The sequence below is a fragment of the Oncorhynchus clarkii genome, chromosome 1, assembly GCF_045791955.1.
Source record: "Oncorhynchus clarkii lewisi isolate Uvic-CL-2024 chromosome 1, UVic_Ocla_1.0, whole genome shotgun sequence".
Taxonomy (NCBI): domain Eukaryota; kingdom Metazoa; phylum Chordata; class Actinopteri; order Salmoniformes; family Salmonidae; genus Oncorhynchus; species Oncorhynchus clarkii.
The window spans coordinates 16217959-16326349 of NC_092147.1; the positions used below are offsets into that span (position 1 = coordinate 16217959).

Sequence of the window (108391 nt, forward strand, 5' to 3'; positions counted from 1 at the left end):
GTATAGAGAGAACCTCTTGCTCCAGAGCTTCATGTTTTAAAAGTGTCAGATGATTTACAGGAGACGACGATTAATAATTAATGTATGGATTATATGGAGGTGCTACTTGACTGCATTTATACATGCATACATACACTGCGAAATACTGTGCAACTCCATCATTGTTAAATGTCACAAAGGTCATGACCGAAAGACATGAATCCCAATATTGACTTTCCTGTCAATTATAGGTGTACTGTATCTGGATAACTGATACATTTGGTATATTTCAGTTCAGCTCTGTACATCATGACATTGATACAGTTCCAAGGATGTGATCTATCCACTACAGGTATTTAAACTTTGGTAGAGCAATATCTTGCTTTTTACGACAAAAAATATACAGTGCCAGTCAAAATTTGACACATCTACACATTCCAGGGTTTTTATTTGTACTCTTTTCTACATTGTAGAATAATAGTGAAAACATCAAAATTATGAAATAACACATGTAATCATGTAACCAAGAATGTGTTGAACAAATCAAAATATATTTTCTATTTGAGATTCTTCAAAGTAGCCACCCTTTGCCTTGACAGCTTTGCATTCTCTCAACCAGCTTCATGAGGTAGTCACCTGGAATGCATTTCAATGAACAGATGTGCCTTGATAATTTGTGGAATTTCTTTCTTCATGCATTTGTGACAATGTAGGGGTGGTATACAGAATATAGCCCTATTTGATAAAATACCAGGTCCATATTATGACAAGAACAGCTCAAATAAGCAAAGAGAAATGACAGTCCATTATTACTTTAAAACGTGAAGGTCAGTCAATCCGGAAAATGTCAAGAACTTTGAATGTCTAAGTATATTGTGCTGCTCCAGACAGGTAGGTTATCCTCTGTTGATACAGTGCCTTGTTCAGTACCCAGGTCATTGTGGTGTTCAGATGTTAAGTTTATTTGAATTAAATTTAACTTCAAGAAGTAGATTGTTTTCCTTGTATCAACCTTTCCTATGAAAAATCGGATATCACAGAGCATTTCAGTACCGAGCAAAAACTATCTTAAACTTGACTGATGTCGTGCTGACATGTACATCGTTTTTGAGTGAACTATCCCTTTAAACAAGTGTCATTGCCATTTTAGAGCACGTAATACAAATCAAATAGGCCTACACAAGTTAATTATGATTTAATTATGTGACAATGCTCATTTGTATTCCACGAAATGCAATAGAAACATGTACGCGCGTAATGACGACAAAACCATCGTATCCAAGCGTTGTGCGTAAGGTCCCATTGAGAAGAAGAGGAGAAGATGGCGAGTTCAAACAATCCACGTAAATTTAGCGAGAAAATCGCTTTACATAATCAGAAACAGGCCGAAGAGACTGCGGCTTTCGAAGAGGTGATGAAAGACCTAAACATTACTAGAGCTGCACGGGTAAGTGCCTTGTTTTGTTTATTCATTCTGCTGCTAGGCTAGCTAGCTACTGCTGTACTGTCAGTAACCTAAGGTTAGCTAGCTTACGTTAACTGCAGCACGTTTTTATTACAAGTTGTTTTTAGCCAGCTGGTAGTGGCAAACATAAGTGGTCGATTGACTGCCCTCGCAATTAAAGCTAAATATTTGTATTCTGATTACCATCATTGATTGGGGCGTTACTTTGCCAGCATTTATAATTTGTTAACCGCAACCATCCCGTGAGCTGTCTTTGATGTTTGCTATGGTAGGCACGCAGGCAAGCACAGGTATAACTAGCTAGGTTATTGCTAGCAAGCGCCTGGTCCTATTCATATTCCCATACATCAATCAAAAGATTCCGTGTAGTAAGCTAGATAGTGATTTAACCGCTAGAAATTGCAATGAAGACTGAACATGTTTACCAGTTCGACTCAAACTGGTGCGTTTGACACTAATGTTTTAATTGTTTACCTGTAAACTAAAGCGTCACTTGCTATGCATACAACGTTACCGCTAATGTTGACAAGCCATTTTGACAGAATTCACAATTCAGTTTTGCAGGCCATGCAATGGGTTTGCATATTTACAAAGTACCAAACCATCTTTGACAGCACCAAGAATCCCGCAGCATTTACGTGTATATGCATGCTGAGGTTTGACAGATTTGAAACTTCGAAGCCTTGAAGGCAGAGATGGAGAACATGGGATTTACTTACTTCTCTTGAAGATGTTCATTATGTGTAATGCAAAGTTGGTTACTGTCAATAATCAGTCTGGTTTGTATCAAATGTTCATGTTAGCCTGTTTATTCATCCCCATCAAATCAGGCCTTTGGTTAATCCATCCTTCATGCAATTCATTATTAAAGCAATTGGTGAACTAAATCATTCAGTAATTATTGAAAGGAGTATGGTGGTGAACCTACCAGTTGTGAATATAATAAAGGAATGGTTTAGGAGTACAGGATAGATTTATGTTGTGGTTTTAAAATATGCCTATTTGATTTAAAAACAAATAAAATAAAATGTTTGACAAATCTAGCGACATCTTCTTTCCTTATGAGATTGACACAGCTTCTAGCTATTAAGCCTAGGCCTACTGACTTTGTCCACTTGACTTGGGACATAGTACTGACCTTGCACAAACTTGATACCGACTTGATTAAGATATAAACAATTTGCGGCTCATGTTAGCCTATTGCCCACCAAGTGCCTTTGGAGAGTTCCTCAATGAGATTGACACCTTGATAACCTTTCCCACTCAGCCCCTATCCAGATGGTTATTCGCAGCTGCAGTCTTCGCGTGTGCTCTCTCTCCCACTACTCTTTCCCCTTCTAAATCCTGCTCCCTCCTATCTCCTGACTTTTTGCCTCTTCGACCCTACACATCCCTTTCTGCATCCTTTGACTCTCACTGACTCTCACTTGACTCTCACTTTCCTCACAGCTGACCTTCCCCTCCCGCTCTGTGGCTGAGTGACTCATTGCGTGCTAACAGGGCTTCGGGTAGCTGAGCGGAAATGGAGGAAAACAAAACTTCCGGAGGACCTAACATCCTTCCACTCCCTGCTCTCGATCTTATCTTCCTCTTTATCCACTGCTAAAGCTGCTTTTTATCACTACATTTCACCTTTGAAAAAAAGGTGATGATATCCGCTCCTCTCACTCAGCCTACTGATCCACTGGTCCCAATCACACAGAACAACCATACGCCTTGTACTCTTCCCTCTCTTCAGATGAAATCCTGCGACTAGTGATGTCGGGCCACCCCACAACCTGCCCACTTGACTCCCTTCTCCAGACCAACTCTGGAGACCTTCTCCCATTCCTCACTTCTCTCATCAGCTGACCACTGACTGCATCCCCTAAGATGGCTAGAGTCGCTCCCCTCCTCAAGAAACCAACACTCGACCCCTCTGTGAAACTATAGACCAGTATCCCTAAGTTATTTTCTTTCCAAAATACTTGAGTATGCTGTCTATGACCAACTCTCTCTCTCTCTCTCGTTATCTTGCTCAGAACAATCTACTTGACCCTCACTCAACTGAGACTGCTCCCCTCTGTGTCACAGAGGCTCTCCGTTCTGCCAAAGCTGACTCATCTGTTCTCATTCTCCTAGATATATTCACTGCCTTGGACACACTGAACCATCAGATCCTCCACTCCTCCCTCTCACGGTTGGGCGTCTCGGGCTCTGCACACTCCTGGATTGCATCCTACCTGGCAGGTCGCTCCTACAAGGTAGTGTGGAGAGGATCTGTGTCTGCACCACATGTTTTCATTACTGGTGTCCCTCAGGGCTCGGTTCTAGGTCCTGCTCTTTTCGCTTTACACCAAGTCACTCGGCTCTGTGATATCCTCACATGGTCTCTCCTATCATTGCTATGCAGAAGACACTCAACTATTCTTCTTCCTCCTTTGAGGGGATGTCAGCCAACCACCTCAAGCTCAACCTCAACAAAACAGAGCTGGTCTTCCTCCCTGGAAAGGTCTGCCCGCTCCAAGACCTCTATCACGGGTTGACAACTCCACGGTGACCCTCTCCCAGAGTGCAAAGAACCTTGGTGTAACCCTGGACAACAACCTGCCATTCTCTGCAAACATCAAAGCAGTGACTTGCTCCTGCAGTTTCATGCTCTACAACATCCAGTAAAGTATGACCTTACCTCACATGGCGCAGTTCCTAATCCAGACACATTTAATCTCCTGTCTAGACTACTGCAACTCTTTGTTGGCTGGGCTCCCTGCTTGTCATCAAATCCCTGCAATTTATCCAGAATGCCGCAGCCCCCCTGGTGTTCAACCTTCCCATGTCTCCCCGCTCGTCCGCACACTCCACTGGCTTCCCGTCGAAGTTCAAAGCATCTTCAAGACCCTGGTGCTTGCCTACGAAGCAGCACTCTGTTCCGCCACCTCTGGTCTCTTGGCCCCCTCTTGACCCCAATGGTGGAACAAGCTTCCCCCAAAAGTTAGGACAGTGGAGTCCTGCCCATATTTCGACATCTGAAGCCCTACCTCTTTTTGAAGAGTATCTTCAAAAGAAGCATGCTAGCAGTTACCAAATACTTCTAGTATTGGTCTTACATCAGTTAGGTAGTGAGCTTAACTGCACACAGAGATATACAAATGGTATCCCTGAGTTCATCTGACTCTGGGGATGTAGATAAAGTGATTCATTGCCAAAATCCTGAAGTTTCCCTTTAAATTAAGACACTGCAGCACCGGCGCGAGGGATAAGAAATGCGTTGTACTCAATTGTCCCATTATCCCAAATGTTATACCGAGAAGATTTAATGACTGCTAGTTTTTCCGAAAACTGACCTTTTCGTCCTCATGCTAGGTAGCAGATGCCACAGCAGCCATTTTGGAATTCATCCCTGCATTGAGGTATGTATTCTGAGCCAAATCTTGCGCTGGTTCCGCGGTGTCTTAATTTAAGCAAACGGTCTGTCTGACCCTCTAGTGCAGCTTTAAGCAAGAATAAGGTGTTGGATCTGCTGACTAACCTATGTCTTATCTCATTTGTCCTTTTTAAAAAATCTTTTAGATGTGGTCCATTCTATCTTTAGCACTGTAACTTGTGTATCAACTGTTTTGGAATGTGATTTATTTTTTTTTTTTCATTCTAGGCCTATCAGTTTAATCATTCATTCATGCTTTCATGCAATTTTACTTTGCACAGTTGCAGTTACAGAAGACCCAGTATTTGCAACTAGGGCAGAATCGTGGACAGTACTATGGAGGCTCACTGCCCAATGTCAATCAGATTGGAAATAGCAACATTGACCTGCCTTTTCAGGTGAGCTCTCAGCTTCTCTATCAGTTGGTTTAAAAAAATAAAAATTATTTTTTTTTGTTTAATGATGCAAATCAGTCTCACCTGAGGGAAATGTAGTCTTTGATTGCTTCCATGATGGGCTGTTTTACCCTCGCGTTACCTTGAATTGGATTCCTGTTAACATTACAAGACACTTTAGTATTTTACCATTTTGAAGACGTGTCCTGGCGTATCGATACACTGAATTTTCTGTGACCAACCATCTCGGAAGGAAGCTAACATTGAGAATCAGACACCCTCTCCCCATCTTGAATGTTTAATGGTCCAATGAAGCAGTTTTTATCTCCATATCAAATAATTTCTGAGTAACAATTTAAGTACCTTACTCTGATTGTTTTAAATGACTGTCTGGGAGTGGTCTGAGTGGGGGGGAGAAGAGAGGTTTGGAACTCTCTTATTGGTCTATTAACAAATTAACAAATTTACCACCTGGTGATGTCACCAGGCAGGCCAAAACTCCATCCTACCAAAACAGAAAGAGATTGCAGGTGTTCTTTTTAAAAGGGCATTATCATAATTTTTACAGTATTTTTTTTTTTCTTTTCTTTTTTTCCCCCCAACATCATAGTGTAGAAATGTACTGGAAAAAAATACATAAACGCAACATGTAACGCGAGCCCAAATAAAATATCCCAGAAATGTTCCATAGCACAAAAAGCTTCTTTCACAAAAGTTTTTTGCAAAAATTTGTTTACATCACTGTTAGTGAGCCAAGAAAATGCATCCACCTGATGGGTGTGGAATTTCAAGAAGCTGATTAAACAGCATGATCATTACGTGGGTGCACCTTGTGCTGGGTACAATAAAAGGCCACTCTAAAATGTGCAGTTTTGTCACACAATGCCACAGATGTCTCAAGTTTTGAGGGATATCCAGCAACTTTGCACAGCCATTGAAGAGGAGTGGGACAACATTCCACAGGTCACAATCAACAGCCTGATCAACTCTATGTGAAGGAGATGTGTTGCGCTGCAGGAGGCAAATGGTCACACCAGATACTGACCGGTTGTCTGATTCACACCCTTAAAAATAAAAAATAAATGGTTTCTGTGACCAACAGATGCATATATGTATTCCCATTCATGTGAGATCCATATATTAAGGACTAATTAATTTCAATGGACGGATTTCCTTGTATGATCTGTAACACTTTTGAAATGGTTGCGTTTTTATAGTGTATTTTTATTTAACGGGAAAATCATGTTTTAAACTGCACTGGCCTTTAAAAAGACACAAGTAGCCTATGTCATTGCTTTCTATATCATGGCATTCCATTTTTGAAATATGTTTATTAACTTGAGAATGTGTTTGAGGGCCCATAGCGTGACCCATTTTTAAATGAATACATTTGCACCATATTATACAAAGACATTTGAAACATACATACAAAAAAATAATACAATTTCAAAAGACAAATGTTTCTCATATGGTTGATTTTTGCATTTCCTGTCCAGAATTCCACCTTGGACAGCAGTCGGTCGACCAGGCATCACGGACTGGTAGACCGCGTTTACCGTGATCGGAACCGAATCACCTCCCCGAACCGCCGGCCCCTCTCTGTGGACAAACATGGCCGCCAGATATCCTTCTTCTGCACTCAGCCAAAGATGATCTATTATATTGACAAGATAGTTGTGACTGCACTAACAATGGAAATGCATGTCCTCAAAGATGTAAAGCGATATCAGGTGGGACCATTCTAGCCAATGAAAGGGCAGATATGCACGTGAACTACAGGCAGAACTCCAATATAGTTTTTTTTTTTTTTCAAAGTTGCCAAAATTCCACATATCAGTTCATTCGTAACAACCTAACCATTACAAAACTCCTATTTGATCCAATAAGCCTTTACTTAGCAAATTAGCAATTAGATTTTTTTTTACCAAATTTGACACTTAACTTTTTGGTGGAGTAAACCCTCTTGCTTCGCCTCTTCCTCTCTGACTCGGCTCAGGTGGGACCAAGTATAAAAACAGCGTGTTGTCATTGTTGGAAAATTCTTAGGTAGACTTTGCACTTTAGTCAATGAATACTGACAGTTAACTTGACCATTCAAATATAGATTTACGTAAGATTTATATTTCACAGCTATTTTTATATATATTTTGTGTCCTTAACTGAGATTCACATTGACAGCTGCCCCTATGGCTCAGTGTACCTCTCACCCCCACCGGATACCAGTTGGAGGAGGTAGGCCATTAACAACGACTTCATATTCGGGAAAAAATAGGGTTGGGATCAATTTCATCTACATTCAGGAAAAGCACAGGATATGCAATGCCTATGTACAGTGGGGCAAAAAAGTATTTAGTCAGCCACCAATTGTGCAAGTTCTCCCACTTAAAAAGATGAGGCCTGTAATTGTCATCATAGGTACACTTCAACTAATCCAGAAAATCACATTGTAGGATTTTTTATTAATTTATTTGCAAATTATGGTGGAAAATAAGTATTTATCACCTACAAACAAGCAAGATTTCTGGCTCTCACAGACCTGTAACTTCTTCTTTTAAGAGGCTCTTCTGTCCTCCACTCGTTCCCGGTATTAATGGCACCTGTTTGAACTTATCAGTATAAAAGACACCTGTCCACAACCTCAAATAGTCACACTCCAAACTCCACTATGACCAAGATCAAAGAGCTGCCAAAGGACACCAGAAACAAAATTGTAGACCTGCACCAGGCTGGGAAGACTGAATCTGCAATAGGTAAGCAGCTTGGTTTGAAGAAATCAACTGTGGGAGCAATTATTAGGAAATGGAAGACATACAAGACCACTGATAATCTCCCTCGATCTGGGGATCCACGCAAGATCTCACCCCGTGGGGTCAAAATGATCACAAGAATGGTGAGCAAAAATCCCAGAACCACACGGGGGGACCTAGTGAATGACCTGCAGAGAGCTGGGACCAAAGTAACAAAGCCTACCATCAGTAACACACTACGCCGCCATGGACTAAAATCCTGCAGTGCCAGACGTGTCCCCCTGCTTAAGCCAGTACATGTCCAGGCCCGTCTGAAGTTTGCTAGAGAGCATTTGGATGATCTAGAAGAAGATTGGGAGAATGTCATCTGGTCAGATGAAACCAAAATATAACTTTTTGGTAAAAACTCAACTCGTCGTGTTTGGAGGACAAAGAATGCCGAGTTGCATCCAAAGAACACCATACCTACTGTGAAGCATGGGGGTGGAAACATCATGCTTTGGGGCTGTTTTTCTGCAAAGGGACCAGGACGACTGATCCGTGTAAAGGAAGGAATGAGTGGGGCCATGTATCGTGAGATTTTGAGTGAAAACCTCCTTCCATCAGCAAGGGCATTGAAGATGAAACGTGGCTGGGTCTTTCAGCATGACAATGATCCCAAACACACCGCCCGGGCAACGAAGGAGTGGCTTCGTAAGAAGCATTTCAAGGTCCTGGAGTGGCCTAGCCAGTCTCCAGATCTCAACCCCATAGAAAATCTTTAGAGGGAGTTGAAATTCCATGTTGCCCAGCAACAGCCCCAAAACATCACTGCTCTAGAGGAGATCTGCATGGAGGAATGGGCCAAAATACCAGCAACAGTGTGTGAAAACCTTGTGAACCCTTACAGAAAATGTTTGACTTCTGTCATTGCCAACAAAGGGTATATAACAAAGTATTGAGAAACTTTTGTTATTGGCCAAATACTTATTTTCCACCATAATTTGCAAATAAATTCATTAAAAATCCTACAATGTGATTTTCAGGATTTTTTTTTTCTCATTTTGTCTGTCATAGTTGAAGTGTACCTATGATGATAAATTACAGGCCTCATCTTTTTAAGTGATAGAACTTGCACAATTGGTGGCTGACTAAATACTTTTTTGCCCCCACTGTATATATTTTTTTAAATTGCATGCTTAATTTAACAACTTAAATTAATTTGACCCAGTTTGAAAAATACCATGGCACACATGTGGTTGGGGAATAGGGGCCACAGAGATTTTGTTGATCTTTCTCTTCATTCTAATGCCAGGACGAACTCCGACTCAGCCCTACACCAGAGTGCCATGAACCCTGTGCCCCAGGACTCATTTACAGGGCGTTCACAAGAGCTCCAGCCTAAACAAGGTAATGGAGGATCCAGGATACATGGACACGGAACAGCTTCTATTTATTCAGGCCTGTACCACTTTATTTATGCATGAATCCACTAGTGATGCAACAAAATTACATTTTTGGCTGATACCAATATCCGATATTTTCCTTGACAAAAAAACAATACTGATATTTTAAATTTTAGTGGCCTTGTAAGCATTCTAGTACTTGTTTAAACACACACACATGGACGCAGCGGTCAAAGGCACTGCATCTGTGCAAGAGGCGTCACTACAGTCTGGTTTGAATCCAGGCTGTATCACATCCTGCCGTGATTGGGAGTCGAATAAGGAGCCGCACAATTGGCCCAGCGTCGTCCGGGGTAGACCGTCATTGTAAATAAGAATTTATTCTTAACTGATTTGCGTAGTTAAATAAAAGGTTACACACACACCACACTGACCAAAAAGTTATTTTGTTGGCATTTACATATGTCCCCATTACCAGTAAAACATAATCAAAACCTATTTCTTTCACTTACTTGGTGTGCTGTTTCATTGTATATTTGTTCAGTAGTTTCATTCTCAACCAGGATTTCTATGGAACTCTGTTTGGGTCTTTGCATGTCAAATATACTATTTAACACTTTTATTCGACGTGTCAAATAAGTTTGTTGACCGATCAGGACCTAAATACTGCATGCCACAATAATTTAACGGCTTCATTAATTGTACACATTGATTACACGATCACTCGTATTTCATATGTCATAACGATTCATCGATATTTATGCTATGATGCTGGTAAAAAAATTAATATATACAAATAGCTAGCTCATGGATGCAAACAATGTTCTTCCCCAAAAACATTCTGTTTCAGTAGCTATATAGTTAGCTAGCTAACTATATCGCTTGGTGTCATCTAAAATAATCCTAATGCAGTTTTTATTTGATTTAATGATAGGTCCGACTATCTATGTGAAGCTAGCCACAATAGTGGACTTTGCGGTTAGCCTTCAAAATAAAAGTATGGCATAATTCTGCTATTTGTATTAGTTTGCATCACTGTCAATCACATACTTTTATTTTGTAGGCTGACTGCAAAACCCACCATTGTGGCTAGCTTCACAACATATAACACTGTCTGGTCGAGCCTCACTAGCCATATAGCTTTATCTGGCTGCTTATAACATTATTAGCTTTGGGCAACAGGGTTAAATAGCTGGCTAGCTATTTATTTTCATGAACTGAAGTTCAGTTTCAATTGGCGAACAAGTGGCTACCTAGCTAATACTTACTCACAATGATTCCTAAATCATTGTTAAGAATAATTCATATGACTGTAGTTTCTACTGGTCATTGTTTTCAGGCTGGTTGTATTGGTGCTAGCTAGGTACCAAGCTACCCCAGAAGTTGCGGTCGAACAAATGATACTTTATTAACAGCGCGGTATCGTAAACGCATCGTTCACGGCCGGTGTTTCCAGACTTTTTTTGTACGACTTTGACAATGCTATTGTCTTTTTTTTTGACACGCAAATACCCAAACGGCGTTCCATTGTATGTGTGTATGTCGTGAAGCTAATAGCATTTACGCTATTACTGTGTGACTCCGGTAGAGCAACATCGGAAAAATAGCACACTTGGTAGTGTTAACCGGTCGGCGAAAGCCAACATCACCCACGACAGAGAACAGTTGATTGTCAAGGACAGTGAATACCATTATCTTGGCTTTAATGGATTTCACCTTTGAGTTGTCTCGCTGAAATTTTCTTACTCTTACAAATGACTGCTTGACTTGTTGACTGCTCGATCCACACAGCAGACATTGTGGGCTAGATTTAGGAATGCTGTGTTGTGCGTATAGTGCAAAAATGTATGTGGCGTCATGTACCTTCATTATATAGGTATGCGGGTCAGCTTTGACATCGGTTTTACACATCGGGCATTAAACTAGACATCAGCCGATACCGATGTTGGCATTTTTAGATATCGGACAATTCCGATATACATTTCAAGTCGGAAGTTTACATACACTTAGGTTGGAGTCATTAACTCGTTTGTCAACCACTCCACAAGTTTCTTGTTAACAAACTATAGTTTTGGCAAGTCGGTTAGGACATCTACTTTGTGCATGACACAAGTAATTTTTCCAACAATTGTTTACAGACAGATTATTTCACTTATAATTCACTGTATCACAATTCCCGTGGGTCAGAAGTTTACATACACTAAGTTGACTGCCTTTAAACAGCTTGGAAAATTCCAGAGAATGGTGTCATGGCTTTAGAAGCTTCTGATAGGCTAATTGACATAATTTGAGTCAATTGGAGGTGTACCTGTGGATGTATTTCATGGCTTCCCTTCAAACTTAGTGCCTCTTTGCTTGACATCAAAAGAAAACAGTCAAGACCTCGGGGGGGGGGGGGGAAATTATAGACCTCCACAAGTCCGGTTCACCCTTTGGAGCAATTTCCAAACGCCTGTAGGTACCATGTTCATCTGTACAAACAATAGTATGCAAGTATAAACACCATGGGACCACACAGCCATCATACCGCTCAGGAAGGAGACGCGTTCTGTCTCCTAGAGATTCATGTACTTTGGTGCGAAAAGTGAGCAGGACAACCGCAAAGGACCTTGTGAAGATGCTGGAGGAAACGGGTACAAAATATCTATATCCACAGTAAAGCGAGTCCTATATCGACATAATCGAAAAGGCCGCTCAGCAAGGAAGAAGCCACTGCTTTAAAACCGGCATAAAAAAGCCTGACTTTGGTTTGCACATGGAGACAAAGATTGTACTTTTTGGAGTAATGTCTTCTGGTCTGATGAAAGAAAAATTGAACTGTTTGGCTATAATGACCATTATGATTGGAGGAAAAAGGGGGATGCTTGCAAGTTGAAGAACACCATCCCAACCGTGAAGCACGGGGGTGGCAGCATCATGTTGTGGGGGTGCTTTGCTTCAGGAGGGACTGGTGCACTTCACAAAATGGATGGCATCATGAGGCAGTGAAATTATGTGGATATATTGAAGCAACATCTCAAGACATCAGTCAAAGCTTGGTTGCAAATGGGTCTTCCAAATGGACAATGACCCAAAGCATACTTCCAAAGTCGTGCAAAATGGCTTAAGGACAACAAAGTCAAGGTATTGGAGTGGCCATCACAAAGCCCGGACTTCAATCATATAGAAAATGTGTGGGCAGAACTGAAAAAGCGTGTGCGAGCAAGGAGGCCTACAAACCTGACTCGGTTACTCTGTCAGGAGGGATGAGACAAAATTCACTCAACTTATTGAGGGAAGCTACCCAAAACGTTTGACCCAAGTTAAACAATTTAAAGGCAGTGCTACCAAATACACTCAATTAGTATGTAAACTTCTGACCCACTGGGAATGTGATGAAAGAAATAAAAGCTGAAATTAATAATTCTCTCTACTATTATTCTGACATTTCCCATTCTTAAAATAGTGGTGATCCTAACTGACCTAAAATAGGATATTTTTACTTGGATTAAATGTCAGGAATTGTGAAACGTTTAAATTTATTTGGCTACGGTGTATGTAAACTTCTGACTTCAACTGTATCGTGCATCCCTAGAATCCACATGTCCTCATGAAAGGGTAAGCCACAGTCTTCTGGATCATATATTACATGAATGGGTTGGGTTCCACTCAGGGATGGAAATGAATCCTAGTTATTATGGTTACTTAAAAAATGTATATAAAGTATTTCCCCCCCCCCCCTCCCCAACCGGCTCGGGAGAGGCGAAGGTCGAGTCAGGCGTCCTCCGAAACATGACCTGCCAAACCACGCTTCTTAACATCCGCACGCTTAACCCGGAAGCCAGCTGCACCAATGTGTCGGAGGAAACACTGTTCAAATGACGACCAGAGTCAGCTTGCAGGCACCAGGCCCACCACAAGGAGTCACTAGAGCACAATGAGCCAAGTAATGCCCTAACCCGAATGACACTGGGGCGGCAAGGTAGGCTAGTGGTTAGAGCGTTGGACTAGTAACCGGAAGGTCAGCTGGGGGGTTTGAACTTGCAACAAGGTACAAATCTGTCGTTCTGCCCCTGAACAGGCACTTAACCCACTGTTCCTAGGCCGTCATTGAAAATAAGAATTTGTTCTTAACTGACTTGCCTAGTTAAATAAAGGTAAAAAAAAATTGGGAACCACCCTATGGGACTCCCGGCAATGACACGCTGTGCCCAACTGCCTTAGACCGCTGCACCATTCGGGAGGCCCTGACTCTTACTTTTTAGACCAGGCTATTAGAGAATGTGCCCATCTAGCCCACCAGCTGGTAACATGTTGTCTTCAAATATCGCATGGCATAGATTTCAGACCCTGGCTAGAAAAATTCTTAACTTCCATCCCAGGTTCCACTAGCTAACAGGTTTTTTCCATGTTGGAGCAAATATTCTCTTTCTGTGACACCGTGTGTACAACCAACCACTGCTTTCTGATGAGGGAAATGTTGGTGTAGTATTTTGATTTGTAATTGATTTTACTAAAGAATGCATGGAAAACGGATCAATAATATTGTGGTGACACATTTGTGTGGTGTTCTGAAAACGGGAATCATTTAGCTACCTGCCATTGAGCTGTGCCTGATGTTTTAAGTGTCTAAAAACCATTAAGCAGCTTCATTTCACTACAGGAAAAGTACTACTTTGAAAATATTGCAATGTGGGTTGATTTTTAAATTAATGCCTTCAATTGTTGGTCATAACCTGATTTTTCACCATTCAGTGCTGCTGCTTACAGTTCCTGGGACTGAGGAGTCTGAATCACACGCAGACAAGGATACACAGTGGGGTAACAAAAAGGTAGTGGAGCGAACATGAAGCCTAGTTGTTATATCTGTGCTTGCTCACAATTTTGGGATTTTTTTTTTAATGCTGAGTGTGCTTTGCCTTTTAGAATGACTCAAGACCCAAGTCTTGTGAAGTCCCCGGGATCAAGTGAGTACTTACTGCACATCCTATCATTCGCAAATCTAAATATGGTACACTGTAGAAAGGTGCTGTGAGAAAGATCACTATTCAGGCCATGCTTAGAATTAATTATGTTCAAAGATTACTCTGTGAAGAGAAAGTGTGTCTGTCTGAGAGAGGACCTATGGCACCAGAACTGACATTTCCACACAAGGCATAGAAAAATGTCATAATTCATGAAAACAAGCCAAAATCATTCAGAATGGATTACCTTTGCCATGTGCTGTTTTAGGTAATGTGTATCCCTGTTCTTTCTCCCCTCTAGTATATTTCCATCACCTGATCAGGAAGTGAACACGTCATTGATCCCGGCCACACTCAACACAGGAGGCTCCCTGCCCGATCTGACCAACATCCAGTTCCCCCCACCACTGCCCACGCTGGACCTGGGCGAAACTTTGGTGTTTCCGTCCCTTAGCACCTCCAACAGCACGGGCAACCTGACAACCAACCTCACCCTCCTAGGCATCAGTGCTGCCAGCCACGGTAAGCCATTGATGGCAAAATGAATGTGGCACATTTTGTGTGTGTAATATATATATATATATATATATATATATATATATATATATATATATATATATATATATATATATATATATATATATATATATGCATTCAAAAGTTTGGGGTCACTTAGAAATGTCCTTGTTTTTGAAAGAAAAGCAAAACAAATATTTGTCCATTTTAAAATAACATCAAATTGATCAGAGATAAATTGTTAATGTTGTAAATTACTATTGTAGCTGCAAATTTATGATTTTTATGGATTATCTACATAGGTGTACGGAGGCCCATTATCAGCAACCATGACTCCTGTGTTCCAATGGCACGTTGTGTTAGCTAATCCAAGTTATTATTTTTTTTAAAGGCTAATTGATCATTAGAGAATAATTTTGCAATTGTTAGCACAGCTGAACTTGTGCTGATTAAAGAAGCAATAAAACTGGCTTTCTTTAGACTATTTGAGTATCTGGAGCATCAGCTTCATTAAATAGTACTGTAAAATACCAGTCTCAACTTCAACTGTGAAGAGGCGACTCCAGGATGCTGGCCTTCTAGGCAGAGTTCCTCTGTCCAGTGTCTGTGTTCTTTTGCCCATCTTAATCTTTCCTTTTTATTTGCCAGTCTGAGATATATGGCTTTTTTTTGCAATTTTTCTTTGCAACTATGCCTAGAAGGCCAGCATCCCAGAGTCGCCTCTTCACTGTTGACATTGAGACTGGTGTTTTGCGGGTACTATTTAATGAAGCTGCCAGTTGAGGACTTGAGGTGTCTTTTTCAAACTAGACACGCTAATGTACTTGTCCTCTTGCACAGTTGTGTACTGGTGCCTCCCACTCTTTCTATTCTGGTTAGTGCCAGTTTGCACTCTTCTGTGAAGGGAGTAGTGCAGAGTGTTGTACGAGATCTTCAGTTTCTTGGCAATTTCTCGCATGGAATAGCCTTCATTGCTCAGAACTAGAATAGACTGACGAGTTTCAGAAGAAAGAGCTTTGTTTCTGTCCATTTTGAGCCTTTAATCGAACCCACGAATATTCCATTAAATCAGCCGTTTCCAGCTACAATAGTCATTACAACATTAACAATGTGTACACTGTATTTCTGATCAATTTGATATAATTTTAATGGACAAAACATGTGCTCTTCTTTCAAAAACAAGGACATTTCTAAGTGACCCCAAACATGAATGGTAGTGTATATATAAATATGATTTATTTATTTGAAATTCTGATAATGTAACCAAGGATCAGCTCTACGTGTTTTTAATTAACAAGCAAGTTCTGTATCAAAGTTAATTTTGTGATCCACTGTTTTACTGGTGGTTTATGTATGAAACCTTCCTGAACTCCATGCAGCACCATTTCTACCATTTGAGCAAGGAAACCAATTTTTTTGGACATAACATCCAAAAATCTAACTTTGGCAATAGTCTACATGCAGAATAACCTGTTAACGTACACCATGCAGATATTACAATGGTAATCATGTGACACAACTATATTGTCTTTGTAAGGTGTTTCCCATTACCCTGCAAAATATTGCATCAAACTGCCTACAGACACTGGAGCTCCTTGAACGTCTTGGCTAGACTGTTTCCCACCCCCCTGTATCTGGAAAAAGATAGCTGGCAAGAATATGGATGGCTCCACTTCTTTATTTATGGCTCCTTGAGAATCTTTAGTTAAAATGCAGACTAGATTGAGGTAGTAGGTGAACCTTTTCACTACTGCAAACATTTCACAGAATGATTATGCGTCAAGTTTCGCTAGAAATGCCATTTCTCAAGCGACTGAAAGCTAGATAGGTCGATGGATAGGTACTTTATTACTTAGTGATTGGTACTTACTTAGGGATTGGCATATGAGTGGATGCATGCATATAAACATATACAGCACACATCACTAGAAAATCTGTACATTGTAGTTGTGAAAACCCCCTGGCAATGTTACATTTCACAGCAATGCCCAGAATGAGTTTTGCTGTATTTCAGAGAAGAGCCACTGATGCCTGTCCTGTTGTCTTGGCAGGGATCCCAACCACCGCTCAGCCTACCGTGACGGCCCAGCGCAGGCAGTCCACCTTGGTCCCCCTAACCCTAAACGCCAACCCACAGCAGTCACCGCAGCAGCTCTCCCCCACCCTATCGCCCCCTCTCAACATCCAGGTGAGAGGCTTTTTCTACGGTCGCATTCAGCAGTGATATTATTGAACTTTAACAGAGGTTGTAAACAACTCATTTTTAACATAGGGATATCACTTTCAGTAAATCTCTTAACTAAAATGGGATTTTACCCTGATGTTTTTAAAGGGCCAAAAGCATGATGTAACATTTTGATTAGATTGTTTAATCAACAAGGTCAATTCTGAGAGAGAAAGGTGCTGGAGTTTGCTAAACGCTATGCAGACAAATGTATTTTATCTCAACACAAACTTCAAAAGGAGAACTGGTAGTAGTGTTTTCAATTTATACTGAACTAAAAATTAACATTACATTTAAATAATTTAACCCCTAATCTATGAATTTCACATGACTGGGAATACAGATATGCATCTGTTGGTCAAACATACCTTTTGACCATCATAGATCAGAAAAGTACTTGTGTCCACCACTTGCATCATGCAGCGTGACACATCTCCTTCACATATAATTGATCAGGTAGTTGATTATGGCCTGTGGAATATAGTCCCACTCCTATTCAATGGCTGTGTGAAGTTGGTGGGAACAGCAACACACTGCCTCCCAAACATGGTCAATGGGTGACATGTCGTCTGGTGAATATGCAAGTCATGGAAGAACTGGGACATTTTCTGCCTCCAGGAATTGTGTACAGATCCTTGCGACATGGATGTGCATTATCATGCTGAAACATGAGTTGATGGCAGCGGATGAATGGCACGACAATGGGCCTCAGGATCTCATCATGGTATCTCTGTGCATTCAAATTGCCATTGATGAAATGCAATTGTGTTCGTTGTCCATAGCTTTTGCCTGCCCATACCATAAACACACTGCTTCCATGGGGCACTCTGTTCACTATGTTGCCATCAGCAAATCACTCGCCCACACAACGCCATACAGGACATGTGGACTGCGATTTGTAAGGCTGGTTAGACGTACTGCCAAATTCTCTAAAATGAATTTGGAGGCAGCTTATGGTAGAGAAATTAACATTTAAATTCTCTGGCAACCTCTCTGGTGGACATTCCTGCAGTCAGCATGGCAATTGTACTCTCCCTCAACTTGAGACGTCTGTGGTTTTGTGTTGTGTGGCACATTGTAGTGGCCTTTAGTGGCCCCAGCAGAAGGTGCACCTGTGTCAGGATCATGCTGTTTAATCAGCTTCTTGATATGCCACACCTCTCAGGTGGATGGATTACCTTTGCAAAGAAGAAATGCTCACTAACAGGGATGTAAACACATTTGTGCACAACATTTCAGTGAAATTAGATTTTTGTGAACTTTAATTTCAGCTCATGAAACATGGTACCAACACTTTACATGTTGCGTTCATATTTGTGTTCAGTGTATATAATAATGATTTGGTGGGTGATTATATTTGCCCTATTTCAATACGCATGTGTGAATTGAAAATGTGTTTTGCACATCTCAACTTTCCCTAAGACACCCTTCAGAGAGTTGGGTCATGTCCAGGGTCTGCCTTTCACCTTGTTGGCTCGGGGATTCGAACTAGCAACCTTTTGGTTACTGAACCAACGCTCTAACTGCTATTCTACCTGCTGCCCTATATACATGGCTAAATCCCTATGTGAGATGAGCAAATGATGCCTACCAGGTGTAGTCTGGCCTTGTTTCCTGGAATGACTCAGCTAGCCAAGATCCCTCCAGAGTAGAGGTCGACCGATTATGATTTTTCAACGCCGATACCATTTATTGGAGGACAAAAAAAAGCCGATGCCGATTTAAAAAAAATATATATATATATTTGTAATAATGACAATTACAACAATACTGAATGAACACTTATTTTAACTTAATATAATACATCAATAAAATCAATTTAGCCTCAAATAAATAATGAAACATGTTCAATTTGGTTTAAATAATGCAAAAACAAAGTTTTGGAGAAGAAAGTAAAAGTGCAAAATGTGCCATGTAAAAAAGCTACCTTTTAAGTTCCTTGCTCAGAACATGAGAACATATGAAAGTTGGTGGTTCCTTTTAACATGAGACTTCAATATTCCAAGGTAAGAGGTTTTAGGTTGTAGTTATAGTATTTATAGGACTATTTCTCTCTCTACCATTTGTATTTCCTATACCTTTGACAATTGGATGTTCTTATAGGCACTTTAGTATTGCCAGTGTAACAGTATAGCTTCCGTCCCTCTCCTCGCTCCTCCCTGGGCTCGAACCAGGAACACAACGACAACAGCCACCCTTGAAGCAGCGTTACCCATGCAGAGCAAGGGGAACAACCACTCCAAGTCTTAGAGCGAGTGACGTTTGAAACGCTATTAGCGCGCACCCTGCTAACTAGCTAGCCATTTCACACCGGTTACACTAGCCTCATCTCGGGAGTTGATAGGCTTGAAGTCATAAACAGCGCAATGCTTGATGCACAAGAGCTGCTGGCAAAACGCACGAAAGTGCTGTTTGAATGAATGCTTACGAGCCTGCTGCTGCCTACCACCGCTCAGTCAGATACTTGTATGCTTGTATGCTCAGTCAGATTATATGCAACGCAGGACACGCTAGATAATATCTAATAATATCATCAACCATGTGTAGTTAACTAGTGATTATGATTGATTGATTGTTTTTTATAAGACAAGTTTAATGCTAGCTAGCAACTTACCTTGGCTTACTGCATTCGCGTAACAGGCAGTCTCCTTGTGGAGTGTAATGAGAGGCAGGTGGTTATAGCGTTGGACTAGTTAACTGTAAGGTTGCAAGATCCCCCGTGCTGACAAGGTGAAAATGTCATTCTGCCCCTGAACGAGGCAGTTAACCCACCGTTCCTAGGCCGTCATTGAAAATAATGTGTTTTTAACTGACTTGCCTAGTTAAATAAAGATTAAATAAAGGTGTAAAAAAAATCGGTGTCCAAAATACTGATTTCCAATTGTTATGAAAACTTGAAGTAGGCCCTAATTAATCGGCCATTCCGATTAATCGGTCGACCTCTACTCCAGAGTAATTTGGAGCTTTCAATTGCTCGAGGAAGGCATAACATCCCAAACAATGCTCAGTGTGCGACGCTTTAAAATAAGAAACGATAACCTTTCTCTGCCCATGGCACCAGTATCTAATGTTTGTTTTGTCCATGAACTGAGAATCTTTCTATAACGTATTAAAGCCTTTGCGTCGCTGGGTGAAAACAAGATATTTAGCTACTCTTGTAATATATTGAAATGGATGCGCAGTAAAAGGTGATTCATTCATTTTTATCAGTCTTCATGTTGGTGCTATATTCTAGATATAGGTAATGTATATTTTTCCACTTTATTTTTTATAGTACACTTGGGAAGATGATGCTAACATTTAGACATTTTAAGTATTATTTGAGCCAACATCAGTTTTGGCAGTGTTACGTTTGCCAGCAAAGTGCGGTAGGTAACTAATTGGATATAATGTAATTGTTTCACCTCAGTTACCCAAGTTAGTTAGCAAGCTTTCTTAAATTATTTACAGTTTTAAAGTTACCAAACGTTCTTATGTTATTTTGCTAGCTACTGTAACCCTGTTTATAAGTGTTGAATTCCTCGTTTTCAGGTTAAGTTCAAGCTTTTTTCTCTTCCTGTATCGTTAACAGGCAATGGCGATGGACGCCTTGACTCTGGAGCAGCAGCTATCCCAGTACGCCTTCTTTAGCCAGCTGACAGCGCAGTCCCAGGCCCAAGTGCTCAATGACCTGCAGCAGCAAGCCCTGCCCCAGGGCATCAGGCTAATTACCCTGGCCACCACCACTGCCTCCACAGCCACCCAGTCCTCCCCAGTCAGCCAGATCGCGACAACTGTCAACATCAACTCGGTGAGTCGCACACTCTGTAGACCAATGACACTGTGGAAAACTGAGCGGACAAGATCCAAGAAAAAGCCAGTGTTGTAGTCCTTGTTTTGATGAGACTTACCATGGACTTTTTGTATGGTGCTCTACACGGTGAAACGCTTTTGTTTGTGACATTGGAGGTGGGATTGTTGCTAAGTGTAAGTAGATTAGCCTTTTCCACAAGAGTATGGGAGGTGACATTACCAGTAGTAATTCTCATGATTTTTGAGACCACTGTTTCAGTCAGAACAATTGTCTAGATCAGTGGATCCCAAACTTTTTTATAGTCCTGTACCCGTTGAAACATTCAACCTACAGCTGCGTACTCCCTCTAGCACCAGGGTCCGCACACTCTCAAATGTTATTTTTTTGCCATCATTGTAAGGCTGCCACACGCACACTATACATTACATTTATTAAACAAAGAATGAGTGAGTTTTTGTCACAACCTGGCTTGTGGGAAGTGACAAAGAGCTCTTATAGGACCAGGGCACAAATAATATAATAATAATTCTGCTCTTTTTATTTAATGTCTTACATATAAAAACGTATTTGTTCAACAAGAATTGTGAATAACTCACCACAGGTTAATGAGAAGGGTGTGCTTGAAAGGATGCACATAACTGCAATGTTGGGTTGTATTGGAGAGAGTCTCCGTCTTAAATAATTTTCCACACAGTCTGTGCCTGTATTTAGTTTTCATGCTAGTGAGGGCCGAGAATCCACTCTCACATAGGTACGTGGTTGCAAAGGGCATCAGTGTCTTAACAGCACGATTTGCCAAGGCAGGATACTCTGAGCTCAGCCCAATCCAGAAATCTGGCAGTGGCTTCTGATTTTAAATTAAATTTTCACAGAATGCAATTTCGATGAGGCTCTCTTGTTGACTTGGACTGGAGGCAGGGCATGAAAGGGATAACGAATTCAGTTGTTTGTGTCATCCGTTTTGGGAAAGTACCTGCGTAAATGCTTACCCAACTCACTCAGGTTTTTCGCTATATCACATTTGACATGGTCTGTAAGCTTGTTCATTTTCCCACAAATCAAACAATGATGGAAAGAACTGTGTTGTCCTTGTTAATCCAGACAGAAAAGAGCTCCAACTTCTTAATCATAGCCTCAGTTTTGTCCCGCACATTAAATATAGTTGCAGAGAGTCCCTGTAATCCTAGATTCAGATCATTCGGGCGAGAAAAAACAACACCCAGATAGGCCAGTCGTGTGAGAAACTCGTCATCATGCAAGTGGTCAGACAAGTGAAAATGATGGTCAGTAAAGAGCTTTAAGCTTGTTTATCAATAAAAAAACATGTTAATACTTTGCCCCCTGATAAGCAGCGCACTTCTGCATGTTGTAAAAGCGTTACATGGTCACTGCCCATATCATTGCATAATGCAGAAAATACATGAGTTCAGGGGCCTTGCTTTTTCACTGTTGTGTCCAAAACATCTTTCAAACTGTCAGGCATTCCCTTGGCAGCAAGAGCCTCGGTGGAAGCTGCAGTGTACACAAGTGGTGTCGGGAGCAACTACTTGCATGCGCGTTACCACTCCACAGTGTCTCCCTGTCATGGCTTTAGTGCCATCAGTACAGATACCAACACATCTTGACCACAAGTCCATTTGATGTCACAAAGCGGTCCAGTACTCTAAAAATATCCTCTCCTGTTATACTGGTTTTCAGAAGAGGATGTCTTCCTTAATCGACCCCCCCACTCGGCGGGAGAGGGCTAGGGCCATTCCCCCCAGAAATGTCCGGGAACTTGCAGGGGCCTTGGTGGAAGAGTGCGGTACCATCTCACAGCAATAATTGCCACATCTGGTACAGTCCATGAGGAGGAGATGCACTGTAGTACTGAGTATCTGGTGGGGCCACCAGCTGCATTGACTTTAAGTTTTGATTTTGATCCCCCCCCCCCCCCTTTGTTCATGGAGACATTCCATGTCTGTGGAACTTGTTCAGTTTGTCTTTTGTTGAGTCTTGTTATGTTCATAAAAATATTTACACATGTTAAGTTTGCTGAAAAATAAATGCAGTGGACAGTGAGAGGACGTTTCTTTTTTTGAGTTTATACATGCATCAACTTTTCCAGCAACATGTTTCTGTGTTGGGAGACCAGATGCTGCTGGAAGTGGTGTTGTAGGGGCAGTAGGAGGCACACTTTCCTCTGGTCTAAAAAATATCCCAATGCCCCAGGGCAGTGATTGGGATGCCCTGTGTAGGGTACTGTCCTTCAGATGGGATGTTAAATGGGTGTCCTGACTCTCTGAGGTCATTAAAGATCCCATGGCACTTATCGTAAGAGTAGGGGTGTTAACCCTGGTGTCCTGGCTAAATTCCCATTCTGGCTCTCCAACCATTAACGGTCACCTAATAATCCCCAGTTTAAAATTGGCTCATTCATCCCTCTCCCCTGTAACTATTCCCCAGGTCGTTGCTGTAAATGAGAATGTGTTCTCAGTCAACTTACCTGGTAAAATAAATAAAACTCAAGTGTCTACACTGACATTTTCAACCTCTCCCTGACGAGTCTGTAAGACCAACATGTTTTAAGCAGACCAGCATAGTCCTTGTGCTTAAGGACACCAAGGTAACCTGTTTAAATAACTACAGACCAGTAGCACTCACGTCTGTAGCCATGAAGTGCTTTGAAAGGCTGGTCATGAATCACATCAACACCATTATCCCAGAAACCCTAGACCCACTCCAATTTGCATACCGCACCAACAGATCCCCAGATGACGGAATCTCTCTTGCACTCAACACTGCCCTTTCCCACCTGGGCAAAAGGAACACCTATGTGAGAATGCTATTCATTGACTACAGCTCAACACCACAGTGCCCTCAAAGCTCATCACTGATCTAAGGACCCTGGGACTAAACACCTCCCTCTGCAACTGGATCCTGAACTTCCTGATGGGCCGCCCCCAGGTGGTAAGGGTAGGTTACAACTAGAGGTTGACCGATTTATGATTTTCTTTTCAACGCCGATACCGATTTTATTGGAGGACCAAAAAAGCAGATACCGATTTTAATTGATTTTTTTTTAATTAAAAATCGATTTATTAATTTATATATATTTATTGCAATAATGACAATTACAACAATACTGAATGAACCTTGTTATTTTAACTTAATATAATAAATAAATCTATTTAGTCTCAAATAAATAATGAAACATGTTCAATTTGGTCTAAATAATGTAAAAACAGTGTTGGAGAAGAAAGTAAAAGTTAACCTAGTAATATCAACCATGTGTAGTTGACTAGTTATTATGTGAGGTTTTTTTATACGATAAGTTTAATGCTAGCTAGAAACTTACCTTGGCTCCTTGCACCTACAAGGTCCTTTTGACACTAACAGGTGGTCAGCCTGCCACGCAGTTTCCTCGTGGATTTTAATGTAATTGGCCATAATCGGCGCCCAAAAAGGCAGATTACAAGTTTTCATAACAATCGGTAATCAGCCATGCCTGATTAATCGGTCAACCTCTAGTAACAACATGTCTGCCATGCTGATCCTCAACACGGGAGCCCCTCAGGGATGTATGCTCTTGTACTCCCTGTTCACTCATGACTGCACGGCCAGGCACGACTCCAACACCAAGTTTTCTGATGACACAAAAGTGGTAGGCCTGATCACCGACGACGATGAGACAGCCTATAGGGAGGAGGTCAGACACCTGGCCATTTTGGTGCCACAGGAAACTACAGGAAAAAGAGGACCGAGCACACCCCCATTCTCATCGACGGGCTGTAGTGGAGCAGGTTGAGAGGTTGAAGTTCCTTGGTGTCCACATCACCAACAAACTATCATGGTCCAAATACATCAAGACAGTCGTGGTTGCATCACTGCCTGGTATGGCAACTGCTCGGCCTCCAATTACAGAGGGTACTGTGCACGGCCCAGTACATTACTGGGGCCAAGCTTCCTGCCATCCAGGACCTCTATACCAGGTGGTGTCAGAGGAAGGCCCTAAATTGTCAGACTCCAGCCACCCTTGTCATAGACTGTTCTCTCTGCTACCGCATGGCAAGCGGTACCGGAGCGCCAAGTCTAGGTCCAAGAGGATTCAGAAGAAGCAGAAGCGTTATCTATGCATATTCAGTTTAACTCTACCTGTATGAACATATTACCTTGACTAGCCAGTGCCCCCACACATTGACTCTGAATCGGTACTTCTTGTATACAGTTGAAGTCGGAAGTTTACATACACCTTAATCCTAGTAAAAATCCCTTGTCTTAGGTCAGTTAGGATCACCACTTTACTTTAAGAATGTGAAATGTCAGAATAATAGTAGTGATTTTATTTCAGCTTTCATTTATTTTATCACATTCCCAGTGGGTCAGAAGTTTACATACACTCAATTAGTATTTGGTAGCATTGCCTTTAAATTGTTTAACTTGGGTCAAATGTTTTGGGTCGCTTCCCACAATATGTTGGGTGAATTTTGGCCCATTCCTCCTGACAGACCTGGTGTAACTGAATCAGGTTTGTAGGCCTCCTTGCTCGCACACGCTTTTTCAGTTCTGCCCACACATTTTCTATAGGATTGAAGTCCGGGCTTTGTGATGGCCACTCCAATACCTTGACTTTGTTGTCCTTAAGCCATTTTGCCACAACTTTGGAAGTATGCTTGGGGTCATTGTCCATTTGGAAGACCCATTTGCGACCAAGTTTTAACTTTTTTTTTTTTTTTAACTTTTTGCTTTTTGCTTTTACTTTTTGCTTCAATATATCCACATAATTTTCCATCACAAAATAGACGGCATCATGAGGAAGTCCACCAGTCCCTCTTGCAGCAAAGCACCCCTACAACATGATGCTAGCACCCCCGTGCTTCACGGTTGGGATGGTGTTCTTCGGCTTTCTAGCCTCCCCCTTTTTCCTCCAACCATAACGATGGTCATTATGGCCAAGCAAATCTATTTTTGTTTCATCACACCAGAGGACATTTCTCCAAAAAGTATGATCTTTGTCCCCATGTGCAGTTGCAAACCGTAGTCTGGCTTTGTTATGGTGGTTTTGGAGCAGTGGCTTCTTCCTTGCTGAGCGACCTTTCAGGTTATGTTGATATAGGACTTTACTGTGGATATAGATACTTGTGGATCTGTTTCCTCCAGCATCTTCACAAGTTCCTTTGCTGCTGTTCTGAGATTGATTTGCACTAAGGTACGTTCAACTCTAGGAGACAGAACGCGTCTCCTTCCTGAGCGGTATGACGGCTTCGTGGTGTTTACATGGTGTTTACACTTGCGTACTATTGTTTGTACAGATGAATGTGGTACGTTCAGGTGTTTGGAAATTTTTCCCAAGGATGAACCAGGTTTGTGGAGGTCTACAGATTATTATTATTATTATTATTATTATTATTATTATTATTTTTCTTTTTTTTCTGAGGTCTTGGCAGATTTTCCCGTGATGTCAAGCAGAGAGGCACTGAGTTTGAAGGTAGGCCTTGAAATACATCCACAGGTACACCTCCAATTGACTCAAATGATGTCAATTAGCCTATCAGAAGCTTCTAAAGCCATGGCATAATTTTTTGGAATTTTCCAAGCTGTTTAAAGGCACAGTCAACTTCTGACCCACTGGAATTGTGATACAGTGAAACAATCTCTGTAAACAATTGTTGGAAAATTACCTGTCATGCACAAAGTAGATGTCCTAACTGACTTAACAAAACTATAGTTTGTTAACAAGACATTTGTGGAGTGGTTGAAAAACTAGTTTTAATGACTCCAACCAAAGTGTAAGTAATCTTCCGACTTTAGCCTCGCTACTGTTATTTTACTGCTGCTCTTTAATTATTGTTTACTTTTATTTTCAATTTTTTACTTATACAATTTTTTTACTTAACCCATTTTTCTTAACTTCTTAAAGCATTGTTGGGTGAGGGCTTTTAAGTAAGCATTTCACCTGTTGTATTCTGCGCATATGACAAATAAATAAAATTGGATTTGACTGTCTTCGAATGTCATTCTACTTTTTGGTCTTATGTAACAGATGTTTCTTTCTGTTGGTGAAATGTCTGCTTGACAGTTTGAAAGCTTTTTATTTGACAGTTAAAAAAAGACCCATTACATTTTTTAAAAAAAATATCACTGGGATTGCACAATAGTTGGACTTATTTCCATTCTAGTCCCTTTTTTTCTTTTACATAAATACAATTACATACTGTAGCTACAGACACGGAGATGCTTGACCTCCAAATGAGTGTGAGGGCGTTCTTACAACCTTGTTTTGGCTGGGCTGTAGCTTTAAGTATTCTGTTGATGTTTGGTGCTGCTGGTGAACCATTATGTTGGGGCGGCAGGTTGCCTAGTGGTGAGAGCATTGGACCAGTAACCGGAAGGTTGTATGATTGAATCCCTGAGCTGACAAGGTAAAAATCTGCCCCTGAACAAAGCAGTTAACCATTAACTGTTCCCTGGTAGGCTGTCATTGTAAATACAAATTTGTTCTTAACTGACTTGCCTAGTTATATTTTTTTATTATTAAATACATAGTGCACAACTTTTGCGGTTAGATTCCCATGTACTGAATAAGAATACAAGTTAAATGGGTTTCCATCTCATTTTCAACTCTAGACGAACTGATGGTTTTACCACAAAATGTTGTGTAGGTATAGTGAATGTGCCCATTCTGGTATTTGCACGTGTGCTCCAGCCAACAGCTCGCAGATACAGTGCAGTTAAAGCCTGCTAGATAATTTGTCTAACAGCAGCCAAGCATCATTGTCACATAAGACCCTCAGTATTTATTGAAAGGAGCATCAAGCTCATCACCTTGCACTTTCACCACCCAGTGAAGTTCATCATATTTCATCTGTAGCCTAATAAACTGCATGCTGTCTCATGTCTTGGCCTTTTTTATCCGACATGAACTTTACTCGCATGAAATGGTTGAATGGAATTATATTTTGGACAGACGTGCGCATGTATACAGGTAACTTTTGAAGTAGCCTAATCAGATGAACATTGTGATTGGTTGTGTTTATGCCACATATAAATGCATTTTAAAAAGTGAAATGGTAAATATTTTGGGTATATTGAAGTGTTAGGTTCTAGGTGCATGAGGAATAGCGGCTCAGATTGGAGGCAGTGCACTCCTTAAGCTTCCCTGAATAACTGGGCCAGCCAGGAGCATGTGGGGCCACATTATTATAGTACGTCTTGGGAGAGTGAGGATCTGCAACAGGACATCTCCATATCAAGTAAAGATACAGTCAAATTGGCCTGCTGCTGTGCCTTTTTAGACCTTGTTAAACTGTTGAGTAAACTCACAACTCATCCAAATGGAATGAAACATTAAAATCACAGGGCTTTTGCGCTGTTATTCAAATGATATTTGGGGGGGGTCAGCCTACTCATCCAGACTATGACATTATATTCTCCCAGCAGCTAGCTAGCTACAAGGCTCTGATTTTTAGCTTGCTAAATAAATACATATTAGTTAAGCTAGCCTATTAGCCACGTTATGACAAGATCCTTGCCTTGTCGAGTTTGATGGGTTTGAGATTCCCAGACTTTTTGTATTTTCGTCCAAAATTAGGAGTGAGTGCCAACTGAATGGCAAGCAGCAAATGTAGCTTGCCAGCTGTGATTTACAACCGAACAGCAATATTTAGTGGACTACCAAGCAATGTATTGGGGCATTAATCTATTCTGCCAACAATGTCAGACTATAAGCAATGGAGTTTTGACTCAAATAGAGCCTATTTGTAAAACCTTTTATGAAGTTGGTGAATTTGATATTTTGGGCTGATAATTGTTTTTTTTCATACAGTATCTGCAAAGTAGCTAAAATGGTGTCAGTTGCACTTTAAGAGCTGTGCAGTCTCTTTACTCAAGTTTCTTCTGTTGGATTGAGTTTCCTGCTTGTCAATACCTTGACTGTTAATACCCAGTGAAATTCTAGCTCCTACAAAGTTTGGTTCATTGGTCCCCTTCAGCAGTGGCTGTTTTTTGGGGGAGTGAACTGGTTTGTGATTTAGATGGTGTAAGAGCCCACCTTAGACTCTTGGGCCCTTTCTGAGTGCTCTGTGTCTAGGAACTCTGCACCGGTTAACACTCTTCCCTCCAACAGTACCGCAATCAGACTGGCTCTCCGGCCAATCAGTCTCCAACCTCCCCAGTCTCCAATCAAGGCTTCTCCCCTGGCGGCTCGCCTCAAGTAAGGGCGAAACCACCAAGATGCTTTGTTGGGGAGGGTTTTTTGCCAAAAATTGGCTGTAATTGGTCTAGCTGCTGCTCATTCCAGCCTCTCGCTCCCCTCCATGGTGTCAGCAATCACATCCCCCATCTCCTCTCCTCCAGACCACTGCTCGCTGTCTGCTTATCATATTGGCTCAGGTCTTTGAGTGTTGTCGCATAGCAGCTTTTTGTGTTTTTGCTTGAACCCAATATACACGGAGTGTGCAAAACATTAAGAACACCTTCCTAATATTGAGTTGCACCACCCACCTCTACAAGGTGTCAAGCATTCCACGGGGATTCTGGCCCATGTTGACTCCTATGCTTCCCACGGTTGTCAAGTTGGCTGGATGTCCTTTGGGTGGTGGACCATTCTTGATACATATGGGAAACTGTTGAGTGTGAAAAATCCAGCAATGTTGCAGGTCTTGACACAAACTGGTGCGCCTGGCACCTTCTACCATACCCTGTTCAAAGGCACTTAAATATTTTGTCTTGCCCATTCTCCCTTTTTGAATGGCACAGATACACTATCCGTGTCTCAATATTCTCAAGGCTTAAAAATCCTTCTACATTGTTATGAAGTGGATTTAACAAGTGACACCAATAAGGGATCGTGGCTTTCACCTGAATGCACCTGGTCGGTCTAATTCATGGAAAGAGCAGTTGTCCTTCATGTTTTGTACACTCAGTGCATGTCCTGTGTATTTGCAGCACCTACATAGAACCTTAATTATGATTATTTTTAGTTAGTCCAACACGTTGATAGCAGCTTTGGTTGTTTCCTGTTTTACATGGCCTTGTTTCCAGCATATTTTACAAAAAAGTGCCAGAGGTTTGGGAAATAGGTTTGACCTCTTTCTAGTTCTGTTCCTCTGAAAGTGTCTGATTCCATGTACTGTAACTAGCTGTAAAAATGTAATCTTCCACCAACTTATTGTTCTGTTTTTTTATCTTCTATTGTGTTACTGAATGCCAAAGTTTGTTTTATATTGGCGAACTTTGACAATCAATACATCCTTAGAAAGTGGATACATCACAAAATGTGTCAAATGGTAAATATTACTGGACCTAGTCAGTTTTGAAGGCATGAAACAGCAGTGGGGTTGCGAGTAGAGAAACTACAGAAGCCAAATAACCTCACCCCACAGGAAGCCAAGTTAGCTACTGTAGCTAGCCAAAGTCATTTGCATTTATTTGCTGTCGTTAGTTAGTGCTACAGCATTGTTTTCCTAGCTTACAATATCATACCTCTAAAAATGACAAGATGGCGATTGTGACATTTCTATATTCTAAATGAAGGCCTATTGCGCCATATTTTTATAATGTTAGGGTTCACATCTTTCTGATGAAACATTTATGTGGATGTGGCTCTTATTAATCATGCTGTGTCTGGTAATTTTGGGCCTGAATAGGCATTATGAAGTTATGAGATGTTGGTGTTTGTGCCATCATGAACAGCCATTTACCTAACTGTAATTGAATGGCTTGTGAATTGCCTCATGCCTTTTGTGATGTCTCATGACTGTAATGTTCCCTTATATATCCCTCAGATACCCAAGAAAAGGCTTTACCCATTGACTGTAAGTCTATTAGTTTTCATAACCCTTTTTTTGTTGTTTTACCCTAATCAGATGTCCAATGTCTCTTTCAGCACATTCCAGTGGTGGGCAGTATATTTGGGGATTCTTTCTACGACCAGCAGCTAGCATCAAGGCAGACCAACGCTCTCTCCCATCAGGTGACTTAACCCACACCAAACTAGGCCATGAATTTCACAGCCACGACATCCCCACATATTACAACTTGTGCCTGATCTGTGTTCTATTCCCTAACTTGACCTATTACATGTTTGTTTTTTTCACTTGCTTAGCTCGAACAGTTCAATATGATTGAGAACCCGATCAGCTCCAATAGCCTGTACAGCCAGTGCTCCACCCTCAACTACACACAAGCAGCTATGATGGGCCTCACAGGGAGCAGTCTGCACCAGTCCCAGCCGTTGGGCTACGGTAGCCATGGCAACATCCCAAACATCATCCTCACAGGTACCGAGCAGCAGCTGAGTCAATTAGAGAGCCTGTCATGTAATTCAACTTAGTCGGGCACTGTACACACCTATTCAAGTTATTTGTTCATCCTGGCTTGATTAGTAAATAGTTTTATGAAGTTTGGCCAGTATGAGTAAAACGTGTCTTGTAAGATTAATTGTATTTAGTTTTTCTTGTTACAGATTATTTAGGGTGAAGACTGTTACTTAAAGTAATACTGTTAATAAACTAGCAGCTGCTTTGATTTAACGAATGTCAAATGTTTCCCTAATTGTTGCGTTTTAGTGACAGGCGAGTCTCCACCCAGCCTCTCTAAGGAGTTAACCAACTCACTGGCCGGCGTCGGTGATGTCAGCTTCGACGCGGACTCTCCGTTCCCATTGGACGAGCTGAAGATCGACCCCCTCACCCTGGACGGACTGCACATGCTCAATGACCCCGACATGGTTCTGGCCGACACTGCCACTGAGGACACGTTCAGGATGGATAGGCTGTAATACAGAATGCTGTCAGTGGCCAACAACAAAAAAGAACCCTAGGAAGAAAGGGAAACCAGGCATGGCCATTCAGCTATTCAACCTCGCACTCACCCTCAAGTCCTTTGAAATGATGAGCCACCAAAACCCATTGTGGAGAAGGACATGCAAAGACTTGTTAAGGTCAGGAATGGAATTGTTGTAATTTCCAATGAGATTGTTGGTTGGTCAGTGCTTTGCTAGCTTGCTGCGTTAACTATCTCTAATTTCTTACCATATATCCCACAGTGTCACACTTGATAAAAGATTGTATATCTCCTTTTTATTTAGTTTTTTATTTTTCTACAAATCTACATGCATTTAAAAAGTGAAAAGCCACTAGCTGCACCATCCCTATATCGTTCCTTACCAACCATATACGCTTTATACTTCACACTCAAAGCTTTATTTTGATTGACAACCTAATGTTAATGTTTGCGTTATGCGTATGATGGATTTTTATTTATTGAAATATTTATTACTTCAGTTGAATGTTTTTTGTTGCATTTCAAAATGTGTTTGAGTTTGAAGCCAATGTCTCTGCTCTAACTGTATTGTGCAAACTACACTGATTATGGATCTATTCATTTAAGTATTAAGCTGCTCTGTTAAACTTAAGGAGTACAAATCCTCCCCATGTTTGCTCTTACGGTTGCCAGTTGCAACGACATCTCACTAGATATAATCAGATAAGGCCTCCTTAAAATATAGGATAGGATCTGCAATTGTGTTTTCATCACTTACATGGGCCCGCAATCGTTGGGTTTCATCTTGTGCCAATGCTGTTTTTAAATGTATCTTAACTAATGAAAAACATATTCAACAGATGCTTATAAGCTTACGCTAATGTGACAATGTAAACATGGAAAATGCAAATACCCAAACTAGATGGCCATAATTCTCCTTTGCATGTATATCCAGATTGAATGCCTCCTGAAAATCTGAAGGATACAAACTCCTCAGAAACCTGTTGAACTTGTCACTGTGAGATCACCTGATTTTGCCTTACATATTGAGTATTGTACTGTTTTTAAGTGTAACTAATGTGACAGTGTATTTTCTTAACTTCTAACATTTTCTTGTATTTGAGAGGAATTTTGAATCCTAGTCAGTGACAATATTTGTGGTTATGTAGTGTAAAGTTTGACAAATCACTGTACTGTATTTTGTACTGGTACACTTTCTAAATGAGTTATGGGTGTTTTGTAAAAAAAAAAAAGGAAATGTTGATTTCAAATTTGTGATGGAGAGTGCAAATATGGGGAGGCTTTCTTCTCCTTAAAGGGAAACTTACAAACGCAAATACAATTATTTTGGTAGACAATTGTTATGATAAAAAAACAATGTTACTTAGAATTCATATTTGGTTCTTCCCTCCAGATTAGGGTCTGGTAGAAAACTATTTGAACCATTCCATTTTATGCTCATAGCTAAATGAGTCCCACAACACATGTAGAACTTTGCAAAAGAGGTTAAAATGGGCAGAGTTTTCGTCTATACGCTAACTTGTAGAGCTGAAATACTTAAACTTTTTATTTTACTCTGTTTCATATTCTGACATTTCCGTTTTGAAAGCTAATATAGCGAGATGGAAGTAAGTGAAGAGCAACTTGGCTAAATAGGATGTTTCCTTATATGGGCTGAGAATGTGTCAACCATTTTAGTGTCAAGTGTCAACCATTTATAAAGAACACAATATTACATTTTTTTTTTGTTTTTCTCTTAACATTTGACATTTTTATACGGTAGCTATGTTTGATCATGTTTCTACTGTACTGTGTGTGTATATACAGAAAATGTTAATGTTACTTTTTAACTAAATCCCAATGTGGGAAGTGGCATAGTTCGCCAACTATGAGTTAATGATAAGTACAAATATATATTTGAGAAATAATATTTGACTCTTACGCAAATCGGAAATGAGAAATCATACCATTGCATCACTAGAATATGTAGAAATGCACCGTTCTACAAAAAACTGTTTAAGCCAAACTGCAATACTCCAGTATGCTACTTTCTTACAGTGCCATCCAGATTAATTCGCTGCAAATTATTTTGGTTCATTTTTGTTTCTGAACATTTTCCAAAATGTGCATTCTGATATCCTGTACATAGGCTATAGCTGAAACAAAATGACCGCATGACAAAAATGGAAGTGACCCTCAGAAAAAGGCCTTCAAAGCAAGTATTTGGTCACACATATTTAGCAGATGTTATTGCGGGTGTAGCGAAATGCTCATTTTCTATACAGTTTTGATTTAAATTGAGCTCTACAATGTAGTAAAACAAAACACCACATCAAAAATTATGCATGTGTCAGTTGTTCCTAATGAGTCATGTAAATGGTTACTTTTCAGATGACTGTGTTGCCTCCATTTATGCATAATGCTAGCGCATTGCTGAAATAGGAATGTATTTGTTTACGGTCTTGGAATGTCTGTTTCAACAAATGACATAAGTCAAAAGCATTTTTCTTGAATATCTCTTACTGCCATCCATTTGTTGTTCAATTGAATTGTCTGTTAATTGCTTTTGAACCTAGTTCTTCACTGTAGCACTTCACTGTGGGTTTTAAATAGTTGTTCCTGTAAGGCGAACCTATTATGAATCCCATCTTCATAACAGACGTTTTTTAAAGTGGTAGTTCACTCCAAAGATCGAAGATTTCAGCTCTCATAGTTGTCTAATGTTGAGATGAAACCATTTCAAAAAGAGGGTTGAGTTAAGGAGCTAACTTCTTTCAAATTCTTAATCAACTTTGAATTTCCTGATGCAGAAAAAGTTTTCTAGCCTAATCAGAAACCGGCTTAATTGCAGGATAACCCATATCTTGAACTTGGAAATTCACATTGCGTTCTCCTCAAATAATCAAATCAAAACGATGGATGTGGATAAAAGCCAAATAGTTTGTGATTTATAGCATGCATGTTGTAATTAGTTTGATGCAACTTTTTGTCTTCAAATGACCACCCAAATTACTGAGCTACAAGTGTGAACTGAAAGGGAAAAATGATGGAATCAGATGTTGTGCATCTTTTCCATTCCTTTAAGACTGAGGCACACACTGAATAGCTGGAGCTACAGAACATTAGGCTTGGGCCATGGACTCCCCTTGACATTAGACCACAATATAACATCGTTGGAGAAATTTAGATTTTGGAGTGAACTGTCACTTTACTGGCCTGGCAAGAGTGAAAACAAAAACAGTTTCACTAAATATGCCGCTTACAGTAGCGGTCAAACTTGCCACTGTTTACGATCTTTAAAAAATAAGTTGAAATTGGAAAAACTATTGGTTTTCAAGTGTATTTGTTTGATTTACAACCACATGACCAAGAGAGAAAATGAAATTGAGACTTTTAACTTAAGTCAAAAAATTGGTGGACTGAATTATTCAAAATTCAAATGAATTTGGTTGGAGGCAAGTGATCTCTTTTACTGTGTCATTTTTCACCTGTGGTAAGTTGCAGGTGCCTACAGGGTAAAAAAATAGACATTCAAACCATTTTGAAAAGAGAACATTCTGCTCCATTGCACTCAATTGTAAAGTGCCTATATATTTGACTGTACTCTATTTGCAGTAAAACTTGACTGTCAAGAGAGCTTACTGTCAGTTGCATGACATGACAGATGTTATAAGTAGTCCCTACTGCTGATATGGGTTTATTGAATGATTCAGCACTATCATGTTAACTTCAGCAGTATGTGTATGAACTATGGCTAGCTAGTAAACATAAATTGAGGCATGTTTTGAAATCAATTCTAAACACATATCAGTTACTGTGACTGCATACAGTAAGACATATTCTATGTAAGGTTTAACAAACATGTTTGCATTGTATGTGTTCGTTCTTATTCTGTTGCTTTCTCACTTTAGTTATGGTCACCTGCCTTGTGAACAGTGACTGTTCTGTCAATGCTGACTGTTTTACCCCAAATTTGAAGAAAGCGTATTTTCTTTTATTTTTGTAAAGCCGGTCATTTTAAATGTGACTTGCATCTATATTCCTTATTTTGGGATGCAAAACCAGAAAGGGCTTATTCCAATGCAGCTTGTTTTCCCATCATGTTAAAAAAAAGAAATAGCACTCAATGTATTGTCGATCAATATACCATACTGCTCTGCATATGCATGGGAAGTGGAAATCTAATAAGGTGATGTGGACTCCTGTGTTGACAGTAGTTATTGAAATCAACTGACTGAAGTGAGAATGTTATCTTGATTCTCACTAAGTATACTGTCACTGCCTGAGGACCTGTCACCACAAATTCCCTCAACTAATAAGGTAAACATTGAGCAATTGCAAAGGAACTTAATCTCAAGTGAATGAAGAATTCTGTTTTGTTACCCATACTTTAAATGCATTAGTATGAATCCATATAATTGCCTCCTCTAGGACCGTTGATGTTGGAAAACCTAAAATGACACTTTTGGAAAGTATTTCCAGTTAGTAATGTAAAGAAAATCTCTTCTTGGTCAGCTATAAGTGGGTATCACATATTTAACCATTGTCCTGTAAATCATATTCTGAGATGTATTTCTTTGTTGCTATGTGAAACTACGTATGTGGCCCATTTGTAAGATGAAACTTGAATGTGGGTGGCATCTTTTTCCTGTACATAGTCTCAATATCAAATAAAACTCATTTTCACCAAGGTTTACTAAATGTGTGACATTTGAACTATATATATATTGTCCTTATTCTGTTATTTCTATTTTGTCATCTGTATTTCTGTATGTGTTTTAAAAAAAAAAATGGAATACCTGTGCATGTTCGTGATTTCAGTCCCTAACTTTTTATCAGCATTCAAAGCAGTTGCTCAAGGTGTCACAGTTTCAGTCTAGATAGTAGTAGGATGACTTTCCATCACAGTTTCAGTCTAGTTAGTAGGAGGACTTTTCATAACAGTTTCAGTCTAGTTAGTAGTAGGACTTTTCATAACAGTTTCAGTCTAGTTAGTAGTAGGACTTTTCATAACAGTTTCAGTCTAGATAGTAGGACTTTTCATAACAGTTTCAGTCTAGTTAGTAGTAGGACTTTTCATAACAGTTTCAGTCTAGTTAGTAGTAGGACTTTTCATAACAGTTTCAGTCTAGATAGTAGGACTTTTCATAACAGTTTCAGTCTAGTTAGTAGTAGGACTTTTCATAACAGTTTCAGTCTAGTTAGTAGTAGGACTTTTCATCACAGTTTCAGTCTAGTTAGTAGTAGGACTTTCACAGTTTCAGTCTAGTTAGTAGTAGGACTTTTCATCACAGTTTCGGTCTAGTTAGTAGGAGGACTTTTCATAAGTTTCAGTCTAGTTAGTAGTAGGACTTTACATCACAGTTTCGGGCTAGTTAGTAGAACATTTCATCACAGTTTCGGTCTGGTTAGTAGTAGTATAACTTTTCTTCACTGTTTTGACTTAAAAGTAAGTCTTACAGTATATATTCAGCATATGTTAAAGCAAAATAAAGATGTGTAGTTAAACATTTCTTTCTAGGGCACTCAACAGTAATAATTGATCACATGTAATCTAATGCATATCAAATGTTTTTATTTGTATAGGGTCCCCTCACAATGTAACACATTTACTGGCAACACCCTGATTATTAAAAAAAAATAATAATAAAAAATCACATTTATATATTGGTGACAGAGTAATGGTAGACAGAAAAGTCCCCTGAGAACTGGAATTATTGGGGAGCGAATGTAAGACAGGAAAATCCTGTCATTGCTGGTGGTGAGAGCCGCCATTTTGCTGAGTGAAATCTCACTGGGTACGTCTGAAATGGCACCCTATTCCCTATATAGTCTTTAGTCAAAAGTAGTACACTGTACTGTTCATCTGGGAGACGTGTTCCGGAATGTTGGGGTTGTAGATGCATTGTCTTCTCAGTCTTCATTTGGGCAGATGTGCGTGCCCTGTTAGAACTGCAGCTGGACCTGTTGGGCTTGGTATGTATCGAAGTCCCCAGGGATTGTATCTAAAGGGAGAGGGCGAGATAAGTCAATATGGAATCTGTGCATGGCAATAGGCCTACCTACTGTAAATGAGTCATACTGTAAGTTAGTTGGTGTCTGTAGTACGTCCAAATGTCTTTACAATACCACACAACCAACAGACCAATATAATTAAAGGGGCATTCTGCAGTTGCTGCATCCATTTGTTTTCATAAATTAAGGATATGTACCCATTGATTCTTAAAGAATATAACTTAGAACTTAAGCTTAGTTCAACTATCGTACTGCATCAGAAACCAAAATATAAGCCTGTTTTACTCTGTTTATAAACAAAGTAAATGTAAACATACTATATAGCCTCAAACCATGTTTGAAACTATAATGTTGATATCATGGATATCATGGATATCAGTCCTTGCATCCATAGCGGTGTATATGAATTTGGAGTGGTTATATTCCTCTAGCCCCATCCCTCAGCTGTTTTTCCCGAAAAATGGGTGGGGAAAACACTTCATTGTTTCAACTGCTGATTGCCTCAAATGTATTTCTCTCTAAAACCTCAAACTAGTCGTATGTGTACCAAGAGGTCATTTAGATGGAGTCTATATAAATGCGGCCACGGTATCACTTCATGCTAATGTCAAGGCATAGAAGCAGGCACAAAATATAGGTCAATGCAGTTCCCCTTTAGCCAGAGACCAGTTTCATCCATTTCTCAATACAGGAATTATATTATCGGGATGCTGCAAGGCAATCATTCCGTAATTGATTCCCTAAGGTCCTCATTCTCCTCTACTTCCTGCTTGTTAAAAGGGTATTCTAAAGGGGGGGGGGGGTCAGCATTAGTGTGCTGCTCACCATTGCAGCGGTAGCGTAGGTTAGCCCAGATGATGTTCTCCTGAGAGAAGCAAAAGACGCCCAGTCTGCCTCCTCTCATGGTGGTGTCTATGATGATGCCTGTGTCTGCCACTAGCTGAGGACCCTCATAGAAACGCACCCTGAACATGACACACACAAACACATAGGGAGACCAGTAAGGAACACAAAAATATGACAAAGGCTGCGTTTACACAGGCAGACCAATTATCTTCCCAATAATTCTGCAAAGATCAGAATTAGGCTGTCTGTGTAAATGCAGCCAAAATATGACCATCTCGAACCAGAATAGTTACAGCACCAGTCAAAAGTTTAGACACACCTACTGATTTAAGGGTTTTTCATAATTTTTGCTATTTTCTACAATGTAGAAAAATAGTGAAGACCTCAAAACTATGAAATAACACATATGGAATCATGTAGTAACCAAAAGTGTTAAACAAATCAAAACATATTTTATATTCTTCAAAGAAGCCACCATTTGCACACTCTGGGCATTCTCTCAACTAGCTTCATGAATTAGTCACCTGGAATGCATTTCAATTAACAGATGTGCCTTGTTAAAAGGCAATTTGTGGAATTTCTTTCCTTCTTAATATTTTTATTTCTCCATTATTTTACCAGGTAAGTTGACTGAGAACACGTTCTCATTTACAGCAACGACCTGGGGAATAGTTACAGGGGAGAGATGAATGAGCCAATTGTAAACTGGGGATTATTAGGTGACCGTGATGGTTTGAGGGCCAGATTGGGAATTTGGCCAGGACACCAGGGTTAACACCCCTACTCTTACAATAAGTGCCATGGGATCTTTAATGACCTCAGAGAGTCAGGACACCCGTTTCACATCCCTTCCAAAAGGCAGCGTCCCCAATCACTGCCCTGGGGCATTGGGATATTTTTTAGACCAGAGGAAAGAGTGCCTCCAACTGGCCCTCCAACACCACTTCCAGCAGCATCTGGTCTCCCATCCAGGGCTTGCTTCAGAAGCAAGCCAGCAGTGGTATGCAGGGTGGTATGCTGTTGGCAAATGCATTTGAGCCAATCAGTTGTGACAAGGTAGGGCTGGTATACAGAAGATAGCCCTATTTGGTAAAATACCAAGTCCATATTATGGCAAGAACATCTCAAATAAGCAAAGAGAAAAAACAGTCCCTCATTATTTTAAGAAATGAAGGTCAGTCAATGCGGAAAAGTTCAAGAACTTTGAACATTTCTTCAAGTGCAGTTGCAAAAACCATCAAGCGCTATGATGAAACTGGCTCTCTTGAGGACATCCACAGGAAAGGAAGACCCAGAGTTACCTCTGCTGCAGTGGATAAGTTCATTAGAGTTAACTGCACCTCAGATTGCAGCCTAAATAAATGCTTCACAGAGTTCAAGTAGCAGACACATCTCAACATCAACTATTCAGAGGAGACTGCATGAATCAGGCCTTTATGGTCGAATTGCTGCAAAGAAACCACTACTAAAGGACACCAAAGAAGAAGAGACTTGCTTGGGCCAAGAAAAACACAAGCAATGAACATTAGACCGGTGGAAATCTATCCTTTGGTCTGATGAGTCCAAATTTTTGATTTTTGGTTCAAACTGTTATGTCTTTGTGAGACGCAGAGTAAGTGAACGGATGATCTCCGCATGTGTGGTTCCCACCGTGAAGCATGGAGGAGGAGGTGTGATGGTGTGGGGGTGCTTTGCTGTTGACACTGTCAGACCAAGAAGGAGAGTGATGGAGTGCTGAATCAGATGACCTGGCCTCCACAATCAGCCAACCTCAACCCAATTGAGATGGTTTGGGATGAGTTGGACTGCAGAGTGAAGGAAAAGCAGCCAACAAGTGCTCAGCATATGTGGGAACTCCTTCAAGACTTTTGGAAAATAATTCCTCATGAAGCTAGTTGAGAGAATGCCAAGAGTGTGCAAAGCTGTCATCAAGGCAAAGGGTGGCTACTTTGAAGAATCTCAAATATAAAATATATTTTAATTTGTTTAACACTTTTTTGGTTACTACATTTACATTTCATTATTTGACCTTTATTTATAAAGGTTTTTCTCATTGAGATAACATCTCTTTTCCAAGAGAGACCTGGTCCAATAGCAGCAGGGGGAACAATGTTTCAGACAAAACAACTTACATACACTAACACAACATTAAACAAAACTATAAACACAGATACAGTGCAACAACTACATTAGAGACAATTACACTCTTCTATGATATAAACATCGAACAAGTGTTTAAACTCCACCAACGAGACTAGATCATCAAATTTTAAAATGTTCTGGAGAGAATTCCAGGACTACGGAGCTAAGTAACTAAAACTATTTCTACCATGACCTGTTCTAATTTTTGGTACTGTTCGAAGCAAATGAGAATGGGACTGTAATTGATATTTATTTACCGACCTGACTAAAAAAGAAAAGAACAATCATTTGTGTAAATTCCTTAGTAAACCAAGGGTTCTCTCTGCCCTTAATCCTGATTTTATTTTCAGGGGCATGCCTATTAAATACATCCTGGAATGCGTTGTGGAAGTAAGAAAAGGCTAGTTCAACATAAGGGATTAATTCCATTCCATTCAATGCTATATACATAATGTAAAAAACTTTGAATGTCAAACCGCTTCCAGTTTCTTTTCGTAATGACACGTGGAGATTTCTTAGGAATTTTGCCATCTCTCACACAGGCAATAGCACAGTGATCACTTGTCATTTGCAAAAATACCAGAAGCATTAAAACGATGAGGAGTATTGGTTAATAAGATCAAATAAATCAAAGATGATATTTTATATTCAACCCAGTTACACTGTTTACAATCTGAGTGAGATTGTAGGTATTGCATAGAATTTTGAGTTGATGTTAGCCAGTCCTGAATCAGATCACCCATCAGGACAAACTCAGAATTGACATTCTGTGATAACAATTTGAAAATACAATCCAGAGAGCCAACAGTAGCAGATGGAGGTCTAGAACAACAAGATAGAACAATATTTAAAGATGAACCAAGGTTTAGGTTGAAAGACAGATATTCAAATTGCTGCGGTTTAGTAACAGAAATCAGAAAACCACAGGGACCTTGTCTTTTACGTATACAGCAACATCACCACCCATAGATTTACCATCTGTACAAAAAACATTCTAACTATTTATGCCAATATTTTTGTCTGTAATATATCTTTTAAGCCAGGTTTCAGAAAGCATAAATACATCAGGGTCGGCAGTTTTTATCCACACATCCACCAAATCAAGCTTCGGCAGAAGACTTCTTACATTCATATGCAAAAACTTCAGGCCACTCTGACTACTTAATTCGACAGGAATGTCAGGACCTGGGTTAGACAATTTCCAGACAATAGAAGCAGCAAGATAATGGCAAGTCTAGATTGAGGGTTACAACATTTGGATTTACAGACAGCACTTGAACGAGAATCCATAGTCACCAGAAATTCCATATGTGTTATTTCATAGTTTTGATGTCTTCACTATTATTCTACAATGTAGAAAATAATAAAAATAAATACAAATCATTGAATGAGTATGTGTGTCCAAACTTTTGACTGGTACTGTATGTTAGAACTGGAAGATGTTTCCTATTGTGGTAAAGAATACCATTTGGATAATATGATAAGAGAAAACATGCATGAAAATAATTTTGTGGCGCAGTGGATAAGGGCGCTGTACTGCAGAGCCTGGGCGCGAACCCATCAGAGTCCCTGGGTTCGCGCCCAGGCTCTGTCGTAACCGGCCGCGACCGGGAGGTCCGTGGGGCGACGCACAATTGGCCTAGCGTTGTCCAGGTTAGGGAGGGATTGGTCGGTAGGGATCTCCTTGTCTCATCGCGCACCGGCGGGCCGGGCGCAGTGCGCGCTAGCCAAGGTTGCCAGGTGCACGGTGCGGTGCGGCTGGCTTCCGGGTTGGATGCACGCTGTGTTAAGAAGTACGCATGACATTCAGCCTTCGTCTCTCCCGAGCCCGTACGGGAGTTGTAGCAATGAGACAAGATAATAGCTACTACAACAATTGGGGAGAAAATTATTATTATAAAAAATAATAATTTTGTGTTGTTCAAGTTCAACAGTATGTGGTCTTATAAAATGTTGTCAGTTCAATCAGTTGTAATGCCACAAATTAAAATTGAGTGTATTATCAAAGGACAATGTCATGTCATAAATGTCAAACTGCGCCAAAGGCCATCAAATGCCTATGACTTGTGTCTAATAGCAGCCTACTACCTGATGTATCCATCTTGGGGCCTGTGTTGCAAGAACCAGCGGTAGGAGGTCTTGTCCTTCCAGCCCACGTTGCGGGCATCTTTCCACAGCAGCTTCACCTGGTCACTGGTGTCTCCGGTGTGCCACAGGGAGTTACGTAGATTTTCCCCTGGTCCCGTGTTGGACTTTACAGCCTAGTTGTCAACACAATTGCATAGGCACCAATGTTACATAACTCTGGATCTCTTCCAATGTATCAATCTGGGCAGGTGTTTTAATACTTCAGCTTCAGAAACTGGAAAATGTATCTATTCTCCATTGAGCTGGTTTTTAGTCTAGGAGTAGACTTAATCTTGGTCTAAGAAACTGGCCCTATGGGTATTCCCTACAAAGGGCGAGTTGTGTGTAGGTCAGACAATTGACCGAGTTGTGGTATGGTGGCATGAGTTTGTATATGAACTTGACTTTTACTACGACTGGATAAGTCATATATAGTATGTGCGTATAGGATTTTGTTTTACCTTCAGTTGTATCCCTGGTTCTGCCACAGCTCGGAATGGATTGGCCTGCCAGTAGATCTGCTCAACTTGTTTCCACATCACTACGTAGAAGGAGGAAGAGTCCTGGTAGCCAAAGATGAAGCCTGCATAGTCGTCGTCTGTTACCGTATTCACATGGAACGTCCCTTCGAAGTCAACGCCGTTGAAAGCCGTGTAACCTTGAGAGAATGGTGTGAGTTTGGGTCAGGGTGTGTTTCTAAAGGTACATAAATTGGTTTATTGAATGAATCCAACGTGAGACACAGTGTGATTGCTGTTCTTACCAACAGCCAGTCCAGGGTCACTGTTCATAGTTTGGACGATCTCTCTACCCTGTGGAAAGAGAATCAGATAAAATGATGGAACTTAAGCAGTTAACATGTCTCCTGGCAATTATTTGTATATACTGTAACACCCTTTGACTTAGATTAGATTTAATGCATGCATCAATACCTGATCGAGCACCACCCAGTTAGGGTCTATCTGTGCGTCTCCCTCTGGGTCCAGCACCACTGTCTGGTACGCCCTGAAGTCTGTGAGAGTAACCTCAGCGTTCTCTGGGCACACATCGATGCTGTCGATGATGGTGTCGTTGTCAAAGTCGTTCTCGCACAGGTTCCCAACCCCATCACCTGTAACAAGAAAATCGAAAGAAATTTGTGACTTTGAAGACACAGGATAACATTAATATCAAAATGACACGGATATATTGGAGAACTGTTTTGAAACTGGGCTGAAAAATGGCTAGACTCACCGTCAGAGTCCTCCTGCAGAGGGTTGGGAATGAGGCGACAGTTGTCCGGTCCCGGGGGCAGAAGGTCAGGAATACCATCATTGTCATCGTCGTTGTCACACTCGTCCCCCAGGCCATCCTTGTCCGTGTCCAGCTGGGCGCTGTTGATGACCGCAGGGCAGTTGTCCTGAGAGTCCTGGTGACCGTCACCATCACTGAGAATAGTAGAGAAAAACACAAGGAGACCAAGACAGAGATTTGGCTGGGGTAGGATTCAGCATTGGAGACCATTTTACAGTTCTCACTGTTGTGGGTTTATGAAAGTTTAAGTGTTGATCCAAAGTCATTACATAACATATAAAATAATATTTGGAAGGTCATTTTTAATAATGGAGTACCAATAGATTGGATCCACACGCACAGGCCTACAATGGTTAAAGGCAGGGAGGTGGAAAGAAAGCTAGTTAGTAACACTACTATACCTGTCCTTATTGGTGTCACAAGGGTCTCCGATCAAGTCGTTGTCCATATCCAACTGTGGAAACATAAATATCATTCAAACAAACCAAAGTTTGTTGTGCTGTTACGTACAACATGTTGTAATGACTAGAATGTGTACAAGTACAGCCAATACGAAACCAGACCTGGTCAGGGTTGGAAACGTAAGGGCAACTGTCACAGGCATCTCCGACTTTGTCCCCATCTCGATCCTTCTGGTCAGTATTGGGAACCCGTTTGCAGTTGTCCAGGTTATTGGGGATTCCTGTAGTAATGGAAGATTATCTTTGTCATATGTCAATTGGCATGTATTACAGCAATAGCAGAATTAGTCTTGTCACGGTCAAATACTGTCCATGCATACTGACCGTCGCCATCAATGTCTTCGTCACATTCGTCACCCAGTCTATCAATATCAGTGTCTTTCTGGTCGTTGTTTTTGATCATACGGCAGTTGTCACAGGCGTCTCCAAAGTCGTCTTCGTCCACATTTCTTTGGTTGACGTTTGGTACCAGCACACAGTTGTCCTACCATAGAGGCATCAGAGTCTTATCAGAGCCTGTCTTTACACTAAGATACAAAATAGGGTGTAAATACTTGTAGTAAACATGAGCGAGAGAGAGACCAGTAACCTGTGTATTTAAGATTCCATCCCCATCTGCATCCTCATCGCAGGCGTCTCCTATACCATCCTTGTCTGCGTCCTCTTGGCCAGAGTTGGGTACCGTTTGACAGTTATCCTATATAAAACACATGACTGTGACTTAATTTTTCTGCTTTAGATTCTTCTTTCTGTTTGAAATAGTATAGTCACAGATTTCCTTTGTCTTTTCAAGGTGATAATAGTGTATTACCTTGGCACAGTTCCTCTCGGCGCATTCCTGTTTCTCATCAGGGAAGCCATCAATGTCAATATCAGATCCGCAGAAGTAGCCATTGCCAGCCCATCCCACCCCACACTGTGAATCAGGATAAAGACAGAGTTATGGACTGTACATGAAATGTCAATTAACATTAAATTCCATTTCAGCAGAATCAATAGAGGGCAATCTGCATCCAACAGAATGCTATAGACAACATGTATTAAAAGGAGCAGTATACATTTAGGCTGTATTCATATTCACATTGATCCATTGCAACATAATTGTATCCCATTACCTGACACTCTATTTTCCCATCTCGTTGGACAATACACTCTCCGCTGGCATGGCAGGGGTTGGGCTGGCCATTACCACATGCTCTCTCAGGCTTACAGCCCTTGCGCTGATCCCCAACATAGCCTGCCTTACAGAGGCCACACCTAAACGAGCCCTGACAACAACAAACACCGCCACCACATTGTAAACTTAGTTCCTCAAGACCTCAGAGGAAAGACCTCTGGATTTTCAAATATACAGTATTGAGTGGCATTGATTGGTTATTATTTATACTTACAGGTGTGTTTACACAATTGGAATTTTCCACACAACCTCCATTCTTGGGTCCTTCGCACTCATTGATGTCCTTGCAGACCTGAGTAGAATTCAAATACACAAAAGAAAGCCATAATGCATACATCTTCAAACAAAACCTTACATGTTGCCAATGCCAAGCTCATAAGCTTTTTGCTTGAGCCAAAATGCCTACCTGTTTGTTTTTAGTGGCGTAGGAGAGGCTTACTCCCTGCACCTGAGGGCCAGTGTAGCCAGTTGGACAGGGGCCACAGCGGAAACCTGGGGACGTGTTTATGCAGCGCACACCCATGTGGCAAGGCTTCACCACACACTACACAGGAGCAGAGGAGAGAGAGTGTATTAATATGTTTGAAATGTGACTCTTCAATAGATATTAGAATTTGCCATTTGCCACACTTTAACAGTTGATTTAAAACCAACGTACACAATAACTTGTGCAATACACAATAACACATACTATGAGTACATGATCGTGTTTCAATTTAGGCCCACTACAGAATACTAGGTGAATTTGTTTTTTTTTGGGGGGTGGGGGTGTTTGCTCAAGTGTCCTACCTCGTCCACATCCATGCATCGGGTACTGTTGCCCACCATGCCCTCAGGGCAGGGGCCACACTTGATGCCGCCAGCTGTTTCAATGCACTTTACCCCCGGGTGGCAGGGGTTAGGGTCACAGGAGGGGCGAGGGGGACCTTGCATGCCTAGGGGGGAAGAGGGTGATAAGTCATCCATCAGTCAAGTAGACCACCTGAATTAATGTTCTGAATTGTAGCGCTCTCCCGTACAATGTCTCCATCTACTGGAGGCAATGAAACTTAATTGGCTCATTCATCCCCCCTCCTCTCCCCTGTAACTATTCCCCAGGTAGTTGCTGTAAATTAGAATTTGTTCTGTCGACTTATCTGGTAAAATAAATAAAATAAAAAAACATGGCATTTTCGAGTTGTTTACATTTTCCATTAAATATGAATATGTTGATTTATGTACTGTATATATTCAAAGTACATGAGAGACAATAATATAATAAATGTACCATATTTACATACAATAGAGATAGCAATCATGCTGTTGATATATTGGTGTAATGTACTATGTGGAATGTATACATAAATATATATTAAATGTACTTATGTACTTATTCATGTATGTACTGTATTCAAAATACAGTAACTGTTTTTTGTGCCTGAAGGAGCTCTAGCCTGCTACACCACAGTATTTACTGCCATCCAACTGGCATATCTATTTCTGCTGGCTGGCCTAGGCTACTCACCACAGGCTTCACACTCCATCACTGTGTTCTTCAGGAACACAATCTCTTGGATCTGCATGGAGGTACAAAGACACTATTAGTTCACATTATTAAACTGTATGGGACCGTGTACTGGACCTGACATCCTCACAGAGAGTTGCCCTGTACGTCCAAACAGTGGCTTTACCTGTTGTTTCAGCAGTTCTTTGATCTCAGCCAGAGCTTGATTTGTTCCCTTGATCTGATTGATGATTTCTCCATCTGAAAATGTAATATTTCATAATACTGTATTAGCGACACATTAGCAATGGACAGAACATACTTCCTGTTCCAGTATACTACGTTTCAACCAAAGTCAAAGGACGAGTCAGTTGATAGTAAGAATATACATTTTAGGTGAATGGGTGTTATCATCATAGGATGCCAAGATCAACTCAAACTAATGTCAACCCCACCGAAGTCCTCCTCATGTTGCAACAGAATGTTAGTCACATCACAAAGCTCTTGCTCGTACACTCTTAAAAAAGAAAAGTGCTATCTAGAACCTAAAAGGGTTCTTCGGCTGTTCCCATAGGAGAACCCTTTGAATAATGCTTTTTTGGTTTAAGGTAGAACCCTTTTGGGTTCCATATAGAATACTTTTTACAGAGGGTTCTATATTGAACCCAGAAGGGTTCTACCTGGAACCAAAAAGGGTTCTACCTTGAACCAAAAAGGGTTATCCTGTGGGGACAGCTGAAGAAACCTTTCAGAAACCTTTTTTTCTGCCTCATTCCTCTTCTTGTGACATTGTTTTGGAAGCACATCTGTGTTGGACTCAAGTCATCAGTGAGCAATGAGTTGGGGATGAACTATGCAGATGTCCTTCTATAAAACAACATAATCCACTTCCCCATTCATCATCTTTACTACCTGAGTGGGCTCTCTGCCTCTGCGCTACTATCCCCCTGCCACAAGAGCTGGCATTCCAAGACTATCCGTTGGCCTGAATTACATGCATACTCAAACACAGAGACTTACATGTCGTGGGGTTTGTGCCAAATGCTTTTTCCTACTGCTGCAAAACCAATTTGTCTCAAATTTGGATCGATAAGGAATTCATTGAATTTTTCACACTAATTTCAATGTGAAAGATATCGAATAGGAGCTTGGAAAGAACAGAGCAGATACTATACTGGAGTCTGGTTAAGTTTCACAGTTGTTGGCAAGAATCATGGCAAGGTCACTCACTTTAAGGCTTAATTATGGATTCCTGTGGATGTTAAATTTACAGGGCATGAGGTCTGGGCCTTACCCAGGAAGAAGTGTCCCAGATTAATAGGATGCTGGGATAACCTGGTATGTGGGGACTGTTGTGCTGCTCCAACAGAAACCTACTAGATATATATATTATTTGACCTAGGACAACTCCTTAGGGATCTGTGTTGTGTCAACATCTCTTGAGCATGGAGGAGGGGAAGTGTGGTCTTCACATTAGGAGCTGAAATGTTTTCTGTATGAATTCCTAGCACACAGGCTCCAGAAATAATGGTGTGAACACTACGATGTCACTACCAGTGTGATTTGGCGAGTTGCTCAACAGCATAAGCTGCTGAATGAATCAGCCCATTGGCCATGAAGATGATAGGACTTAGCAATTCAGATTTGTAAATGAATGCTGAATATGAATGCTGAAAATAAGGAATATGCTTAATAAAAACAGTGACATTCAATTGGGATGATTATCATATAAACGTAGCATTTTAGACAAATATAATTTTACGTGCCATTGACAAGACATTTATTTTACATTTATCACAGGCTCCCAAAATAATTTGATCTGTAAAGGTGGTAACACTTTATAATAACTTCCAAGAAGTTAGCATTAATAAACTATTTATATACTATTAATAATAACTCATGTATACAAATAATTATTTGTAAACATTTATAAACATGTATAAGCATTTATAAGCACTACAATTCATAATCATTTATACAATTTATAATCATTAATTTATAAATGCCTTATTCATGACACTGTTATTATAAGGTGTTACCAGACTTTCAAATCTCTCCAACATTTTTGACCTACAAGTATATATTAAGTTCTCACTAAAGATACTAAAGTGACTATAGACATACCTCTCTGACCAGCTACTAGCTCACTGCTCACACTGAGAGAAATCACCAACACCAGGATCCACAGCATGTTCTTATTTTCCCTTAGACTTCTCTACGGCAACTGACAAGTAAAGGTGTGTGAAGTCTGGAGCCACTGTGTGAAGTCTGGTGTGGTTCAACCAGGTCGTTTATCCAAATTCTGCCCCGTCTTCAAGTAGGACCAGGGAAGGCTCCTGCAGCAGGGTTTGGAGAGTCAGAGAGAGTGGGATCTGTCTCCTCTCCTGCATGTCTTTTATACATCTCTCCTAGAGTGACATCACCTCCGCCCAGGAGGTCCTCTGGAACCCGTCATTTTGGAATGTCCACGTAACACAGAAGCCCACTGGCCCAAAATCATGGTGCTTTCGGAAAGATCCCACGAATACCAATGGGGAAATGGCTTCCTAAATATGATCCCCAATTAGAGACAACAATAAACAGCTGCCTCTGATTGGGACCAATATCAGGCCACCATAGAAATACAAAAACACCTAGATGACCCACCCTAGTCACTATCATGCCCCAACCAACATAGAGAATAAACAGCTTTCTATGGTCCCCCCCCCACCCCCCCCCCCAAAGGTGCGGACTCCGACCGCAAAACCTGACTCAATAGGGGAGGGTCCGGGTGGGCATCTATGATGGATGACACAGGGCTTCTGGGGCGGCTCCGGTGCGGGGCGCATCGCTGGAAGCTCTGGACCATGGGTCATTGCCGGAGGAACCGGACCGTAGACTGTCGCCGGAAGCTCCGGGCCGGGAACTGTCGCCGGAAGCTCCGGGCCGGGAACTGTCGCCGGAAGCTCCGGGCCGGGAACTGTCGCCGGAAGCTCCGGGCCGGGAACTGTCGACGGAAGCTCCGGGCCGGAAACTATCGCCGGAAGCTCCGGGCCGGGAACTGTCGCCGGAAGCTCCGGGCCGGGAACTGTCGCCGGAAGCTCCGGGCCGGGAACTGTCGCCGGAAGCTCCGGGCCGGGAACTGTCGCCGGAAGCTCTGGACTGGGAACTGTCGCCGGAAGCTCCGGGCTGGGAGCTGTCGCCGGAAGCTCCGGGCTGGGAACTGTCGCTGGAAGCTCCGGGCTGGGAACTGTCGCCGGAAGCTTTGGACTGTGGAGGCGCACTGGAGGCCTGATGCGTGGGACCGGTACAGGTGGCACCGGGCTGATGACACACACCTCAGGGCGAGTGCGAGGAGGAGGCACAGGACGCACTGGACTGTGGAGGCGCACTGGAGGTCTAGAGTGCAGAGATGGCACAACCCTTCCTGACTGGATGCTCACTCCAGCCCGGCAAGTGCGGGAAGCTAGCACAGGACGCACTGGGCTGTGAAGGCGCACTGGCGACACAGTGCGTAGAACCGGCGCAGGATATCCTGGACCGAGGAGACATACTGGAGACCAGGAGCGCATCACAACATAACACGATGCATGACCGGTCACACGCTCCCCACGGAGCTTGGGAGTTGGCTCAGGTCTAAACCCAGACTCCGCCAATCTCCCTGTGTGCCCCCGCCCAAAAAACGGCTGCCTCTCGTGCTTCCATCGTTGTTCTAACTTCTCTTATCGTCGCCGTTCCGCTCTCGCTACCTCCAACTGCTCCCTTGGACGGCGATACTCTCCGGCCTGCGTCCAGGGCCCTTCTCCATCCAGGATTTCCTCCCATGTCTATTCCTCCGGGCCACTCTGCTTGGTCCGTTTTTGGTGGGATCTTCTGTCACGCTCGTCAAAAGGAGTAGATCAAGGCGCAGCGTGTGTAGAGTTCCACATAATTTTAATAAACCGAAACTCACCGAACAAAACAACAAAACCAAATGTGAAGCTACTGTTGTGCACTCAGGCAACTAAATGTAGACAAGATCCCACGAATACCAATGGGGAAATGGCTACCTAAATATGATCCCCAATCAGAGACAACGATAAACAACTGCCTCTGATTGGGAACCATATCAGGCCACCATACAAATACAAAAACACCTAGATGACCCACCCTAGTCATTATCACGCCCCAACCAACATAGAGAATAAACAGCTTTCTATGGTCAGGGCGTAACACTCTGTTACAACCAACTGGTCTCTGTTAAATCTAACTGATCTCTGTTAAAACCAACTGGTCTCTGTTACAACCAAATGGTCTTTGTTAATACAACCAGTATACAATCTAACCATGACCAATATACAACCTGACCATCATAATGATGTCATCACATCACGTTTTGCCTGCTAGTAAGCCTAGTCAGTTTAGCAGCTAAGTTATCAGCTTATCAAATAAAGCATTAAGAGAGAAACCAATAAGCAGCACAAACTGAAACTAACCATGTCTTAAGTCTTCAATCCTCTATTAGGTTATAATGAATTTGAATGATTAGTATTTTTTCTGATCAGGTTGTCTACTGGGTACACCTCTTGGACATCACAACTTTTGTCAAAATAAAATGGGGACCCAGATCAACTCCAGTATTTGTTTGAACCATGATTTACAACTGATTGCATGGGAAGCATGGATTTGTGTTATATGTTTTGTTTGCCAGTGATGGAACCAACAGATGTTGGTTGCATTCCAGTGCAGGCACCCCTGAGGCTTTCTGATGCATGCACCTTGACTGGCTTTCATGACATCCAGTACATTTATCCTAGCTCCCTCCTAAACCCTTTACAATAGAGAAGCTTCCTCCTGGTCCCTCGCTGGAAAAACAAATCAAGAAGCCCTGATTTCTGTCTTCACTACTAGCTTGAATGCTTCAATAGTGATCTCAGAAGGGAAACAAAACTACACTACATTTGACTGTGTCTTTGCCTCTCTCTATAAACAGTTATCAGTCAGAGGGTAAAGAAAAAGGGAAGGCATGGGGTTGGCTTCAAGGCATCTCTTTCCAAAGATGTTGATGTTTCTTTGGGATTTTTGGACATGGACTCAAGTTTGGCAGGAAACAAGGTGATGCATGACTTGTTCCCTTAGAAGTCGCCTTTGATGATCCAAGTCCAACTCTGGAAAAACGTTAATACTTTTCTCTTGTTGTGCATTTAAACTTTTAGCCAGGCTGACGAAACTGAGAGTACAATGAATCTTTCAAGGTGTCCTCAGCTCTCTGTGCTGACTTTTGGTTTCACTTGAAAAAGAGCATTGTTTTCTGTATGTGAGATGGGACTGAGGTGCATACAAAAGAAGCTAGAATTTCTATGAAGAGGGAAAATACAGGGAATGCTTGTTCTTGGTCAGTGATCTCTTCTGCTGTTGTGAGGTATGTAAGTGTCAAGGGTCAGGGGTTGTGACCTGTAAAGTTTATCAGTGATGGTTCATTAGCCGTACTACAAAGGACAGGAAGTGAGACAAGTGCAAACAAACACAGACATAGCTTAAGGTTACAACACCATTTTGAGTTCAGTATGACAACCTTTGAAGATACTTTTGTAATGACACTGCTCACTTTTGAATAAGTTACATTTCTTCATGTAAAAGTATATAGAGACATGCAACTTTCTCCTAATACCTGAATTTCTGTTGTGTTTTTTGTGTGGTCACTTGTTTTATTTAATGTGTTGTATATGGGTACAGTGGCAATTTGCCCTTATTGATTTATTTTACGTTTCAATATAAAAACAACATTTTATAAAATAATTCCTTACTATGTTGCACAATTCTGTATGAATGCATAGCTTTCCACCTCATACTTTCTGTTTATATGGTAACCGTTAACAACATATAACAATGTCATTTACTAAACAAATAAATCAGAGTGTCACCACGTAAGAATTTTCACTTGCCTTTATTTATAAAGGACATGCATTTCACTTGTTTACTTTGTAAAAAGCAGCCATGTAATCTTCACATTATATTACTTACTTCATATTCTGTTGTGTTGTCTGATTCATTCTGTTGTCTGATCTAGGGTCAGATTGTGCTTTTGATCCAATTTCTTTACATTACTGAAATAGGTCTGACAGGGTTTAAACCAAAAACCCATTGATAGCTTACGGCAAGAAGTACTTGTAACAAAGGCCATCTTAAAACAATCAAGTAACTTGCAGTTCACTGTTCACCTCGTGCTGTTGCACACAGTTAGAGATATTCACAGATGAAAAATAAATACGGAAATAAATATGTTTATACTGTATGTACTGGCTGGAAGGAAGATTTAAGTGTTTGACTTGACTTCGGTGAGCTATTTACAGAATCCCCATACTGTGTAATATGTCATAGAAAGCACCATTTGCTTCAATAGATTTACTCATTTGCTCATTTGGTAAACATCAAACTGCCCCTTTCCACAGCAAGGAATGGGAGACTCCATCATGTCTAAATAGAAGGCTGGACTATGAGAGGAAATCAGATGCAGTTAATTGATGGGGGACCTTTTTCCCCCCTTCACTGGTGTAGTAGTTTGTGTTCTACTCGGCTTTCTTGGACTTCCTTTTGCGGGTGCCTTCGCCGAGCTCCTCCTTGGTTTTGACTGGTGAGACGGGGGCGACAGGGGCTGGGGCAAGGGTAGCGTGGTGCTCCTCCTCACCACCTCCAAGAGGGGAGCCAAAGAGCAAGTGGCACACCCAAGACTCGATGAGGATGAAGGGAGAGCCGTGAGAGTGGCGGGCGGTCAAGATCACCTAAGAAAATTACAAATCATCAGTGTGAAAATCTTTGCTTAGTTTGCGTAATTTCTTGTTGAGACAACCAAATAACCATAGTTTATGATTACTATCAATTGTGTTTATTTGCTAATACTAATAGTAAATAATAGGATGTCAGAGGTAAGTATACTGAACAAAAATATAAACGCAACATGTAAAGTGTTGGTCTCATGTTTCATGAGCTGAAATAAAAGATACCAGAAATTCTCCATATGCACAAAAAGCTTATTTCTCTCAAAGTTTGTGCACAAATGTGTTTATTTGTTTGTTTGTTCTCATTTGCCAAGATAATACTGACAGGTGTAGCATATCAAGAAGGTGATTAAACAGCATGATCATTACACAGGTGCACCTTGTGCTAGGGACAATAATAGACCACTCTAAAATGTGCAACCAACTGGTCTTTGGTACAACCAACTGGTCTCTGTTACAACCAACTGGTCTCTGGTACAACCAACTGGTCTCTGGTACAACCAACTGGTCTCTGGTACAACCAACTGGTCTCTGGTACAAATGTCACGACTTCCGCTGAAGTCGGCCCCTCTCCTTGTTCGAGCGGTGTTCGGCGGTCGACGGCACTGATCTTCTAGCCATCACTGATCCATTTTTCATTTTCCATTGGTTTTGTCTTGTCTTCCATCACAACTGGTTCCAATCCCATCAATTACATGTTGTGTATTTAACCCTCTGTTTCCCCTCATGTTCTTGTTGGTGATTGTTTGATTGTATGTTTGTGCAAGTTATGTGTTGGTGCGCGACGGGTTTTCTACCCACTTTGATTATTTTATATATTTTGGTTTTTGGAGTTTTGTTAACTTTTATTAAACGACTCCGTTTATACCAAGTTCGTTCTCCTGCGCCTGACTTCCCTGCCATCAACACGCACCAATTACAACAACCAACTGGTCTCTGTTACCCTTCTATGGAGTCAGCAGGAGAATGTACCCCGGCCATGGAGGTGGAAGAGCACTTCCAGGAGCATGCAGTAATACTTTACCATCTTGGTGCCGCCATGGACAGCGTTGTCCAGACAATGGACCGCTGGGAGAGACAGGGAGTTCTTCCAGCGCCTCCACCAGCACAACCGGGGTCTCCCCTGAGCGCCCCTTTCCCGCCTGAACCCAGTGGGATCTGTCTCTCCTTGCCACAGGAGTACGAAGGGAGTGCTGCCAACTGCCAGGGGTTCCTCCTTCAATTAAACCTCTATCTGGCCACGGTCCACCCAGCTCCATCGAACCGTGAGAGGGTGTCCGCCCTCGTTCGTGCCTCACCGGGAAAGCCCTGGAGTGGGCTAACGCCGTGTGGAGATGCGGCGTTGGACCAGTTTGAGGAGTTCACCCTCCATTTCCGGGCAGTCTTTGACCACCCACCTGAGGGTAGAGCAGCGGGTGAGTGCCTCTATCCTCTGAGGCAGGAGGAGCACCCAGGCGCCCAACGAGGAGCGCCCAGGATTTCGCCCTGGAGTTTAGGACCCTGGCTGCTGGCGCGGGATGGAACAACAGGGCCCTGATCGATCATCACCGCTGCAGTCTACGTGAGGCCCTCCGTTGGGAGCCTTAGATAGTTGACCATTAGGGTCAGAGTTGATTAGGGAGGTTACCTTAGCTTGTCCCACTCTTTCTTGGCCGCAGAGGGCTCTCACGGGGTGGTCGCAAGAGCACTCAGGTCGGTGTTTAGGGGTTTCCGTTGGTGCACCTAAGGTGGAGAATCCAGACCAGGTCTCCACCGTGCGCATTCCCCCTGAAAATGCCGATTTGGCTCTCGCCTTCTCTAAAAAGAAGGCGACTCAATTACCACCTCATCGAAGGGGGGATTGTGCGATAGATCTCCTGGTAGACGCTGCACTTCCCAGGAGTCACATGTATCCCCTCTCACAGGTGGAGACGGAGGCTATGGAAACATATGTCACTGAATCCCTGCGTCAGGGGTACATTCGGTCCTCCACTTCACCCGCCTCCTTTATTTTTTGTTAAGAAGGAGGGAGGTCTGCGTCCGTGTATTGACAACAGGGGTTTAAATCAGATCACTGTGAGGTATAGTTACCTACTACCGCTCATAGCCACAGCGATAGAGTCAATGCACGGGGCGTGCTTCTTCACCAAACTAGATCTCAGGAGCGCTTACAACCTGGTGCGTATTTGAGAGGGAGACAAGTGGAAGACGGCTTTCAGCACCACCTCTGGGCACTATGAGTACCTTAACATGCCGTACGGGTTGATGAATGAGCCATCAGTTTCCAATCATTTGTAGACAAGATTTTCAGGGACTTGCACAGGCAGGGTGTAGTGGTGTATATTGATGACATTTTGATATACTCCGCTACACACGCCGAGCATGTGTCCCTATTGCGCAGAGTGCTTGGTCGCTTGTTGTAGCATGACCTGTACATCAAGGCTGAGAAATGCCTGTTCTTCCAACAGTCCGTCTCCTTCCTAGAGTATCGCATTTCCACATCAGGGGTGGAGATGGAGAGTGACCTCATTGCAGCCGTGCGTAATTGGCTGACTCCCACCACGATAAAGGAGGTGCAGCGATTCTTAGGGTTTTCCAACTACTACCGGAGGTTTATCCGGGGTTTTGGTCAGGTAGCGGCTCCCATTACTTCACTGCTGAAGGGGGGTCCGGTGCGGCTCCCATTACTTCACTGCTGAAGGGGGGTCCGGTGCGCTTGCAGTGGACAGCTGAGGCGGACAGGGCTTTCAGTCACCTGAGGGCTCTGTTTACCTCGGCTCCCGTGCTGGCCCATCCGGATCCCTCTTTGGCGTTCATAGTGGAGGTGGACTCATCCGAGGCTGGGATAGGAGCTGTGCTCTCTCAGCGCTCGGGTACGCCACCGAAGCTCCGCCCTTGTGCCTTCTTCTCGAGGAGGCTCAGCCCGGCGGAGCGAAACTATGACGTGGGGGACCGGGAGTTGTTGGCTGTCGTCAAGGCCTTGAAGGCGTGGAGACATTGGCTTGAGGGGGCTAAACACCCTTTTCTCATCTGGACTGACCACTGCAATCTGGAGTACATCCAGGCGACGAGGAGACTGAACCCTTGCCAGGCAAGGTGGGCCATGTTTTTCACCTGTTTTGTGTTTACCCTTTCTTACAGACCAGGCTCTCAGAATGTTAAGGCAGACGCATTGTCCGGGCTGTATGACACAGAGGAGCGGCCCATGGATCCCACTCCCATACTCCCCGCCTCTTGCTTGGAGGCGCCGGTAGTGTGGGATCTGGACGCGGACATGGAGCGGGTCATCACGTGCAGAGCCTGCTCCCCCTCAGTGTCTAGCTGGGCACCTCTACATTCCGTCTGGTGTCCTCGACCGGCTGATCTATTGGGCCCACACGTCACCCTCCTCTGGTCATCCTAGGATCGGCCGGACGGTGCGCTGTCTTAGTGGGAAGTACTGATGGCCCACTTTGGCTAAGGATGTGAGGGTTTATGTTTCCTCCTGCTCGGTGTGTGCCCAGTGTAAGGCTCCTAGGTACCTGCCCAGAGGTAAGCTACAACCCTTACCCGTTCCACAATTGCCGTGGTCGCACCTGTCGGTGGATTTCATAACCGATCTTCCACCTTCACAGGGTAACACCACGATCCTGGTCGTTGTGGATAGTTTTCTAAGTCCTGTCGTCTCCTCCCTTTGCCCGGACTCCCTACGGCCCTACAGACTGCGGAGGCCCTGTTTATTCACGTCTTTCGGCACTACGGGGTGCCTTAGGAAATAGTGTCTGATCGGGGTCTCCAGTTCACGTTGAGGGTCTGGAGGGCGTTCAAGGATGTCTGGGGGTCTCGGTCAGCCTTACCTCAGGTTTTCACCCCGAGAGTAACATATTGGGGCTCCCGAGTGGCGCAGCGGTCTAAGGCACTGCATCTCAGTGTAAGAGGCGTCACTACAGTCCCTGGTTCGAATCCAGGCTGTATCACATCCGGCTGTGATTGGGAGTCCCATAGGGCGGCGCACAATTGGCCCAGCGTCGTCCGGGGTAGGCCGTCATTGTAAGTAAGAACTTGTTCTTAACTGACTTGCCTAGTTAAGTAAAATATATATTTTGCCTCCAATGTTTATTGAAAACATAACTCCGTTTCCACAATGAATACTTGTTGTCTCTTAAATACATTGTTACAGTTGTTGGTTGGTTGGTTAGCTCTGTCAAAACACCTCAAAATAAGACATGGTATCAAGGGGCTGTATCACAACTGGCCGTTATTGGGCATCCAATAGGGCGGCACCCCATTGGCCCGGCGTCGTCTGGGTTTGGCTGGGGTAGGCCGCCACTGTAAATAAGAATTTGTTCTTAACTGACTTGCCTAGTTAAATAAAGGTGAAATAAAAATTCTATACAAAAATCAAGAACAAGATCAAAGGAGTTGAAACGAGCCACTTATGATTCCCCACATAATAGTTTATTGTCATTGTTGCTATCAGTCTGGCTATCCAGAATCACAACAACACAACGTGCTGACTTCTGCCCCATGGAAGCACACACATAATTTTCGTGATGTCGTCAGTTAACCAATCTATGCAAAGGTACAGTGAAACTGTTCTGGCTTGGTGGCCCAAAGACCTATTAAGACACTTTATGTTGGTGTTTCCTTTTCTTGGCAGCTAATGAATCCATGAACTGGAAAATGACAATTATTTTCCAGAAACATTATTGTTATTTCATTTGCACAATTTAAGCATATTTGCCCCAATCCCTGAGTAAAAGTATGATGTTCACTCACTAGTATGGACTTCAGGACCTACCTTGGTAGTAGCCATGAACAGAGTGAAAAGACAGATGAGGGTGCTCTTGGACACGGGAAGTAAGTGTGCCTCCTGAAGTGTAAACAGAATGGCTCCATACAGACTGGCTTTAGTAGGGCTGGAGAGGGAACATTTTAAGAAAATAAAGCAAAGTCACAACTTCTCTTGATTAAAAAAACTATCCATTATTATCCATTGGTCAGCTTTAAGAGGGATAGTTCAGCCCAAATTACAAGTGTTTGATATTTTATAGATACCTAGAGAGTCAGTCAATGCATTTGAATGCCTTCAAATCAAGTTGTTGAAATACCTGATACCTTCAGGAGTAATAGATGGAAATATCAATATCAGGTTATTTGCTGTAATAGAAAAAAAAGTTCTTAAAAAACTAGAGCTGGAATAACCTGAGCCGCCCTGAAACAGCTTAGGTTACTAACAACCAGACATCTAAAATAAATCTCTCATGAGAGGAGGCGGCAACACATATCGGCGGCTGACATAAACCACAGAGCTGTAAGGGAAACCAACTCACAATGACATGTTGAGGATTTCATTGGTGTCGGGGCTCCACACACCACGAAGCAGTTGCTCAAAATTGGAAATGAGAGCTACTCCTGACCCTGAGAGATATAAATAGAAGGTACAAATAATTAGGACAAAGGTCTGTATCTCGCTTCACTGGTCTTATCTTCGTTTTGCCTTCCTCCCTCTGCAAAATGAACACACACAAGGAAAGGCCTACAGGTCGCAGCTGTAGCAATGGGGGGAAGGGCAGTGAGACACCAACCTTTGACGTAGCCGATGATGACCATGATGAGGAAGCCGTTATGGTAGGCATGATGGGCATGGTGCACGCCGGCTGCAATTTTACGAGCACGGACAACCTCCTTTAAGGCTACCAGCACAAGCTTTACAGGCAGGAAAGCCACACATTTGTAGAACAGGTTCAGTGGGCAAAAAAAGATGAGGTACCTGTTGTTACATTTTAGTGAACAAGAAACAAAAGAGTACATATTTAATGTTGAGGTGGTGGTTTGGTTACTTAACAATAACATTTTAAAAATAATTTCAAAATATTTTCTATCGAATTGAATTTGACCTATTTCAACAATCCTAGGCATATACAGACATCGTTTTTGCAGTTTCTCAAGCAAAAACTAAACCAATGATGAAGATTAGAACATTAACAATTTAAAGATCTTACCAAATAATGGAGGCTAGGAGGATGTGGCTGTTGTATTGAAAATAGTCCAGGGGGCAACCTCCGAGCAAAACGTCTGCTAAGATGTAGCTCGCAAAGCAATAGAGCATGGCACAAAGCCAAGAGGCCACAGGGCTCTTGCGAGCGACCTCCACTGACCCTGCAGAAGAATAACAATTTAGATATTTTCTTCACGTGAAGCCAGATTATACATCGGGAACACTCATAGTAACTTTCATAAATAATCCATTATAAATCACTATAAGTGTTTATAAACGCTTCATAAATTATTTGAAATGTAATAAATACTCGTGATTTGTAATGCTGATAATGCTTACAAATGTTTCTAAATGTTAGTAAAGAAGCACACATTTATTCATAGTTTATCAATTGTTCCTTAATGCTTATTCATGACTGTTTTATGGCTTATCCGCACCGCCAAAGCTGACACTCTCTCCTCTGTTCTCCTCCTTCTAGATCTATCCAATGCTTTCGACACTATGAAGCATCAGATCCTCCTCTCCACCCTCTTAGGGCTGGGCGTCTCAGGCTCTCCACACTCTTGGATTGCAGCCTACCTGGCAGGCCGCTCCTACCAGGTGACGTGAGGAGGATCAGTGTCTGCACCACGAACTCTCAATACTAGTGTCCCCCAGGGCTCAGTTTTAGGCCCTCTCCTCTATACACCAAGTCATAGCCTCACATGGCCACTCCTATGATTGCTATGCGGATGACATTCAACTATTTTCTTCTCACACCCAGGTGGCGACACGCATCTCTGTGTGCCTGGCAGATATCTCAGCTTGGATGAAAGGCCCACTGCTGAGCCCAGTTAAAGCTATTCGCTGTCCTGGCACACCAATGGTGGAACCAGCTTCCCCCTGAAGCTAGGACAGAAGAGTCCCTGCCCATCTTCTGAAAACATACCTCTTCAAAGAGTATCTTAAATAATCCACAGCATGTTTTTCTTTTTTTGTCATTTACAGTAGTGAGTACATACATTTTCCTACTTTTTTTGTACTGGTCCCCTGTGGGAATTAAACCCACAACCCTGGCACTGTAAGCACAATGCTCTACCAACTGAGCTACACAGGACACTCGCTGATAGCTACTTAATTGAGGGAAAATGTACTAACTATGACAGAGATATGTGGTTGTCCCACCTAGCTATCTTAAGATGAATGCACTAACTGTAAGTAGCTCTGGATAACGGCGTCTGCTAAATGACAAAAATGTCAATGTAAATCAAAGTTATTATAAAGTGTTACGGTGTGTGTACTATTATCTTTTGGTTGGTTATTCCTTAGCTCTCATCCCCATATCACATGTCTACCAACTCCCAACATTGAGTGACTTACTCAAGGACAAAGTTGCAGAGAAGGTCTCTGATCCTTTAACTCATCCATTACTCACTTATTCATTAACTTTACTCATGAGTGTTACTGGTCATGAGGAAAGAGGAATCAAGTCTTGCACTACAATCACACAAACCAAAAAGTAACTTAAAAAGGCCAAAGATGAAATGAAACATTTATGGATTGTTGCAACATTGTGGAGTAAATCAGGATATGTGAGTCAGAACTGTGAAGATCTAAAAGAACAAATGTGATTCTGGGTGGAGGAGCGATTAGCCTGCTGTTTGACAGAAAACTGATCCCTAGAAATGTGGCCTAAAAATATACATTGCTCTATTTATTTTCCTGCCTCGCAAAGCAACTGGTAGGCTTGACATTAACTTTGACCCTTAACATCCCCAGCCCCCAAACTCATTCATGGGTTTCACCATATAGTGAGAACCAGGGAACCATTTCCAACATGTCTCTCAGAGATTGGTTTACATAGGTCTAGATCTAGGAACTCATTCGTTTTTTTTCAGACCATTACTGGAGATTAACTAACCCATAATTTGGCTAATGTTTGTCCAAAGAGTCAAAGTAGGGAATCAGAGTATTTTTACACAAGTTTTTATAGGCCACTATAATTTACTTAAGACAAAACGGTGTCAATAAGTAAATAATAAAATATTTCAAAGTAATTTATCAACTAACATGTGCAATTCCTCATTCAGTTTACCATTCTGTGTGTGAACAAGGGAGATCCAGAAGGGTGGATTAGTGCTGGGATTTCATTAAACATATTCCTTTCGAGGACAACATAAGTGCTTTTGCCCATATTCTTTGTTTCTAAGAGGTTCAACTGAAAATATTATTGAGTATTGTGGGTTTCACTTCTGACTAATACAATGTCAATGAGGTCTTACAAACATGCACCATTACAACAGGTATATGAACAAGCCTGCTCTAAAGCAGAGGATAATTTATGTAGTGTGTAGCCCACTGAAATTCTATTTAAGGACATTCTATTTATTGCATAGGGGCCAAAGCTTTGGTATGCAACGAGTCTCTATCAGATTTCATACAATAGACCCTGTCTGTTTACAGGGTTAAATATTGGGAAATGTGAGGTATTAAAGAAAACTGGGTTAATCTAACTCCTGATGTGGTTTCTTTATTCTTCCCTCAAGGTATATGGCAAGCTGCTGCTGCAAATGTTATCTATGAGACAAATAATGGGTAAATTAATTTAGCAAAAGTGTATTATGGCTTCCATAGTATGGCTATCAGTTGCCAAAGTATTGCTTGTATAGGTGCATGTATTTATAGGTGTTATACTTTCCAGAGGTTGACAACTCATATTGGTTATAACCTAGTCAATATAGCCATCTATTTCAACGTTGACCTGTGTTATATTCTATAGCCTACATAATTATAAGCTACTCTCAACCTCACAATCATTGTTGAATTTTTGAACGTGCATTTATAGGGATAAAAAAAAAACGTACCTGGTTCATACTTGAGGTAGAGTATGGACACGATGTAATAAGCAAGATCAAAAACTGGAAACATTCCAATTTTTGAGAAAGTTTGGGCAACATCGCCCAAATTGAGGACTCCCAACACGTCCATGATTTAAAATGTATAACCCTAAAGCATGTATTTTATATGATCACTGCGTAACGATAATGTCAGTTGTCCCGCGACCCGCCACTAAGCCCCTCGTCTTCACGAGTAAAAACTGACACTCAAGCCAACCTATTAATATACCTCATCTGCACAGCCTTATAATTTGTTCTCGGCCGGTCGTTTTTTCTAAGCCAACAGGTTTTATATAACTCCATTTAAAGGACTTCCCAAACTCGTCGCTGCTGTTGAAAAATTACAGATAGGCTTTTCTTTTCGAATCCCGATTTTTTTAATCAGATATGCATCGCTATAAATTATTGAATCAAATCTTTGAAGGTCAGCTGGCCTAAGAAAGATATTGACGATGTACTGTAGTGCTCTGCAAATAACACAAAGACAAAGAGAGAGACAAGTGAAAGGACAGACGATGCGCATGACACTATGCGGTTTATTTTACTATTACACGTTTTTATATAGGCCTAAATCGTGGGTAGCCTAATTTAATTGCCATTGGACCCTGATGTGAAAAATCGGTACTGAATCGTATGGATATGCTTATAGAAACTATGACATATTAATATGTGTCTTTCTTTAGAAATACAATTCCACTGACTGGATCTGGTGGCCAACAATAAAGCCATTTGCAATACACAGGCTAAATTATACAACGGGTGGGTCTAATTCTGAATGCTGATTGGTTAAAACCGCATTCCAGCCGGTGACTATTTCACAAGTTACCGCTGGGCTAAATCTATGACGTCAAAATGTTGATTCACTCTGTTCCATCTCACTACGCAATCCACTGTCTCGTCAACCCTGGAAATGTATAAACTTGATCTCCACTATAAAAAGCATCTAGATATTATCTCCCATTTCTTTTTGCAATACATACGCTAAAATTGAATATAATAAATGTATTATATTCATGGAACCTCGGTATTTTAACTGGCCTAATGATGAGAAACGTAGGGTCTATTTAACTGAAAACCTAAAACGTAATTTAATTCCTCGAAGACTCCTCAAGTTTATTGGATGAGGGTGGTGCTTGATTGTTTCCATTCATTCCCCTCTACGGTCACATGTGTCAAACTCATTCTACGAAGGGCCGAGTGTCTGCGGGTATTCGCTCCTCCCTTGTACTTGATTGACGAATTAAGGTCTCTAATTAGCAAAGAACTCCCCTCACCTAGTCTAGGTCTTAAATGAAAGAAGAAAAAAAACCTAGGCCCTCCATGGAATGAGTTTGACACCCCTGCCCAACGTGATTGATCATATTTCTAATGTGGCTTTCTCTTCAAAACGTTTTCTCTACTGAACATAACCCAGAATTTCCCTTCAGCCTTTTGACACTATTTTGATGACGTTTACGGAAGTTATAGCGCCTCTGATGTGGACAAAATGATCGGGGATCTCTTGATATTCGGGTAATGTTCTCCTTTTTAAAATTGTGTTATTGAAACAAATCAACGACTTAATGAAAAGATGAATGCTATTTAAAAAAAATAGGTAATGTGATATTAAGCAATAGTGGTATTTTGTTTCAACCAGCCAGTGTGTAGTTTGATTGTTGTTCTTAGCAAGCTAACGCTTAGCAGGCGTAAAAGAAAGCTAACTACTACCAGCTACGCCTGTGTGGCTGAGCAAGCCTAGTTAGTTATTTTCTTTGCCAGCTCACTAATGTTAGCTAGCTACAGTAGCCCAGTTTAGACTTGCTTCGTGACAAAGTTGGAGGTCTGTGCCATGGCATGTGCTTCATTAGAAGTGATCATTTCTAGTTGTCTGTGTCCTCCTTTTTAGGACCTTACTCATGAATGCTGGTGCTGTGTTAAACTTCAAACTGTGAGTATGATACAATTTGAGTCTTACCCTGAAGACGTTGTGCATGTGTAACCGGTACTGTAGCTCTGCGCTGTGTGTGATTGATTGAGACTAAAGACGTTGACTTCAGAGATCAGTTTGTTTTATTGTATCAGAGTTCTCTATCCTGCATCCAAAATAAAATACAAAACATTTGTAGAGCATAAATAGGTCCTGCCAATCGTCGCCTCTCTCGCTCTCCTACTGCATCAAAATTATTTGAAAATAGAAAAGTGAGTACAGCCTCTCCTTGTACATTGTGTTGATACATTACATTTTACATATGTGGTTTTATCTAACTGCATCCAAAAGAAGACAAAACATTTGTAGAGCACATACGTTCTGCCAATCGTCGCCTCTCTGTACAACAGACGGACAATACAAAGGACTGGGATTAGTCGAGGACCTTGCCATCGTTCACACATACAATACCTTAGCTAGCTAGTAACCACATGTTACATTCAGAATGTTAATATCATCCTAAAAAGTACAATTACATCTTGACAATACCATCCACTTATGAGTAAACTATACATCATTATTCATGAACAAAACACTGACTTTATGCTTAATCTAACTTTTTTTCTGAAGATGACAGAAAAAGAATACCTACCTCTCCTAGTGCATCAGTTATTTGAGCACGAGCACACAGGGCAAAATATAAGTATGCGCTCTCCTAATTCCCCAGGATGCAGGAATGCGTAATAACAAATCAACATGCTATATTAATATATGAACCTGGTGAAATTCAAAGTATTATAACAACTGATACACTGGTAACAGACAATATTGCTCAACCATGTATTTTTACTAGCTCATCAATACAAGACAAACAACACTGTCCTCTATTACAGAAAGAGAAAGGAGACGCATGGAGGATTTGAAGATGAACCTCGTGGACCAACTACAGGTGTGTAATACATGACAGTGTATTAAAAACCTCACCCGTGAGAACTTCACAGGGTAACTATCCATGAAAAAGTACGGACACTTAAGTGGTCTGCATTGAGAGAGATAACATTAGGCTGCAGGCAGCTATGGCTGATGTTTCTGCATTGTTTGTATACCTTCCCCTCTGCCTTTGAGTCAGACTGAAGCATGATTGGTACGCTGCATTGCATGATGGACAGTAGCCCAATATTGGACTAAAGGAGCCTAACCTTAATCCTTATAGTTCTAGGAGTTTACATGTTCTCTTTTGAGGCGAATTGTCTCTGGCAACCAAAACATCCACATACTCCATCTAAATGTGAATTGATTCTCATTTGCTGTACGGTTCTAGAAACATAAAACGCTCTACTTTCATATCACATCAAATTAATTTCACAAACGCAAAATATACTTGCTGTACACTGTTTTAACAGTTGCATCCAACAGTATTTTTCAGTGACAACATGTTTGTGGTGTCAGTCTTCCGTTTACACACAGGTGTTCGGCGACGCAGATAGCTAATTAGCACAGGTAGTCGACTCTCTTCCGTCTGTTTTCCTTAAACAAGCGATGTAAAATGGGAATATGGCCATGTGGGAACTCTAACCCTTTTAAAGGTGTGTGTAATAATTTACCTTTTTGGGGAAAATTATTTCTTGCGGATATGAAAGGTAAGTTCCTTTCCAAAACCGTACTGCAAGCGATGTGTGTTTAACGTTTAGAGCAAGCGTCGGGACTCTTAACAAAACTCCCCCAGCCAGAAGATACTATCGTCAATAGGCAATAACGGTAGTTAGCATCTATAAACAGGCTAGATGGACCAATAAAACACAACGAAGGGCTGAAATTATGTCATGGCGTATTTGTTTTAGGTGACAACATCAGGGAGTTCCTCCTGAGTCTACGTTACTTCCGGATCTTCATTGCCTTATGGAACATCTTCATGATGTTTTGCATGATTCTGTAAGTATCTGCCATCTTAGAGGCTAATCTACTTAAGCAATAAGGCCCGAGGGGGTGTGGTGTATATGGCCAATATACCACGGCTAAGTGTTCTTCCGCACAATTGGCCATATGCCACAATCCCCTGAGGTGCCTTATTGCTATTATAAACTGGTTACCAACGTAATTACAAGAGTAAAAATGTTTTGTCATACCTGTGGTATATGGTCTGATATACCACAGCTTTCAGCCAATCTGCATTCAGGGCTCAAACCACTCAGTTTATAATAGTAATGTTCACACTGAGGTGCTTCTGTGCTTCAAAAGGTATACTCCTTATTGACTATAATGTATTTATTGCCCATATCTATTACACTTACAGATTGTTTGGATCATGATCAACTTCGTTGTTGGATTGGGGACCCCTGCTGAAAAATTAAACAAATATTCAATCTTTTTCGAGTTGATACTTTGATGGGTTGCTCTTGTGTCAGATCCTGTGACCATTCTGTGCATTTACCTTGTATTTATATATCTCAATGTCTTGCCTGTAATTTTCAGTAAGCAGATTATTCTGCACAATAACACTTACTACTACATGTATAAGTTAGTTAAAACACATTTGTACATGTTATATTTGGACCTCCATGTTTATTCAACTGTAAATATACGAAACATTGGACTCTTGGCTGTTCTCTTCATAATTTTCTGTTCCTTTCAGGCTTTTACTATCTTATTTGGGTTGCTGACCTGTTATTTATAGTCCTAATTTTCTTCTAAAACTTGTGAATACAATGAGAAAATATGTAAATCCCCAACCATTTTAGACATGTTTGATGTGTTTCTTACATAGGCCTTCTGATGTTACCAGCAGTCAGACTTCAATTCATCGTTGTGTACTTTTGTCACATCTATAACCTAGTTCTGTATAATAAACCTTTACTCTGAAATGCACCTGGTGTTTTCAGCATACCTTTTTTCCTTTTCTATTCCGGTATTTGAGTAGTGTTTCAGTGATTCTCGACCTTAGTTGGTTGCTGTACTTAATCGTGTATTTAACACTCACTCACCTGTGTAAGCATGTAAAACATTTGTGTATTAAGTCTTCATTCAATTAAATGAGCATAGGCCTATATAGGCTACAGTTTCGACATTTATCAGAATGTATTTTTTGGGCTCTACTGTTCATGCTAAATGTATTGAATTGAGACTACATAATGTTTAGTCTAAGACTAGATGCCCTCCCATGGCTACGCCCCTGCCCAGTCATGTGGAATGCATAGATTGGGGCCTAATGCATTTATTTCAATTGACTGATTTCCATATGATCTGTAATTCCGTAAAATCGTCAATTGTTTACGTTACTGTTCAGTATACATACAGAATAATAAGAACTGCTCTGAGACAACGTTGTCCAGCTAGTGTTTGGTTACACATCCATACTGCAATATGATAACCCAGTAATGAAACTGAAGGTATACAAAAAATATCTCCTTATGTTGATACATTTCCATTCAGTCGATGGCAGTGTACGTGGTGACATCTGACGTCTCTGTGTTACAACATTTCCCACCATGCACCAGGAGAGCGTTTTTTCAACAGCAGAGAAACCGATGTTGAAAGACCACTGCCACAGCGGTGGCTACTGCCGAAGAGGCAGTTGGACACATGAGTATTCGGAAGATCCTCTCTCTGGAGACAGTTATTCATTGCAAAATACATGAATACACCTGGACAAAAAAATAAAGCCCCATAGAATATGGGGCTTTATTTACTAACACATCTCCCAAAAGGCCTGTGAGTGTCTAAGTCACCCACCCGTCTTTTCGGAGGATTCCTCGCCCTCGTCTACTGTACTGATCCGCACCACTGCCAGGCAATGACTTCGGCTACGGCAACTCCGCAGGAGATGAGAGACCGGCTGATGCAGGCCATCGATGGCCAAAGCAATGTGAGTTAACTAGTTAACTTTTCCACACATTTTAAGTGTCTGTGCCCACAATTGCAATGGTCCCCTATTGTGATTGTCTTATGACTAACGTCGACAGCGTACATTAGCTAACTACAGTAACGTTAGCTGTAAGCCTGGTAGCTAGGTAGATCTAAGAGTTTGTTGTTAAGCTAAGTAAATACTAGATACTAAGCTAGTTAATTAGCTGTGTAGTAACTAGCTAAACACACTGGACTCTGGACTGACCCCCAGCATGTTGATAGCTTCGTATAAACAATACCGCGGTGTTGCTGGTAATGAACCATTCATGTACACTCGCGAGATCAGGAGCCTTGTGAGGCTAGTATGTTGACATATTCGGTTCTCAACCGATAGTATAAATCAATCATTATTCTCAACCGTTATTATACCTCAGCGTTTTCAACCTGTCTCAGTTATTCTAATAAGATAACTATCTGCTTACCTGTCATTTAGCACAGCTAGCTAGTTAGTTTTGATTTCGAAACTTAATGTTAGCTAACTAACAAGCAAGCTAACTACACTGAACAAAAATATGAACGCAACATGTAAATTGTTGGTCCCATGTTTCATGAGCTGAAACAAAAGATCACAGAAATGCTCAATACCCACAAAACGCGTATTTCTCTCAAATTTGTTAGTGAACATTTCTTCTTTGCCAAGATAATCCATCCACCTGACAGGTGTGGCATAGGGTTTAATGAATTTATTTAAATTTACAGATTTCCTCATATGAACTGTAACTCAGTAAAATCAATTAAATTGTTGCATGTTGTGTTTTTATTTTTGTTCAGTATATTTAAAGATGCAAACAGTACCGTTGCCTATGACTATTGTAGCTAACCAGAGATAAAAACTGCGACTTTACTGGAGTTTAGTCCGCCACCCCTTTACTGATTTTAAGTTAGGACCAAGTAGACTGGCGAGTGTGGACATTCAGCTAACTGCTTACTAGGCACTGTAGCTAGCTAACTAAATGGAAGAATGACCTGACCATTCTTAACCTAGCACCAACGTCAGCAATGTATTTGGTAATTAGCTACCTATAGCATTCACACATACAGTCAGTGATTAGGCCTATTACCCAGTAAAGATAATTTGACAGACAAGAATGTTTTAAATTGAAAGCGCACTAAACATATTCAGCACAGCCAGACTTGGATCAGTTTGTAGTGTAGACTTAGTATGGGTGCCATCAGTCAAAGGCCCAACTACTTATGCTATTTGATATTAACAAAGTGTTTCCTTGAAAGAAATGTCTGAGGTAACCAAATGTGGTGTTGAAGTGACAACACATTGCAAGGATGCTTGCCAAGTCTGATGGTCAAGGCTTATGGGCCTACCTATCATAGGCATTAGTGCTGAGCAATTTAGTGATTTTTGAAGTCTGTTTGATTAAGTTTTAAGTCCTAAATTTCAGTTAACAATTTTTTTTACATGCATTATGAAATGATGACCGTAAAATGATAAGAGCTTTTTAATGTAAATTCCAAAGCCAAAAATAGTTAACATTCAATTGCCAAAAAATTAAAATATTCCATTGTCTCTCAGGTCTACATAGACAAATAGGAAATTACTATGAAATATTGAAACATGTCAGTTGTGTATATTTCGTTTTTATTTAATTTGATTATTTTTCATTCCTTAATAATTAAAGTAATCTCATCTCTGCTCAGGCAGAAGCAGACAGCCAGACAACCATCTAACATTACTCTGTTCTCCCCATACTGTACTGTCTTTAGTCATCCTATTTAGCTAGGCTAGCCTGCCTAAGTACTGTATGCTGCAGAGCTGTCAGATGATCATTTTACTAGTTTAAAAAAAACCATAAAGCATACTTTCAACAGGGGTGTAAATGAATACTTAAGTAGATTTTTGGGGTATCTGTACTTTACTATTTATTTTTATTTTTGATGACTTTTATTTCACTACATTCCTAAAGAAAATGATGTACTTTTTACTCCATACATTTTTCCAGACACCCAAAAATACTCGTTACATTTTGAATGCTTAGCAGGACAGTAAAATGGTCAATTCACAAACTTATAAAGAAGACGTCTCTACTGGCTCTGGTCTGGCGGACTCACTAAACACAAATTCTTAATATGTAAATGATGCTGGAGTGTGGCCCTGGCTAACCGTAAATTTAAAAACTCATTGTGCTGTCTGGTTTGCTTAATATAAGAAATTTGCAATGATTTATACTTTTACTTTTGATACTCAAGTATACTTCAAACCAAATACTTTTACTCAAGTAGTATTTTACTGGGTGAATCACTTTTACTTGTCATTTTCTATTAAAGTACTTTTACTTTTACTCAAGTATGATAATTGGGTACTTTTTCCACCACTGACTTTCACAAACTGTCTCTATTCGTCTCTCTCGTAGTAGTGTTGTGTACATTCCGCTCTCATGCGGCGGTGTTTGCGGTCTGTGTGTATCTTACACTTTTACGCCTGCTACGTTAGGGAGCTACTTTGATCCGGAAAATAACAGCCGCAATGGATTATGACCATTGTAGTTAATTACCACATTTATGCTCTGAACTAGGTTGAATATTTGCTTCAGGAAAACTACAACTCTCAGCCCAGCGTCCCATATCTTAACTTAATTTCTCTCATGAATGAGAATGGGGTCATGGCTAGAAGGGATCCAGCTTTAATAAAATTAACATCAGATTTGACATTTCGCAGCAGGTTAGGAAAATTAGGTTAAGGTTGGGAAAAGGCTTAGGGTTAGCTAAAATTTCAACGTTTGACATTACTTTGACCAGTGGTGGAAAAAGTACCCAAATCAAATTTTATTGGTCACATACACATGGTAAGCAGATGTTAATGCGAGTTTAGCTAAATGCTTGTCCCAATTGTCATACTTGAGTAAAGGTACCTTAATACCTTAATAGAAAATGACTCAAGTAAAAGTGAAAGTCACCCAGTAAAATAGTGTTTTGTTTGAAATATGCTTAAGTATCAAAAGTAAATGTAATTATTAAAATATACTTAAGTATGAAAAGTGAAGTAAAAGTGTAAATAATTTCAAATTCCTTATATTAAGCAAACCAGCGGGCACCATTTTCTTGTTTTTTAAATTTACAGATAGCCAGGGGCACAATGCAACACTAAGACATCATTTACAAAGCATTTGTGTATAGTGAGTCCGCAACATCAGGGGCAGTAGATGACCAAGGATGTTCTCTTGGTAAGTGTGTGAATTGGACCATTTTCCTGTCCTGTTAAGCACTCAAAATGTAAGGAGTACTTTTAGCTGTCAGAGAAAATGTATGGAGTAAAAAGTACATACTTTTGCTTCACTACATTCTTAAAGAAAATAAAGTTGTCAAAAATAAAAATTTTAAGTACAGATATCATAACAAAATTACTTAAGTAGTACTTGAAAGTATTTTTACTTAAGTACTTTACACCACTGACTTTGATTAAAGCTGGAATCTTTCTAGCCATGTCTGAGAAATGGTGTGATAGGCCCCTCCCAAATTGATTTGTTTAATAACTGAAAACCCCCCTGAAATGTCATTTATTCACTCCGCACTAATAGGCATACACTGCTGAAAATAACCTTTCTCTGCCAAGGCTTACAGCATAATATTAATTGAGCCAATTCAGAGCTGAGATTTGATTTGGGTTGTTATATATATTGTGTGTGTAAACAGTTTTAGTTGAACATATCTTGCACAAAACCCCCTTATTGTTGAGTCAAGTTTTTTGAATATGAATCAATCTAGCCAGTCAGATTTAGTGGATTGGTTAGGTTTAGCCTAATGCTCCTTACTGGTATGACTAGAATGGCTAACATTTGCATGTGTATTCTCAGTTTTGTAATCGCAAACTTGAAACTGCTATCGGTTTACATCCCCGGTACAGGTGCACATCTGAAAGTCCATTCAAATTTAGCCATATGCTTTTGTCCTCCACATTTTACAGGGGAAATCGCTGTGGGGTGCTAATCTGAATAACAGCCATTTGTATTTGATGATCAACAACACTAAATTCATCATCAGTGAGATTTCTGTTAAACAGAGATGGCTACACCATGGAAATCTTGATAGACTACTAGCTGCTGACAGACTACTATTTGCATTGTACAAGTGGTTGAAGCTGTGTAGGCTAATGTTTGGGGGGGTGACATTTTATGCGAGGCTAGTAGGCCTTAACATCAGTATCTAACTACTCCTGTATATTGTTTTTTGAGATGAAAAACATTAAAACTAAACAAAATGTCAGACGGAGGGGAGCTACCAAGAAGCTAGCCAGAGAGAGACTCATGATATGAATAACTTAGTTAAAGATATTGTAGTCCTGCTGCTGCCTGCAGACATGACTTGTTGGCGAACATGTTATTTGTTTTCATATGGTCTCTGCCCACAGGTCAGTAGCTGACTGTCAACCTTTATACATCCATTGATCTGGGGAATGATCCGTTAGGCCTCATCAATTTAAAAAAATAATAATAATTAAGGAACTCCGTCTGGCTTGCAACTTACTCTAGAAAGTTGTAATAGTAGAATGCACGAGGTGCCATTTCGAAATGAGGTAGTGCATCATCAGTTTTCCTCTTGTCATTTTAGTCGAGTACCCCGAACAGTACATGTTTTTATTGTAAGCCTGGACAAGCACACCTGATTTAACTTGACAACTAATCATCAAACCCTTAATGAGTTGAATGAGGTGTGTTTGTCAAGGGCGACAACGAAACTGTACTTTTGTGGGTACTCGTGGACCAGGGTTGGGAAACACTGCCTTAGATGGCTATTTATAACTCATCAGAAATGTCCAGATCAACTAGCCCATGTCAGGTAACGTTTTTTAACTAGGTGTTTTATCCCAAAGAATTTGTAGTAATGTTCAAGTCACTCAAATATCACATGAATACACATTACACTTGGCAATATGTATAGAATTCCAAGAACATGAGCTTTAAAACTGCTAAATGTTCTCTGCACCCCATGACAATGTGTAGAATTGCAGGAAATAAGCTTTAAACCTGCAACATTTTCTCTCCGCCAACAAGAGGGGTGTGAACAGTTCTTGTGCCCATAGAAATAGAAGTGGTGTGCACGTGCAGGGGGATGCGGGATGTTCCCCAATGGTGGAAGGGGGGACTTGAGTGAAAAAGTTTGTAAACACCTGATCTAAGCCACCGACTCTATGGATGTCAGTGTGTGGTTTTGAATCCAATGATTCAATGATTTGTTATATACACTCAAAGCTCTTTATTTACAAATATCCAAATGCCTCATCTGTCTTTGTAAATAGTAATTGAGGGTTTTCCTATGGACATTTTCTGTCTTTCTTTATTATGAATAGTTTTAACATGATTTGATGTTTACTTTCCAGCAGATCTGCAACATGGTGGCTGTAATGGAAGTAATTTCCTATTTGGAGAAATATCCCATCACCAAGGAAGCACTTGAGGTAGGATACACTAGGGGTAAATATCCATAATAATATTATGTCAGCTCTTGGATATAGATGTTGTGAAGATGGGGTTTGTACTAAAGAAAACGTCCTGTTCTTTCTCAAGGAAACCCGCCTTGGCAAGCTGATCAACGACGTAAGGAAAAAGACGAAGGATGAGGATCTCGCCAAGCGTGCAAAGAAACTCCTGCGCACATGGCAGAAGCTAATTGAGCCTGGGCAGAGTGAGGCACTATCCAAGGGGCATATGGGTCCGCCAGGCGCTGCCAACGGTGGTATGCATCTCTGCCGGATGGACGTCTCCCCTCCAGCTGCTATCCCGCCTTCAGGTAAAATGGTTCCGGAGCTCAAGAGTAGAAATGACTTCAACAACCGTTACTCCCCCAAAGCGGAAAATTCAGGCAACCGAAAACGGAAGGGGGAACAGAGGGACAGGCAGCACATACCAATGAAAATGTCCAAAATAACCGCCTATGAAAGAACACACAACTCACGACTGCCAACAAATGGAATTGGAGCCAGTCCTGAGGCTTTTACGGACACATGTGGTCCACATCTTAAATCAGACAAGGATGGTGCTGAGCATCTTGACATCGACAGGCTCAACAATATCCCTGTCAATGCTGTCAAACCTCACCCTAGCTCACCGGGAATACCCAAACCTCCGAGCACTTCCACATTGCTCAAAACAGCTGTTTTGCAACAGCATGGCAAAATGGACCTGGCTGTCTCAGGAGGGGGGCTGCATCAGCCCAAACACCCTCGAAGCAACTCATATAGTCCCAGAAGTACAAAACAGGATGCGGTAGTTAAACTGTCTATGACCAAATCAACGACTCTACTGAGCCCTGCTCGGAGCCCCAGGGTCATGGACAGCTCTGGACTGGGGCCCTCTCCTTTGCGTTCTCCACACCTTTTAACTCCATGTATGCAGGGTTCCCTCACTGTTGGGCCTCTGCCTACAGAGTCTGTCCTTCATTGGGACGGACCGGCAGACGTGGACCAACGCCTTCAACAAAGCACCAGGAGACCTGACTCTCTGCACTCCAAAGCCTCGTCCCATAGCGAGGTGAAGGCAGAGAGTGATGGTTCTGTCACTAGCACAGAGAGAAAGAGGAGAAAGAAATACAGGTCCAGAGACTATACAGTGAACTTGAGTGGGCAGCCCACGGAAGAGACCACAATGCCATGTAGGTTAAAAGACCGTAGACTTACGTTTGACCCTGTAACAGGGCAGATCAAACCCTCAACCCTCAAAGAGTCTTACCCGGAACGGGAGGCTACAGTGACTCCGGTCACACCAGAACTTCCTCGGACAGAACTGCTCAAGCAGAACCATTGTGCACAGAATAGCCCTGTTACTCCCAGTCCGTTTCAACAGACCAACTGGAAAGAGCTGTCAAGGAATGAAATCATCCAGTCCTACCTTAACCGTCAAAGCAACGTGCTCACATTGTCTGGAGCTCAAACCTCGGGGGCACACTTTTTCATGTCTGAGTACTTGAAACAAGAGGGACATCATATCAAAGAGGGCAGAAAAAAACACATGCTGGTACCAAATATCCCTGATACGGACTTACCAGGGTTGAGCCGAGCGGTCACAAACGAGGATCTCAACAGAATACACAAGGAGCACTGGCCTGGGGTGAATGGTTGCTATGACACCAAGGACAACTGGTATGAATGGACAGATTGCATTTCCTTAGACTCACATGGGGATGATGGCAAGCTGAATATCCTGCCATATGTCTGCCTAGACTGAGTTTAATGAGCTGTGGCTTCAAGAGGGAAAAATGGCACCTTCCTTGGCTGAGTGCAAAAAGGCAATTATCAATGGAAGAACCTGCTCACTCCTTTGCAGAGGTGGTGTAAGAGAGGCCTTGCTAATTGTGCTGCTCCCATAAAAAGCAAACGTTGATCAGTGTTCGATGGGAGAGAGCTCAGCTGTAGCATCACTGAAGTTCTTTGAGTGGAATGGGTCCATACATTGTCTGCCAAATGCTAAGAGTTTAAGGTGCCCAGTAACTTCAAGTATGGAACCTGTTTGGCATGTACATGCTGGCAAAGAGAATGAAACGTGTGGTTATATCATGTATGCATTTATTTATCTCTTATTTTCTTTAATTTTGTTAGTTACATAAAATAAAATTATACACTTCACTTATTCAATCAGTTCTGCTTGTCAGATAAGGTAAAACTGTGTTCTGCATATTTTCTCACAAAAATTGTTTGCAGTAGCAACATTCCATACCACCATACAACTAGAACGGTTCTTGCACCAACACTAACATCTTAATATACAGGGAAACTATCTGCAAAATGACACATTATGGAAATGTGCGAGTTAATAGCATTTTCTTTAGCTTTTCCAATTTTTTCCTGTTTCTAGGTAGTAAAATATGAATTCTAATGGCAAAGCAGATGATGCTACAACATGCAACTATGAGGAAAAACAGAAAAATAAAATGTTTATGCTGGAAATATACTTGTTCCCATTCCTTTATATTGTTTTCCTTATGGAAAACAATGTTTCCTCAAACGGAGCCTTAGTGAATGTACAGAAATTTGCCTTTTTGTGTTCAGGAATGCAGAGGAGAACATATTTGCTACTTAGTCCTTTTTAAATGGACACGTTGATACAGTATGTGTTAATAAAAAATAAAAAAGCATATCGTGAGTGTCTTTCTCCCTTTCATGTGGAAAGCCGTTTGGGTCTTTGCGTGTCAAATAAGCTTGTTGACCAATCAGGACCTGAATATGACTGCACGTCACATACTTTAACGCGTTCCTAATTTTTTTACGTAGTGGTTACACTCACACTTTCATTTGTCACAACTATTTATAGATACGTATGCTATGTTGCCGGTAATGTTGTCTCGCGCACCTACAGTGCTGGTCATTAAAAAAAAAGCTAGCCAGCTCATGGATGCAAACAATGTTCATCCCCAAAAACATAGCAAAACAACAACTGTTTCAGTAGCTATAGCGAGGTGTCATATAAAATAACCCTAATTTATAAAACCGTTATTTGATTAATGGTCGTCGGACACATCTATGTGAAGTTAGCCACAATAGTGGACTTTGCGGTTAGCCTTCAAAATAAAAGTATATAATTGACTGTGATGCAAATTAATACAAATAGTAGAATTATGCCATAATTGAATAGATCAGGCTAAACGAGGTTGGAATGTGTAAGGATTTAGGATTAATGCATTTTAAACCCGCTACCATATTACTTAAGATTGAATTGTTTGAACAACAGCTGCTTTGTGTGTGTGTGTGTGTGTGTGTGTGACAAGAACTGAGTAACATGGTGTGACTTGCATGTTGCAAAGCGGTGTACTGTTTGCTACATTTGCCTTGCCTGTCTGTGTGTGACAATATTGAGCACATGGTGTGACTTGCTGCATGTTACAAAGTTGTGGTAATCAGGTATAGGGAGGGGTGGTCATCACAAGGTTTAACTGAGATGGAAAAATACTGAACAACACAATAGCAGGAACTGAGCAACTGTTACAACTAGGGTGTGATACCAGAACAGTGAGAATCTATACATCGACAGAGGGTGAACTCCAAGAAGCGCCAAGAGGCTAGGACTAGTCTGAGAGCCTGCGATAGGCTGATCAAGTCTAAACCACGCTCAGCCTCTACTAGTATAAGAACAGCTGTTTACGTACATCCTGTCAGTTCTCTGTTTGCCCTATATACGAAAATTGCATTTACCATTTATTGCTTGAATTTAATTAAAGATAATTAACGACAGATTCTGACTTTTATTCTTCCTGATACCGGATTCGAAAGACGCAGCCTCTAACAAATGTTATATAAAATCAACAAAATACTATTTGTTAATCTGACAAAAATGTTGAAATCACACTGGATGTATTTTACTTTAGAATTGCATTGGGTGCATACTTCACTATACAGCCTTGCCTATGGATTATGGATCAATGACATGGGTATCAGTCTACTCCGTGACACCCAGAGAACATTAGCGTCGTAGCTCTCATTGCGGGACTCTGAAACAACTGTGAATTGAGACACATTTATTGTCAACCTATGTGTATTGAACACTATTTCAGGGGAAAAACAAGTGTTTTGGAGTCTGATAACTCTGAGGACGTTGGGGAAAAAATATATTGTGTATTGAGTAGACTGATCCCCAATCTGTAGGTAAAGCTGTACAGTGCAATATGAATGACACAATAGGCTGACTGGGGAGGTGATTTCACAGTCACAGTCCTGCGATAAGCGCTACAATGCTATTATTTGTATAAACTCTTCACAGTTGTGTTGTGTGGGTGTCACCGAGTAGACTGATGCCCCATTTCATTGCATTATTCCACCAATTGTAACCTTCTGCAACACTTTCAAATAGGTACTTTTATTTTGAAGACAAACCGCACATTCCACTATTGTGACTAATCCTAATTGTGTCTAGCTTCACAACACAACCCTGTCCGGTTGAGTCCCACTAGCCAGATGAAGCTAGCTGGCTGCTTATATCGTTAGCTTTGGGCAAAAGGGTTAAGTAGCTGGATAGCTATTTATTTTCATGAACCTAAGTTCAGTTCCAATTGGCGAACAACAAGTGGCTACCTAGCTAATACTTACAAGGATTCCTAAATCATTGTTAAGAATAATGAAAATTACTGCAGTTTCTACTGGTCATAGGTTTCTGGCTGGTTGTATTGGTGCTAGCTAGGTACCAAGCTAAAGCTAGTTATCCCAAACACCGCTTCCCATTAATTTCAATGGAAAGAAAGCGGTGGGAGGTGGTGAAAAAGTTGAACTTTACCCAACTTTATGCAAATCACCAGAGACGACCACTGGGCGATGACCAATCATATTGAGTGGTTCGTCCCATGACGAATTTGACGCTATGCGTCCCAAGGCTAGAGACGTTCTTCAGCAAAGATGGCTGACAAAAATACTAGGACGGATTTTTTTTTTTTAATCATAAAGTGAATTTACGAAAATCGTGATTTAGCAATCTAGCTGACTAGCTAACATTAGCCAGCTAGCTTTATGTTGTGACATGAGTATGAAATTATGGTTGTTTGTTTTAGGGACTCCTGAAACAACCAGCAAACCAGGCTGTCGTCTTGTGAAACAGTGGATGTAAAGAATCTAGTAGCTAGCTAAAGCATTTACTGCAAATTTAATGTAAAATTTGTTCAGCTTGCCTTGCTGATATTTGACATGCAATGGAGATAGCTAGCTACGTTCTTGCTTATTGTGCAGTGGAGGATAAAAAAAATACCTGTATATGCCTATGGATATGTAGCTAGCTATCTAGCCGATCTGTGTATGGAACCAAACATGTATACCAAACATTTGTTCAGAACCAAGCTATCGTAGCCAGTTGTATTAACTTCAAAACAGTCAATGACATTAATGATGCCTAAGGATTCAGTAGAATATAACTTTGTGCCAAGGATGCAAGTCGTATATACATGTAGTTATTACCATGCATGAGATCCCCACATTGTAGCCTGTATATTTAATATATTCAATGATCATGTTGGCAAATAAAGGTGCAGTTCAGGTATGAATGTCTGATTATTTTTCAGTCATATCCAATACCAGGGGCCTGTTGCACAAAACTAGGATAAGGGATTAAGCCAGGATATCTTGGTGATCCTGGCTCAATTGATCCGTAATCCGGTTGCACTAAAGATGGATAGGGGGCAGGAGGATATGTTATGGTATAAATTACCATGGAGATTTATTCTGTGGAGCTAGCCTGCTCCAGACCAGGCTAAATTCCAGGATCTATTTAATCTCATCCCTAATGTCAGTCAGCAGTCACCACAAATGGAAACCAATAGTTATTTCACTGCTCACTATACATTGTTATCACATATAACTAGACCCACTGTTATTTAAACGTTTGTGATCATTAATTTCAATGATTTTGGATAAAAAATGATTTTTAGATGATGTTGCTATCATTAGATAATTTACAGTTTCCCATAGACTATAAGGCTATATATAAAATGCTAGAATATTAGGGCCACAGAGGGGAAAAAAACACAAGTCATAATATTGTAACCAGTTGTTTTAAAGGAGGACAGTTGTTAAAATGACAGATGTGGGGCATTTCGTGAAATTGTACTTCAGTATGGTTTCATAAACAAAGACATGCTGATGTGCCAGAATATTAAGTATCACATTGTCATAAGTATCAAAACTGTAAAAACAATATGTAGCTTTTCTGCAGAAAGAACCAGCCTCATAAATTTATGACTTTATCCTTTTTCTTCAGTGTGGCCCTAGTACTCTGTCATATAAACAAATACACATTCCATATGAATATAAAAACACAATGTGTAACATTATGTTCCTTTATTGAATAAGGACAAAACAAAGCAGGTAAACCATCAGCTCCTTTCAAAACTGAAGTCACAGTGACTCTACAAGATGGAAAGCACAGAATCTAAGCATATTATACAAAATGATACATATACAGACCTTTGAATGTGTATAACACACCCTGCATGTCTGCACACTAAAATAAATGCAGGACAAATCCATACACATCAACTGAACAGACAAATGAATGGATGCAGTAGCCTCCCTGCAGCCTTGTATTACACACAGTATACCGCACAAACATCATAAGAGGCCAAATTCGTCAAAAAACGAACCCAAAAAAACCCAAATTCCTCTGCCACCGCAGGACATATTTAACCAAAATTGAAAGCACACATACTAACTAAAATAATTCAACACATATTGGTCCCTCAGCAGCCGACCACTGTCGTCATCAGGGAAGATTGCCGGATTGTCCCAGTCCATGGCTGGTGGCACTCTGGGGGCCCTCTCCTTCCTCAGGCAGGCCACATTGTGAAGGACAGCACAAGCCACAGTAATATCACATGCCCTAACAGGGCTGACCCTTAATTTGTGAAGGCAGTGAAAGCGTGCCTTCAGGAGGCCAAAGGTCATTTCAACTCTGGCCCTGGTCCTGGCATGGGCATGGTTGTAGGCCTGCTGTGCTTCCTGGGGGTCTGTGAAAGGTGTCAGGAGAAAAGGCTGGCAGCCATACCCCCTGTCTCCCAGCAACACACCAGAGAATTCACCTGTCAACACAAAATCTCATCATTACTACCTCATAAACACAGTGATATTCTTGACACAGCCATGATGGTTATAAATAGGGGTTGTGTGGCTTACCTTGTGATAGGCACTGATAGATTTCAGAGGCCCGAAAGATTCTGGAGTCATGGACTGAGCCAGGCCATTTTGCCACAACATTGCTGATCACACAGTCAGCATTGCAGACCATCTGAAATCATAAGATGAGGAATATTACACCAATCAATGCACATCACTGGCAATGCAGAGTGTTCGTCAATGGACAATATCAAAAAGTTATGTTCACCTGAACATTAATGCTGTGAAAGGATTTCCTATTCACAAAATCGGCCTCATGGGCACCTGAGGGGGCTTTTATCCTTATGTGTGTGCAGTCCACTGCACCAATGACATTGGGGAAACCTGTCACACAAAGTAATGAGTATCCTACTATGTGTTAACAGTTGTCCTGTAATTTGTAGATCCTCTTACCTGCAATCCTATAGAACTCCTCTTTGATGTCACAGAGTCTTCTGTGGCCAGGGAAGGAGATGAAGACATCTGCTAATGCTTTGATAGCCAGACACACACTCCTTATTGTGCGGCAAATTGTGGCCTTGTTCAGCTGTTCTGCATCCCCCACTGAGTACAGGAAGGCTCCACTAGCAAAAAAGCGCAAGGCCACACAAACCATTTGCTCCACACTCAGTGCATGGCTCCGTGCAGTGCGGTGCTTAATCCTGGGACCCAGTAGTCTGCATAGATACCTGATGCCATCTGCAGAAAACCTGTATCTTTCATATAGATGGTCATCAGGGAAGGCCAGTGGGTCCAACCGGTCCCTGAAGACCCTTTCTCACCTGAAGGCTCTCCTCAGCACAAGTGCTTCTTCATCCACCACATCTCGCACGAATGGGCATGCCATTGTCAGAGCAGAAAGGAACACACAATTTTGGGCCTTCATATAGGCTAGTGGCCACACCTGGTGCTGGGGGGGGTGGGCAAAAGAGGGCGATGCCTTATAACGATGACTTGGTTGTACTGATTGCTGGGAAAATAAAAAAAACCTTAGAAAGATGCCACCGTCCTGTGTGCTCACAATAAGAGCTCATATGTCATGGCTCACTTGACTTTACGAGAATATACCTAATTTTTATTTTGAGCTGTGTCATCTTCTTGGAGCTGGGGGAGGAAAGAAAAATAATGATTAATACATTTGTGTTACAGTTAGCATACAGTGTACATTGAAGGCATATCTCACCTCCCTCTCAAGTTTTTTTATTTCAAGGTCCAGTTTCCTAATTGTCCTCTTTTTTATTTCGAACTCCAGTGCAAGATTTTCCATCTTTTTCTTCTTGTACTGAATGTCTATGTCTGCCAGTTCTATTTGGCACCGGAGGTGGTTGCCATACAACTTTCTGATAGCTTGTGAGCTCTGTGAACACAATACAATTAGCGCAGCTGGAATTTGGCAGGATGTGGTGTCCTTTTATTAATACGCACTATGTTGCCAGGCTGGTTTTCCCACTGTATAGCATCTGGGTCCTGTAAAAGAAATTAGATTTTTTGATTTTGATGAGGACTCCTCACCATTGTAGAGTAAATAGTACTTTCACAGTCTTAACATGATACCTCATGCCTTCTGGAATCCAGAGAGATGGTCTCCTCCTCATCATCGTCTCCATCATGTGCTGTTGCTGCTGCACTGGGGCCTTCACCCTATCACATTTAATCGGATTCATATTGAAGCTAGTAGACAAGACATGCCAGGCCTACAGTATGCCTTTGATGGAGTACTCACTGGATCAGCATCGTCTGGTGCTTGTGCTGGTGGCTCTAACAGGAACACAGTGCTGCCAGACACTGCAAGGCAATAGGTAAACCAAAGTCAGACAGTCCAAATTGATTCAATATGAATGTGGTTGTATCCCATGTAGAGATGGAAGGACATACCTTGAATGAAGCGGGTGGCATCTTGGGAGGAACCTATGCTCGTCTCTTTCCCCCCAGGGATCCCCTCTAAGACTTGCCTGCCTTTATTTAGCTCCAAGGCCATGTCCTCTGCTGGGGTAAGGTCAGCCTTTGGTGACCCACCACCCGTGCCTTGTCTGTGGGTATTCTTTTTCACTGCTAAAACAGTACAGACAATGTGTGAGCAGGCACCTTCTGGGTACAATATATGCTTGTGCTTTGTTAAATATTAGTCAGGGACCATACCATTCTGCAGAATGTTCTTGTATTTGATTTTGACCTGCTGCCATGTCCGTTTTGGCCCGTTCATGTTTAATCTACACACACACACACACACACACACACACACACACACACACACACTTAATGGAGTCACACTGCAAAAAATTACTTGGTATTTTTGTCTTGTTTTCAGTAAAAATATCAAAAATTTTATCATAGCTTTATACAGTGTGATGGAGTTACTTTACACAATTTCACTCATATCTGCAGTGCATTTCAATAAAAAAAATTAACCGTTTCATAATTACAGTACAACTGCATTTTTGGAGATGTGAATTAAATATTTGAATTGTAATTGTGATGTTTCAGCGGAGCGGTGAGTGTGTAATTGTGCACTACTTACGCATTCAGGCGGTCTGCAATACTTTGCCACGCTTTTTCTCTTTGCTTTATCACTGTGGCGGTGTTGCCTTTCTTCTTAATTATATCTTTTACCTCCTCGTATGCCTCCATGAGGATTTGTGCTTCCGACGGGGAAAAGTACGCGGCTCTAGTTGCCATGGTAAATCAGTTAATCTGTGATCTGTGGCGGGGTCTATTTGAGTGAGCCGTGAGCGCGCACCTATCCAGGATTGGTTTCACCTGGCTTAATGAATCCGTGTCTGCTCATCCTGGCTTGGTCTTTGTGCAACCAATTAAGCCTGGACGCACATGTTTTGGCTTCATTGAGCTCAGCTGAGTCATTTATCCCGGATGTCTTAATTTTACTTTTGTGCAACAGGCCCCAGGAGATGAAATTCCAGTCTTTGAATGATGCGTGTCTGTATGTATGTATTACAATTACACACTTAAACAGTGTTTACCAATCTTGGTTCTGGGACATCAATGGTTACACATTGTAACTAAGACTAGAAACAGGATTTAACTAGTTAAAGGCTGATTTGTAACTTGTAAATACTCTAAAACCCATTCATCTCAATATCTAATGCCCTTCATCTGCATTGATTTGATAAACACAGGATAGGTATAGTATTTCATCAAATGAGACTCAATTTCAACCAGTAGAGAGTGTGAAATGCTTTATTGAAAGAAGTTCATTATCCAAGTGTTATAAATACATGTATTAAATATTATAATTGTAATATAAATACAAGTTCAATCTGTACTTCAATGCACATCTGTTGTGCATTATAAAAACAGAGGAAGAGGCATAAAAGGGAAAGAGATAAGAGCAGGGAATGCAGCATATGATTCATGAATCAGTGCTACCCAAATATTCTCTCAGTTCATCAAAATTATATAGTGTTTCTAGTCGGCCCGAAGGTTATCTTAAGAGCGGGTAAGGTGGCAATGATGGGACCAGGGGTTGGCATCCTCATGTCAAAATACACTGCTAAAAAAAATAATGGGAACACTAAAATAACACATCCTAGATCTGAATGAATGAAATATTCTTATTAACTACTTTTTTCTTCACATAGTTGAATGTGCTGACAACAAAATCACACAGAAATTATCAATGGAAATCCAATTTATCAACCCATGGCGGGTCTGGATTTGGAGTCACACTCAAAACAATTAAAGTGGAAAACCACACTACAGGCTGATCCAACTTTGATGTAATGTCCTTAAAACAAGTCAAAATGAGGCTCAGTAGTGTGTGTGGCCTCCACGTGCCAGTATGACCTCCCTACAACGCCTGGGCATGCTCCTGATGAGGTGGCGGATGGTCTCCTGAGGGATCTCCTCCCAGACCTGGACTAAAGCATCCGCCAACTCTTGGACAGTCTGTGGTGCAACGAGGCGTTGGTGGATGGAGCGAGACATGATGTCCCAGATGTGCTCAATTGGATTCAGGTCTGGGGAACGGGCGGGCCAGTCCATAGCATCAATGCCTTCCTCTTGCAGGAACTGCTGACACACTCCAGCCACATGAGGTCTAGCATTGTCTTGCATTAGGAGGAACCCAGGGCCAACCGCACCAGCATATGGTCTCACAAGGGGTCTGAGGATCTCCTCTCAGTACCTAATGGCAGTCAGGCTACCTCTGGTGAGCACATGGAGGCCCCCCAAAAGAAATGCCACCCCACACCATGACTGACCCACCGCCAAACCGGTCATGCTGGAGGATGTTGCAGGCAGCAGAACGTTCTCCACGGCATCTCCAGACTGTCACGCCCGTCACATGTGCTCAGTGTGAACCTGCTTTCATCTGTGAAGAGCACAGGGCGCCAGTGGCGAATTTGCCAATCTTGGTGTTCTCTGGCAAATGAAAAACGTCCTGCACGGTGTTGGGCTGTAAGCCCAACCCCCACCTGTGGATGTCGGGCCCTCATACCACCCTCATGGAGTCGGTTTCTGACCATTTGAGCAGACACATGCACATTTGTGGCCTGCTGGAGGTCATTTTGCAGGGCTCTGGCAGTGCTCCTCCTGCTCCTCCTTGCACAAAGGCGGAGGTAGCGGTCCTGCTGCTGGGTCGTTGCCCTCCTACAGCCTCCTCCACGTCTCCTGATGTACTGGCCTGTCTCCTGGTTGCGCCTCCATGCTCTGGACACTACGCTGACAGACACAGCAAACCTTCTTGCCACAGCTCGCATTGATGCGCCATCCTGGATGAGCTGCACTACCTGAGCCACTTGTGTGGGTTGTAGACTCCGTCTCATGCTACCACTAGAGTGAAAGCACCGCCAGCGTTCAAAAGTGACCAAAACATCAGCCAGAAAGCATAGGAACTGAGAAGTGGTCTGTGGTCACCACCTGCAGAACCACTCCTTTATTGGGGGCGTCTTGCTGATTGCCTATAATTTCCACCTGTTGTCTATTCCATTTGCACAACAGCATGTGAAATTTGTCAATCAGTGTTGCTTCCTAAGTGGACAGTTTGATTTCACAGAAGTGTGATTGACTTGGAGTTACATTGTGTTGTTTAAGTGTTCCCTTTATTTTTTTGAGCAGTGTGCATCTGCAGACGAGCCAGATGGAGAGAGAGAGCATGTTTAAACCTTGTTTTTATTTTTTTATTCAAACATTGTTAGTCATCAATCACCAGGAAGTGAAATACAAAACTGATATTCGATAATTAACTTTGAAATACAGAGATGCAGTAGTCCCAATGTAAAGCATCTCTTTAATAATACTTCCTGTTGACCTGACCAAGTGACCTCACCATGCTGTGCCCTCTATGTAGCCAGGTCAGATGCGGGAGGGGTTCACCTTCATAGCTTATATAACCTAGAGGATTTAGGAAGAAGAGAGGGATGAAGTGAAGGAGAAAGACTTATTGAGAAAATAAGGTAGTTAGAGACAGTGTTCAATAGGAATTTGTGCGTGTGGCCTCACCTGGTGTCCACACTAAGTGCCTACGGAGCACTTTATGCTGAAAAACATGAACGGACACACGAGGACAAACAATATAGCGTAGTTATAGAAATAATGAAGTGTCTTACTATTCTCGATGGTTGGCCTTGCCTATTTTTTGAAGGTGGAAGGAGCCAGTTACACACCTGAGCCTGCTTACTGCACAACACATCAATCAGATTGATACATGCGTTTGGGCTATAGGGTGTCTAATTGTTCTACATTTTTTCAATATGGTTGATTTAAACTAGCCTGTTTTGTTTTTGTACAGGCATCACACACTTACCTAAACAGCACCCTCACCTGAGAAGTTGAAATCAAAGGGAGAGAAAGTGGGAATTGAATAACTGCAGTTGACATAGCTAAGTAAATGGAAGAATAATCTTATTGCAATGTGAATGGCTGTTAAAATAGCCTTTGGTTGTGCATAGTGTAGTCTAGGGCATTGTCAGGGAACAGCACCCTCTTAGTAGAAGTAGGAGGTGAAGATCTCCCGCACACAGATTGCCTCTCTTGCTGCGTTGTTGGACCCCATCCTTGAAACATACTGCAGAGCAGCAGACTTCCCCTCTGGCACATGGCGGCGAGCTGCAGATCCCCTCCTGGTCCTCGTGTCCATCCTCATGAAGTTATGCAGGACACAGGTAGCCTTCACACACCTGAATTCCTCCAGGAGGCAGTCCCTGGTGGCCCTGGTCACCTAACCTTGCAGTGCTCTACATGTTAACTGTAGGCAATCGTTTTGAAGGAATCTCCATTTACAAGGTATCTGTAGGAATATGGAAGACAATGTAGTTATACTTTTACATCACCAGGTCATTGTAGATTACTAAAGTATAATATCCCTTATAACATTGGATTGATAGATGTGTAGCGTGGTTCATTCTGCGTTGTGTACTTTTAATTAGGACACTGCCACAACTGAAGGTCTGCTAGTTGAATTATTTTTATTTGCCCTGCACACGAAGAGACAGGTGCTGCGTGCACACATTCAATGCACAACAGCACACCATACAATACAAGCAAAATGATACAGAACATAATTCGGACAAAGTAAAAGACATACCTGCACACGAAGAGACAACATACATTATGTTAACCCTTGGCGCGGTCCTAGCTCTCAGGCACCTGCGCAAACACATGGACACTCACTCAAACACTGTCCCAAGTACTCACAAGTGACAATAGATACCCTAGTTAGCGAGCTTTGTGAAACTTGTTCACATAAATCTTTATATTATCCTCATTGTAACAAACTTATGGTAGCATAACAGTTCATTGTGTAACATTATGACGGTTTTATATTAAACAATTTCGGAGCCAAGGAAAACATACCTTACTAGCTGAAGGTCAGGCAAAATAAAACAATAAGGGGGTAAGGAATAATAAACTTTTACAATCACATGTACAATATTGATATGAAAAAGTGTTTGTACACCAAAGAAAAACATTAGCTATGCAGCTGTAATTAAATAAAAAAAATACACTGAATTATTATTATCCCCTCTTGACCTGGCCTATTTGAATTGGTCCTTGTGTGCAATTTGGTGCATAATCTAGGGGAATAACATCACACTGCTACAGATGCATGGGCACACGTGTAGCATGTGACAATTACAGGATCATATCAAGGATAGCATCACAAATGAATACATAAATACCACTTGAAGAATTGATAATTTGAATTAGCTGAATCTGAGTCCCCAGCACTGAGAACCACTGCTCTTCATATGTAGACAGGCTTTCATAGCTCTTTATCCGAGAACAGAAAACCTCACAAGACTTCAATATACTCAAATATCAACGCACTGAATGTTATGTTACTATATTACCTCTCGTCCTCACTTCTAGGGACAGGAACTACACAAAAGTACCTGTCCTATCCAGAATAGCCTACTTTCTTACTTTGACAGTTGGGGCTGCTAGCTACAAATGCATTTGGAGTTTGTTTTTTACAATGATAAATACATCAAGATAGCTAAGGTACCTGGTGAAATGTAATTAACTTAGCTAGCTATCTATAGAGTATGTGAAGTTGGCTAGATAGCTAACGTTAGCTTGCTCAATTAAGTTAGCCTGCACTGTAGCTAGTTAGCTAATAATGCATCATTTAACATTTTCGACATATATTTACTTACTTGAATAGGTTCTCCCAGCCATGTCGACAATTGGAAACAGGGTAGCAAAGTTTGTCACCAGAGCGTTTGAGGATATTACTATTGAACTATTTACCCATTTAATAATCAGACCTTCATACAAACTTGCTATGCTGAATTTTTGACGCACGGTCAAAATACTGCCAGCACGCCCACAAGCGAATCACAATAAGCGGTAATTTAACGTGTACATGCCCGGTTAAGCGGTATTGTAAACACCGGCGATGAACGATTTGTCATCGCCGACGATTTGTCATCGCCGGTGTTTGCAGACTTTTTTGTACAGCTTTGACATTGTTACTGATAGTAGTGGTTGCGCCTGGCTTGCACGTGTAAATTCAGAACACACAACATTCTATATTAGAACTGTGTTATTTGACATGACAAAACCCAAACGGCGTTCCAACCTATAGTATTCTTTCGATATAACTGTATCTTGTTGCAAACATCTCAGGCCAGACGAGCGCATCAACAATGGCTCGAATTTTAAACTCAATATCCACATTGTAAGCAGTTAAATGAACTCTCTCTTGAGCCCGTCTTTCTCAAAGTAGCCTACAACATACATTGGACTTCAATGTGCTATCCAGATTACATTTTCTGATCATTTCTCAAGTTTCTATTTCTGAGTCCCTAGTATAGAACGCCCTCTGGTGGAGGATCTACTATCGCTCTGCACTGCAGGTGGAAATGTCTGTTGGACCTATAAAAACGGTGTGCAAAATAAATATACATTTGTTTTATTCTGTAAATATCTACAACACTGGAGATATCTTTAATAGTAAAAATTGGTATGGACAGCCAGACAAACGATGTTTGTTTTGCACAATCAAATTAACTGAAAACATGATTCAACGTGGAAGTGTTTAATTGTGTATGATAAATATGTCTATAATAGATGTCAAAGTCATTCCACGGAGGGCCGATTGTCTGTGGGTTTTCGCTCCTCCCTTGTACTTGATTGATGAATTAAGGTCACTAATTAGTAAGGAACTCCGATTGTCTGGGGCTTAATTGAAAGATAAAACTAAAACCTGTCAACACTAGGCCCTCCATGGAATGAGTTTGACACCACTGGGCTATATGGCTGCATTTACACAGGAAGCCCAATTCTGATATATTTTTTAAATAATTGGTCTTTTGATCAATCAGAACAATGTGTAAATTATGTGGGACCTCTGCTGTACCAACAGCAGTCCTCTGCTCAGACGTTGCTGACGACTGTCAGATCTTACAACGCCTGGATAGGTATTTTATTTATCAGCTAAGCACATCATAACAATCTTTTTTTAAAGAAATTTATTGACAAATATCAACAAACAAAAGAGGATAAATCATAGCAATCTGGTGCCCGATTGCACAGTCAATGAAGTGACACGGAACCATTGTCTCAGCCTTCATTCCACAATGATGGGATACAGATTGCCATATTGACCTCTAAAGTTGACTTTTGTTTGGCTTTTTAACTAACCCTTTTCCTAGCCTTAACCTAATTATCCTAACCTGCTACGTAAATTATCCTAACCTGCGGCTGCTACGAAAAGTCCATTCTGACATAACCGGTATTCTATCTACGTAGTAAAAACCGGTGCAACTGTCTGAGTAGTGCAAAACCGGTGCAACTGTCTGCGATCATCATCTTTGGAGGCGGTTTGATTGCAGGAAGTGACGCAATTAGCAAGAAGTCTATGGGCTTGTTTGACATTGCAGCCGACAATGGGCTTGCATCATAAATAACTACTAATTATTATTTGTAAATCAGTCACATTTGACCTATGAGACATTACGGTTTGACCCTCTCGAGCACGGCCAGTGCAGCCGACTGCCAGATCTACACATCACCTTGTATCATACATAACGACTCATTATTATTTGTAGATAGTAAGAATTTACTCACGACACATCACGGTTTTGATGCTCTCGAACCCGGTCTACGAGTATTTTCTCAACATTGTACATACTGCCGCATTCATGACAACTCGGAACTTTCCGACATGGAATTTCGTTGTATAAAGTTCATGTCAGAGTTTCTCCACTTGGAACTTATCAGAATCAACCAAAAGGAAGCTCTACAAAAAAACGTACGCAAAATGTTAACTCGGCGATTCCGAGTTTCCGATTTGTCTGGAACGCGGCATAGTAGCTTCTCCACGTCTCACACTGCTGGCCTTGCTGCCACACACTGCCGCCGGTGACTCCGAAGTGGAAGATGGCTGCGGTGGAGCGTCCCCCAGTCAAGGAAGGGGTCCGGATAGCTTTACTCTGTTTCTGTTGGTATACTGTTAGTTCGGGAGGCAACGTAGTTAACAAAATTATTCTAAATGGGTTCCCTTATCCTGTCACAGTTTCGCTTTTTCATATATTCTCAATCGTCGTCTTCCTTCCACCGTTGCTGCGAGCATGGGGAGTCCCCAAAACAGAAATACCAACTAGATACTTCAAATGGTATATTCTCCCTTTAGCTTTTGGAAAATACTTCGCATCTGTGTCGGCTCACTTCAGTATATGGAAAGTACCGGTTTCCTACGCACACACTGGTAAGCATTGCAATAACTCCGAATTAGGCTAGCTAGCGCAGAAGCATTGCTTGGTATTCTAACTAGCAACATGGAATGCTAGCTAGCTAGCTAGCGTTACCTTGCTAACATCAACTTCAATGAATTGGTGTCCTGTGCTGGACAATTTAGGCAAGCTTTAAGTGAATTGGCTTCCTTTGCATGGGACTGTATTATCCACGTTCCGTTTAACCGAAGAGCTTGCGACATACTGGGTTATTTGAATACCTATTTGTTTGGGGGAGGGCCCCACCTAGCCAGTGCCTAAAATTGTAATGTTACTTTTATTTAACCATTATTTAATTAGGCAAGTCAGTTGAGAACAAATTATTCTTTACAATGACGAGCTACACCGGACGACGCTGGGCCAATTGTGCTGCGCCCTATGGGACTCCAATTACGGCTGGATGTGATACAGCCTGGATTCGAACCAGGGTGTCTGTAGCAGTGCCTTAGACTGCTGCGCAGTCTCATTCAGTGGCAAAGAACAGTAAGGCTGGACCTCCGTTGATCATTAAGTAAATGGTTAAACCTGTGCGTTAACCATCGTTTTTCTGCTCACAATAGGTTTTATGTTGTGTTACTCCTTATGATGCATTCTTGCCTGTCATGTATGACGTCCATGGTTACAACTACAGCGTACTAAGCCTAATACCTGCTACAGCGACAGCCTATAGGGTAGTGTGTGACTGCAGTTTGTCACCTCTAAATGAAAGTGTAAAGTATGATTATTCACAATGAGTATTTGAATTATGCTGGCATTACTATGAGAAAGCAGAACTTCAAGGTACTGTGTCAGGGATTGGCATTGAGTTCTGAACAGCACTAGCCCATCGGGCAAGACAGGAGTATTTCTTGGTTAACCGAAGATTATTGTCACTTGATTGAAAATGTAGAAGTAGTTTACACATGGAAATGCCATTACTTGTCTTTCACCTAAAAAACTGGGAGGAACCAGAATGATCTGTTTAAGGTACTGAATATCTTTGCATTAAATTCCACCTGCCCAATTACTGTTTCCTGACTGCTCAGTTCACTTGCCCCCCGATAATACTTAATGTCAATCCCTATGTGTTATGCCCTTTACTTCCTAATTAGTTAGGTACCCAATGTTCCACGTCAGCGCCCATACAGTGTAACTAACTCATTGCTGTCTCACCTCACTAACTGACACGTCAAGCTATGGCGTGATGATGCAATATGCAAAGTAACACGTTTGTTGTTACCAGGGGTGTGTCTGTGACAGACAATACACAATGAAACTTAAACTGTAGGTGTGAGGCACAGTTGCATGGGCAACTAAGTCTTTAAACCACTGTATCTCAAAAGTCATGCTCCTTACCTTTCCAATCAATACCCGTTCCACTCAAGCCATTGTCCTCAATTCATGCACTGAACAGGATCTTTTTATCCATTTTCCAATCTGACATTCTTTGTTTCTTTTCACCCCACAGTCAAAGCCACAATGCCAATATGGGTTGTGTTGTTATCAAGGATTATCATGAAGGAGAAGCAAACAACAAAAGTGAGTAACTCAGAAAATTGTACATAAAGCTGCTTTGGAAGATATTTTGTCCATGCAATGGTGACATGGCACAATATGAGCCTGTATGTTGGCTCATATATCTGCCAGCCTTGCAGGTGCATTTACAGAAAATGTACCCCGCTTCTTACATCATGTTAACACTGCAGGGGCTTTAGTAGTGTTCCGCAATAACAAAGCTATTTTTGTGTCATAGGCATTTAGAGGTTGGGCAAATGTGACATGTCCCAAAACAAATGAGCAAAACAACTGCATGTGTATGGATGGCCATCTTTTTTCAACTGTACTTTGAGACTCCTCCATGATTAGGAATATTCTGCTGACTTTGGCCTAGTAACACTTTATTTGGATAGTCCATCTGTAGATGCTCTACAGACTATCTACTAACCATTACCTTAACCCTAGCCCTAACCTTAACTCTTATTCTAAAAGTACCTTAACCGTAATCTTAGCAAGCAGTTGCTTATCAACAGATTGTTTGTTGATATTTATCAATCTGTATAGCATCTACAGGTGGAAAATCTGGACTACCCAAATAAAGTATAACCCTTTCTCTTTTGCACTCCTGCCTTGTGCCTGTCTCAGGTGTACGTATCTCTCATCCCCATCATCGGAGGAGTGCTTCTGGCCACGATGACAGAAATGTCCTTTGATGTATCTGGGTTAGTCAGTGCCCTGGCTGCCACACTCTGCTTCTCTCTGCAAAACATCTTCTCCAAAAAGGTACATCTTACCAGTCTGCACCCTTTCAAAAATACTGTTATTTATGTGTTGTTAGATGATGGATAAAAGTATAGCCGGAGAACACATTTTGAACTTTGGTGGACATTTAAATGACTTATGTGTTTGGGTAATGGTTGGAGAATGAACTCAAGCTGTTTTATTTAATAGAATACTGTATTGCCATTGAAGGAATGGATCATTCACACTGTAAAAGCATTCCTTGCAATATTCAAGTGCAGATATAGTAGACGGCACTCATACTAAACATGAAAACACCCGAAAGGAAAACTCAAGGGAAAGGCCTATGAGTGTGAAGCCTTGTGAATCTTTTCAATGTATTTGTTCTTTACATACTGTCGATGTGCAGTATGGGTAGTGTCCTATACTATGCTGATGTGGCCTCCCTTCAACCATTATTTGAGGAAAACATATTTCCTCCATTGGACATTATTACTTGGTTAAATGCTGTTTTATGAAAACTGACAAGTGGTAGAATTACTTTTGATAATACTAACCCTGCAGTTACATTATTGTGTAATGATTTGTAGTGTTAAGAGTTTAACAACCATGTCTTGTTGATTACCAACTGTGATTACATTACCTGTCTATCATGCTGTTGATGAAGAAAACCAAAGCATTCAACGAACAAGGAATTTGTGCCCTCTCAATTTATAACGATGTGTCTTTGCGTAACTTTGATATATTTTGCTGCCCACTGATTTCCAAGGTAAACACACAACAGTTTTCTGAAATGGCTGGCCTAAGAAATGACAAAGCTATGAATTAATATTCATTGCTTTTTAGGTGCTGCGGGACACGAGGATCCACCACCTGAGACTTCTCAACATACTGGGCTTCAATGCTGTTTTCTTCATGGTGCCTACTTGGGTTCTGGTGGACCTCTCTTCATTCTTGGTTGAGGGGGATTTTGTGAGTTTAAATAATACGTGCTTCAGTTTTGTCAAGTGTATGCGCAGGTTCATGTATGTTACACGTCAAATAATATGATCTTTTGTTGTCCGGCTTATGAGCTTATATGATAGTGTTTCATCTACTGGTAGTGTGTGTGTGTGCCATACATATGATATATTTAACATACACAAGTCCACAGGAATGTCATACACTGGGTACCAGAGGAGGCTGGTGAGAGGAGCTATAGGAGGACGGACTCATTGTAATGGCTGGAAGGGAATATTGGAACGGAGTCAAACATACGTTTGACTCTATTCCATTCCAATGAGTCCGTCCTCTTATAGCTCCTCCTACCAGCCTCCTCTGGTATGTACTATGACATTTTTTTCCACATTATGTACCATACTTTTATTATCCACTTGCTTTTGCCAATTTAATATCCAAGATGGCATAGCAGTCAGATGTCTTTTTTCTTCTTCTTGGCTTGTCCCGTGTATATATCTTTATCTTTTTTCTTCACATATTTAAATTTTTTATTTTTCTTAACCCCAACTTCAACATATTCTCCTGCAACCCGCCTCACTCAATGTGCTCTGAACCTCTTCACCTGGATCACCGCAGCTAGCTAGCTGCTATCCGATTAGCTTTTCCTGGTTTACGTCCCTGTCCCGAAGCAAGCACCAATTAGCCTGGAGCTAGCCTATGCTAAGCCCATCTCCTGGCTAGCTGAAGAGGACCATCAGCTACTCCTTGGGCTACAATATCTATTTTGCCAATTGGCCTGGACCCTTTTTATTGCCGATACGGAGCCCCGCCGATCCATGACTACTGATGTAATCCGCCCAAAGTTTGTTTTTCAACTGGCTCCTTCGTTGTGACGTCCCCTGAATGTCCATCTGCTAGCCGCTGCCCGCTAGCTATCTAGAGTAGGTCGACCGATTAATTAGGGCCTATTTCAAGTTTTCATAACAATCGGAAATCTGTATTTTTGGGCGCCGATTAAAATTATTATTTATTTTTATTTAAAAAAATCAACATTTTTTATAACTTTAACTAGGCAAGTCAGCTAAGAACACATTCTTATTTTCAATGATGGCCTAGGAACGGTGGGTTAACTGCCTCGTTCAGGGGCAGAACGATAGATTTACATCTTGTCAGCTCGGTGGATTCAATCTTGCAATCTTACAGTTAACTGGTCTAACGCAATAACGACCTGCCTCTCTCTCGTTGCACTCCACAAGGAGTTACGCGAATCCAGTAAGCCAAGTTGCTAGCTAGCATTAAACTTAATTTATAAAAAACAATCATAATCACTAGTTAACTACACATGGTTGATGATATATGTCTTGTGTTGCATATAATCTGACTGAGCGATGATAGGCAGAAGCAGGCGCGTAAACATTCATTCAAACAGTACTTTAGTGCGTTTTGCCAGCAGCTCTTTGTTGTGCGTCAAGCATTGCGCTGTTTATGACTTCAAACCTATCAACTCCCGAGATGAGGCTGGTGTAACCGAAGTGAAATGGCTAGCTAGTTAGCGCGCGCTAATAGCGTTTCAAACGTCACTCGCTTTGAGCCTTGCAGTGGTTGTTTCCCTTGCTCTGCATGGGTAACGCTGCTTCGAGGGTGGCTGTTGTCGTTCTGTTCCTGGTTCGAGCCCAGGGAGGAGCGAGGAGAGGGACGGAAGCTATACTGTTACACTTGCAATACTGAAGTGCCTATAAGAACATCCAATAGTCAAAGGTTAATGAAATACAAATGGTATATAGGGAAATAGTCCTATAATTCCTATAATAACTACAACCTAAATCTTCTTACCTGGGAATATTGAAGACTCATGTTAAAAGGAACCACCAGCTTTCATATGTTCTGAGCAAGGAACTGAAACGTTAGCTTTCTTACATAGCACATATTGCGCTTTTACTTTCTTATCCAACACTTTGTTTTTGCATTATTTAAACCAAATTGAACATGTTTCATTATTTACTTGAGGCTAAATTGATTTTATTGATGTATTATATTAAGTAAAAATAAGTGTTCATTCAGTATTGTTGTAATTGTCATTATTACAAATACATATATTTTTTTAAACGGTCCTCCAGTAATCGGTATCGGCGTTGAAAAATTATAATCAGTCGACCTCTAATCTAGAGCATACCGGACTGTTAGCTGTAGTGGCCCATCAGTCAATTTCTTGGGCTACTATTCCTATTTTGCCAATTGGCCTAGACCCTTTTACTATACAGACACCTGCTGATCCAGCACGACTGGTCTACCGACGTAACCGCAAGAGGGGGCTACAACAACTGACTTCTTCCGTTGCGACGTCCCTCTAAGGCCCTTCTGCTAGCCCTGGCCCGCTAGCTGTCTGGATCGCCCTGTCTCCAGCCTGTCCAGCTACTCATTGGACCCTATAATCACTCGGCTACGCATGCCTCTCCCTAATGTCAATATGCCTTGTCCATTGCTGTTTTGGTTAGTGATTATTGTCTTGTTTCACTATAGAGCCTCCAGCCCTGCTCAAAATGCCTCAGCTATCCCTCTTGTCCTACCCCCCACACATGTGGTGACCTCACCTGGTTTAATTGATGTCTCTAGAGACAATACCTCTCTCATCGTCACTCAATGCCGAGGTTTACCTCAACTGTATTCATATCCTACCATACCTTTGTCTGTACATTATGCATTGAATCTATTCTACCACGCCCAAAAACCTGCTCCTTTTACTCTCCGTCCCAAACGTACTAGACGACCAGTTCTTATAGCCTTTAGCCGTACTCTTATCCTACACGTCCTCAAATGCTAGCTTTTTCAAACAGAAATGTGCATCCTGCAGCGCACACTCCAAAAGGTTCTGGAACACTGTAAAGTCCATGGATAATAAGAGCTCCTCCTCCCAGCTGCCCACTGCACTGAGGCTAGGAAACACTGTCACCTCCGATAAATCCACAATAATTGAGAATTTCAATAAGCATTTTTCTATGGCTGGCCATGCTTTCCACATGGCCACCCCTACCCTGGTCAACACCCTTCCACTCCCCACAGCAACTTACCCAAACTTCCCCCATTTCTCCTTCACCCAAATCCAGACAGCTGATGTTCTGAAAGAGCTGCAAAATCTGGACCCCTACAAATCAGCAGGGCTAGACAATCTGGACCCTCTCTTTCTAAAATGATCAGCCAAAATTGTTGCAACCCCTATTACTAGCCAACCTCTTTCGTATCGTCTTCGATCCCCAAAGATTGGAAAGCTGCCGCGGTCATCACCCTCTTCAAAGGTGGAGACACTCTAGACCCAAATTGTCTACCTACCCTGCCTTTCCAAGGTCTTCGAAAGCCGAGTTAACAAACAGATCACAGACCATTTTGAATCTTACCTTCTCCGCTATGCAATCTGGTTTTCGAGCTGGTCATGGGTGCACCTCAGCCACGCTCAAGGTCCTAAATGATATCATAACTGCCATCGATAAAAGACACTACTGTGCAGCTGTATTCATCGACCTGGCCAAGGCTTTCGACTCTATCCATCACCACATTTTTATCGGCAGACTCAACAGCCTTGGTTTCTCAAATGACTGCCTCGCCTGGTTCACCAACTACTTCTCAGACAGAGCTCAGTGTGTCAAATCGGAGGGCCTGTTGTCCGGACCTCTGGCAGTCTCTATGGGGGTGCCACAGGGTTCAATTCTCGGGGGGACTCTTTTCTCTGTATACATCAATGATGTTGCTCTTGCTGCTGGTGATTCTCTGATCCACCTCTACGCAGACGACGACATTCTGTATACTTCTGGCCCTTCTTTGGACACTGCGTTAACTAACCTCCAGACGAGCTTCAATGCCATACAACTCTCCTTCCGTGGCCTCCAACTGCTCTTAAATGCAAGTAAAACTAAATGCATGCTCTTTAACCAATCGCTGCCCGCCCGTCCAGCATCACTACTCTGGACGGTTCTGACTTAGAATATGTGGACAACTACAAATACCTAGGTGTCTGGTTAGACTGTAAACTCTCCTTCCAGACTTACATTAAGCATCTCCAATCCTACATTAAATCTAGAATCGGCTTCCTATTTCGCAACAAAGCATTCTTCACTCATGCTGCCAAACATACCCTCGTAAAACTGACTATCCTACCGATCCTTGACTTCGGCGACGTCATTTGCAAAATAGCCTCCATTACCCTACTCAGACTGCACCCAATTTACTATCACAGTGCCATCCGTTTTGTCACCAAAGCCCCATATACAACCCACCACTGCAACCTGGATGCTCTCATTGGCTGGCCCTCGCTTCATATTCGTCACCAAACCCACTGGCTCCAGGTCATCTATAAGTCCTTGCTAGGTAAAGTCCCCCCTTATCTCAGCTCGCTGGTCACCATAGCAGCACCCACCTGTAGCACGCGCTACAGCAGGTATATTTCACTGGTCCCCCCCCCAAAGCCAACTCCTCCTTAGGCCGCCTTTCCTTCCAGTTCTCTGCCCCCAATGACTGGAACGAATTGCAAAAATCACTGAAGCTGGAGACCCATATCTCCCTCACTGTCTTTAAGCACCAGCTGTCAGAGCAGCTCACAGATCACTGCACCTGTACGTAGCCCATCTGTAAATAGCCCATCCAACTTCCTCATCCCCATACTGTTATTTTTTTTTTGCTCTTTTGCACCCCAGTATCTCTACTTGCACATTCGTCTTTTGCACATCTATCACTCCAGTGTTTAACTTCTTGATGCACCCACCCTGTTAGCAGGATCATTTTCGTCAACATCCACTGAATTGCAGAGCGCCAAATTTAAATTACTCAAAATGTTTAATTTTCATGAAATCACAAGTGCAATATAGCAAATCACAGCTTTGCTTGTTGTTAATCCACCTGGCATGTCAGATTTCAAAAAAAGCTTTTCGGCGAAAGCATACCAAGCGTTTATGTAAGAACATCTCTCTCAGCAGACAAAACATTACAAACAGCTAGCAGCCAAGTAGATTGGTCACGAAAGTCAGAAAAGCAATAAAAATGAAACGCTTACCTTTGGTCTTCGGATGTTTGCACTCACGAGACTCCCAGTTACACAATAAATGTTCCTTTTGTTCCATAAAGATTATTTTTATATCCAAAATACCTCCATTTGGTTGGCGCGTTATGTTCAGATATCCACAGGCTCCAGCGGTCACGACCGTGCAGACACAAATTCCAAATAGTATCCGTAAAGTTCGTAGAAACATGTCAAGTGTTTTTTATAATCAATCCTCAGGTTGTTTTTACAATATATATAATCGATAATATTTCAACCGGGACGATAGCTTCTTCAATAGGAGAGAGAGAGAAAATGTCTGCTCCACTCTGTTGTGCATGCAAAATGCTGCTGGCACCCAGCCATCCAATGACTCGATGTGATCTTTCTCGCTAATTTTTCAAAATAAAAGCCTGAAACTATGTCTAAAGACTGTTCCACTATGTGGAAGCCATAAGAAAATTAATCTGGTTGATATCCCTTTTAAATGGAGGGAAGGCATGCAATGGAACAGAGGTTTCAGGAAAAACAGCACTTCCTGGTTGGATTTTCTTCAGGTTTTCGCCTGCAATATCAGTTCTGTTATACTCACAGACAATATTTTGACAGATTTGGAAACTTTAGTGTTTTCTATCCTAATTTGACAATTATATGCATATTCTAGATTCTGGGCCTGAGAAATAGGCAGTTTCATTTGGGTACGTTTTTCATCCAAACATCAAAATACTGCCCCCTACACTCAACAGGTTAATAACTAAATTGTAATTATTTCGCCACTATGGCCTATTTATTGCCTACCCCCCTTATCTTACCTCATTTGCACATACTGTATATAGACTTTTTCTCTTGTATTATTGACTGTATGTTTGTTTAGTCCAGGTGTAACACTGTTGTTTGTCGCACTGCTTTGCTTTATCTTGGCCAGGTCACAGTTGTAAATGAGAACTTGTTCTCAACTGACCTACCTGGTGAAATAAAAAAATAAGTAATACTAAATTAACCTCCACACCCCAAAATCTTTAGTATCCGGTTGCCTTTTATTCAATTGTCCCATTGAGACCACAACCTGGATACGTTCTCTTTTCCTAGAAAGTCGTGACTAAATCCATTGTTCTCTCCAAATATCCAAGTAATCACTCCCCCTCTCTCTCCCTCTTCTGCATAACCCCTCCAGACGGGCATGTCTGAATGGACAGGCACCTTTCTCCTCCTCCTGGTCAGCGGCTTCTGTAACTTTGCCCAGAATGTCATCGCCTTCAGTGTCCTCAACCTGATCAGCCCGCTGAGCTACGCCGTGGCCAACGCCACCAAGAGGATCATGGTCATCAGCATATCGCTCCTAATGCTACGCAACCCCGTCAGCTCCACCAACATCATGGGCATGATGACGGCAATAGTGGGCGTCTTCCTGTACAACAAGGTGAGTCTCTTTGACATGCTTACATTTACGTTTTAGTTATTTAGCAGACGCTGTTATCCAGTCATTACAATCACTGCATTCAACTAAAATGTGTAAAACAACCACTTTCACAATTATTGCAAGTTCAACCGTATAATATTCACTGTTTGCTAAATCAGTGCTAGTAAGAAAAAAGAGATGCGAGTGTGAAGGACTCTTGTTCATCTTTCGAAAACGTCTAAAACATAATCTCTTGAAATAGTATTTTAAATAAGACATCTGTAATTTTTTTATCTGAAATTTTCCAACACTTTGGCCACCAACAACTAATTCAACTTAGTTCATGAAATAGATTAACAATTATATCAAACTCAGCATTCAGCATGCAGGTGTATAATATACAGTTGAAGTCGGAAGTTTACATACACTTATGTTGGAGTCATTAAAACTTGTTTTTCAACCACTCCACAAATTTCTTGTTAACAAACTATAGTTTGGCAAGTCGGTTAGGACTACTTTGTGCATAACAAAAGTCATTTTTCCAACAATTGTTTACAGAAACATTATTTCACATATAATTCACTGTATCACAATTCCAGTGGGTCAGAAGTTTACATACACTAAGTTGACTGTGCCTTTAAACAGCTTGGAAAATGATGTCATGGCTTTAGAAGCTTCTGATAGGCTAATTGACATTATTTGAGTCAATTGGAGATGTACCTGTGGATGAATTTCAAGCCCTACCTTCAAACTGAGTGCCTCTTTGCTTGACATCATGGGAAAATCAAAAGAAATCATCCAAGACCTCAGAAAAAACATTGTAGACCTCCAAAAGTCTGGTTCATCCTTGGGAGAAATTTCCATAAGCCTGAAGGTACCACGTTCATCTGTACAAACAACAGTACGCAAGTATAAACACCATGGGACCACGCAGCCGTCATACCACTCAGGAGGAGACGCGTTCTGTCTCCTAGAGATGAACGTACTTTGGTGTGAAAAGTGCAAATCAATCCCAGAACAACAGCAAAGGACCTTGTGAAGATGCTGGAGGAAACGGGTACCGAAGTATCAATATCCACAGTAAATTGAGTCCTATATCGACATAACCTGAATGGCCACTCAGCAAGGACAAAACTACTGCTCCAAAACCGGCATAAAAAAAGCCAGACTACGGTTTGCAACTACACATGGGGACAAAGATCGTACTTTTTGGAGAAATGTCCTCTGGTCTGATGAAACAAAAATAGAACTGTTTGGCCATAATGACCATCGTTACGTTTGGAGGAAAAGGGGGAGGCTTGCAAGCCGAAGAACACCATCCCAACCGTGAAGCATGGGGGTGTCAGCAGCATGTTGTGGGGGGTGCTTTGCTGCAGGAGGGACTGGTGCACTTAACAAAATAGATGGCATCACGAGGGAGGAAAGTTGTGGATATATTGAAGCAACATCTCAAGACATCAGTCAGGAAGTTAAAGCTTGGTCGCAAATGGGTCTTCCAAATAGACAATGACCCCAAGCTTGCAAAATGGCTTAAGGACAACAAAGTCAAGGTATTGGATTGGCCATAACAAAGCTCGGACTTCAATCCTATAGAAATTGTGTGGGCTGAACTGAAAAAGCGTGTGTGAGCAAGGAGGCCTGCAAACCTGACTCGGTTACACCAGCTTTGTCAGGAGGAACGGGCCAAAATTCACCCAACTTATTGTGGGAAGCTTGTGAAAGGCTACCTGGAACGTTTGACCCAAGTTAAAACAATTTAAAGGCAATGCTACCAAATACTAATTGAGTGTATGTAAACTTCTGACCCACTGGGAATGCGATGAAAGAAATAAAAGCTTAAATAAATCGTTCTCTCTACTTTTATTCTGACATTTCACATTCTTAAAATGAAGTGGTGATCCTAACTGACCTAAGAAAGGGAATTTTTACTAGGATTAAATGTCAGGAATTGTGAAACTGACTTTAAATGTATTTGGCTAAGGTATATGTACAGTCGTGGCCAAAAGTTGAGAATTACATATTAATTTTCACAAAGTCTGCTGCCTCAGTTTGTATGATGGCAATTTGCATATACTCCAGAATGTTGTGAAGAGTGATCAGATGAATTGCAATTCATTGCAAAGTCCCTCTTTGACGTGCAAGTGAACTGAATCGCAAAAAAAAAACCATTTTCACTGCATTTCAGCGCTGCCACAAAAGGACCAGCTGACGACATGTCAGTGATTCTCTCGTTAACACAGGTGTGAGTGTTGACGAGGACAAGGCTGGAGATCACTCTGTCATGCTGATTGAGTTCGAATAACAGACTGGAAGCTTCAAAAGGAAGGTGGTGCTTGGAATCATTGTTCTTCCTCTGTCAACCATTGTTACCTGCAAGGAAACACGTGCCATCATCATTGCTTTGCACAAAAAGGGCTTCACAGGCAAGGATATTGCTGCCAGTAAGATTGTACCTAAATCAACCATTTATCAGATCATGAAGAACTTCAAGGAGAGCGGTTCAATTGTTGTGAAGAAGGCTTCAGGGTGCCCACGAAAGTCCAGCAAGCGCCAGGACCATCTCCTAAAGTTGATTCAGCTGCGGGATCGGGGCACCACCAGTACAGAGCTTGCTCAGGAATGGCAGCAGGCAGGTGTGAGTGCATCTGCATGCTCAGTGAGGCGAAGACTTTTGGAGGATGGCCTTGTGTCAAGAAGGGCAGCAAAGAAGCCACTTCTCTCCAGGAAAAACATCAGGGACAGACTGATATTCTGCAAAAGGTACAGGCATTGGACTGCTGAGGACTGGGGTAAAGTCATTTTCGATTGTTTGGGGCATCCGGAAAAAAAGCTTGTCCGGAGAAGACAAGGTGAGCGCTACCATCAGTCCCGTGTCATGCCAACAGTAAAGCATCCTGAGACCATTCATGTGTGGGGTTGCCTCTTGGCCAAGGGAGTGGGTTCACTCACAATTTTGCCTAAGAACACAGCCATGAATAAAGAATGGTACCAACACATCCTCTGAGAGCAACTTCTCCCAACCATCCAGGAACAGTTTGGTGACGAACAATTCCTTTTCCAGCATGATGGAGCACCTTCCCATAAGGCAAAAGTGATAACTAAGTGGCCCGGGGAACAAAACATTGATATTTTGGGGCCATGGCCAGGAAACTCCCCAGACCTTAATCCCATTGATAACGTGTGCTCAATCATCAAGAGGTGGGTGGACAAACAAAACCCCACAAATTCTGACAAAGTCCAAGCATTGATTATGCAAGAATGGGCTGCCATCAGTCAGGATGTGGCCCAGAAGTTAATTGACAGCATGCCAGGGCAGATTGCAGAGGTCTTGAAAAAGGGTCAACACTGCAAATATTGACTCTGCATCAACTTCATGTAATTGTCAATAATAGCCTTTGACACTTGTAATTATACTTCAGTATTCCATAGTATATCTGACAAAAATATCTAAAGACACTGATGCAGCAAACTTTGTGGAAATTAATATTTGTGTCATTCTCAAAACTTTTGGCCACGACTGTAGACTTCCAACTTCAACTGTAGCTCCAATGGGAGCCGTAAAGATATTTTACCATTTTTAGAATTTGGCAGACACTCTTATCCAGAGCAACATATATTCATCTTAAGATAGCGAGATGAGACAACCACATATAATAAGAACATATCCTTGCACTTGTCTTTTCCTACTTTGCTGATAACTTCTTTATTGAGGAACAATGTACTTACTACGACTGGGTTTTTGTGGTTGACTCACCTTGCTATCTTAAGATGAATGCACTAATAGTAAATTGCTCTGGATAAGAGCGTCTGCTAAATGAGTAAAATGTCAAATGTGACTGCCTCAAGTTTTTTATTTTTTACATTGAATAAAAGTTTAGACTCAGAGCTAGAAAATGGCATATCATACACTGCAGTTGAAGAACAATATGAAATTAATTCTGCTTTGGAAGTTGTTAAACTTGTAACCCAACTGTAGAAAATGGCCCTTGAATGTTTTGGTACACCTACTCGAGAGCTCTTCTTTGTCTACTCCCGTTCAGTGTCGTTCACACACTCTTAAGCTTTAGCCCCACACATCTCTTTAAGGATTCACATGTGAGGCCATGTGGTAGACATGGCTCACGCTGCACAGTGCTCACGTGCTCTGAAACCCACCCCCACTCACTGTGGAAAGTTTACATACCACATTTAACTTTGGGAAATCACACAGTAATTTACATTCATGTGGGGTTTTTTGTTATCCTTTGTTATGTGCTACACTAAGCTATTCCCTTCTCTTCAATGCCAACAGGCGAAATATGACGCAAACAAGGAAGCTAAGAAAAAGCTGCTGCCTTCCTCCAAGCAGGACATGATGTCCTTTGACAATTTGGGACTGGACAAGACGCAGCCCAATGGTTCAGTGCCTTTCTCCCAAGGTTCAGACATTCAGTATGGTCGAAGCAACGTGTTGACCGACCACTTCCAGTACAGCCGGCAGGCCTACACAATGAACTATGGTGCCTCCAACCACCAGTATGTGGTTTAGGCTAGTGGATTTCTCCATGGACATATTGTATTTGTTTCCAGCAGAATTCTTAAACCACCTCTAACAAAAAGAAAGGCAAGTGCTGTCGTATTGGCGGAGAGGGAAGTAATCAGTCATGAGTTGGCCAGCGTTTTGGCCAGCGTTTTGTCCCAAACATGTTCTTTAACATATTCTCTTCACCTCCTTGTGTTGTATTTATTTTGATATGAACACTTAAAAAGGGATAGTTAAGTCAAAATCAAAGTTTGTCAGATGTTTTCAGACCCCAAATGTTGTCCACTTCCAACCCTGTCCTTCGTCAACTGTTGCAGATAGTGTCAATCTTTCCAGTTAATTTTGGATTGATGCATACCACTGGATCTACAAAACAGATGGCTTGGAACATGGACTCGTTTGACAAATTTAGATTTTGTAGTGAACTATCTGTTTGTTTTTTGTTTGCTTGCTAAGGAAGAGATGTTCTTATTCTTTTTTTCTGTGGGAGTTCGCTAACATGGGAATAATTGTTACTGTAGCTACAATAGCGTAGTTCAAAAATAAATAGTTCACAACTTTGATATACAGTTAAAGACCATGAAATGTTTACCATGCCCATAATGCCTTGTGAATCAGGCTTGTCCTCAAGGTTACATTGACCCCAATTTTATCACAGAAGGCATGAACATTTTACATAAATGTTTTGCAGAGATTGGCAACATTTGTCCTATACATGTAAAACCGTTTGCCCTTATGACATTTTCTGGTTTGTCTTTTACTAGTGATGGAGGAATGAAAATGTATATAATCGGTTGTAGGTACAGAAAGGTTCCTGGTTTGAATACCCAATCCGAAAAGGGGAAAAATATGTCTGTGTCCTTGAACAAGGCCCTTGTCAGCCATAGTAGTTAGTACCTCTGGAGGTTAATGTGAAACAACACATTTCACTGCTCTATCCAGTGTATGTGACAAAAACATATATTTTTTCATTCATTTTGTTCCATATTTACATATCGGTCATTTAATCAATTTGTATCTGATCTGGTAATAGCTGTGTAATATGTCGGTAGAAGGGTCAGGATTGGCAGACTTACTGGATCAGGCTTAAGTGTCAGTAGACTCCACTTCTTTTGCCTGTTTGTCATTTTGTTCTTAATATTCACACTTACAATCATGTTCTGATTAAGGAGTAGTATTTCCCCCTGCATGCGAGTAATTTAGCCTACAGGGAACAATAGCTGTTTTTCAAAGCTGGTGTGATTTTAAGTGGAGAATTTCTTTGCCGTTTCTTAACGGCAGGAAAGTTGGATCTAATCTGATTTTATTGCATGTTCAGCAACTGGCCAGCAACAAACTACATGCTGAGATTTTGAAAAGGCATTTTAGCTGTTTACCATAAATTCAAATAATGTATTTGAATATTCCCCTATGGTATATGATGTATAGTTATGGAAGACTGCACAGAGGATCCATGTGTATTTACACATTTAAGGAACTCTTGTGTGTGAGCTTGTGTGGAATTCTCAGGTAGTTCCAAGCTTATCATAGTCCATTTAGTGAAACTTCCATATCATTTAGTTCGGCAGGTTTGGTCTGTTAACGTAATGAAATTCATACTGGCGTGGTGATTAGGCTATGGGGATTTGAATACATTTGACTGTCACTTATGCCTGTTCTCTGCATGTCCTCATGAGTTTTGACTTGACTTTGTCCTATCATTGTCTTTTGAATCTTCTTTACAGAGAAAACAATTTGTAGAAATCTGTAATTGGATAACAAATGTTTTATTTGTGGAAGGAATATCAAATGTTGGAGCCACAATTTGGATTCTACTAAATCATTTTTCTGTCACCTTTAACATAAGATGTTATGAAGAGCTGTGGTAAGTCAGCTTGGATCCCATCTTATTATTTTGTATTATTGTATGTCATTCTGTTCAAATGTCTCACGGTCTCTTCTTAAATCTATGGTCGAGTTTGTCACGTCCTTACGCAAGGTGCCAAATGGAAGGAGATACCTGGCTCAAAGTGCATCACAAGGATTCTTTTTTTTACTCTTAATTTTTTGACCCAGTAGCATGTAGTGATGAATTCTGATGTGCATTATGTATATGTTTAATTTAACGTAAAGCCTAATTTGTCTATACAGTAAGCTAATGGATAACACTTTGAACATGAGAATTTAGAGAAACTTTGTTAGTTCTGGGACGGTATTTGCTATGAGGTTATTTACTGGAATGTACATTTGGAATGTGGGGTTTGCTTTGTAAAAGTTGTATAAATGCAATTTTTTGTGTTTTAAATAATCTTGAACTGAATTTTTACTGAACCAATGTTTATAGATTTTTATTTATGGTGTCTAGGTACAGAAAAGTATACATAAGTGCAACCATGCACAGTGTTGTCTGCTTACGTTTAGTAAATACTATTTTTAAATGTCTAAAAAAATAAATGCATTGTGAAATGAATGTATGATTTAATTTTCTTGATAAAGGTGTGCTGTACATTGAATGCATAGTAAACATTTATTTGACTTTGGACAGGTGGGTGCTTACATTGGTAAAGGATGAAGGTGAGTCATCTATTACTATTGTTGACAATTCTAATGATGATCATCTGTTCAATGCATTGTTTTCAATTGTTTATTTGGACTAGTATGAATTTAAACTAAACGCTTCAGCCTATCCAATTGCCAACTGTAATTCGTAACATATCACACTAACTGTAATTCGCCTAGTTAAATAAAATAATTTTAAAAACAAAGCAAGCGCTCCCTCTTGTGTCAAGAATAAGAATAGACTTTTAACAAGTTAATAATATTTCCCCTCCATATCTAACTTTCAGGCATGGTATGGGTATTTGATTCTTGCTTGGATGAGGACAATAGGACTTTGTATTGGTGGAATTAACTACCAACCACAAGAGCCTGTAAGTGGAAATGTAGCTTTGTATCCATTTTGTAGCTACACCTATCCATTTTCACCATATTGCTACACCTATCTAATGTTTACAGTGCCATGGGGGCTGG

The 108391-nt window shown here is 41.3% G+C and overlaps 6 protein-coding genes across 7 annotated transcripts; 4 read left to right on the forward strand and 2 right to left on the reverse strand.

Moving 5' to 3' along the window:
- Window positions 1-1266: 1266 nt before the first annotated feature.
- On the forward strand, window positions 1267-36283 carry LOC139370872 (CREB-regulated transcription coactivator 1-like). Its single transcript, XM_071110759.1, has 13 exons — window positions 1267-1426; window positions 5129-5245; window positions 6739-6864; window positions 7413-7474; window positions 9284-9378; window positions 14109-14185; window positions 14280-14320; window positions 14619-14839; window positions 16885-17021; window positions 20629-20847; window positions 30716-30802; window positions 30935-31109; window positions 31398-36283. The coding sequence occupies exons 1-13, from the start codon at window positions 1301-1303 to the stop codon at window positions 31607-31609; spliced, it is 1695 nt and encodes a 564-aa protein (XP_070966860.1). The 5' UTR covers window positions 1267-1300; the 3' UTR covers window positions 31610-36283.
- Window positions 36284-37148: 865 nt separating this feature from the next.
- Window positions 37149-49507, reverse strand: LOC139370940 (cartilage oligomeric matrix protein). The gene is made up of 19 exons (XM_071110888.1): window positions 49262-49507; window positions 47325-47398; window positions 47159-47210; window positions 46444-46589; window positions 46061-46198; window positions 45869-45946; window positions 45593-45745; window positions 45289-45393; window positions 45067-45174; window positions 44802-44961; window positions 44580-44698; window positions 44418-44470; window positions 43957-44150; window positions 43656-43834; window positions 43487-43535; window positions 43185-43381; window positions 42685-42857; window positions 38434-38573; window positions 37149-37598 (listed from the first exon to the last, which is right to left on the reverse strand). Exons 1-19 carry the CDS (start codon window positions 49326-49328, stop codon window positions 37540-37542), a joined length of 2244 nt encoding a protein of 747 aa, XP_070966989.1. The 5' UTR covers window positions 49329-49507; the 3' UTR covers window positions 37149-37539.
- Window positions 49508-53026: 3519 nt separating this feature from the next.
- On the reverse strand, window positions 53027-63242 carry LOC139371007 (trimeric intracellular cation channel type A-like). The gene is made up of 6 exons (XM_071111023.1): window positions 62677-63242; window positions 59838-59994; window positions 59421-59605; window positions 59166-59253; window positions 58634-58751; window positions 53027-53877 (listed from the first exon to the last, which is right to left on the reverse strand). Exons 1-6 carry the CDS (start codon window positions 62798-62800, stop codon window positions 53665-53667), a joined length of 885 nt encoding a protein of 294 aa, XP_070967124.1. The 5' UTR covers window positions 62801-63242; the 3' UTR covers window positions 53027-53664.
- Window positions 63243-64161: 919 nt separating this feature from the next.
- On the forward strand, window positions 64162-67480 carry LOC139371059 (small integral membrane protein 7). The gene is made up of 5 exons (XM_071111147.1): window positions 64162-64221; window positions 64595-64636; window positions 65509-65564; window positions 66457-66547; window positions 66909-67480. The coding sequence occupies exons 1-5, from the start codon at window positions 64196-64198 to the stop codon at window positions 66922-66924; spliced, it is 231 nt and encodes a 76-aa protein (XP_070967248.1). The 5' UTR covers window positions 64162-64195; the 3' UTR covers window positions 66925-67480.
- Window positions 67481-68123: 643 nt separating this feature from the next.
- Window positions 68124-76597, forward strand: LOC139415319 (mediator of RNA polymerase II transcription subunit 26-like). Of its 2 annotated transcripts, none has more exons than XM_071163374.1 (3): window positions 68124-68477; window positions 73848-73925; window positions 74035-76597. In XM_071163374.1, exons 1-3 carry the CDS (start codon window positions 68406-68408, stop codon window positions 75688-75690), a joined length of 1806 nt encoding a protein of 601 aa, XP_071019475.1. In that variant the 5' UTR covers window positions 68124-68405; the 3' UTR covers window positions 75691-76597. The 2 variants fall into 2 exon arrangements, with proteins under 2 accessions (XP_071019475.1, XP_071019483.1); XM_071163382.1 differs by having other exon boundaries at window positions 68130-68477; window positions 73851-73925.
- Window positions 76598-90839: 14242 nt separating this feature from the next.
- Window positions 90840-107828, forward strand: LOC139371311 (solute carrier family 35 member E1). Its single transcript, XM_071111669.1, has 6 exons — window positions 90840-91254; window positions 92727-92797; window positions 93401-93538; window positions 94343-94468; window positions 100636-100881; window positions 105152-107828. Exons 1-6 carry the CDS (start codon window positions 90927-90929, stop codon window positions 105386-105388), a joined length of 1146 nt encoding a protein of 381 aa, XP_070967770.1. The 5' UTR covers window positions 90840-90926; the 3' UTR covers window positions 105389-107828.
- The last annotated feature ends 563 nt before the right edge of the window (window positions 107829-108391 follow it).

Excerpts from the sequence above, each read along its gene's own strand:
- LOC139371059 (XM_071111147.1), top strand. The coding sequence starts at position 64,196 with ATGATCGGGGATCTCTTGATATTCGG. Across the intron at positions 64,222-64,594 it reads GGGGATCTCTTGATATTCGG|GACCTTACTCATGAATGCTG; the intron begins GTAATGTTCTCC and ends CCTCCTTTTTAG. Across the intron at positions 64,637-65,508 it reads GCTGTGTTAAACTTCAAACT|AAAGAGAAAGGAGACGCATG; the intron begins GTGAGTATGATA and ends CCTCTATTACAG.
- LOC139371007 (XM_071111023.1), bottom strand. The coding sequence starts at position 62,800 with ATGGACGTGTTGGGAGTCCTCAATTTGGGCGATGTTGCCCAAACTTTC. Across the intron at positions 59,606-59,837 it reads CTCCTAGCCTCCATTATTTG|GTACCTCATCTTTTTTTGCC; the intron begins GTAAGATCTTTA and ends ATGTAACAACAG. Across the intron at positions 59,254-59,420 it reads CATCATCGGCTACGTCAAAG|GGTCAGGAGTAGCTCTCATT; the intron begins GTTGGTGTCTCA and ends TATATCTCTCAG.
- LOC139371311 (XM_071111669.1), top strand. The coding sequence starts at position 90,927 with ATGGCTGCGGTGGAGCGTCCCCCAGTCAAGGAAGGGGTCCGGATAGCT. Across the intron at positions 92,798-93,400 it reads AGGAGAAGCAAACAACAAAA|GTGTACGTATCTCTCATCCC; the intron begins GTGAGTAACTCA and ends TGCCTGTCTCAG. Across the intron at positions 94,469-100,635 it reads TCTTGGTTGAGGGGGATTTT|ACGGGCATGTCTGAATGGAC; the intron begins GTGAGTTTAAAT and ends TAACCCCTCCAG.
- LOC139370872 (XM_071110759.1), top strand. The coding sequence starts at position 1,301 with ATGGCGAGTTCAAACAATCCACGTAAATTTAGCGAGAAAATCGCTTTA. Across the intron at positions 14,840-16,884 it reads CATCAGTGCTGCCAGCCACG|GGATCCCAACCACCGCTCAG; the intron begins GTAAGCCATTGA and ends TTGTCTTGGCAG. Across the intron at positions 31,110-31,397 it reads CCCAAACATCATCCTCACAG|TGACAGGCGAGTCTCCACCC; the intron begins GTACCGAGCAGC and ends GTTGCGTTTTAG.
- LOC139370940 (XM_071110888.1), bottom strand. The coding sequence starts at position 49,328 with ATGCTGTGGATCCTGGTGTTGGTGATTTCTCTCAGTGTGAGCAGTGAG. Across the intron at positions 44,471-44,579 it reads ACGTTTCCAACCCTGACCAG|TTGGATATGGACAACGACTT; the intron begins GTCTGGTTTCGT and ends ATGTTTCCACAG. Across the intron at positions 43,382-43,486 it reads TGACCCTGGACTGGCTGTTG|GTTACACGGCTTTCAACGGC; the intron begins GTAAGAACAGCA and ends CATTCTCTCAAG.
- LOC139415319 (XM_071163374.1), top strand. The coding sequence starts at position 68,406 with ATGACTTCGGCTACGGCAACTCCGCAGGAGATGAGAGACCGGCTGATG. Across the intron at positions 68,478-73,847 it reads CCATCGATGGCCAAAGCAAT|CAGATCTGCAACATGGTGGC; the intron begins GTGAGTTAACTA and ends TTTACTTTCCAG. Across the intron at positions 73,926-74,034 it reads TCACCAAGGAAGCACTTGAG|GAAACCCGCCTTGGCAAGCT; the intron begins GTAGGATACACT and ends TTCTTTCTCAAG.